The sequence below is a fragment of the Alosa alosa genome, chromosome 1, assembly GCF_017589495.1.
Source record: "Alosa alosa isolate M-15738 ecotype Scorff River chromosome 1, AALO_Geno_1.1, whole genome shotgun sequence".
NCBI classification, from domain to species: Eukaryota; Metazoa; Chordata; class Actinopteri; order Clupeiformes; family Clupeidae; genus Alosa; species Alosa alosa.
The window spans coordinates 14,235,751-14,378,812 of record NC_063189.1 but is presented as its reverse complement, the minus strand read 5'-3'; the positions used below and the strand labels follow the sequence as shown (position 1 = coordinate 14,378,812).

The following is a 143,062-nucleotide window of genomic DNA, read 5'->3' as shown; positions in this document are numbered from 1 at the left end:
TGCGTCTGGAAAAGGTTCATTGACTTACGACTTCCAGCAGGGGCGAACTAGCAGTGAAATGAAACTTAAATTTGTGCATTAAACTCTAGAGAAGAAGTGTAGCAAACTCATGAACGAAGGTTTTAAATGCAGTTGTTTACTCAATTCCAAAGAAATACATGTCCATGCCGGATTAGCAATTGTACTGTACTTGTGTGCCAGTATTTTAGGGACATTGGAAATGAGCTTCAATGGCCTCTTGGCCAGACGGACCAGCAGAGCAAATCCCAAATGTGTCAAAGGTTCATGGGTATTCACAGGCTATCTGGGACCTATAGAAAACAAAGCTCCTTTCACTGTTTTTTCTTTCTTTCTACTGTACATATAGGCCCCAGTATCAATTGATTATGCTCTTGCTCTCTTTGTCTCTCTCTCGCTCTCTCTCTCTCTCTGCTGCTACTTTTTATTGAATTTCTCTATGTGAGATCACAAAATCATGATGGGTAGGCCTGACACCTAAATTCAATCGAAATTAAGTCTAGCCATTTCAAAGGCTGTTGCAAAGGTTCAACAAGTAATCAATGTGATCGCTGAAGAAGTTGGGAGTGTGTGTGTGTGTGTGTCTGTGTGTGTGTGTGTGTGTGCACTGTAGTACATGTGCTGTGGGATAGGGCAGAAGGGCAGAGAGAGAGAGAGAGAGAGTGAGAGAGTGACTGAGTGTGTGTATGTGCAAGGGCTACTTGTACCATTTGCACACATATGTATCTAGGGCTACTATTGGGAGAGGGAGTTGTACAGTGAGAGGTATGCGTTATATAGGAAAATAATGTTTCAGTATCAATAACTTTATTAAAGCACCCCCACACACACACACACACAAACACACACGTGTTTCAATGGCTTTTGGCTACTACTATAAGAGCAAATTCTAAATGTTTCTTTATCTAATAATCATTGTCATTGAGATCATTCATTACTCTGATTGTACCTGAAAATATCTAGTTTACTGGTAAAATTTCTTTCATGTTCACTTCCAAGTATAGAGGGAGACAGACCATGAGGATGCTGACCTGGCAGGGGTGACCTGGAGGTGATTGAGAAAAACATATTGATGACAAAAATAAATAAAGGTGTTACAAAGGAAAGGATAGGAAGAAGAGATAATTGGAGAGCGGAAGAGAAGAGGAGACACCTGGAGAAGAGAGGAGAATATAAAGGACCTGAGGAGATGAAGGAAGATACGGAGGAGAAAAGGAGATCTAGACAGAGAAGAGATCAGCATATAGGACCAGAGGAGGGGATAGGATGGGAAAGTGAGAGGAGACAAAGGTGTAGCTCTAGCCTTTAGTGTCAACACATGTAGGCCTAGTAAATACAAATATTTAACCTTTTTTCAATATGATTATGGTAGTCTACTTTTGGTTATTGCTGTAGGCCTAAGCTATTTGTCAGTAATTAGCAAGAAATATTGTTAACGAAAAAACAAACTGTGTCTTTTTGAATTTTGATAGAAATGTGTTGACATTTAGATTCCCTTAACATTAGGCCAAAACACATCTAGTTAGAGGTAATAGGCTACAATTTGTAGACATGAGTGAGTAGGACTATATCGGATGAAAATAGAATGTTTGAGAGCAGATTGCCAGTGGCACTAATCTTAAAGCAGAATTATTTTACAGTCTAGGTGGGCATGTTCGATTGTCAGCGCAAGTCTCAAGTCTAGCCACAAGTAGCCTAGTTCCACAGCTGTCTTCTCTCTATATAGGACCGGACGGACTGTAGGCTACTCTACCACTGACATCTTTCGCTCGTACGCTTAAAATTACCTTCTTTACTGATATTCATTCTGTCAGAACTCGAAAACTGTTTCGGAGAAAGTCCATAATTTTCACTCTGCCTTACGCATGTAGGCTACGCTTACGCGCAATATATCCTCTCCTGCCGCGATGGCGTATTTGAGTGAACACCCAACTCTTATTTTGACACACGAGGAACTTTAACCGGAAGAACACAGATTTGATAAGGACATTTCCTGAACGCGATATAAAATAAAAAAGTAAATGCAGGACATTTAAAAACAGTGTGGAAATAGGCTAATGTGACTTCAAAAATCAATAATGTGATCAATTGGATTCGTATAAGGTATTTAATCCATGAATGTCTGTATAACTTCAATTCGACCAATTGGATATCGACGGGGGAGGGCTCTACAAATAGCTCGTAGTTGAACAGTTATACGGAAAATAATAACTGTCTTTGTGGTTCTGTCATTGAAACATTCGAGATTTACGTTTGTCGAAATTAAATTTAATTCTGAAACGGAATGAGTCGCTTTTGTAAGTGTTAAAATATGCCCATGATTCCACCGTGAGTGAGAAGTGTGTATGGGAAGTATATAGTATCCGCAGCGGCCCATCATCGAATTACATCAGTGAGGTACATCCTTACCTGTTGCTCTCTACAAGAGAGCTGCAGAACATGATGAATGGGAAGGGATGACTTATTGATTAGATTATCCCCTTCTCGAGGGCTGCAACTCCTTCGAGAAGCCATTCTGACTTCTGTAGATGTTGTGCAATAACATGTTCTTGATACGAATTTAGATGGAGACGATGACTGCATTCGGGTATAGTTTGCAATGTCATGGGTGTGGATTTGCTTGAGGACTTAAGGACGTGTCCACACCAATGTCATATTGGGACTGAAATGTCTCCACCAATACTCAGATTGAAACGTAAAAAGCGCCTCATGCGGTACAAAATGTTAAATGATTTCCCACTTCCTTCACTGGGGCTCCCAAAAGCACGATCGGTGATCCCCAAATTTCTCTCTCATAGGCCTATGTCTAATCCCAGGAGATAAAGCACTGACCTCTTTGCGACGGCCCTGTTTGCTGAAATGAATGAAAACGGCAAAAATACGAGGATGTCAGTGAAAACAAGCATTTCTATGGGCTCGACGTTCTGGAGATAACATGAATGCAAAACATAGTTTTCAACCGTTTTCTCACTTTAATGGCGATAGATTTGTTACTTTGTCAGGTGACAGAAGCAAACCAGCCGCCTTCAGACAATTTAAAGTGTTAGCTATAAGTAGACCTAGTGACTAGCCTACTACTGGTCTTCTTCGAGGGGGGGAGGTGTTGCTTGTTAAGCGACACATTTCCTGCAGTGCTGTAGTCTAAACTCAGCGCAGCATGTGGATTTGAAAACATTTGAGAAATAGGGTAGGCTATAATGAAAGAGGTTAATAGCCTACTCTTGGTACAGCGCGTTGATCTCGTGATGGAACCAAACTGTCAAGAAGGCCTCGGCTTAGATTGGCTGATTCTCAAATCTCAGTTGATTGAGAATGGGTCTGGTGTGTCACATTATGAGGATACTTTTTGGTTAGGTTATTACGTGCACGCTTAGGCTAGCCTACTATGTGCACGCTTTATTGACAGAAGAAAGACAAACCACTAAAATGTCAGGCGCTGTCTTAGACAAATCGTTAGGCATATGTTTGAATTATTTCCTAAAGATTTTCTTATTGATTATATCTCCCAGCTGCTTGCATCATATATAATTCATCCAGCTACACTGGCTACGGCCGCCTGCATCAAATTCAAGGCTCTAAATCAGGGGTCTCAAACACCCGGCCCGCCGGCCAAATCCGGCCCGCGACGTATGTCAAAATAATAATGTAATCCGGCCCTTGAGGCTATTTTTAATTGCGACAAACAACGATACTGATTAAAGTAGACGATAGATCCAAGTACGGTGACAAATCTCATTTGTAGCCTACTCTGCTCCACTATGTGCTAGACATCCAGAGCTTGATTCAAACCCAAAATCGCTGCGCAAAGTTTTCAGGAAAAACTTGTATTACACGCGAGAAACACAAAGACGTGCATTTGTAATGCAGGCCATAGTTTTGCACAAATTGAAGCAGAAATAGGCCTACACCTAATGGTGAAAAACGTTCACGTGTGATGAAGTCTTAGGTAGGCTATTCTGATTCTGACGGAGAATATCCTTTTGGAGATTATGATCGATCGTCTATTGACAGTGATAGCCACAGTGCGTCTGTGAATGGAGGTGCGTCTTTGCTTGTATACGACGGTGTCTACTAAGCATACCATGCTTATTTCGACCCTCTGCCCAACATAGCTTGGAGGTTGCAGTGGTAATCGTGATGAAAGTGTCCGTAATGGACGTGGTACAGACAGCAGGGCTAGTAGAAACAGGGCTCTAAAGAACTACAAAGTCACCCGCAATATGATGCGAACTTCTGGGTACTCAGATTACCCGCGATAGAAACTGATTTGACCAGAATACTTTATTGTAGGCCTTGTGGTTTAGTAATACATCACTAAACCATATACATCTTAGGTGTTGGTATACATCTTAGGTGTTTTCCTGTTAATTTGTTATGTGGTTAATATGAAAAAAGGAAAGTAAACCTGCTCAAATATGTTCATCCAGTATTTACTGAAATGTGCATAATTTGAGGTGCTTGCCATTCAGTGATGGGTACATTTACCCCCTTCATAAACTTTTGTTTATACTCAAAGATTTCTACATTTACAGTAGGACTTTATCTCTGACCACTTTCAAGCCATGGCCTTTTGAAATTTTGATATCAAATTCCAATGGTGTTGCTTTCTTAACCCTGATGCCTAGTTTGCCAGGTTTAAAAAAGTTATGAGAGGAAAATATTTTTATTTGGTGTGAAGCACACACATACCCGTTTTTATGCTTTTGTTTTTTATGCGTTTATGTGTTTGTTTTATAATTTGTATTAATATTTATTTTATCATTATTTTATTTATAAGCTAAGGTTGCTAGCACAGGTGTCTAAAACTAGATAAAAACACTTGCACTTTCTGTTTGCAGTTTTGTGTGGTATTTGAAAAAAAGAACATTGCATTTTCAGAAATAGCCAGCCCTCCAATCAGATGACGTTGGCAGAAGTGGCCCCCAGCTCATTTGAGTTTGAGACCCCTGCTCTAAATCTTGCCTACTGCACTCAGCACTCACTGATGCACTTATTCTTACTGTACTCAACCGTTTTTAAATTGTACTAAAATTGTTGCGAGAATTGCTTTAAAACTTAACTGTTACCATGTTGTTAGTCGCTTTGGTTAAAAATGTGTCAGCCAAATGTAATGTAATGTAATAATTGCGTAATCCCCATAACAAGTCAGGCACTTATATTGTTCGACATTTGTGGAGAAGAAGAACCACTTAACACGCACCATAATCACATCCCAATGGAGCAGAATTCTTCTGACTAGAATTGAGTATGACGACGACAGGGTAGGTAAATTCCAGACCAAAAAACAAAAAAGTTCTTTGTGTTGAACACTAGAGGACTTGCTGAGTACTTAAGACAGATTTACAGACATGATTGACAGCCAAATGGACACTAGTCATCATGCAATTGACCGTGAGATTGACAAATCTCACATGATCTCACAAACACATGTTTTGTGGCCTTTTGTTACACTAACTTCTTTGCTTCCTCTGATATAATGTTATAATTTCATCAGTAGAACTGACCATAGAATCTGTTGAAACTGACCATGAAATCCATGTTATACTTAGTTGCTGTTTTCTGCTAGTTTGTTAAATTTATTGGATTATCAATTGTACAACAGACAGAATGTAAACATCTCGCTTCTCCATAGAGACATCCTATTTGTTGTAAATCCTCCAAACTATTTGTTTGGCCTGAGCCGCCCAAACACACACCTCCAGTTGGGCCATTGACCCATTGAGACTTCTCAATGGAGCGACTCCAGACCGAATTTCCCGAACTCAAATGTCAGTAATGGAGTAAATTCGGGCCGGCTTCCAGGCTAATATTGATCATTATATGAATAAATACAATTATGGATGGATAACCTTTTTCGTGAACATGCCCTAATAGACCTATGAAACAACATAAGGTGACTAATTATTCCGACTTATCATCTAAAAATTGTATAGCCAAAACTAGAGAGAGAAAGAAACATGCTTTATATAATGCAAGAGGGAGATGACAGAAAGAAAGGCCTTCCCAAAATGTGAAGAAAAGAAGAGAATTTGGGGCCTTTAAAAGTATGCGACAGTGAAGGTGTGAGCCAGATAATAGGTAAGGGATAATGTATAGAACGCCGGTCATTATTGGGAAAATAAGTCCCGACAGGGCGAACCGGACCCCGACGCGGCAGCTTTTGAATGGCTAAATAATGACAGGGGTCATTATTTAGAGGTCCTTAGGTGAAAATTATTTTCTTAGGTGAAAATAATGACCGGTAGAACTTTGGGAAATTCCATTCAAGTCAATGGAGTGTTCTACCTGCACTCTGAAGAGCCGTATAATAAGCCCTTATAAATGCTCTGCAGGTGACCCTGCACATGTATAGATAATTTATCTACTATGAGTAACATTGTGTTGACTGTGTGGCTCAGCACTGCACTCGCCCAGACTCGAACCCGCAAATAGCAGCACCCTGGATTAGAGGTTGAGTGTGCTAGCAATCGAGCTAAAAGCCCAGGCTGCTAGCTCTCTCGCTAGCACCTCTTAAGGCGTCAGGAGGGAGATTTAAACAACGCACATACTGCACAGCTATGAAACAGCTGGTTGCCGTCACGCCCCTAAACCTCAGTCCCGATTCGGGTCATGGCACCAAAGTAAACTTGCGTTGTGTAGACCATAGATATTAGAAAGCTAGATACCGCATTGGGTACGTAAATAGCTCCGCCATCATAACTGGAGGCCAATAGAGAAGCATGTGAGTCTGACTGGAAATCAAACAGGTGTCTCTGATTGCTGCAAGTGTTGCCCATAGACAGTAAACGTGTTGCCCCCAGCAATATGGCAGCTTTATGTATGCCACCTAATAGAACTCCAGCCCAATGCAGTATCTAGCTTTCTAATATCTATGGTGTTGACCATGTGGCTCAGCCCTGCACACGCCCAGACAACAGGAGTTGAATGTGCTAGCAATCAAGCTAAAACCCTAGGCTGCTCTCTCACTAGCACCAATCTTAAGATGTCGGAAGGGAGGTTCTCACACACACACACACACACACACACACACACACACACACACACACACACACACACACACACACACACACACACACACACACACACACACACACACACACACACACGCGGGGGGCGGGGTTCAGCCATGGCATAGCGCTTCGGACTTGTAACAGGAGGGTTGCCGGTTCTAACCCCGACCAGTAGGCATGGCTGAAGTGCCCTTGAGCAAGGCACCTAACCCCTCACTGCTCCCCGAGCGCCGTTGTTGTAGCAGGCAGCTCACTGCGCCTGGATTAGTGTGTGCTTCACCTGAGTGTGTTTCACTAATTCACGGATTGGGATAAATGCAGAGACCAAATTTCCCTCACAGGATCAAAAGAGTATATATACTTATACTTACTTACATACTGCACAAACGTACCAGCTGGATACCATTACACATAGCCCCTTAATTAATGTCTTTGTTGGTCTACATCTCTTCTCCCTTTCGTTCTCTCTGTCTTTCTTATGCCATTTCTCCCTTTTTTCCTCTATCCTTCTTATGCCATTTCTCTTTTCCTTTTCTCTGCAAGTACAAGTAAACTTCAATCTTGAAATATTTAACCTGGGTTTTGTTTATACTTTGATTTCCATTACCCAGGTAATACTTGTGTGTGCTTTTTTTATTATTTATTTAACTTGATCTTTCATAACTTTTTTTTACATTAAAAGGAAGCATTATTCCTCCCAATATATCTATAGTGTGGCAGGAAAGACTTCCTCGTCATGATTTAGCGCGCTAATGAAAGGTTGGAGTAGTGGCGTTGTGTCCTGCACGCTCTCTTTGGTGGTGCGGCTAATTAGTGCGCTTCCTGTCGCAAGCTCTTCTTAATGCGCATTCACAGGTGTTTGGCTCAGCGGGTTGCCATGGTCACGCAAAGGAATCCCATCTCACTTCTGCACTCTCTGGGAGGAATTCAATAAAGACAAACCTGTGATGGAGAGAGGCGTTGGTGCCTGATTTGATTTTTTCTGTGCCCTTTCTGTCCCTTTTTTCTTGCATCATGTTTTCAACCAGGTTGAATGAAACAGATGTCTTGTCAGGTGCTTGACCTTTACAGATCAGCTGTTTAGCCAGTCTGTTGAACCATATGTCAAAGATAACTTATATTAGAACAATAGGTTGCCTGATGCCACAGTGAAGTTGTAAAATATTTTCTCGACTGTGAAGACATAACATAACATCATACACATGTACACACAGACACACACACACACGCTCAAATCTCATCGGTTCAAATTTTAGCCTGCAGGTGGTTAGCTACAGTAAGTGCATTTTTAGCTTTTGTGCCAGGCACCTGTGGAGTCCCTCGACTCTGCCAAAATCCATTTCTTGAGAGCGCTCCATCTGGGGAGGGTTGTGAACGGCTCTCCAAACAGATTTCCCAGATGGGGTGATGTTCAGCACCTCTCACTTAATCCCCACAATACCATATTATTTCAGACAGGGTGGCTGTCATCACTGAGTCGACCATCGTCCTCTGCCAAGGAACTGGATTACTCACCACTCTGGGTTAAATCAGAAAATGGGTCTCCATTTTAAACACTTTTCTGTGAGGATTTGAGGAGAACGGGAGGGGGAAAAATGGTGGCCAGAAATGGTCGGGGCTCTTTTTAATCCGTCAGGTAATTACAGTAGCCCTGATTTCATTAAACCTTGGCGGCAGCAATACCATGGTCATTAATTTCACTTCCTCTTACCTTTTAAATGTGCACAGTTGCTCAGACACTAGTGAAAAGGACATTTGGAAATTGTTTTTTACGGTTGGGGATTAACCCAAATCATGAAATCATGAAGGGAAAATGTCATTGTATATTGATTTAAGTCTAAAATCAGTCTAAATCCATGGCGACTGACTCACGTTATGTATTACATTTATTGTACACATAGGCTGCATACCGGAATTTCTTAAAGTCTACAAGAGCATCGGAATGAGGCTGTAGCTGTGTGAATAGTGGCATTATTTGTCAATTTGTGGTGGCACTATCCTCTCCGATAGGATTAATGATTTGATGACTGGATACTCATTATCTAAAGGAAATAGAATCACTGGAAGGAAAAAAGGCTTGAAACTTTGTGGGTGTGAAACATGATAGCAGCATTTGCCACTGGTCATCTAAGGCATGGTCCTGGGTATTTGCCGCTGGTCATCTACAGGCCCGTCGAAGGCAAGCAAACCAAGCAATTGGTTGGGGCCCCGAGCTGGCCAGGGGCCCCAAGACAACGAGTGGTTAAGAATAAAATGCAACGACAAACTGTGAGCGCCCCTTTGATAGTCAATGCAGTAAAGTGCAACGACACTGTTACCGGCAATACCGGAATCCCCCTAAAGGGGGCCCCTCTCAGTAGTCGCTGACGGCAGCCAGCCAGTTTGTGATCTCTGCTGCCGGGAAAATATAAAACCTTGCAGTCATAATGAAGCGGAGTTATGCGTCCGGAAGCCAGAAAAGAAAGAAGAGAAAGGAAGAGCATGACAAGAAAAAACAAGATAGCGGTAAGTGATAAATTACACTGGATAAAATAGCTCTACTTGTCTTGTACAAATGATGTAATGGCTAGCCTAGCAAAAACATTTTTATGTTAACTACCTGCCTGACGGCCCATGCTGCTTGTAACAAACTAGAACAGTTAGCGCAACTTTTTTTTTTTCGAACGGACGGAATATGGTTACATACTGTAATATGTTTAATGGGACAAGGAAGACGCAGATCTGTTCCTGAATCACTGTTTATCATATTTAATGACATAACATTGCTATAGCTTTGTAATAGGTTTTGATGAAGGTGGCATAGCTTCTCTGCTATAGGCTACTAATCGACCGTGATAATCTATTTACCAAATGGGGGTTAGGAAAACCACACGATAAATTCCGTGCATCAAAGCAGACTGGAACATTCATGTCTAGCAGTATTCATGCACGCCAGCTGTTTACTGTCTTTAAAGCACGGGGTGCGTCTGTCTAAGGGCCCATCCACACGGAGACGCTTTTTAGGTTAAACGCAGAGGTTTTGCTTCGTCTTGGCCGAGCGTCCAAACGAATCCTGTAAACGCACTGCCCAAAACCGCACTTTTCTGAAACCTGGTCCCAGAGTGGAGAAATCTGAAACCGTAGCCCGTTTGAATTAGTTTAGACAGCTTAAACCGCACATCCTGCTTGGCGTGTCGATGATGTCATCGACACACTTCAGCTGCCCTGGACTTGCACTTATAGTATTGCCTAACAATACTAGTTTTCATACATGACATTACCTACGATTACACTCCGTAAGATAAATATCACAACTGGTGCTGCGCATCGCCGATAGCTTATGACTTGGTGGACTGAACACTGTTTTTTCCCGGTGTTTTTTTAATGCATTCTAGCTACTGTCAGTGACGCGAGAGAACTTAAGTTATTAGGAAAGTGCGGTGTAAGTTTAGGCTACATTAATTTGTGCGTAGTGCCAGTGTCATTAATTTATTTTGTATGTCTTACAACATATAAACATGCATTCACAGTCGAGTGAAATCAGATATAAGCATACAAAGACGCTTAGAACTCACGTTAAGCCGATGGTAGCACACTGAATGCAAATGCGCGATTTGATTTGATGCAGGCAAACGTATTGACTGTTACTAAAAAAGGTTTTATAGCAATATTATAAATGTGGCGAAAAGAATAGCCTAGAACTTGGGTAAGCCTTTGGCGTTTAGTAGCCTAATTCGCGGTGATAGCCAAAACTAATGTGAATCACGGACTATCCTACAACCAAAGAAAGTAAAGGTGTTTAGTAGGCCTACCTGCGTTAGCCAAATAAAGGACGGGACTGCACCCTTCACAAACCGTAAAATAAAGTTTATTAGTTTTACAGTTGACTACAGTTGACAGTTCACCATCAGTCCACACAAACAATTCTGGTTTCCTTGCACTAGCCATTTTGTCATAGCCTATTCTGTCTGTTTGTAAAGCACACAAACTTTGGTCAATTTCTGTAAAGAAACAGTGCCACCTATAGGCCTGGGGCATGAAGTAACGTGTTGAGTCGTGTTGAGATGGATCCGTTTGGACGCAAATATTCTTGATGCGGTTTCAGGGAAGACGGAGGAAAAAAACATCGGTTTCGTACGTGTGGACTAGCCTTAATTCTCAAACAGCAGAATGCTTAAATGCTATGTTAAGATACAAGTACGCCTGGGTCAATGTATAACATTAGCTTGGGATGTTTTTACAGTAAGCATTGGTAGTTGTGAAAGCAGCTGCATCCCTTCTAAATATCAAAATATGGAAATGCTAACATATCTTTTCTTTCTCCCTCAAGGTGCTTTGCTTAAATGTCTCAGCCCTTAGGCTCTTCCTAAGGATACCTCCACTGATGAAGGTAGAGTGAATTTCTCTCGCTGAGCTGTTAATGACCATTTCCAATATGCTAACAGTGAAATGGTCAAATGTACTTCACAGGTAATCTCAGATTTTTTTTTTCAATTATTTTCCCAGGTACACCATCAACTTCATCCTCCATTCATGAGGAAGAAGCTGACATTGGATTTTATGGTACGGTGGTGTTTTTGCAAATGTTCAAAATGTTCAAAAATAATGCACAGCATATTTATGCAACAGCAGTATTTGCACTGTCAACATTTTTTATTTATATAAAGTGTGGGTGAATTTAAACTGTATGGCTATGCTGTGGTTCCTGTAGGCTTTGCGTGCGGTGGGTGGGTGGGGGCCTCCATGTCCATTTTGCTTGGGGCCCCCAAATTCCTTGAAACGGCCCTGGTCATCTAAGGCATGGTCCTGGGTATTTGCCGCTGGTCATCTAAGGCATGGTCCTGGGTATTTGACAGTGTACAAAGCATAATGCGTTCATGCAGCACAGGTTTAAATGAAGGGTGTTTTTTTGTATTTATTTTAATAGGCTTAATGAGATTAGTTTTAATCTTGTATACAAAGTGTGCAACAAGCACACATTCTGAAGAAAATTATTAAAATTTTGTTTTTATCATAGAATATTATGGGGCTAAAATTGGAACCAACTTCAGGTGAAGGAAAATTTTATGTTAAGGACACTAGGCGTAAAGCCTCCTTAAATACTATAAAGTAGTCATCACTCAATACAAACAAGTTAGTGTGCTTGTGTAATGAATTTTCCTAACTACAATTGCTAAACAACTAAACAGACCTTTCATATAGCAGGTGATTAGTGAGTCATTTCTTATCAAATAATAGCCTCAATATCATGTTCCTGAACAGTCTGATATAAAATGTTATTAGGTAAGGTAATTATTTGTTTTAATTTTACTTGATGAACTAATAGATCACAAGCCTGATTGCAGACTTACACTGCTTTCCATTCAGCTGACCCAGCCATCTATAATGCAGGGCCAGCTAGCCCAACTATTCCCCAAAAGAATTCACAGGGTGTCAAAGAGCATACAAACACTGAATTAATTTACTAGAATGTGAAATGCAGTGTGTTGGGGAATTGAATGTGAGAAGTCAGGTGTAGGTGTAGGTCCTCGATATTTATTATTTAAACACACGGCACCGTTGTCAAGGTTTCTGATAATGCCAACCGATCTCTTTCTCAATTCAGATATACAGTTACAGTCTGAGACTGCAGGGTTAAAACAGCTGTATATATTTAGAAAGCCCAGCACTTTTCTGTGTGTGTGTGTGTGTGTGTGTGCGTGCGCGCGTGCGTGCGTGCGTGTGTGTGCGTGTGTAGGCATCAGATACAATTTCCTATAGGCTGATCACAGCTTGAAAGCTATTCCATGGGGAGATTGATAGTAGCATGCATCTTGAACACTCTTTGTATCCACACTGCTCCTCCCTGTCTCAACATTAGCCCTGTTGGGGGAGATGGGGGCCAAAGGCGAGGAGTCCAGCTGTCAGTTGTGACATTTTAAAGGGTCAAGCTCTCCACAGCGGAAACATCACGAGTCCAGCAAACCAGACATCTCATTGAGCAGAGAGGCAATCTGCCCCCATCAATATACACACACGACAGGGAAGGAATTGTCAATTGTTTGGAAAGAGCAATTAGATTGTTTCTGCATCAGTATGAAATGCTGGTCAGAAACACCACGTCAGGAATGTCTTGGACTGAAGATCATTTGTATAAAATAAGATATTTTGTGATATGGTGCTCTCCACAGTGAGTTCTTTGACTTGATCTTAATGTAGAACAATGAACATTTCATATTATGAAAGCTTTAAGGGTTTCATAAGCCCATAAAAAACCTAGAACCACAGCACTGACTCAGATAACTTCTCTAAGAAGCTACACAGATCCTTCAATGAAGCCTTTCTACTTAGTTTTGCTATTTACCTTGATAGATATCTTTGCATTTCTAAAAGGTCTTAATGGCTGCCTCTAAGGGCCTTTGGCAGAATAAGGATAATAAATGAGTGCACTATACAGATATGTTTCCAAAGCATTCCAGTTTTGTGGTACAACATACCCAAACTGAAATGTAATAGTCTGAGCGTGTGGCTGGTTTTGCATGTTACCATGGTAGCAGTAACACATGAGAAACAACTGCCGATATTAGATATTGTTGACTGAATTGTGTGAGGAGACCAGGGTACAACAACATATATACTTATATTTCTTTCTGTGGCTCCTAATAACACCTTTGACATGTATGACTTGTTCCCTGTCGACGGTGCGTCATGCACATGACTGGAGACCGGGCTGATTAGATATCCTGATGCAAGGTGGCCCTCAATGGAGTGGACAAAAACAGAATCAATGAAATCAGAGCTCCCTTCCTACCCACTACCCTTCACTCTCACCCCCTCCCCCCATCATAAAAAAGAAAACCATATGCAAATGTTATGAGGCTTTACAAAACCCCCGACCCTTTCATGTCTCCGTCCTACAGCCGGCTTATTATCATTCTCTGCAAAACAGCAGTTCCCTTCCCTCCTCATTGAGCTGGTAAAAATACTGTTGATGTTGATTACTCGATTTGTGTACCCAAGCGCTCTGGCCTTTTATTGGACGCGACGCACGCAATCACACAAACTCCCAGTCCAGCTCTTTCATCTGCGTTCTCAAAGGTCGGGCTGGGAGAAGAGAGAGAGAGACGAGCAGAGCCGTGCATCACAGAAGGGAAGCGAAGTAGTAGCACCCCAATCATGGCAAGCCTCCATAATACAGTAGTCTCTTCCTGCACAGCTGATGTAATTTGGAATAAATAAAGAAAAAGAGAGATGGGGTTGGGGGCATGGCCTTGTTGGTTTGGAGAGACAGCAGAATGATCATTTGTCTGCCTCTGTTCTGGGCACAGGTGGTGGAGTTTATATTTAGCAAACACACAAGGGAAGCATCTCTGTGTGACGGGGTCAGGGCACATGTGCTTGTGTCTCACGCTGAGGAACAACCAGGAAATGCTTTGTTCTCTGGCTCCTAGAAACATTTGACAACACGCTTTGACTGGGCAACCATAAGCCCAAAAGCTGCTGGCCGCCTTTCACCTTTAAATAGCAGCTCTGAGTCAGAGCCAGAACAGGGTGGGATTGGGCTGTTGAACCCTTTGAGGAGTATTATTACAAATAGAATATTACCAACTGAAAGTTCCATTTGATGATGTAACTCGGTCTGACCAACAGCAGTCAGTCTGACCCAGAGCAGTATAGACAAGTTTGGCAAACATAACAATAGGTGCCATTTTGTAACCTAAAGTCAGATGGCCGTACAATGTAATTCTATGGGACAAAGATGCAATGTCAGACTAAAGCTTCTTATTTCTACTGCTCACAGCCTCATACACGTCTTTGGGCTCTATTGTGCATCCGGCGCAAGGTGGCGCAAAACGCGGCGCAAAGCTTATTCTTATCTTATGCCCAGTCATTGGCGGATTTTGCGCCATGCACTCCACTTTTATTAAACCTTGTGCCCAGGGGTGTGGCAGAAGGTGTGGTCTGGTGCATGATCCAAAAATCACTATCTAACACCTTCTAAAAAATCATTACGCCACTGACCAAGAGAAAGCTGGTCAAAAATCCATGGTGAGTTGTTTATGATGTTCTTTTAAGAGCGCATTATCAACAGTGATATGGGCAAGTGCACAACGCGTATACACCCTGCTTCTCTCATATACAGGAACGTGCACCAGTGCACATCCATGCAAAACATTACAAATGATTACAATGGGAAACATAATTATAAAAAAGATATTAAAAAATACATCTCACAATGAGTAAGTTATTCACCATCATTTGCAAATTGGTAATGACATAAAATTGAGTAGGCACTTCACCAATATTAGCAAGACGTGTAGGTATTTAAATCGACATGGCTGATTACACCTTACCTCATGCCAACAACAGTGCGTGAATTGTTGTTTAATCGAAAACACGCAAAAGCATGTGCCGTCATTGAAAGAACATTTTGGTTGCTGAAAATGCGCTTCAGATGTTTGGATGAGTCAGGTGGCACATTACAGTACAAACCTCAGAAAATGCGCTTCAGATGTTTGGATAAGTCAGGTGGCACATTACAGTACAGTCCTCAGAAAGTTGCAGCATTCTTTTTGGCATGTTGTGTATTGCATAACATTGCCATGCGCCATGGATGTCTCGTAGAGATGAGGAAACATTACAGGACTTTAGAAGACATGATGCTGAATTGCATGTGCCGATGCCAATAAACTCAAATGCACCAGCAGCAGCACAAGAGAGGAGGGATCAGTTGGCAGAAGAGCTGACACGTCTGTAGCCTGGTGAGCAAACATTTCATTGATTATTAAGACATTTTTAAAAAAATAGTACCATGCATATATGATCCTAGATTCACAATATGATTGTTAATAATTTGAAAATATAGTGCAACGACCATAGAAAAACTATGGCGGGAAAAAAAACAAATGAGTTCATGTCCTCCCTCTTAGACCTCCACGGGTTCGCAGGCGGGGAGCATTTTGTTGGAGCGGGGGTATGGAAGGGTCCAGGAGGAGCAAGGAGTAGCGTGCTCCTGGTGAATGGAGGAGATCAGGTGGAGGGAGCAGGAGCAACGCGTTCAACTGCCTCCTCAAGCCTCCCCAGAGAGGCTGCAGCAGCATCTCCATCTGGCGGGTGTTGAGGTTCCGAACACTGTAGGATTCCGACCAGCTTCCTCTCCAGCATATCTGCTGATGACCTGCCAGCTGGAGATCCAAAAAAGATTGATCTTCCTGGTCGATACTGCCACGGCATGATCTGGGTTGGCGCATTGCTCCCCTGGACCTCGATGTTGTCAGTTGCACTTCTCCCTCCACAACTGCACCCTGCTCCACTCCACTGGTTCCGGGCTCAGGAGAATCTTCAGCCAGCATAGCTGCAGGAGATTTTGGTTTATTTATTGTATGGCTTTGTTTCAGGGATTAACGTATAGAGATACAATAAGATGATTAAACAAAACCATTTTCACAAGAAGTCTGGATGTATAGTAAGCCTGTATGTATTATAAGCATTGACTGAAATTGATGTTGGACACAGACTTCTAACCCTCCAAATCCCTCAGTGCTTTCAGATCCTCACTATTGCCCAGTCCCCCTCCCGTCTCCAAAAGCTGTTTTCGGTTCAGGGCAAGCTTTTGCTTTCCCTGTCTCCATTGTACCATTTACGGCATTATGCAGCTGTTCTGGTGATGCCATAAAATGAAGACATGCTCCCGCGACCTCCTCCCACGCCACGCTTCACGTCATGGGTTTTGGTTTGTTCTCGCTTCCCTGTACGTGCTCGCGGGCCTTCACCTCACGCACAAGCATGTCGGTTTCTTCTACTGCTCTTGTCGTCCAGGTAACTGCGCCATTTTAATAGCAATTCGCCATTGTTCAAGCGCACCTGGCTTTTAAAGGCTATGGGAGATGAGGGTTTGATTGGTTTATTGCATGTCACGCCCAAAACACACCTCTCTTAATTCAGAGAATTAGTACAACCCCATTTTTAACAATGTGCCCAACAAAATCTAAATGAATGTGGGCCGGCCCAAAAACGGCCAAAAACATCTTTAAGCTTCCCGCCAGTGACCAAGTGTTTCTGATCGCCAAAATAGGGCCCTTTATGTTGTCTGAGAACCTCTTTTCCTCAGTGGTTCCTCATTAATGGAATGAGTTGCCCAATGCTCTCCGTTCCTGTGATAGTTTTGGGTATTTCAAGAGGGGTCTTAAAGACATATCTGTTCAGCATACACTTAATTAATAAAGTGGTTCTTAGGAGTTATAGTCAGGATCTGTCCCGGACTGTTAAGTTTGTGCCACCCTGGTGGCCATTTTGTGTATTGTCCTGTGTTTGTTTTTGCCTGTTCCCCATGTGCTTTGTGTTTCCTGCCTGTCATCTGTCTTTGTCTCCGCCCCATCTCCTTATTTGGTCTGTGCTTCCTGTCTTGTTTGTTTTCCCTCCATTTCTGCCTCCTCACCTGTTCCCTGTTATTGTCTCGTTGGTTTCGTCCAGTCCTCTGTCTCTCTGTTAATTGCTCTGTGTATTTCTACCCTCCTGTTTCTCTGTTTCTTGTCGGATAGTCTCTCTGTTTCTTCTTGTCTAGCCCAAGTCCTGGTTCTTGTAAGTTGAATTGTTAAGTTTGTGTTAAAATAAATTGTGTTTTGTCTGTAATTCTGCCTCTTGAAGTCTTGCACTTGGGTCCTCCTGCTCAACCCTGACAGTACCGTCTCCTCCTGGAGGGAAGTCAGAGTTTGCTGGGTCCATTTCTGGTCGGATCGTACTGTCAGGGTTCAGTCAGAACAGCTCCATTCCTGGCACAAAGCAGCTTTGGATGTAAGCCCAGCTGGCGGTAAGCTTTTCTGTCAGATGTTTGGTCAGATCTTTGGATTTGCTCTCAAAGTGGAGTTAACATTTCTTCTCTTTTTATACTGTAAATCTGTGCACAAAATCTTTTTTTTTTTTTTTTTTTTTTTTTTTTTAAATAACTCTAACCAACTAACATGCTGCCCAGGTTTCTTGGAACGTTTGCTAATTTCTTCGGACATAATCCTCTGACTTAAAAAAAAGTTCTCCAAAGACTATTGGAAAAACTTGACTGTCCACAGCAAGCCATGACTGGTCTCCCGGGCAACAGAATAGAATGCCCCCTCCATGCCTGAGTGACCACTTGCTCAGCCCTCCGTCACCAAGTCTCCAGGGTTGCCATAGTGATGTTAGTCACTTGGTGGTTGAGTCAGATACATTTTTTTCCTTCTGTTATTTTCTCTTTGTGGTTCCTACAGTAGTCCCCCAGAAGAAGAGATGGTATAATTATGTTCTGTGATGACCAACGGCCACCTTAGAGGTTAACAAGAGAATGGACGAAACCTACCGGGACCAGGTGCATTGGCGGTGACAAACTGCTTTCAGACATAAGGTGCCAGGCACATCCCATACTGAGTGCCTGGAGTCCGAGGAACCATCTCTGTCCACATCCGAGACAGTGTCTACCTCCGAGTTCTCCTATGCTGGACAGCGATGCTGAAGGCGGTATGCGGCAATGAGTCAGTCGGTCTTGGGTACTGGTAATCTATTGTTTGTGTTGGCATTCTGAACTTTGCACAAAATATAACTATCAGCTGGCTTTTAATTCTGTTGAATCTAATGACATTCATGTTCTTTCTCAAGTGTCAACCTGTCACTCACCGCGAGAAAGGCACGCACCGAGGCAGTGGTGGAGATGAAGGACCTGCTGACTGACCTTGATCGCGAGATGGATGACCGGGATCGGCGGAGGGCCTTGGAGAACCAGGAGCGTGAAGAACATGCACAAGAGGACTGGGCAAGGGAGAGCGCTCGGCTCAACGAACGGCTCCTCGACCTCAACTTGCTCATGCAGGTGATCCAGAGGTTGCCAGTTCCGCAGGCCCATGGCCAGTACCCTTCTCATGATGCAGCGTAGAGACCAGAGACCCGTTACCACCACGACAACGGACAGGGTCGATCGTGTGCAAAACTGAGCCTTCATGGGTTTATTCATGGCCTGTGCCATGTTGGGACCCTTTTGGACACATAGGACACTTTCTCCAGTAACGAATTCGATCACGACTACATTCATTTATGCAATCTTCAAATTGCTTCTATGTCACACTCAATCTTTTATCTATGCTGCGGATGTTGTGGATGCAACGGAATACATGCTGTATTGTTACAACAACATTCAAGATGAGCACGCTGAGTTCACCGTGGGTATCCAATCTCTGCTGCCTGCCTGATCCGTCCTGCGCATTCAAGGAAGTGCTCATAGAAAGCATCGATCTCTATGCTGGAACCATAGGTATGAATCGTGGAGCAACAACAATGTTAGGAAGAAGTTGAACGGGAATGTGTTTGCGTCGAGTTATGCTGTTCACATCGACTTCGTCAATGTGCTGACTAACGATCCAATCCACAACATTTGTTTGTTGTTATTTGTAGGCTACAAGAGTAAAATGAACAAGAGCCAATGGTAGCTTATTCTCACAGCTGTTTTTCTCGCCAAAACTGCACTGTAATAAAAGGCTGAAAGGCCTATGATCTATGATCACTCATACCATTCAATCACTTCCTTTTTCTGTTAAAATAACCATACACGACAACATCATTGTCTTAAACATCTTGTTTATTTGGAAGGAAGACGACCAGAGATGACTCGGTGAATGAATGAAGTTCCCGCCTAACAGATCGGGCAGTGTCATAAATTGTAAAGGATTATCATCTGTGCATGTGTGGAACGGATCGGGCAGGTGGCACAGATTGGGTACAAATCCCGCCTCTTGCAAACTTGGGCCCTATGTCATATCCCACTCTCTGCAAGCCCCCATCCCTCACTCAACCACACAGAGATTCTGTTTATGTTCAAACGACACCTACGCACATGATGTCCGCATGTAAGCATCATGTCTAAGGATCGGACATCGAACATCCGTTTGACAAAGATTTGCATATAGTGCAGAGGACAACTGTCCCCAGTTTGGTGGACAGAACCCTTTAGGCCCAGTGTTCCCTCAAAGAAAATTACACGTTTTTCCAGGAAACAACATCCTCCTCCCATCAGCATCAACAAAGTGCCTGGGAATGGCAGAGGTCAGCCTTATCTTTGATACAAGCAGAGATCGTTTGGGCTTCTTACCGTCAGGGTCTGAGCAAACGTCTATGTTCAGGTAGTTTATGGGGACAGAGTTTGGAGACACATTCCCGATAATCCACAACGAAGAGCCATATTTAGAAATTTGTCTGAAAATGACTAGAGGTCTAGACAATCTTGCAATGGGACTGAATTTAAAAATGAATCACAGAGAATCCAAAAAATGAAAGAAAAATTGCCTTCCTGGAATGATAGTGGAGGGGTTGATATTTTGCTCGGATAGCAAGGTGAGCAGAACGCAGAGGCAGCAGTGCTGAGCAGCGAGCTGAAGAGTAATTGCCACACTGTGGGTTCACTTTCTCATCTTCTCCCCTCATTTTAAAAAGGGATGATCACAGAGGGGCGGTGGAGGAGGAAGGGAGGTCTGTGTGTTTGTGAGTGTGTAAAAGAGTGAGTGAGTGTGTGTGTATGTGTATGTTTGTGAGTCTGTAAAAGACTGTGTGTGTGTGTGTGTGTATGTGTGTGTGTGTGTGTGTTTGTGTGGTTTGGAAGTTAGGAGACCTCTCCTGGCATAGTACATATCGCATCAACCAAAAATATCATCCATGTCTACAATAATCTTTGCCTCTACAATCTGGGCAATGAAATTACTTGAGCGAGATTGCCTCCATTGTTATGCAACATTGAAACTTTGCCGAGACAATCATCTGAGCCCATGGGGGTCTGAGTTCTAAAATCTGTCTTTTACGCCACACAATGTGAGCCAGCGGATGTGGGGAGCACAATTGATTTCACAGAACCCTTCAGGCACACTGCAGAAAATACCTGCAGATTTTATAGGGGACATGATTACAAATGGTGTGTCTTCCTAGTGATTGCCATGGCAATGGCTCCCCAACCAATCCCATGCTTTTCAGCCTGTGTCAGAGCGGGGGAGATGTATAGGCACGTGCACATGGAAACACACACACGAACACACACACACACACACACACAGGTACAGTATCCATACTCTTTGAAGTGTGGTCTGGAAATGGATTTTTAACTGTTGTCATACAGTACCTAACCTGAAGCACTATGAGTGGGTGTATTGGTTTTTGGGACAGTAACCATAATCAAATCTAATTAAGATAATACAAAAAAAGTATAATGAGTAGCCTAATTTTAGAAAATAAGGACATTTTATACAGCAAAACAGGCTCTATGTAATGTTAGCTCAGTACACAGCTTCATTTGAATTACATTAGATAATATTAAAGCCAATTTACAAACTTTTTTCTGAAAAAGAAAGGAAAATTAAATTAGAGCTCTGTACAACATATAATGCAAAATCAAGTTCTATATTATATAGTGTACTAGAATGTGACCCCAACATGTCAACCAACAAACCAGATGTTGCTTTTGTAGCTGTTCATACGAGTATATCCAAAGTATGAATTTCATGGAAGTACCATGGAGACCACTTAAACATGTACAGCGCATAGATACCTGGTGTGAAAAAATAATGGAAACAAAGACATGAAGCAGTAGTATAGCAAGGTACATAAGATGATGGGAGTCAATTAAAGCAACACAATGTAGTTTGTTTACTTTTAAATAACAGCCTCAAACTCATTCTTGTGCCACACTCACTTATGATGAGAATGAAGTCTCTGACTGCCAAAGCATGAACGCTTGATATTGCACTTTGTAACGTTGATGATTGGGTAGGATCATGACCCCTTTTGTCGGTTTTTGACAAACTGGGTACCGTCTTAGTCAGTGCTTAATTTGTAAAGTGGGAGGTGCCGGAGCGCAAAGGGGGGGTGGATCCGGCAAAACTCAACAACAAACATACCTGCGTACATAGCTCTGACTAAAAAAAACTAAACGCGGTGTGTACACCAGGGCAATGTTTATTAACTTCAGAACTTGCAACACACTGCACTGCATGGGTGTAACATGTAAAAAAAAAAAACATATAGGCTATAGTATGCTATATATTGCAATGATGACCACCCAGTAATCAATAATCAACTAGACACATAATGACACAGAGAGGTAGCGGGAGACACAAACACTCACACGCGCACACAGACCGGGAAAACAGGAGATACAGGGGAACCAACAAAACAGTCCAACGGGGCTAATAGCCTCGGCACTAAAGTATGCTATATATTGCAATGATGACCACCCACACCCAGTGATCAATGATCAACTAGATACAGCGGGAAGCGCCGATTTCTTCCCACCGTAGCCTAGGCCTACTTGTCCAAAATGGCCCATACAGCATCCAGACCCCCGGCCTCCATTACCCTGCTTCTTTTTCTACACCTATGTCCTTTAGAAATCCATGACCTCACGTAAGGAAAGGGGTTGAACCGGGCAAGCGGCGGGCCGACAAGGCAAATGGGAAGGAGATGGTGAGCCCTGATGACATTCCACGGGCTATCGATGCAAAACTGCTGGCAGAGCGTCTCAACTTCTCTCTCCCCAAACAGCGCGTCACCCTCCTGTGACCAATATTGTGGATAAAGCACTTTTAAATCCTCGATTAGCTTGTTGTATCCTGTTTGGTCTTTCCCCTATTTCTAAAGACTAATAAGAAAGATATCAACATTGAACACTACAAAAAGTAAATTATTTTTCGTTTAGGCGATTTATTTTTTATATTGACTTAATTGACGGATCCAATAAAAAAGGGTTCCGGATCCAATGTCGGAGGTGCCGGAACATGTTCCGGCGTGTTCCGGCTCAAATTAAGCCCTGGTCTTAGTGCTAAATGGTGTTGAATATTGGCACCAAAGGGCATAGATATCAATTCTCTCATTGTGTTTTTCTAGGCTAATTGTTCCAGCTCAGTTCATGATGAATCTTGTGAACAGCTGACTGCTGAACGTTATGCTGTATTGAGTCTCGTGCATCAGAGTTATAAATGCTAATATTACAGCTGTGGAACTCAAAGCACATAAGTTTCTAGACCAAGACCATAATGTATTCTGTATTTGTCACTTCAAGACACATCTGTACAAGTTCTATGAAGCTACTTTAGTTCTAGGATTTAGCCTAGCATACATCATTTTTCACGTTGCCTAGAGATTTACAAGTTTAGATCAGTTAGTAGTGAGCTATTATAGGGTCGAACCAATGTATGAACCAATTTACAACGAGTACTCCATACATACATCTATACATCGATCACATAAACACACACACACCCACACACAGGGATGGATTAATGCACGGGCCTACCGGGCCCAGGCCCAGGGGCCCATGGGGTCAGGGGGCCCTGAAGCCCAAGCTTTTGCATGGAATCATTGCCTCAATATTAACAAATCAGGATGTAAGCTATGAATCTGATTGAATTTAGTATTGGCCATCCCCAAAATGCACCAGAATACAGGAAATCACATCAAACAAATTAAAACATTTCTGGGGGAGGGCCCCCAAACCCCCCCTCCCACATATGTGACAATTACATTACATTTAGCAGACACTTCTTGACCAAAGTGACTTACATATGTCAGCTATATTACAAGGGATCACATTGTCCCCGGAGCAACTTGGGGTTAAGTGCCTTGCTCAAGGGCACAACGGTGGAAGCCGGGAATTGAACCGACAACTTTCAGGCTACTGCACGCTAGCCCAGCTCCTTAACCACTACACTACTACCGCCCACCACAATTAGTGGGGGGCTCTTAATACATCTGGGTCCAGGGGCCCGAAAGTTCATAATCCGCCCATGCACACACACACACACAACGGAAGTTGAGCGCTGGTCCCTAAATTGAGTGTTAGTCTGTCATCTGTCCAGGCAGAGAATGGCTCTTCATTAGACATTAAGTCTAATGCCCCAAAAGTACTCCTTTGGAAATTGGCAGTTTTGTGTATGTGTGTGTGAGTGTGACAGAGAGAGGGGGGGGAGAGAGAGAGAGAGAGTATGTATCAGCAGCATTCCTCTGGGCTGGTGGAGTTTTTTCTGTGTGTGTGTGTAGGCTAATTCTTCAATTATTCCTCTAGTCTAGACTGATGGAGTTAGATGTTTGTTTATGTCCTTTAGGCAGGTGAGCGTGCTTGTGCATGTGTGTGTGTGTGTGAGAGAGAGAGAGAGCGAGAGAGAGAGTTCAATCAGGTTATGGCACATCGCTGTAAATCATATCAGAGCTGAAGCGCAGGCTGCCTTCTGTTGCTCAGCAGCACAGCACCGAGCAGTAGATGGGAGGAGAGTCTCTGTCTGGATGAGAGAGGGGGAAACAAAGGGTTTGGGTTGGTTTCGCTGTATAGTATGTGCGTAATAGGTACTATACAGGTGTGTGTGAGTCTGTATGTCAGTGTCTATGTGTGTCCCCTTGGTAAGTGTGTGAGAGAGAATGTGTGGGTGAAAGTTAAGTGTGTGAATATAAGTGTGTACAGTACCGAAGCCAGTCAAATCTTCTGTGTGTGTATACAATGAGTGTGTGTGTGTGTGTGAGAGAAAGAGAGAGAGTGTGTGTGAGTGTGTGTGTGAGCTCGTGTTGGGTGTGTGTGCGTGTGTATGAAAGTCATTTAGCTCTCTGATAAGCATCTGGAATCTTTGAGACCGGCTCCCTGGACAGTCTGAATAAAACACCAATCTCGTGACAGCCCATTGACTGACCGGGGGATTTCACCGCAGCAATGTGTTGATGGCTTCCCATTGGCCAGTGGAGGTATTGATATGTTGGGGGTGGCCTAAAGGGTCGGGGGGGGGGGGATAGCTTTCAGTCAGTGATGGGTATGTGAGGTATGTGCCTCTACCCATGAGCTCTAAGCCCCTGACACTTCATCCTGTGTGTGTGTGTGTGTGCATGTGTGTGTTGGGAGGCATGTAGGGCCAAGGGGGCACAATACCTCTTTATTATTTTTTATTACATTTTACTGAAACGGAAGGGCAGGTTTTTCTGGGGAAACGTTTTTTTTCCATCAGTGTTCGTGTGTGTGTGTGTGTGTGAGAGAGAGAGAGACAGAGAGAGAGAGCACAACAGTGTACCTGAGTAAACAGAGGGATGAGGAGGGCTCTGTCCTCGTCACCAGAGGCTAGCGTTTCAGCAGAGCTGGGCTAAATGCAAACCTTGGTAAATGCCAGTGGTCCCTCCCAGCTAAACAGTGACAAAGCAACACACCACACTGCACTGGCATGAAAACATACACATATGCACAGCACTTAAACACACACACACGCACACACACAGAGTAACAGGATCAGGAATGTTATTTTCTCACATGTTTCCATATTAAGAACCTTGATTTTTTTTAAATTGCAGTGTATCTTGACACTAGAGATGTTATACAAAGCATGTTGGCAAAGTGTCTAGATAGATAGATAGATGGATACTTTATTGATCCCCAGGGGAAATTCAAGGTCTCAGCAGCATACAGACAACACACATGTCTATTGTAATAATGCACTTATAATGATTTGTTTTTGCAAAACAATGCACCTTTAAACCTTTCAGACCAATGTGATGATGTCTCTTGTCATGTGTGAAGGGGTGTTGTCATTGTCAGAGCAAATTGAAGAATGCAGCGGTTCACAGTCAATAAATGAGAGAGACGAGAAGAGCAGGAGATGAGATGAGAGGAGAGGAGATGAGAGGAGAGGAGAGGAGAGAAGAGGAGAGGGCACATCAGCCAAGGAGAGAGGAGGTGCAGAGAATGAGAGAAGGTAGAGTGGGGTTGTCCTATGTTCCCAAGATCTCATATTCTCAAAATGTATATCCACACACACACACAAACACAAACACACAGGGAACGTAACACCACTATAAAAAACGACATAATGGGAACAGGGTGCTCTCCCAGGGTTCTATGTTGCTCAGAGTCCTGTTCCCAATGTTCTTTAGTGCAGAATGGGAACCTGAAAAGAAGAGGTAGAGATATACATGCTGTGAACAATATAAAGCATTTTGGCTAGCCATTAGTTGCTTTTAAATTGGGCAATTAGTACAAATACTTGACTTGAAAATTACTTGTCTAAATACTAGGACATCTGACATAATCAGCTTCAATAACTGAGAGCAAAGGCAGAAAATGTCATAATAGAAGAAGTCAAGTGTGTGAGAAATATGCTTAAGGATCATTTTGGTTTCTAATGTCATAATGAGAGTCATTTACCAACTTAAATTGGCAGGCTATCTTATGAAGTAGAGAAAAGCAAAGGAGAAAACCTATGCACAGTGATTAAAGAAAAGGAGAAAAGAACAGACTGGGGGATGAGAGAATGAAAGAAAGAGAGCAGCAAAATAGCAAAAGGTGAAAGAAAGAAGAATGCAAGCTTTTGGGATAATGTCTGTCTCTAATTTCCAGATAACTACTGTACAAGCTTAAGTAGGTAGCTTGACAAGGGGAAAGAGAGAATGTGTGTTTGAAGAGTAGTGAAGGAAAAGAGGGAAGAGAGACGAGAGGATCGAGGGATTACAATAGAACAAGCAGAAGAAAGAGAGATGCGGTAGGGAGAGGATAAGAAGGAGATGGGGATGGCAAGACACCAGAGGAGAGAGAGATGAAGGGTTAGCAAGCACACAGCACACCGTGTTATCTATAATAAGTGCACTTAGCACTGGTTGAAAAGGTGAGGCCCACAAAGGGCAGAGCGAGCGAGGCAGTGGGAAGGTAAAATAACATAATCACCGTCGATGGCAAGGACGTGACCCTCAGTCAATCGAGGCGCCTCAACCACCACAAGAATGAGAAAGACCATCCGTCATTAACACCATACTTTATTGATTGAGGATGCAAAAAACAGACAAGTCAATAGCGTGTTTCAGTGGGATATGGGTTGTAAAGTTAATGAATACCCTCCCAAAAAAGAAAAGCAGAAAACAACACTTCTTCGACGGCTGATTAAAAAAAACAATACCATCACCAGCTAAAATCAATTTCTTCTGTTTGGAGTGAAAATGACTATCAGAAGGAGTACTCAGCCTTCACAAGACTTCAGGCACATTGGCACAACACATCGTTGCTAATCCAAAAACAGGCACTGTTGAGACCAAAAAAGAAAATCCACTGATAAATGGAAAGGAGGGGAAAAATGAATAAAACAAAATAACCCTATTTACATTTGAAGAGAGCTCTGGACCACGTGGTGTCTCTACTGGTGGGTGATCTGGGGAAGAGAACTGCATCAAGTACATTGGATAGGCACTTCATTTCTGATGACCTGCCTAGATTTGGCACTCTCTCTCTCTCACACACACACACACACACACACACACCATTCTCATTGGCGGTATGGATATTGAAATTAATCTGATTAATCTATAGCCTCGTCTCCCTCTCCTCAACTAAACGTCACCCCCACCAGACCCCAACCACTTTGCACTCCCACGCACTCCAATCAGCCAACCATGGAGACATTCGCCCACTCTCCACCTACACAGACCCCTTTCTCCCTTCCCAAACACAGGCTATTTAACCTTTTTATCTCCCCCAGTCAACCCCCTCTCTCCCTATCCAAACCACAGACAGGGAGTTGCCCCTTCCACATACTCAACCACACCACACCACACCACACCACACCCCCACCTCCAAACAATAGACATGGTCTTTTCCCTCACATTCAGTGAAGAAGCCGTTTCCATTTGTCTTTCAAACACAGAGCTCCTCTTGGCCCTCAGTCTGTACCAGACAACATACTCAACCCTAACCCACCCACAACCTACACCGCAGCCGAGACCATAGACAGGACTTTTTCCGTAACATCCAACGAGGAAGCCAATTCAATCTTTCATTTTTGAATGCAACTCTCTCTCTCTCTTGCCAGGCAACCCCCCTCTCCCCAGGCTGGTGCTAATTGCGGGCTTTTAGGGTGGAGGGGATGGGGCAGAGGGGCTCTCTGCTCTCTCTCCTCGCTGGCCACCTCAGGGGCATTTAATACCTGCACTTTGTCTCTTTTAAATAAGCACTATAAATAGGAGCGGGATGAGCCTTAATCAATGCACCAGGAAACCATGAACAACAGCCCTGGTTGACCACACACTACTCCTGTGTGTGTGTGTGTGTGTGTGTGTGTGTGTGAGAGAGAGAGAGAGCATTTCTAATTGTGTTTCTAATCTTGTCTGCAGTGAAAGCTGCTGACCAGTCTGAAGTGTGTGTGCACACAGGGTCAGTGGGGGAGCAAGGATTGATTGCACACTGAAACACCCACAAGCCCTGACTGAGCAGCGAATGGCACAGGGCCAAAATAATTCACCATTATCACCATCTCCTAACACTACCACCTCCACAAACCCCATGCCCTCCACCCAAACACATACACACACACACACACGTATCTCATCATACTTGTCTCTAGGAGAAAAGATCTCTTCTGCTTGCTGGCACTGTTGAATGTTTATCACTGAAAGTCAGAGGGTTGCCTGCACTAATACAAAAGCTACCTTCCCAATCCCTTTAGGCATTTAACAGTGATGTGGGAGGGGAGCAACTATGTGACTCCATTTTAAGAAGCCTCTTTTATATCCATTGAGTGACTTCTTCAGGTATTAAATGTGCACTTAAAGCAATTTCCTTTTTCCAGAATGAAAATGCTTAAGTCATCAGGGCACAGTGAATCATTAAGCTTAACTGTAATTCTTCACTGTAACAATATCTTGAATTCCATAATTAAAGCAATCATTCATCTGAATAACAGCAGGAACACTGTACAAAGGTCACATTTGGCGGCATTTTATCACAATGGTATGAGCTTAGAATCATAGCCTACAGGAAGACCTGTCATTTTTTGTGGTAACAAATGCCATCACAATGCTAGGAATTTGTGCTTCGTCAAAGAACCAATCACAACATAGTTGGCTACTTGACAAAAAAAGGGGGGAAACCTGGTTCTACATGGAAACATCTTTGTTTTCCCTTTGACTTTTGCTAGCAACTCACAATGTCAAAATTAACTACCACGTTTGTGCCCATAACTTACACCAGCTAAGATAATGTAGATGTACATAATCACCTGCCCTACTGCCAGAGGTAGGCCTAATTAATGAGGAAAATATAACAAAATCATTGGGCTTTTAATTAATGTGCTTCAGAACTCTCATTTGTTTGACATTGACATTCCTTCCAAACTTTGTGAGAGGTGAGGCCAGGAAATGTGCAGCTGAACCAATATCGCTGGAGATCTAATAGAGAAGGTATTAGAACCCAGTGATGTAGCACAAAGATGTTTAGAAAACGAGAAGACCACGTGACGGCAACGTACAGCAGAATCACCATGAGCCTTGTGAACCAACACATACTATTAAACACACACAAACAACACACACACGCACACACACACATACGTGTAAAAACACACATGCATTCTAATGCCCACACACACGTGCATATAATTAAGTACAACATTTTAGTCCATCAGTCAATGTGCCTAGACTTACGTCGATACATTACGTGTTTCATACAGCTTACAGAAACACAGGAATACAAAATTTAACAAACTTTTGCTACAGACTAATATAATATAATATAATACAATATAATATAATATGATATAGTATAATAGAATCAATTATAACATTTCTTTGTCTATAAATACACAAAAAGATTGACAAAATACTCATTTTTAACTGAATGTGACAATGTGAAGGCTACAAAGAGAGGAGGAGAGTTGGGGAGAGGGGCTGGAGACGGCAGAATCTGGCTACACAGTGATACTAAAGTGCCGCTTATTTTTTTCGTTTCTCGAGTTAGCTGCTGAAACCAGTGAAGCACGCATCTGCATGAGGGACTGTGGGGCTTCAAAGTCCTCTTTTTCTATCCCCACAAAAAACTGCATCAAAAACACGGTTTTCAGTCCGTTCAGGGAAACAGCTGCCTTTTTCTGCATTCAGCGATTCCCTGAATGAGATGTAGGGAACACAGAAGCAATAATCATGCGCAGAGGGGAGGGGAAGAGCTACAGAGTGGAAAGAAGAAAGAGATGTGGGAGAGAGGGGATCAGAGATAAGGAGAGAGAGAGAGAGAGAGAGAGAGAGAGAGAGAAAGGAAGAGAGAGACTGTGTGAAAGAGAAAGGAGAGTGGAGGAGTTAAAAGTATGGTCATTCTTTCTCCAAGTTCTCGTCCTCTGATGATGCAGGCCCTCCCTCTTTCTCCGTTTCCAAAGTTATCAGAAAAGCCAGATAGGCTCCATGTCCATCAACAGTTCTATAGTTGCCCACAAACATGGCTCACGTTTTGTGCAGCCTGCAGCTCTCCCCCTGGACATCAGACAAAAGCTGCTGCTGTGATCTCTGATCTGGCCGTTCAGCTGCGGCGCTCAGATGAAAAGGCTGCAGGCGATTATCAGAAAAGTGCCGTAGCATCATTAAAAGATCAAATAAAATCAAAGCAGCCCTCAATATGCTGTGTCTCTCTCTTTCTTACACACACACACACACACACACACACAACACACACACACACAACACACACACACACACACACACACACAGACAGACACACACACTCACACACACACTCACACAAAGAGGAACAAACACACACAGGTTCATGACACCACACCTTACACACATCATGGCACAAGTTAGTCGTCCTCTTTTCTCTATCTCCTCTCTCTCTCTCTCTCTCTCTCTCTCTCTCTCTCTCTCTCTCTGACCCTCTCTCTTTGTTGGGCTTTCCTGGTGGTGGTGGCATTCTCACATTAAAACCCTTAGAGCCCGGCCAGCAGCTCCCTGAGTGGAACGGTGCGCTCGCCCAGCAGGACGTCCCTCTTGAGGCTGGTGCCCTTGTTGACCACCTTCATCTTGATGGCCAGGCTCTTGACCTGGCTGACAGGCAGTGCATCGAAGAAGAAGTCTTCGTTGAAGACTGGGTTGCGGCTGTTCTTGATGATGGTGCTGCGCTGCTTCTGCAGCTTGCCCGGTTGCAGGTAGAGTGTCACACAGCAGTTGATGCTCTTGGCGTCCACGTGCTGGTCGTACAGGTCCTCGGCCGCCAGTAAACGCACCCGCAGACGAGCCGCCTCCACGTCGTAGTCCGTGCAGAGCCGCAGCGCGCCGCCCTTGTGAAGGTTGACCGTGTGCTGGGTCAGCCGCTCGGAGGTCCCGCCACCGGCCCTGCGGGCGCCGAAGGCAGGCGAGGGCGGGCAGCGGAAGCGTCTCGGAACGTTTGGGCTGGTCTCCACGGAGCTGCACTCGTCAGTGGAGAGCGAGCTGTGGCGGGCGACAGCGCGCTTGGCACGCACCACCTTGGCTGTGGCGTCCTGCGTGAACATCTTTAGGAGCGAGGCAGAGCGCGAGAGCAGCGGCGAGTTGAACGGCGAGGAGTCGGCCGACGAGCAAGTGTCGCTCTCGCCGCCGCTGAAGTAGCGGTACGGGTTGTGGCCGTGGCCGCCCGGCCCGCCGCAGTCGCTGGGGTTGAGGTGCGTGGCGCCCTGGCCCGTGGAGCGCCGCTGCGTGTTGGGCGATGTGAGCGGGCTGGTGGGGTCGCTGTGGAAGAGTGACTCCTTGCGCCGCGTGTGCGGGCTCTCCATCAGCGTGGTGAAGCCATAGGAGGTCTGGGCCTTGGGCACGTAGGGCAGAGACATGGCCGTCTGGGAATGGGGGTCCGCGTTAGTGGTCAGGTCACCATTGTCGGTCGACGCCAGCTCGTCAGCGCTCTCCACCTGAATGATGTGGCGGTTGGCTGCCTTCAGGAGGTTCTTGGTGTCTCCAGCGAGCCGGTTGAGGAGGCGCGGGCTCCGCGGGCTCCCCTTGGGCGTCTTGCTGCAGATGACCTGCTCCGAGATGGAGGGCCGCAGCCCGGGATTGCGCGGCTGCGGCTCAGGGGTCTCGGCCTCGGGTGGGCAGCACACCAGCTTGGGTGGGATGAAGAAGTCCGGGATCTTGTCCGGCGTCAGCACATTGCTGTACGGTGTTGCCGGCTTCTCCTGCCGCTCAGCAGCTGACTGCAACTGCCGGCTCTCCACCGAGCCACGTATCTTCTCCAGCAGCCACATGGGATTCAGTGCCTTGGAGACCTGAGGGGGCCCAGACACATCGATCAGCTCATTGATTAATTACATCAATTAATTAGGACCTCTGTGTTCTCTTAGGGTCAGCCTGACAGTTGCCCAGGAAACATAATCAGCTGCTATAGCAACACAAAGAAGGGTGGAGTTTCTTAAAATCTTTTAAAAGCTAATTGATTTATCCTTAGATTGGATTCAACCTGCACCATGTTGGACGGTTTTAATCATATTTTCAATATTGGTTTGATACTCTCTTCTGTGCTAAGGAGGAGCAACTGAAATGAATCAATATAGGATCGAATAGGTAGTTTTAAAATGGATTTTACTATGCACCTTGCAGACTACAGACTATTTTTATCTGCAGGAAGACTAGAGCAGTTAACATTTTCAATTTCACCATGATAAATTTATTAGGACAAGGAAGTTCAGCTTCACCAACATATTTGCATATACCTCGGGCGTTTTCATTTTACTACTAGTGGGAATGATGACACGTTTATTATACATCAAACCAATGTCTCCTCATAAGATTTCAGAGGCAAAATCAACCAAACACACGAGAAAAATATTAAGAATTAGGCGGTTGTTGATCTTCAAATCTGTAAAGTTTTCATTTACTTATTTCGCGAAAAAAGGGTTGATTTCGGTAGCACACTCGCCAACCTCCTGTTTTCCACTGTTTTCAGAACACATTCGGCGCAGTATTTGCCATGGGAGTGGACGGAGACCGGAGGTTACATAAACAGTTTAACCACTAGTTCATTACATTCACAGTCATTCACAGGAAATAATCCCTGTACCTCTCAGAGAAGCTAAAACCTCTTTATAAAAGCCCGAACTTCTAGCCACAATAGGAATGTAAAAATACATTCTTAGGGTCGTTATAAAATAGCCTATGCAGAAAGCAGAAAACAAAACAAAAGAAAACCAAAGTTCACAATTAACCTTTCATCAATTACAAATTGTACGAAACAGTATAAAAAATGATGCAGTACTAAAATTGAAGACTATAGATCATTCTGCATTGGTTTCATGTAAACTAGTTAACCATACATTGCAAAAGTTCTCGTAAAGCACTGTTTTTCCAATGAGTGCACCTGTTGAGTTGTCAACGCTAAACTTACTGTAGAGCAGAAATCGCCTTAGGTCCACACAGAAAACCACCAGATTTCGCATGAATTTTTGTGCGTAGTCTCTTCACCGTGTCACCACCTCTCCTCTATTGCTTTAGTCTTAGACAGGAACGCGACGGTGGTCGGAGGAGAAAACCTACTTGGCGTTTATATCCCTAGCCCCCCGCGCGCCGTGTTTACTTAAGGCAGCCAATGAGAGACTGCTGAGGCTCGTGCGCATCCCCACAATTAATTAGGTTTTTTTTTTGCGTCCACTATGAAAAAGGAAACATTAAAGTTTGTATGTTGAACTATTTAACTACTGTTTTAAATCTAACTGCAAAGAAAAAACAGTGACATTAAATATGTACCAACTTTAAAGACAATAGCCATTCGCTGGCGCACTCCAGTGTGCTGACAGGACCCTTCTATCAAGTCCCATGTCTTTAAATGCATGATTAATATTTTGACAACTATCAACTTGCCTTGTCTTTTTTCCTGCTTAACAGATATCACGAATGCGCTCTGATCTGTGCATGACTGTAGACTAACTCAGATTTAATAGTTGGTATCCGTGGAAACGTGAAATAGGCTGCAACGCAGTGACTTTGCTCAGAAGCCGAAAAGTCTGGTCAAGTCTGAATAATAATAATAATATAAAACTCGCGACTCTGTATGCAGACAATAAGCTTAAGTTTATGAGGGGAGCGGCAATGACATAATTGTATATGTAAATATATATCTCATTTTCAGTAGCCTATTGCTCACACACGAAGAAAGCAATCACCTCCCTCTTGGCAAATTTGCCCCATCATCACAAATATTTGCCTTAGCATAGCCTGATCAAATACACTAGCCTACCTGTTGTCTCTGTGAAATTGAGCCTACTGGATCTGTTATGAACTAAGCATCATGTTCACCTCATTTGGGAAACCATTTTTCCTGGATCTAGTTTATGGTTACGACTGCTCGCTAGCTCCCCTCTCTCTCACACACTGTGCATAACATTAAAATGCAATTAAGTAATTGCCTAGAGAGAAGCGCACATTACTGCAGTTAGAATGGCCTGATGAACACATATTTTCTAATTTCCCAGGTTGCCAACGTGAACACCTTCAGGGAACGCATCAAATTTCACTGCGGTAAGTTTCTTCTGACATAGGTATTGTTTGTGTGTATTAGCTATACATGTGTCTGAATGCACCTTTTAAGTTGATGTTTATGTTTCTATCTTCAGAGAGTTTTTGCTTAAACAATAAAAAATAAACATTACAATAGCATTAAACATTAAGTTGATGTTTATGTTTCTATCTTAGAGTTTTTGTTTAAACAAAAAAAAATAAACATTACAGTAGCAAAAAAAAAGAAAGAAAGAAGAAAGAATAGGAAATTCAAATACATTGTTGATGTGTCTCAACACGCCACAACAACAATAAAAACAAGTCTTCATAATAACAATAACCATAGTATAACTGTAAAGAGAATTAAGTAATGCTAATTATGCTAGAATAGAGAACATAGGTAAAACATTCCACCAATGAGGAATCACAGAAGAAAAGAGTCTTGACTGTGACCTTTTAGTATTAATGGAAGGCCAACACAGCAGACACTCATGAGAGGACCGCAGTAATCGAGATGGGGATAAAAGCTCACTACACATGCAGGTAGGCCTGCTAACATTGTGTTGCAATAGTCCAGTTGGGGGAATTGTGGCACATACTGCATGAGATAGGGTCTGATCTTGTGACAAGATGGATGATGATATGTTAGGAAATATCTGGATTGGCTGGGAATAAAAGAAACTCAGTTTGACACTGAGCTGAGGGTGTCAATTTTTCATGCAAACCGAATTATCCCTGAGAATATATTTTAATAAATAAATTCACTAAAAAATATAAATTGGTATTTGAGTCAAACGTCATTCATTTCCGTAAGGTTCTGGGCCCACGGTTTCTTTTGACTGACAGCTTCTGACATAAACACAATAAAGTTTCAGAGTAAAAGTGCTCTGATAACTTTTAATAAATCGACAGCACCAGTGGTACTTTATTTAACTGACTTTAATTAAAGACGAGGTCAGCAATCGTATGTGATTTCAAGCCCATGACATTTGTCCATGACAAGCCCATGCTACAGTAGCTGCTCATCCCATGAGTACACTAAAAAAACCTGTCTCATAGGCAGCCCAGCCTCTCAAAACCAGAAACAATCAAATTGGGGGCAGCCTGTCCCCCAAACAAAAGCTGAACACTGTGTGGAGTTTCTCTGGGAATACTGTAGAGAGTGTTGAGCTACCATCTGGTGTGTTTTGGTTGGCCCTTGTTTAAAATATAATGTATGTTGTTTTGGACAAGAGCATCTGCTAAGACATTTCAATATAAATATAAACAAATGCCACATCATACACAATCGCTGACTGCACCTTTAAGCAAGTAACTCAAGTAGTTTATATCCTTATTCGGAGGGTCCAGTGGTTGCAGGGGAGTCATCAGTTACTGACTGAAGTATTCAGGGCAAGTTTGGCTGGTGAGACTTTGGCAAGCATGAGGCCTCCCACTAATGGGTAAACCAAAGTCAACTTACACTCGTTGCAAAATGAAAGCTCCTGAGGTGGTCCATTTGTTATTGTATGTTATGCAGGGAGGTGTAACTATAAATAACCTAGATTGCACACTGACAGCTCCCATTGGCTGTCAATACCTGTTGCGTCATGTTAGGACAACTAGGCCCTCTTGATCGGAAAGATTGCCATGAAGGCTGTGACACAGCAACAATGAATCCAAAATAACTTATAAAACAAAGTCAGCCCAAATCCAACGGTACGCTTACGAACTGCACCTTTCATGGAATCGCACAATGCGGTGAGGAAGAGGAGATGTAAAGAGAGCCGAGAGCTGAGAACCGAGAGCCTACCGCCGTCTCCACGGCAACGTAGCATCAGTTTTTTTTTCCTCTGACATTTGGCAACAAGTTATTTTCTCCCTCATGTCTGCTGTTCATCCTCCTTACAGATAAGCTACAAACAGAGGCCTGCACGTGTGTCACTGACATACCAAATCTAGGATAATTCCTCTTGGCCGACAGACATCACGGCTCACCAGTTCTAGAATGACCTACACTGGGCCTACCGGTAGGCCGACATCTAGACAGCGAGGCCATCTCTGAGGGATGAGAGGCCAAGAGGTTGATGTGTAAGGGCGTACACAACTGGGAGAGTTAAACACAAACTGAACTCTACAAAACACTCCATTATCCTTGAAAACACAGGTCAGATAGAGAGAGGAAGAGCAGGTAAGGTCAGGTCTCCAGAGCATTCTGAGAGGGTGGAACTAACACTGTTCACCAGAAAAACTGATAGAAACCCAGTTTTCCACCACAATCACAGGTCTATCCTCCTAAACAAAGACATCTCTTAAGCTGCTGGCCATGTCTCGTTTGTCAGAGCACTTATGCACTTAAATTGTTGTTCTTTTACATGACATTTGCTTGTGGCTAATAGGGTAGTCCTAGGGGTTTATATATGTTTTACTATCTAAACTGAGACATGCACCAACACAAACTCCTTGAAGGCTACTGTCAGGTTTAGTCTACTTCGTATCTGATTCTGATTCTAATTATTAAGTATACCCTTTTGATCCTGTGAGGCAATCCGTGAATTAGTGAAACACACTCAGCACACAGTGAACACACAGTAAGGTGAAGCACACACTAATCCCGGCGCAGTGAGCTGCCTGCAACAACAGCGGCGTTCGGGGAGCAGTGAGGGGTTAGGTCAAGGGCACTTCAGCCGTGCCTACTGGTCGGGGTTCGAACCGGCAACCCTCCGTTTAAGTCCGAAGCGCTAACCAGTAGGCCAAGGCTGCCCCCTAATTATTTGTCTGTTGTAGCCTATAAGAACAGTGTCATGTAGCCTAACGCTTCAGTCGTACAGGCTTTTTTTGCCTATTCTTCATCGGACTGTCGCTTAGACTTCAGGAAATCGATTGTAAAACTCAGATTTAGTCTACCCTATTTTATGGTCATGGAATGTGTTCTGGATAGGAAAAATACCTGGCAGTGATGTTACAATGGCTAGACTACTAGGCCATGCCATTCTTAATGGTCTCCGGCCATAATTGCCTGCACTAAATTAAATGACCTGTCCGCGGTGTCCATAGGTTTGTTTGCACGTCTGCGAGTGTAGAAGGCCACAAAGGTAGACTGCTGTGCTGTTGATCTAACTCTAACATTTGGAAACAATGTTACTATGAACTGCAAACTAAAGGCGCTTTTATGAGCAAAGTTTTCACTCAGATATGATAGGATGAAAGGCTTTGGCTTAAAATAAGTGATTGCATTGCCCATTGTAGCCTGTGTGAGACAAGAGAATGAAGACGTGTACACGGAGACAGTTAGTCTCCCTACCGAAACATCCTTTTCAAGTGTCCTTTATGTGTTGTAGGCCTATAGGCCTACGGACTTTTCAACAGGTGGTGTTGAGCCATCTGTCATCATGTCTGTAGAACTGTGCTCTTGAAGAGACCGTAAACAACTTTGGCTCTAGTCTGCAGGAGACCTCATCACTGAGACACTACTGCTCTCTGCTGGTGGTGATAATATAGAAGTAGGTCGATTTGTATTGAGGTGAACCTACCTACAGTACCACTGACCAATCCAAGTCTACATGGCATCTACGGTCAGCTGCTGTTGCCAGGGTTGAAAAAAAGACACACCAGTAATAAAGACATGGATAAAATAATATTTAACTTCAGTTACACATCAATAGATGAATTGTGATATTTCAGTTACACATGAAAAACTTAAAATGCTGTGAATGCCTAAAAACCTACAAAAATACCCTACTTTTAAAACAAGAATCAACAATTCATTACCAAATCCAAGGAAAATTTCAAAGCTTTGTATCAAACTTGAATCCATCCACAAGGCCAATCAACCAAGTAGTCAGAATCAGAAATGAACGTGAATGGGAGTAGAGCCCAAGGTGAGTTACACACAGGAATCTGCGAGTACATGCGCGCACACACACAGGCAGTGAGCACACTAGGAGCACACCATGCAGGGGTGCAGATGAGAGTCCACACACACCCTTTGAGCAGTGGGCAGACACCAGGGACCCATTGCCCAGGGAGCAGGGCGGGGTTAGCTGGCTTGGGTGTGTCCCCCATGTTTTCTCTATTCTAGAAATATGAAAATGGCAAACCTCTTAGTCACAAGGGCCCATCAAGGCTTCATGATACACTACACTGCCTGAGGGTAAGAAGTCAAAACGGCAAGAAAAGCATTTTCTAATAAAGTTCTTTATTTCCATTTGCATTTAAATAGACCAACAAACCATTAAAAAACAAGAAAAAAATAAAATAAAATAAAACTTATAGATTGGTAAGTAAAAGGAGTGCCCATAACTTCCACGTGCGCTTGAACAAGAGTGTGAGAAGCTGTAAACCTTAAAAGTGATGACTAAAGAGCCCAGGGGCCATGACAGTATTTTTTTAAAGCATACACGTTTTGTTGTTGCTGCTGTCTTTGTGTTTTGTTGGGAGTGTCCTGAGTTGAAAAACACAAGTTCGATCCAAACAGGGAACAGGTCACACCAGTCTCTCTGTTGCTAAGAAGAGGGAGAGGAGGTAGGGTAGAGACACAGCTTGCTCTCACAGAGTAAGGTCAACCCACTCTCCAGTATCGTTGAATTCAACGTGAAAAGGAAAAGGACATTAGGAGTGTCAGCATTTCAGCTCTTAACACTCTCAAACATCTTTAAAAAACTAAAAAAAAAAAAAAAAAAAAAAAAAAAAAAAACAAGTACATTGTCCATGGTTCTTGGGTGGGATACAAGCACCCCTCACCCAGCATCTGATCTGAAAGAGTAGCAGGGAGAGGAAAAGTTGATGCCATCAGTGACTCAATACCATACACAATCGCTTGAGAATAAAGATTCAGGAAACGCACCCAATCCATCGCTAGCACCAGCTCCTAGCATGAAACCTACACACACGCACACATTAAATAAATTCTCATTACGATAAAAACACAATATGGGTACATAATTTGTGTATAAATCCATTTTAAACTGGAATTCAATCAAATCGATAAAATCATTTCCTCCAAGTTTGTTTCCCCCTATTTGTCCATCTATCATTTAGAGATGCCCGTCCGACACCCACGAATCAGGCAAACAAAACAAGCACACTAATATACGAAGAGTAACAATGGCGACAGCAAAACATGAACCATGATCTCCACCACACAAAAAAAAAATGGAAAAATGAAATGGAAAACATCAAACCCAACCTTGCCAGTGGCTTAAGCTATGGTTCCTTTTTGAAGTCTGAAGCTGAATGATGTGGTAGTGTCATGTCAAGACCCCTTCCGACTCAGGACAACACTCCTGCATGAAACGGATCTATTCTTTCATGTGTGGTGGGTGGTAGGAAACACACACACACACACACACACACACACACACACACACATTGATAGCACTCTGCTCTGAAAAAATGTCCTTTTGTATTGTTTCACCCCACTACAGTTGAGGCCATTTCAGCAAATTGATGGGGTTTGTCCTTTCTGACTGGAGGGGCATTAGGGGAGCATGGGGATGTAGTGTTCCCAGCAGACTCCAGATGATTCACACTTTTCCACTCTCACACTCGCTCTTTCTGAGAGAGGCTCTCCAAAGGCCAGAGGTACACTTTCCTTTCCTTCACCTTACGCTGGCCTTCTGCTTGCTTATGCAGTTTGTGGTCATCCTGTGGTTTACCTAGATAGGATGCTCCCAGATAATTCTGGTAATATGGGTTTGTTCTGGTGAACGCAAAAGAAGCACTCTGACCTGCAGCGCCTCAGCAGTGAAAGGTAAACACACACACACACAAACGTGGGAAGAGTGGGGGGCGCAAAAGGGCATATCAACACAGGCCAGAGAACACGCAGCATGGAAAACCCTGGAAGGAGGGACAAAAACCAAGAGGAAGGGATGAATAATGGGATGCCACTTCATCGTCTAAAAAAGATGAGAAAAAAAATAACAGGAAGAGGAAAAGATCATAAACAAAAAAGGAATAATATTAGAAATAAACTCTAGAAATTTCTGTAGTCCATTTCAACATCTGTCTGTCCACAGCAGGAGGGGGACAGAGGGGGGGTTGCATGCTTGTCTGTGTGCAACAGGTTGTGTATGTGTGTGTGTGTGTGTGTATGCATGTTGGCATTAGTATCTGTGGTAGAAGTCCATGAGTGTGTATACGGGTGGGACGGGAGGCAGGGGGCGTTTGTGTGTGTGTGTGTGTGTGTGCGCTTATGAGATGTTGCAGTTAAGTGTGTGTGTGTGTTTTTTTTAGGAGGGGTTAGGGGGGTGGGGGTGGATGAAAGACGAGCCGGTGAGTTGTCATGACTCCTCGTTGCCGGAGTCGTCCTCGGCATAGCAGCAGTCATCCTCGTCCTCTTCCTCGAGGTCGTCATCGTCATAATAATCATCGTAAAGGAGGTCGGAACCCTCGTCGGGGGCGGGGGCTCGCGTGCGTATGCAGTACTCTGCCAACGTGGTGGGTACCTTCACACCGTCGCGGTCAGCGTCAGCCTTGGTGGCCAACACCTGTTTCCTGTGGACACAGACAGAGGGAAGAGCATGGTTAGCTTCATCTAACCCCTGTCTATATGTATGGTAATTAAACGCAAAGCAAAAGTGCATATAGAACATAATGGCCACCAATACAGGTTACTGAGTCTGTGGTGGCTTTTCAACATGAGGTCTAGAATTTTCACCAAATTTTTGAAACTTGGATCTTCACTTCAGAAACTTGTTAGAAGAAGTCTCTTATGTGTACCTCAAGTCTTTACACAGCATGTTGACTAGTTCACTATTTTGGAAAAAGAGCAGCCACCCTCATTGTATGCCAATGATTACAGTATTTATTAGCGTAATCACAATGTGGTATAGGAAGAGAACAATAAAGCTCCACATTCAGCAGTTTTACAAGTATTTTAACATTTTGTGTTTTAGTCCATAGTACTTTGTTGCCTGTGTGTGTTCGTTCTCACCTGATGATTTCGCCGTACTCACGCTCCTTGCCCTTGCTGTCCCTCCATTTGCGGTACATTACAGAGGCGTCCACGTTGGCCGGGGAGAACGTGTTGGGTTCGTTCAGCAGAGAGATCACACTCAGCAGGATGGTCCTGGGGGGTTAGAACTTCATCAGCACTTAGTGTGGATGCACAACTCCATACACTATTAGACAGGAGAATGTTTAATAGCATTTCCCAAATACAAAGGGGGGGGAAAGTCCAGTGAGCACCTCACAAGGTGTGCGTTTACCATCATCAAACAAATATGTATCTCACCACAGCAAGCTCATAGCTCTATATGCATTTCATGTGTGTGTAGGGCAGACTGTCCTGAATCTGGCAATATCATTGCCATGGTGGAGGGATTCTCTGGGGCTGAGCAATTTAGACATATGTGGTGTGCGCCTTACATAAATAAATGGCATTTTTTATTTAGTGATTAAAAATGACCTTTCTGCGCTCCATATCTGACACGAACTGATCTGAGCTGACTTGACCCGAGTTTACGTGTTAGCCTGGCCTGTGTGTGCCTATGGTGTCTGCACTCATGATTCTCTACAACTTTTTACTGCATTGCCATGAACAAAAAAAAAAAAGGCAAAAAAGGTGTTTCTTTGTCGAACAAACTGGGATGCAATGTGAGCCTTGAATTGGATGCAGGAATTTGCTAGGATCTCAAAACCGGATTATGAACATGCTTTGCCACAAAAACAGACAAAAACGTGAGGCAAGTCAAGCTATATGAAGTTATTATTTTGCTGTCACTTCGTCTGTTTTATAACCCAGAAGGACTCGGTATCAAATGATAGCTCTGTGTCTCCTCTTTCATCTGACATGTGTGGCATATCTATCCGATCACAGGTCTGCGAGTAATTCAAACGAGAGTAATGGGTGTGTAGCGTTGGTTTTTGTACATGACGTTATTATTTTGCAGTCACTTCGTCTGTTTTTATAAGCCAGAAGGATCGACATACTTGGTACCAATGGATAGCCCTGTATCTCCTCTTTCATCTGATATGCTTGCCATATCTATGCGTTCACGGGTTCGTGAGTAATTCAAACGAGAGTAATGGGTGCGCAGGTGAACGCAGAGAAGTATAGACTGTAAATATGATGCAATTTGATTTAGTTTCATGATTTTTCTTAATTTTCATACTTTAACGTACAGACAAGTGCGTGGTCTCGTTGGAAAGGCCCACTTCTGCTCTGTTTCATCTCGCTGCGATGAACAGTTGCGGAGCAATGTAACAGAGAAGAAAGGGTGTGTTTTTTGACTCACTTTGCGTCAATCGGGTTCTAAGAAATTCTACCATCTAGTGGTTGGGAGTTATATAGCAACCAACCGCTCAAGCGCTGCCTCGTTTACAACTACCGGAGCCGTCACACATCAAAAGTGGCAATAGTTCTGGACGCCTGGAAGCATAAACTTCTCTCTGAAAGGTTAGGGTGTTTTTGTGAATGTACACAAGTCAAACTTTCATTTAAAAGCATAATTATGTCTGAAGCGCCACTTTTAAGCTTGTCCGTGTTGTCGTTTTTAGGTCAAATGGAGTTTTGAATGGGAATCCTAGCAGCACTATTTTTTGATACATGGTCGCGTCAAAATGTGACAACCAATGAGAAAAATCAGCGAAGAAATGACTTAAGTTGAAAATAAAGAGCGGCCCTTTAATGTCTCTGTGCTTAATTACTGTTTTGGCGAGATCAACTATAAGATTCGATGACAATTACTGGCTTGATATGTGACTGAAGGACTAAAAGCTTTCATACAGGGGAGCCTTCAACAGGTCTTATTCGCACACAACCAAACATCTACTTTGGATCAAACACAATACTTAAAAATTACATTCAAACAGTGAATAAGAACAGGCTTGATGCTGAAAGCAAAGTTCTCACAGAAACATTTTAGTGGTCTTTCAAAAGTTGTCATTAGAACTAAAGCTGAAGCTGTTGAGGGGAGTTCAGGCTACCCTGGACAATCGGGTCAGAGATGCCATGCAGGGAGCGGGGGATGGGAAGGCCACATGTAAAAAGAGCAGAGGGTGAGGGGACTGATGCCAACTTCCTTTTACACTCAGCAGTATGTCGTCAACAGGAAACCATAGTGTGTGCGTGTGTGTGTGTGTGTATGTGTACGTGTACACAGCCAAACACACATAAAATACAGACAGGCACATATGTATTAAAGAGTTCCTATCTCCGCTTTCATCAGTGTCTTTGTGGCAACGGCTTGTTGTTGCTTTGGTATACTGTAGAATACATTGGGATAAGCCTGTCTCTATGGTCAGGGTATCAGAAGAAATTAATAGATGACAGTTACCAGTGTAATATAGGGAGGGACGATTGAAATAGTCATAAACACGATTTATTTATGCTGTGATTAAATCTGACTAAAACCACAATCCGAGATGGGATGGATGGTTTTAGGATAGATTTGCAGGTGGTGTGATGGCAGCAACTTTCAATGCTACTCATACTGATGCACATTGCACAGAAAGCGGTCCTCATTATTTATTTTAAACATAGGCCTCAGAATAACATCACTTCTGTATTTCTGTCTCCTGCCTATCGTCATAAATTAGGCCGCAATGGCGTGAGTGTGACCAGATGCTCTGCGAACTGGCGTGCGGTATTAAACACAGCCATATGCAAATGTACTGTATCTTTATGGGGACAACAGCAGCACTATGTGGGCAAAATATAAATTGAAAGCAATAGTTTCAATTAGCCTATAGCTAAAGGGAGTGATGGGATAATTGGTGTAACCCACTTCAAGTGAATTATGCCTAGACAGACAAACTGTGTCAGGCTGGGTTATTTCACGCACAGAGAAGGGTATGTATCCTCTTATCTAACTCTGGGGTAGACGGCAAATAGTTGGGTTTCCTTTAATCCAGTGCCCTAATGCAAAAGCAACGACATACGTAAAATTAATCTAAAATAGCAGAATATCTAATTATCTAAATAGCAGAATATCTAATTCCATTTTTCTTGTGCAACGCTATTTCATATTTCAGCTTGATGTGAGAATACAGTCACATGAGTTTTCATTTCTGTTTGGATGCCTTCAGTTTGCAGTTTTCCTGAATCACAAGACTTTAAACCTGACCCGTGGTGCTGACAATTGGTATCAAGATGACTGGCCCTATTGTGATGTTTATTTTATAAAAATGTGTGCTGTTTGTTAACTGTAGTTATTTGTGCGCTGTGTTTACCTGACGTTTTGTGTGGGGTTCCATCTCTCAGAGGGCAGCTCTCCGCTCTGGGGGTCGTCCACAGGAGGGTGCAGGATGGAAATGCACACATCACCGTTCTGAAGTGGACACACGCATGTCATTATCACAACAACATTAGAACCCAAACATGGAACAATCACAGGCAACAGCAAAATGTCAAATCACAGTGACTTATCATTTGGCAGAACTGTACACAAAAGAACACTATTCTATGGGGATATAGGTACTAGTCTTTAGTCACAATTTGAAGTACTCAAACATGGACTAATTACAGTCAGAGACAACAAATCAATCAACTATCATGAACTAATCACAGATAATGATCACAGTGGTTCAAAACAGACCCCGTTATCAGATTGGAAAAAAGGCTGCGTGTTCCATCTGCGTGAAAAATAAAGTCCTCACCTAAATCTCAAAACTCAGCTGTTTAACATGTATATCTATTTGAACTTCACACATACTGGTCTTACAACCATGAATGGACACTAACAAACTTGATTTGGTACTGAAGACTGTGCTCGGTTTCTGTGTATCTGTGATTAAAGTAACCATGTTGTAGTCAATGAATGCCATGACAACTTCAAAATTCATCTCTCATTTCCGTTGCCCATTTACTAACTTCAGCTACTGCGAAACAGGACTCTGCAAGTCCATCTTTGTTCAAAAGAACACTCGAGACGTGATAATAATGAGCGATAATGACAGCCCCAAACCACCACACGGCAGACCTGACTAACATGTGGCCCCGGTGACAAAAAATCCCCTGAGGCCCTGTTTGAGTTCTCTGCTTCCTGGCCTGAGCCTTGAGAGGAAGGACTCTCACGTGCGGTGTCTGAAACATGCCAGAACATCACCATCAACCTCCAGTTATCCATGTAGGCCCTTAGGCTCAGTTCCGACACCGCCTACCCCTCCCTTATGCCTATAGTCAGCCCTACTCCCCGCCCTAAAGTAGAGCAGAGTGGTTGCAACACAACTAGAATGGTATCCATTCCTAGAACAAAAACAAACTCCACTGGCTCTAATCCCCAGGCTGTGGCTTAAGGACAAAGACATTTTTTGGTTTGTGGTACTTTTGAGGTCGTCTTCCCTAAATGGAGATTTACTTAACAGGTGGTCTGATTTGGCGAGGACACCGTACAGGGCCATGTCCTTCAAGACACAACAGAAATCATGCGGTCACTAGTGTATGTGCAATGTTGATCTTACCTCATAAATGTTGGGGTGCCACATTTTGGTGAGGAAGCGGAAGGCTGGGGGAGAGTAAGGGTAGTCGATGGGAAACTTGATTCGGGCCTAAAAAGGCAGTGGGGAAAACACAAATATAGCAGTTTGTAACATAAGGCAAACACAGACAGACGAACTTCAGTTTCATTGTCAGGCAAACAAGACAGCTCTACCCTTTCCAGTTAAACCAGCTCCGAGACAAAAACAATTTCATCACAAAACCTTTCAACACCTCCCTGTAGGTAAGTAGTTCCTAAATCTTGACAGCCCACCTCAAATATTTCATAAAGGTCATAAAACCACTGATTGCATCAGTGATCAATGAAATTATTATTATTAATTATTATGATTATTATGATGATGATGATGATGATGATGATGATGATTATTATTATTATTATTATTATTATTATTATTATTAAGTACATACATAGACACAACTGCTCTTTTAAAATACAGTCTCTGCTCTTCAGGGGTCGGGTTCTGGTGCTAAAATGTCTCGCACATGACCTGTCAGGCGGCCCCTGGGGATGGATCGCAGCCCCTGGGAGCTATTCAGGTCTGGGCAAGGAGTCCCAATCTGCCAGGGCCGAGTGTTGACATTACAGAACCTGCCAAGTCCAATGTACGACTAAAAGTAAACAAAGGCGAGATCTGAACTTTCCTCGTTATGACCTACTTTATTCCCTAATCCGGAGGTTACGGCATTCCTGCCTCTGTTCTATTATTGTCCTAGAATTAGTTCATATGTTAGTGACAAAAAAGTTAAGTATTTAACTTGACAAGAGTTTTACCTTATGCATCTAAATTTATTTAGTTTTTTTAGAAAACACAAGTAGATGCCAAGAGAAAAGGTCAATGTGTCCGTTGTGTGGATATTCGCTGAGAGCTATCCGTTTCAGAGGTGTTCCTTTCTTTGAAGTTGCATTTCAAGTACAACAGTATAGGTATAGTATATTTACACGTAGTGTACAAAAAAATGTACATAATTCAGATAGCTGCTAATGTAATTGAATTGATGGCACAACATAAGTAACACATTGTGTCTGTTGGTAAACACTAATAAACAAAGGATCTGACGATATGCTTCCTGGAAGTAGTGTGCTTATTAGCCAATTATTCTTTTGTTGAACACTGCTCTGAGAACTAGGAACAAAGACTGCAGCTAGATAGCGGAAAGCCTATCCAGCTAGCGAAGCATTACCTACATAGTGTTACCTAAGGCTTAGGCGGAAGAAACGTATTTTTTCCAGTTCGAACTAAAGTGGTTAGGTTAAGGCAGGCTATGTCAACACAGGGCTGATATTGTGTCAACCAAGCAACTGGCCACAAAGCCAGCTAACGTTAATTAGAAGCCAGATAGCAAGCTACCTTAGCCTACTATTTATAGCAGGTGAGAACAGCTAGCCACTGGTATCTAAATATAGCGTCTTGGCCCGCTAGCAAGCGGAGGAAAACGAAATGGCCGTTAACATTATATAGATATAAAACAATAAGTTAAATTAATGTTACCTTAAAATATCCCCCCTCATAATGTGTGTTGGGGGGTCCAAAAATGGCTACTTCCCAGTTGTACAAGTCTGCTTCGTCCACCAGTGTTATTTTGAAACCTTCGACTGGTTCCTCTTGAAGACTTTTCATTTCAAGCATTAGTGCCTTTTGCGAGCTCGCAACCTGAGTATGACTGTGTTGAGCCATGTTACAAAGATATTTGGCTGGTTATCTAACTTGGAACCAATTAGATTTAATTGTCAGTACTGTTTAGCTAACGTAGCTAGCAAGCCAGCCAGCCAGCCAGCTATATTTGCTAGCTAACCTAGCTTCTATACAAAACCTTCTTTGTTTGTTTGGAGTTCTCGTTTCGGTATAATACGAGCCAAGAAGGTATAGCTCGGAAAAAAATACACTACGCCGTGTCTCACAAATTGTCGCTGGTAGTCAAAAAGTCAGTCAAGAGTTGTTGAACAAAGGGCAATTACTTGGCCTGATGTCCATGAAAATAACAAGCTAAAACAACCAATGATCACCCGTAGGATAATTAGCTAGGCTAACAAATATCGACACGATTACTTTTCTGAGTCGAACAGAGCTAGCCAAGCTAGCTACAAAGCAAATAAATGTCTACGTTTTAACACTAAACCACTAGTAATGGACGTGCCGAGATTAACCGATATCTTTATAACACAACTAGCCAATCCTCTACGTTACGCGTAAAATAACAGAGAATAAAAACGACCAACTACTCGCGTTGAGTGATTAGAGACATCTGAACCGACGCAACTGTGTTGGCTTGGTGTATTATGAGTGTTTTCTCTCTTCGCTACTGGTCAATAAAGAGCGCCTTGAACACTGGGAAATGAAGTTCATTCAAACATACGTTTCCTCCTTTTGTTTAGGAACTGTTGTGTTGGAAATATAACACGCTTAAATATCACCAAAGCAAACATTTTATTTATTGTTATCATGATTTTTTATTTGTTTGCTTTGGTACTGTATATTTTCCCGTTTGTTTCTTATATTGAGTTAAGTTTGTCCTTTTATTTATTTATTTATTTATTATTATTACTATTGTTTGGTTTCTTGTTTGTCTGTAAATCACTTTGTGTTCTGTGCTTGAAAAGTGCTATGTAAATAAATTGCTATTATTATTATTATTATTATTATATTACTTAGGAGACACTGGTGTTTACAATATTTAAAGAATAGTACACTTTCAATAGTTAGTCTAACATTTTGTGTGTCTTTTTGTCAGTTAGTCTGTTCACACACTGATTTTTTTGTTTTTATATGCGAATGACACTAACCAAGCTCTAAATTAACTTAATGTAGGCTATTGATTGCCCAACACCTATGCTAAAAACTGGCCTGGGGAATTTTCTCCTGAAAACGTATGTTGTACAACAGTAGCTTAGAAGGACCTTGGTTTGCTTCTTTCCAAAGCTCTGATGATCCACTATTGAGATCTACACAAAGCCATTTCTGTTCCTGTCCCCCACTTGGAAGAAAGTAAGTTGTAGGCCTACACAGACAAACACAAAACCCTTTTATTTGATTCAACATTTTGTGCAATTAAATGAATGTGACAGCAAGCACAGCTTTTTCTTTATATTTATGCACAAAGCATCTGGTAACACCTCAGGCATTCAGGGGATGTCAACACTTGTGACACTTTAGCTTGCAACACCCACAGAAATTCAATTTTGTGTTCAAGGCTTGTTGGTCCAGGGTCGTCCCACAGTGACAGTCATCTCTATCTAATCTGAGCCGTTAGGGTCTGTACATCAGATATGTTGGAGGCTTCAAAGTGTCTTTCTTGTCTTGTTTTAGCAGTGGACTGCTGTGGTTGTGCTCTCTTGGTCTGACAGACATTAACAGCATGCACACACATATACAAACATGCAGTTTACACATAGTCAGTCTCTCTCTCTCTCTCTCTCTCTCTCTCACACACACACACACACACACACACAAATGAAAGTGCTCTGAGCCCCAGCTGTTTACCCCCATTTTGACTCGACGCATTCAGTCTTGTGCATCAGTTTGAGGTCATCTTACTGTGGCGTGGGGGTTGGGGATTTTGGGGGCAGCTGGTGTCGGACGACCAGTAACCAGTATAGGGGCTGCTGGTTACACATAAAAACAGCCCCAAACACCCACAACCCTACCCTAAGCCCATGTCCTTCGTGACTCTCCCCCACTACCCACACCATTCACCCAAGAAAAAGGGCACAGCATAGGGCATGGCCTCAGAATGAACCAGTGGTATATCACATACCAAGATACCCCCCACATGTCTCTTACCAAACAGGCCCCCACCCTCTCTCTCTACAGGCCACCCTCATCAGGGGAGTTGGAGCCGTGCCATGCCATGCCAGATGCCAGGCCAGGTATTTGCCCTCAGGCGTAGCCCAGGCCACCCTCCTCGGCGTGGCTGCGCTGGTGCAACTTGAGGGAGTTCAGGTGGGAGTAGGCCTTGCCGCATTCCAGGCAGCAGTAGGGCTTCTCACCAGTGTGGCAGCGCTGGTGGGAGATGAGGTGCGACGTGCAGTAGAAGCGCTTGCCGCAGGCCGTACAGGTGAAGGGCCGCTCCCCTGTGTGGATCCGTTGGTGAATCTTCAGGTAGAAGTGCGTGGTGAACGTCTTGCCACACTGGCCGCAGCGTGACCTCTTGCCCCCGTCACGACCCTCCACAGGTTCCCCACCGGCACCGATGCCAATGGACGCAGATGGGTGCTCGGCTGGGCCGTAACCGCTGGTGACATCACAGTGGCGATGCGGGAGGGGTGGGATGGGAGGGGGAGGGTCCTGATGGTGGGAGGAGAGGAGGCAGCGCTGGTCTCGCTGGAGCACGTGTGCCAGCGGGGGGTGGGACAGGGGGTGTGGCTGCTGAAGGAGGTGGGGCATGGGCAGCGAGGAAGGAGGGGCCTCCTGCGGGTGGTCTGCGGTCAGGCCCGTGTCCCTGTCAGCACTGCAGTCCTCCCAAGTGCCGTAGAGCTTCGGGTCAGCAGGGGCACGCTGACCCAAGACCTCTGCGGCACGAGAACACACACATGCAGAAATCGATACATACAGTCACAGGCAGATACAGATACGCATGCATGCACCCACACACACATTACCATACGTGAAATGGATACATATACACATTCACACATACAGGGGGACAGAAAGAGAGAGAAAGAATGGATACATGGATATTGGCACATTTATATGCAAAGGTATGTAAAATGCAAATCTCATTTTATTCCACATATCAGTGCAAATATCTTGCCAAATTTAGAAATGAAATGCCTACATCTGGAATTTAATTTTACTCATAAGCACAATTTCTGACAAAACAGAAATTACATTTCATTTACATTAAATTTAATTTTCAGTCAGTTTAAAGGAACCGTATGTAAGAAATGTAATTCAATTAATCATAAAATGGCCCTGATTTGTCATTAGACATTAGGAAATCATGCTAATTTCAAATACTTATATCACTGACAACAGTAGTCCGGCCAGGATATCGTCATTTAAAAAAGTGAAGTTGCAGCCCTCAACTGATGTTGATGTTTACATATTTGTGTTTTAGCCTGATCTGCCACCCTCCACCTATCTAGTAATCACTAAGTCAGTAGTGTTTCGGCATCTGGGTTGCCAGCTCTGCTCTAGTTACCACATCTGCGGTGTACACCGCTCTACAGTATTTTGAAAGTGATTGTAGTACCAGTTTTGGCCAAAATCCTACATACAGTTCCTTTAAAGCCATTTATATTTTATGAGAATATTATAATATTTACAGAAATGGCTTTAAAGAGGTCTACATTTTTTAAAATAATTTATTTTCCACCCAGAAATATCTCCTATGTATGCGTGTGCTAGAAAAAACTAGAAAGATTAGAACTGTTTTGTGCACCAAGACAAAGCATTCTGATTGGTTTGGCAACAAAATTCAGCAGGTGCAGCTGGAGTAACCTTTCACATGACATCAGAACAGCTTCTGCGACCTTGCATTACATTGTCCAAAGATGACACTTCTAGGTTTGTGTCACGTCTGTTTAATCTACTGTTGCCTAGCAGCTGTAAGTGTCAGTGAGTTCAACAAAGAGGCAAACACCCCTGCTACCGGTCTTCTCACACACCACCTAACACGGCACCTGTGAGACCCCATACCTTCTCCAGGTGTGTTTGTCGTGTCTACCTCCTCCTCCCAGCAGTCTTCTCCATCTACTGCAGCACCACCTGTGAGAACAGAAGCTCTGGTTAACATACAAGTACCTTACCAAACGTAAGTGTGTGATCGTGGGTGTGCATGTGTGTGTGTGTGTGTGAGTGTATTTGTGCATTACCATCAGCCTTGTTCCATGGCTCCTCTTCAGACTTCTCCTCTTTGATCTGAAAAGGCCCTTGCTCTTCATCTTCCTCATCATCCTCCTCCTCCACATCCACCTGGCATGTCACAACAGAGGCAAAACAAAGACAATCAGACCACACTGTCTTAAAAACACCCAGAACAGTTAGCATTTTTATGAGCTGACAGCTGACTGATAACACAAAGGGGAACACTGGGGGCAGAACTGTGTTCAGGGGGTAAATACTAAAGATAAATAGCAAAAACTAAATTTAACAGATCAAGCAAACACACTGAAAGAATAATGTGGGCCTACAGGAACATAGGGTTATGCAGAAGGAAAGGTACCTTCTCTCAAACAACACTAGATAGTATAGGCCCTACTGTCTCATTACACTGGTCATACAGCAACATTGCAAAACTCTTACAGGAGGTGGTGATGTACACAAATCTGTTGGTGAAATAAAAAACAAATGCAAAGCAGTAGGCTGTGTCAGATTTACTCTTATATCACATCATGACATGTGGTAACTCTGGTAAAACAGAATGAACTTTAGGAAATAATCGCATACCTCAAGAGAGAATGAGTGCACAATCGCATCTTTCCACTCTGCTGCAGGGCCTCTCTCGGTCATAGCTGGACCAGCCCAGCTGGAGACGCCAACTGTATAGTGTTAAAAAAAGAAGGATTGAAATAGGCCAAGATTAGGTAAAATTGTTTCCTGTCAAAATAGTATAAAGAGAGAATGAACAAATGCAATTTCCTCATTCAACATATAAAAACGTTTAATTCCTATTTTGATGTTGTCATAATGGTTATGCACTATCCTAAATCAGTAGGCTAGCAGACATGTAGTCCAACCATATAGCCTTGTTTTCACATTCACCATAAAATATTAGGCTACCAGAGATAAGGAGTGCCTACATTGTGCAGACTTTTGCGTTACTGAATATCCTTTTATTCTGTTTCTCTTACTATTGGATACATCTATGCTGACTCAGTCACTGGCTGTAGTGCATGACTGTAGCTTTCAGCCAAGAGAACGCTACAGCTACAGCCATGTCGTCAAGTGGCGTCCAACTTTCACGGGGTGTTTTGACCCTGAACCACAATACCCTCCAGTTGGCGGGTCGGCAGTGGTGGCACTGCCCATGTCCTCCTGGCCCCCAGTTCAACTCCTCCCTTCTACTCCAGAGCCAGCAAGACGCTCTTTCTGCTGCCTCACCCAACCTACAGACAGCTGCCTTCCTCTCCCTTCCTGCTATACCCAGAGCTGTGAGTGTCTTCCACACAGACTGCGCCGGGAAACCCCTACACCCGACCTCAACCAGGAATAGCCAGGTCTGCCACCCTTTGGCCCTGCACTGCTCAACGAGGTCCTGATACTTGGTGGCCTCCTCGCACCTGTCTTCCCATGGGACCGTCAGTTCAATCAAGATGATCTTCCTCCTCCTCCTCCTCTTCCTTGCCTCCTCAGACCATAAGAGCACGTCCGGCCTCAGCGGTGTTTGCACAACCTGGGGGAAGACTAGTTTCCTTCCCAGGTCCACCCTCATCTCCCAGTATTGTGCCGCTTGCAAGAGGCTCTTTATGGTCTTCTTGGGGGCTGGGGGTTACTCCCCTTCTCTGATGAAATGAATGGATGTTGCCAGCCTTGTACTGGTCTGGCGCTTTTTCTGCCTCTCCCGCTCCAAGATGTCAGCCAGCGCACTGAGAACCTTGTCATGGCGCCACCTGTATCTTCCTTGGCTAAGAGCTGTTTTGCATCCTGCCAGTATGTGCACCATTGCTCCCCTCCCTCCGCATAGCCTACACAATGGGCCCTCCCTCATTCCCCATCTGTGGAGGTTTGTTGGTGATGGAAGGGTGCCGTACACTGAACGACACCCTTACACCCCCACCCGTACACTTATAATAGAACTTGAATTTCCCCTTGGGGATCAATAAAGTATCTATCTATCTATCTATCTATCTATCTATCTATCTATCTAATATATTCTGTAAATACACTGGATATATCTAAATTATTCTTACTACTGCTACTACATATCCATATTTATTCTGCTCTTATAAGGTTACTGCTTATACACGGCTCATATTTATATTTAATGTACTGTAAACCACCTTCGTTAGCCAACTGTATACTAGTCTACTGCACTTTATATCTTGTGTTGTCTATGCACCACCTGTTTATAGTTTGAAGGCTATGTCACATTGGACTTCTCTGCTTTTTTGCACTTCTGATTAGACAAAACTGCATTTCGTTTTCGTTGTACTTGTACTCTGCATAATAACAATTTTGAATCTAATCTAGGCCTAATCTAATCTTTTATCACGGTGGCTTGAGTATGTTGGTATTGTCTGTTTTCATTCGTGTACATACAGCAAAGTTGCATTGTTAACATTTAGTTTATGATTATGACTGCCTGTAATTGAAATATCGGTCTGCCAAAGCAGAAGTAGAAGAATGTTGTCCGCACATCGTGTAGGCCTATGTGCCCGTCAGTGTGATTGGTCGATTCCCTCCTGCGCTTCTTCAACTACTTTCCCTTACCTTTCCCTCCGACGTGTCTGTTGTTTATGGTCAGCTTAGGCTACTACTTAGTTCGGGTTGAATATGGCGAATTGTCAGCATTTAGTCTCTTCATAACTTCTAAGATATATGAATTATTACCTTGCTCACGCGACGCCCCATTATTCACTTGGATTCCAACTGAACGCAAGTTGACTGAAGACTTTTTATCTTGTGCTTGAGCTTGTCGAGCCGATTTCAACTCATTTTCTGTCAGTTGCAGTCGCCTCCAGAGTGCCTCAATCTCTCTTTCTCGTCTGGATATCTCTTGCCGTAAAAGAGAAGAGTCGTTGTCGATTACTTTGCTCATCTCAGCTAGTGCTGATTTGGCGAAGACTTCCATAATAGAGGCTAACTGAGTCTGTATATCGATTGAATTTGACATCATGCATGTGATGTGTAGATTTGGAATGAATTATGTAGGCTTAATACAAAGGTTTGCACGCTGTTGTCGACTAGCTTAAGCACTGTTAAATGGTTGCCGAATTCGCAACAAAATTAACCGGATCGACCGAAGACACATACAAAACCGTTCACATCGTAGCCTGTTTAACAATAGTTGTAGTAGGCTACTACTACGAGCTGTGGTTAGCTAGAATCACATTACACTGTTCTAGCACTGTTAGCCTACTCAGAACGACATCGATGTATCTCAAATGTCCACTGTCATAGGCTACGTTGCAATATCAAAGTAATTGTTGGCTGTGGACAAACTTAAAAGGATGAAATCATGAAGCATCTACTGTTACAATGTTTGTCTGTTATTTCCTATTTGTGACGATGGGAACAGTGCCACATGCGTTTGCATAGGACCAATAGAATTTGCATCTCAAACTAGATACCCGTAAAGATCGAAAAAGATGCGCAATTTTATTCTAAAAAGTCAGGGGCCTCTGCCTCATAATGGGATTACAACCCCTGGCAAAATATGGAATCACCACTCTTGGAGGATGTTAATTCAGCTGTTTATTATTTTATTTTTTTTTTTTTTTTTTTAAAATACAAATCACAGATGTTGCTCAAAAATATATTTCTGTAACAGATAAACATTCTGGCTTTGAACATTCTGGTTTGCTCCAAAACATTTGCAAAAATGTAGTGATTTAAGGCAATGTATTTATTAATCATGTAGGGAAAACATATGGAATTATTCAAGAGGAAATAATCACAAACCTAAAACATCATAATTAGTTCTCTGAGGCATAGACTTAACTAATGTAGAACAGTATCCATCATTCAGGTTTCAACTTTGTCAAACTGCAGTTTGCAATACGTCATTGACATAGATAGATACATAGATAGATAGATAGATAGATAGATAGATAGATAGATAGATAGATAAATAGATAGATAGATACTTTATTGATCCCCAAGGGGAAATTCAAGGTCTCAGTAGCATACAGACATCACACACAACATGCACTTACAGCTGAAAAAGTAATATACTCATAAAAAAAAAACTCCACTGTACAATAGAGACAGTAGAAGATAAACATGATACAAAAAAATACTAAATATGCTATATAAACTAAATCAAATATCAACATAGTGTGCTTAAGGATTATCAAGCTTGACAGGGCAGGGACTGAGGCTGTAATTCAGTGTACAGCTGAGGATGATTGCTTCCTTGTTGTCCCTGTCAAGGGTGCCATGGTCGTGGACCCCTCAACAGACACAGGCAAGATGCAATATACAGTTGAAAGGGTGGGGATCGTAATATGGACATATAAGAGAATAATGTATAATGTAGACAAGATAATATAACAAAATTATGTGAGTGCAAGAATAGGTTGAGGTAAAAGGGTTACAGCCTGTCAAGCATTGAGTAAGGTATTAAGCATCAAGTATGGCCACAGTCCAGGAGGGAGGGAGGGGTTGTGCAAATGTGCTATATAAATGTGCAAATGTGCTAATATAGCATGTAAACAGACTATGCAGAGAAGTCTATCTCTCCTCTACCCTTAAGTGAAGCGTTGAACAGTTCAATGGCCCTGGAGACAAATTACTTCCTCAGTTGTGCATGACAGTGAGCGAAGTCTCCAGCTGATCAGGCTCTTCTGCTTTACAATAGTGCTGTGGAGTGGATGACATTCATTGTCCAAGATGCTGATCAGTTTGTTCAGGGTCCTTTTGTCTGATATTGAAGTGATGTACTCAAGTTTGGCTCCCACGATAGAGCCAGCTTTCCTTACCAGCCTGTCTAGTTGCCCAGCATCCTTCTTCTTTGTGCTTCCTCCCCAGCATACCACAGCATAGCAAAACAAAACATGACTTGATTATGTTTTTCCTGAAGAAAGTTTTAACATTCTTTGCTCTATGGCAAGACACATTATCATCCTGGAAAATGAATTCCTCATCACCAAAATAGATAAATAGATAGATACTTTATTGATATCCCAAGGGGAAATTGCTTTCGATTGATGGAATGACAAAAGAGTCCAAAATATATAATAACAAAAAATAAAATAAAATATATTTTTCATTTACATTCGGTTACAGTGGGCTAAAGAGAAAATGGATTGTGGATGATTGGATGATATTCAGAGATGAATCACAAATCTACATAGGGCAAGGAGATGATGTTGGTGCCGTTCCAATGAAAAATACAAAGATGACTGTCTGTCTGAAGAAAACAAGAAAGTTTCCACAGTCGCATGTTGCATGTCAGGTAAAGGACCAGAGGAGATGGCAGTCATTACCTTTACTCTACATGCACAAGTTTAAATTTGAACACTTTTGTCATTCCATTAATCAAAAGAAGTTTTGGTGATAAGGAAGTAATTTTCCAGCAAAAAATGGTAAAACCATTCTTCAAGAAAGACATATCAAGTCAATGGCAAGGCCAGAAAACAGTCTGGATCTCAATCCCATTAAAAATTGATGGTGGAAACTGAAGAAAATGGTGAAAGGCTAGGCAATGAAGGGTAGATAGATGGAGGAGAAATCAAAAATAATAAATAAAAAGTTCCATGGAGATGTGCAAAAGTTGGAGAAAGTGAGATATATGTGTGTGTGTGTGTGTGTGTGTGTGTGTTTTGACGTGTGACAGAAATGAATAAAACCAGTCATATATATATTTATAATTTCTATATTCAAAAATCACTTGTTAAAGTTTGTATGTGAAACAATACAGCCATTGAAAAGGTTGTACTATGTCTGACACAAATGGAGCTAAGAGACATGATGTGATAATTGCAATAGAACCATGAAAAACATGTCAAATGAAAGCTGCATAGGTTTATTAAAGAAATACAATCTCAGTGATTCTTACTAAATTACGATTCCAAAGAACAAAACAAAACTCCTGCCAAGTACCAAATTGGAAAAACAACAACACCCTTATACAAATGAGGTCTATTTATTTAATTCGGTGGATAAGTAAAAAAAAAAAAACACTTGCAAAACATCCTTTATTGTTGTGGAATATTGTGTGTAGACTGATGACAAAAATGAATAGAACCAATCGGAGTCATATATATATATTTATATGTTTATACCAAATTTGAAAAACAACAACACCCTTATACAGATGAGGTCTATTTATTTAATTTGGTAGATCATTTGATTGAATAAAACAACTGAATTTCAGTCAGTTGAATGACCCTCTACTGTGCAACATGCAAGCATATCTATACAAATCAGGATGTTGAATGCCATGAATATCACCAAAATTAAATGAAGGCTGCATGGTTTTATTGGGGAAAAAACCTCAGCTAGAAATAACCAGACCCCCATGTCCAAGAACAAATCAGTTGAATGACCCTCTACTGTGCAACCTGCAAGTATATCTATACAAATATTGATCTACACCTTCTTGTTGAATACCATGAATATCACCATTTATTATTTAGTAGTAAAATGCTAATAAAATAGAACTAAAAAAAAAGAAAATGTAAGAAAAAGAAACTGTACAGGAAACTAGCCTATGCTTACTAGTTAAAAATGCTGATATGCGTGGAAACTCATAAAGGCACCTATTTGCGGTGGCCTTTACTTTGAACAGAGACTTACATTTACATATTTAGCAACATCTGTGCTTGCCCTACTATTTAATGTCAAAATGAAAAAGATCTATAGATAGTTGCATTTATGAGTTAGTATTTATGGGAAACCCCCCCCATAAAATTTCAACTAATTTTATAGCATCATATATCTACATTCACTGGACCAATATCAGCCCATTTATATGTGAGGGACATTTTAAAACCATCATCTTTATCACTGTCAGTCATTCTGCTCAGCTCACTCTCAACCCCTGGGTTCTCCCCAAGCGTTATTTCAGAGCCTTTTCGTCCTGTACACTCACCCCTCTCTCCCTCTCTTTCTCTCTCTCGCTGTGCTCCCTTTCCCTCTCTCGTTCTCTGGTTGCCCGTGCAACCGCCTCATCGAAGCACATGCTAATTCCGCTGTTCCTCTTCACCTCCCTATCTCTGGTCCTCCGTTCTCGCTCTCCTTCCTGAAGACTCAGCCTGTTCTTTTTAACATCAGGACTTGCGTCTCTACCTGCCTCCGCGTCTTTCTGCTCCCCCTGTCCGTCTTTGCCCTCTGCCCCCTGCTCTCTCGTTCCACCTTCATCCCCGCCAGTCCCTACCTCTGTCTCACTCTGTCTCTGTGCAGCGTGTTGCTCTGCTCTGGTGTCCAGTGACTGCTCTGGTGTCTCTATCTGTGGGTGTTGCTGGTTTATGTGTGGCAGGTATGGGTCTGCATCTCTGTGCTCTGCGGGTGGGTCATTTTCTGGCCCACAGGGTTGTGTGGTGTCTCCTGTGTGGAGCGCAGCGTCTGTGTGCTCTTGTGCTACAGGTGACTCTATGTGCCTCACCTGAGCCTGATGTTGCCTGTCATCGTGCAGTGTGTTCAGTGTTTTTGTGTCTGGGGTCTGTGTGTCTGGTGTGTGTTGTTGTGGTCTTTTGGTGTCTTGCTTGTGAGTGTGTTGTGTGTGTGGCGCGTCCCTGTCTTTCTGCTGTGGGCTGTGTGTGTCTCTGCTCTGCATCTGCTGTCTGAGGCCTAGCGCTGTGAGACGGGACTGCTGCGGTTTGGGCGGCACCACAGGCACAGCTTTGGCCTGGTGCATCCTCACGGGCACCTGTTTGGACACCACCAAAGTTCTGCCCAGGCCCTGCCCCAGAGACGCCAGCTTGTCATCCGTCTTACTCTCTCTATCCTTCCTCTCTTCTCCAACATTCCTCTCCCCTCCTTGCTCTGCCTCGCTGATGGGATTTTGTACCTGCTCTTCCTCCTCCTCCCTCTCCCTCTCCTCTCTGAGCAGCTCAGACTTCTCTGCATCCTCACTGGCTCTGTGGTCTGTCTGAGACTCCAGCAGCTGCTCGGCCATCTGATGTCCGGCTGGCGCCAGATGTCCCTCCTCTGTGTGTCCTTCCTCTACCTCCTCCCTCTCTTTCCCCACCTGTCCGCTCACAGCGCCGGCCTCTCCCGTGCTCATGAAAAACTCGTTTTCTCCTCTTTCTGTCTCATTCTCTTCTTTTTCTTCGCCTATGCTTCTCTGGTCTGCTATTTCCTCTGCAGGGCCCTTTTGATCTGTGACTGCCCTCTCACTTCCATCTGGCTGCTCCTCCTCCTCCTTCGCCACAGGTAGTCTCTTTTCTTCATCTTCCTCTTCCCTCTCTGTCCACTCTCCCTCGTTTCTGCCAACCCTCTGTTCACCCTCTTTCTCTCTCTCTCCATCCTCTTCCACTTCTTCATCTGTTACTCTCTCATCTTGTCCACCCTCCTCTTTGTCACTCTCTTCCTCATCAGCATCACCTGTCTCTATCTTTCCTTCATTCTCCCCATCCTTTTCCTCCTCCATCTCTTCACCCTCTTTCTCTTCCTTCTGGTATGTTCCGTCCTGCCATCTTCCCCCTGTGGGCTCATGGGAAACCACATTAAAGGAGGTGTCTGACTCTGATGCTGACCCCTCCCCAGCGCTAGTCCGAGTCTCACCCTGTGAGGGGACAGCAGTGGCTGAGGCTGGGTGAAGGTCTGACCAGTCCACCTCTTCTACCTCACTATCTGAGGGTGTTTCACCATGGCAGTGGTTAGAGTCTGTCTGTGTGTTGTTGCGATGGTCTCTGGGTGGCAGCGGAGGGCCGAGGTGAGTGCCAGTGGAGTCTTGGTCAAGCTGAGTGCGAGTGTCTGGTCCAGCGGTGGCAGTGTGGGTCACCCAGGTCTCATCCGCTCTGAGGAGGAGGAAATCAGTTAAGAACACTTAGACACACACACACACAAACACACACACACACACACACACACACACACACACACACACACACACACACACACACACACACACACACACACATAGCACAGCATAAATACAAATATAAACACACACACAGACATACACAGACACACACACACACACCAACACACATACACTCACATACACACACATACACACACACACACACACACACATGCACACACATGCACAGCTTAAATACAGATATAAACACACACACACACAGCATAAATACATACAAGCACAGTTTAACAGATGGGAGTTGGCCTGATTTGTGGATTTCTGATGTAGGAAGTGAAAGTGGAAGTCATAGTCAATTTGATGTCTCTTCATTTCAGTGCTCTGCTTTACTGTGATGTATAAGAGTGTCAATCACACATCATGGTATAGCCTACACCTGTGCGTGTGTGTGTGTGTGTGTGTGTGTGTGTGTGTGTGTGTGAGAAAGAAGTTATAATTTCTCTACTCACCTCTGTCCCTCCTCTCCTCTCTCTTCTCTCTCTTCTTCTTCTTTGCTCTCTTCTCTGTGTGTTTCCTTGTCCATCTCTTTGTTTGTTGCTCCGTTGCTCTCTACATCTGTTACCCTCATCTCTTCATAATCATGACTTGAGTCTGTCTGTACCTCTGAGCACTCTGATTGGCTAAGAGGGAGAATGTCCATGAGCTGATTGGCTAGTGAGCTTGTGTCTGTTGCAGGTGAGCTTTGTGATTGGTCAACGTCATTGATGTTCTGAGAGCTGATTGGCAGCTGGACTTCGTCATGTATGACTTTTCCTTCTGATTGGGTACCAGAAACACTACTGCTTGTGTCTGTCTGATTTGAATTATGTGATTGGCCTACCCTGGACATGTTCAAATAGCCACTACTTGGTGGAATAAAAGCTGTCAGCACTCTGTCCTCTGATTGGCCACTGAGGCAAGTATCTTCGTTGTTCCTGGCAGGCAGAGGCTCACCCCTGGATGCAGGCCAGGCCAAGCCATGAAACTCCAGTTCATTAGGGAGGCTGCGCATAAACATATCCTCATACTCTCCCCTCTCGTCATCATCCTCATCCTCATCCTCTTCATCGCTCGGGTCTGAGAGCACAACCTCGTCTTCATCCTCGTCTGAGGAAGAGGAGGCATTGGGGTAGCAGGGGCTGCATTTGTAGGGAAGACTGTGGGATTTGATTGACAGACGTGTGTGCAGTGGGAGGGACGTCGGGCGGGAGGTCAGCGTGTGTAAGGGCACCGGAGACGGTGGGCTCGTCTGGGCTTTCTGCGGAGTGGAAATGCTGGTCTGGACGTCATGATCATACCATGAGCTGTCCTCATACTCGTCATCTTCATAGCACGGAGGCTCCACAGAAAACTCATTATTCTAAAGGAGAGAGACGGAAGGGTCCGCCAAGGAAGGTGTGACAGTTAAGTACAAAAAGCCTGTTGGATGAATTATGAAAGACTCAGAATCTGTCTGTCTGTCTGTCTGTCTGTCTGTCTATCTATCTATCTATCTATCTGACATTTTGTCTCATACACAAAGCAAAATAGACATTCAAAGGACACACACACCGGTTGGTATGTGCTGCTGTCCATCATATCGAGGAATCCAAACGTGTCCTGGAAGTCCAACGGGAGGTCTGCATCAGGGGACTCCTCCTCGACAGACCCCACCTCTGGGGTTTCCTCTGCTGATGCTGATGGAACAAGCACTGTGGACCGCATTTCTGTGGAGAGACAAAAGAATAAGGGCAGATTCATTACCACCTTATTGTCTTATACTGAATGTAATGACCAAACTTTCTAAATACTGACGGCAACAGTACAAAGATACTGTATTTTCTCAGCAAGACATTGTCTATAGAATAAATGTAATGTATTTGTTGTTTATTGATTACGTTCTCACTTTGTTGGTTTTTGATGTCTGTTTTGTCAAGTGTAAGTATATCACTAGCTTTAGGCTTGAAGTCATCCCCTCAGAAATCAGTTACAAAATTATGACACTAACTGATACAGATACATAATTTTGTGATTACTGCTTATGTTTAGAACCAAAGATGGTCATAGATAGGCATGAGGTTCACATTTTATAACCAAAATTGTTTAGGGATAGTTTAGGGATAATGTTGAGATTTCGGCCAGGTAATTTTGCTCCTGAAGTCAAGTTTAAGGTGAAGAGTATTAAGTTACTGTTCCAACTGGTACTCACCCATATAATCTCCGTCTCCAGTTTCATACTCTTCCTCTGCTTCTCCCTCTTCCTCTTCAATTATATCCTCCTCCTCCTCCTCCTCCTCTTCCTCACTGCTCAGTCGCCCATTCAAACTTCTCTCTTCACACTCTCCATCCATTACTGGCGGTGTGACCTCTACCTTTTCCTCATGTATCTCCCTCTCTCCCTCTGCCTCCTCTTCTTTCTCTCCACCCGTACCACTCTCACTCTCACTTGTTCTTTCCTCTATCTGTTTTTCCTCTTTCTCTTCCTCCTCTCTCTTCCTGTCTTCCTTCCGGCCCCGCTCCTTCTCCTCTTCTTCCTCCCTTTCCTCCTCCTCTGCCTTTGCCTCTCCTCCGTCTCTCCCCCTCCTCTTGTGCAGGTGCGGGGGTCTCCTCATCGCCCTGTGCCCCCTGGATGACCCCCACCAGGCCAGAGGTGATGTGGAGGGGCACGGTGACGGAGAACGGCCCCGAGATGTGGATCCCTGCCCGCTTCTCCGCCCTGCTGGCCTGCCCTGGTGACCGGGTGACCGGAGCTAGTGCCCCGCCCGCAACCAACCCCGTCACTGCCGCCGCCGCCGGCCCCATCCCCTCGCTTCCTCCAGAGGCCCCACCAACGGAGTCCAGGCGGCTGTAGGTGCCCTGGGTCCCGCCGCTGACCACACTCACGCTGGCCCCGCCCCCTCGGCGGTATGTCACCGCATAGCTGCTGGTGGTGAGCCCGCCTCCGCCTCCGGAGGATCCGCCTTCCTGTCCCAAGGGGGCCACGGGGGACAGCTGAGTGGGCGAGGCTCCCTGACGGTTACCTAGGAAACAGAATGTTGAGTCAGTCAAGATGTTGTGGCACCTATTTGAAAGGAAAAGGACAGAGTCACAGGGCAGAAGGAAAACAGAGATGGAGTATAAAGTAATACAAGGAGAGCTGAAAAGATGAAAGGAAAAGAAACCATACCTTCAAAAGGGCCAGGACTGAGGGAGTCCATGCTTTTAGCTGGCCTTAAAGACTGTTTTTCTTTCTCTGCACAGAAATGAGTGGTATATAAGGTATAATGAGAGTAGTTACACTGTGGGTATACTGAAATGGTTTAACTATTTGCATAGTGTATACTGTTAATGGAACGTTGTAATCTGTGTTTGTATGTGTCCTGCATCAATAATTGTGGAGTGTTTTCTGTCTCTCGGTGTGTGTGTGTGTGTGTGTGTGTGTGTGTGTACCTTTGGTGGAACCCTTGTTGCGCTTGCGTGGATCAGGCAGCCGGCCCCCCAGGTTGAATATGGATCTCCACTTCCGTCCCTTCAGTGAGCCCTTTCTCCTGTACAGGGCAGCAGAGAGCATTGAAGCAGAGTTGCCCATTGTCTTCTCCAAACAAATAAAAACTAATCAAAATCCTGCAATTGATGGTCCATCAGTGATGGATTTTCTTTAGTTCGCTAACTATTCAAATGCAGCGCGCAGATTTCTGTAAGTGTGATATACGGAGATCATGCAGATCTTGTTCAAAGCACTGACTGACATAAGAAATGCAGCATGTATGCTCTCAGCATTGAGGCTTATTTCATTCATGGTCTCAAAGCAAAATGAGTCAACAGGGAAGTGAGCCCAGGAAGCAACTTACATAGCCTGTCACATTACGTTTATTTCTCTTTTTTTAGGAGTTGACTTGGTTGCTGATTTCTCTCCTGAAACCTGGCAACACAGTCCAAAGCCACCACAGATAGCCACCAACCCAAGAAGAGGTGAGGCACTGACTTGGGCTGCTATTTGATGAACTGATAACATTAACATGGAACATTTACTCAGTTGATTAAGCTTACATTCCAACACTAGAGACCCTTAGCCCTCAAAGAGGTTTTCTTCATGCTAATGACTCTGGACCTCATGCTACATCCATGCACTTTGGTTTAACAGGAGAGGGCATAGGATTAAGTTTGAATATGTTTGAATATGTATATGTGTGTCTGTATGCAGCTATGCTCAAGATTACAATTCAATGATTCAAAATGACACACTGTTAATCAGTATATCAGTGGTATGTGGAAAAGATTCTGTTAAAGCGCCAAACTAACTTTTAAAACTACAGCTATGCTAGATCAACATTGCTACTGATCGAGCAACTGATCACAGTGCTAATACAGTTCTTTACTAGCTTGGAAAATCCAGACCCTGGTAATTTAGAAAGATTAATGGTCTGGCCACGAACAATGTAATGGCCCAACTCGAGGGGCAGCAACAAGCATGCATTTAAAAATCTCACTGCACGCAATTGGATAACACTAGACCATGTTTACTCTGAACGATTTCGGACTTCGACGCAATCGGATAACACTACGACCAATGTTTACTGTCCTCCAATGTTGCAGCGCTGTCTTCATCAGTTTAGTTGGTTCCCCGGGATGCAAGGGGTAAAAGTAACGTGCATCATTGCTCATTGCCAGAGTGTCTCGCAGAGACAATTCCATAATTGTGCTCTCGCGAGAACTCTGGGTAGAGTTAACTCAGGGTAACTCCAGGGTAGTTCTTTACTGCTTCAGACATTGTTTTCACAGCACTTTGTGACTTGATGATAGAGATGCAGCATTGTCCCTATCACTCAGGTGTCAAACCAATGCCACACTGGAGGTCGTGCCCTTACTTGTCAGACGGCTCGATGATGGCGTGGTAAGGCCTCATGACAGGAGGGCCGTTGCCTGGGCTCATGTTTCCAGGATACTGGGATGGCATGGACCTGAAGAAGATGTCTTCATTGCCCTGTAAGGTGGGTGAGGGGAGGGACTTCCTGCGCTCGGTTGGCATCCCTGAAGCTGATCCTTAAAAGACACGGGTTAATTCACTGGTGGGCAATATCATAGCAGCAGCAGCAGTAAACATCATAGCAGCTTTGTTGGTAGTAATAATAGTTGTATAGTGTAGTGCGGTAATATAGTAATAGTAGAAATAGTGTTGTTGTTTATGTATCATTAGACATCGATATAGCCATCATGCTACAGCCATTATGATAACTCATGTATAGTTTTTGCAGTTATGCAATGCAACAGATGGATAACATAAGTTATAACTGTGGTGATGTAGTGGCATCAGCAGTAACACTGCATGTGACATTAGACCACTGACTGCAATAGGCAGACTTATAGTTATAGACTTATAGTAGCAGGTGTCAATGGCAAAGTCATAGAGGTGTGGTCATTCTGACATTCAACACTAGTGGAGTGTGAAACTAGTGTTTTAGAATGACTACAACCTCTGGAGGTGTAGGAAAGAGTAGCCGGTAGGTGTTGCAGTCCAGGTACCTGTGTCTGGGAAGAGCTTAGACACGTGAGTGAGGATGAACTCAACTACGATGGACTGGACGCGCACCTCCATGAAGGCCGCCGTGCCGTTGAAGCCAGATGCCTCGATGTCTTTAGACCTGTGAAGAGACCACAGCATGATGAAGATACAGAGATGGTTACGAGATGGTTAGAGAGTCATTGAAGAACTACTGAAGAGACAAACAAGGTCTGCCAGAGAGATAATGGACCCATGTGGACTTAGTATGTCCCAAGTGTGGGCTACATAGTGTAGAAGACACGCACCTAAGCAGGTTTGGAGCCCATACAATGGCCAGGTTCCTGGCATGCATGTTGGTCTCAGCAGAGAAAGAGGACATCTTAATCAGGTGACGCATCAGAAACTCCAGAGTCCTGTGACAGACAAAGAGAAAGAGTCAGAGGGAGGGAGAGAGCGGAACAGAGAAAGACAGCATTGCTAACGGATGACACTATCTGGTTCTTATATTGTACCATCTTTACATCTGTGTCTTCTTTTAGCTTGTTTTGGCTTTTATGGTAAGCACCACGTCAGTATGGCACTTTTTGAAATTGACAACATAATGAGAATGGACATAAATAAAACACACCAACATTCTGCTATTTTGTGACTGATTAACTAAACCTTTTTCACTCACATAATATACAGTATTTAAGCACCAGTGTCTCATTTCTCTTTTTACCCTCACCAGTAGGGGGCAGAGGGTATTGTAATCGGGTCCACTCGACTGTTTGTCCATCTCTGTGTGTGTCTCTACTCACGTGACTTAAAACTACTGGTCCAATTTACTTCCCATTTTCAAATGAAGAGCCAAATTCAGTAATCAGCTTGACTGTGCATTGTCTAATAAATCCTCAGTGGACATTCAGACGCATATTATGCTTAGTACTGAGCACCTGCATTTCCCGTGAGGCCATAACAATCTGTACCCATCCCATGCATTCACTTCCCTAAAGACCTGTTGAGCTCCTAAATGTACTGCAGTGAATACTGTATCACTTCCTACACACGATGGTGTTGCAAGTTGCCATAGTGAACATATGAAGCATAGGGTTGCCAAATTCACACAGAGTAATGAATAGAATGTCACAATGAGAGAGAATTGAAATGAATGAGATCAGGGATGAGATAGGTTGTTTTAATGAATGCTGTAACTTTTTAGATCATTATGGAGTCTGACAGACAGAGAGAGAGAATCAGAGAAATAGAAACTTGAGAGTGAAAGAGAAAGAGAGCGTGTGTTTTACCTGAAGTGTGGAGCGGGTAGTGAACTCAGCACGTCTTGAATCTTCACTAGGCGCTCATCCTCCAGCTGTACTGCCACTGCCTCCTACAGGTAACCGAGAGGAGAAAGAAAAATGGGCATTACCGTTTCTGAAATATACAGGAGTGGGTGTGTGCGTGTGTGTGCGTGCGTGTGTGTGCGTGTGTGTGCGTGTGTGTGTGTGTGTTTGTGTGTGTTCATTTACAGTATGTGCAGTGAACATGAATTTTGAGACTCACAGCGAAGCGGTCGTAGAGCTGGTAGGTGAGCAGCGGGTTGGGCAGCTCTCTGAAGTAGGCCTTACAGAGGGAGCTGACACAGTGGATGTCCTGCTGGTACACATCCTTCGTCAGGTCCGGATTCCCCTCACTATCAAACTCAGACCTACACACACACGCACGCACGCACGCACACACACACACACACACGCACACACAGACAGCATTGCACACAGAAGAAGACACACATGCACACTTTTAAAAAACATCTTTTTAACATGCCAGTAAATCTTTGTCAATCTGTATAGGACACAACACTGACATACACAAACACATACACAAAACACACTAGCACACACACAAACGGACACACACACACCGTAGTTTTTGTATGTTGGACGACACGCCTGACAGTCTGTAGATTCCATCAACAATTCCATGTTCCTCAATAAACTCACTGCAGGAGCGCAGCACCTGAGGAACTGACAGGCAGATATATACCAAATAAATTCTCCAACTCTGAAACTTTGCTGTAGTGAAGTGAGAAGTGAAGACTCTTTCAAAATGGCATGAACAGTCGTGACAAACAAATGGAGATGCAAAGTGCATCAACAGATACCTCAGATACCTCAATCAATTTTGATATTTCCAAAAAGAAAGTTTAAAAATATAAATGTGATATTTTCTATTGACACACATTAACACAGATAAAATAATTAAAACTGTTATACAGTACTTTGCATTCATATACTTTGCTTATGGTACCATTGAAACTGTGAGGTGGACTGAGAGGTGTGTGTCCAGCTCAGGTGTGTGTTGCTGCATTCTTACTTTCCTGGCCAGTGGTGGTCAGGTGTTCCATAAGGTCACAGCCAAACACCTTCTCCTTGTTCCCCCCTTTCCTTCTCGCTCGCCTCATTGCTCTCGCTCCTTCTCCTCCTCACATGAACATATCAGGCATGTATAGTGTGTGTGTGTGTGTGTGTGTGTGTGTGTGTGTGTGTGTGTGTGTGTGTGTGTGTGTGTGTGTGTGTGTGTGTGTCTAAACAGTATTACGTGAGTGGAGAGTATGCTGTAATGTGTGGTAGATTATTGTGGTGTGGTGGGCTAAATTGTGGAACATGGCCTGTGACTTAGCAGATGGGAATGACAGACTTCCTGTAAAAATAACATGATTGAGAACACGAATCTTTGAAAATGTGCTTCCCGTACCTTATATAACACAATATATGACCATACTGTATATGAACACACGGTGATATGACATGCTTATTGCTCCAATTAAATGTAGCTTATAAAGGGCTCATGAATACTTAGCAATGGCTACTGGAAAATCAGAAGTTTCTTTCAATTTCTGTTTTGGGGTGCACAGGTCTTCTTGGAGCTTTAAAACACATTTGATCTGTTTGTATACAAATGGTCAGAAACTCACTGACACCTGAATCTCCGTGCACAAACGTCACTTAACAGACAACTCACACAGCACACGCAGCAGAAACAACAGGAAAATATCTCAAGCTATGAAATCTCAACGGCCGTGGCCTTACACAAGACCACAGATTTTAGGGTTGACACTACACCAAAAATATCCCACATTTACAATCACACCTTCAAGCATGCATTGCCATTTTACTCTAAGCCATATATGCCAGGGAGTTTATCAGATGTGAGTCGAGTAAAATACAGATACACACACACACACAAACACACTGAATTGGCGTCTCTTTCTTCACTTCCTCCTGATGGCTCTGTGAAAGTTTTTGAGCAAAAACATGGCCACACCCTCAAGCCTTTTCTCTCTCCTTCTCATTCTCCTTCATCTCTGTCGCCCCCCATTCACTCATCCCCTGTTTTTCCCCCTCTCTCCATAGCATGACTGCTGTCTCACTGTCCACTGAAGGCCTTAAAGGCTGACCCACACGGTTGATTCTGGGAGCGTCAGCACCACATCTCTCACTCGCTACTCCTCGCTACTACATGCTGTGACTCAGTCACTACTCATTCTTGCTGTCTCTCCCTATTTCTCTGCATCTCCTACCTCACACTGCAGTGCCATTTCAACCTGTTCACTCTTTCCACCATTTTTCTTTGTTTCCCCATCTACATTGCATCTTTCTCTTTCTCTCTGTGTCTGCTTGACGCTCCTCTCGCTACCCTGCCTCGCTGTGCGGAAGTGAGCGAGATCTGCGCTCGGCTGAAGACAAGGCCTGCTAGTCACTACCTATCTAGGCCCCGTTTGCCTGAGAAGCATACGTACACTCTCGCCAAACACTCTCTGAACCTCCAAACACACACACACACACACCCTCCTGGGCCCTTGTTGTGGCCCCTTTGGATACCTAGACAACTACCATCGCCTCTGAATGGCAGACGAGGAGTACCGTTCCCCCAGAAATGGGCATTAGAGATTAAAAAAGTGCAAAGAGAAAGAGGCAGAAAGCGCACCCTACCTTCAGCACCGCACCGGCTCAGCCTGCAAGCAGCACAGATGGTGACGCAAGAAACCACCAAACTTCCCTTCGTGACTTCCTGACTTGATGACTGTGTCTGTGTGTGAGCGTGTGTGTGAGCGTGTGTGTGTGTGTGTGTGTGAGAGACAGCTTTGTCACACTCCTTATTTCTCCTTACTCTGTGTTTCATTTGATGTGCATCAGTCATTTGCTCATCTATCTATCTCTGTCCACATACCTTTTGTATTGGAAGCAGTTATGTTATTAATGTCACAAGATTTAGATTTAGTCATTTGTAGACATAAATGTCAATTAGCCTACGTCATACACTGCAAATAAAGGCTATGACTATTTCGGTGGCCCCTGTGATCATTTCAAGACAGTTTCAATATTTAACATAGGCCTAAGGGACAGTCCTGCTGCTCGTTTGACGGATCTTCCTCTGTAACAGAGGAACAACAGGTGATGAGTCTCTGACACGTTGATGTGGGCTTTGGCGACCTCTCGTGGTTGATGTAGGACCAACTGATTTCCTCCTCTTTTTTTGCAAATGTATATTAATCAAGGGATCAGCTGCTTCTTACGTCTGAAAATAGAACGGTTGAAATGTGGACAGACAGAAATCGGGTCATTCTACAGATTCGGTGCCGTTCATAACATGGATTTTCTGACCTGCAAAGATAATGTAATAGGCTACTTACGGTAATTATTTTTATTTTACGTCACAACTAGACAGGAAGTTGCTTTGCAACGATGCTTTGGTTGTTGTGTGTGTGGAAGCTCTGTGTGTGTATGTTGACAGCAGCAGACTAGTCGTTAGTGTTCATTTTAGGTAGGTAAACATACTGTTGCTAAAAGGCAAAAAGAAAACTGGCCAGTAGGAAACGTTTCCAGCAGTTTATAGCAGGTAAATTAAAGCTGTTGATACACCACTGGCAGGAAGATGTCGAATTGTACTTTCCAGGCACAGCTGGTGTCCATCATGGAAATACTGGCCAAGGCGGCCGTAGCAGAGATCAACCGACGAGTGAACGACAGCTGCGCGGTGATCCGCCTGGAAATGAGACGGAGTCAGAGGGACATCGATGCTCTGAAGAGAAAATACCATGTCATGGAGAACGAACTGCGGAGGACAAAGGGACGACCAAGGAAAAAAGGTAAAGCTAGGTTATAACGTTACAACAAAAGTGAGTAGGCTATACACTGATGCTAAATTGTACCACTTTTCACTGGCCTACTGCGAAGTTGGACAGTGGGGCATTTAAGTTACTCCTATGCATAAAAACCAAGCAGTTTTTATTTACTGTAAATATGGACCCCATAATAGCAACGAAAATTAGGCTACTACACCTGTCGTTTATGATATTTTTTTTTTTTTTTTTTTCCAAAGAATGGATTTTGAAATGTAGGCTAGGCCTACTTGTTTTATTCTTTGAAATTCTTCGTGTGCGTTCATTACCATGTGGAGTCAAGTGTGACCTGGAGTCAGTGAACTCTGCACTTTTGCGCTGAAGAGCTGTTGATCTTAGATGAGGTTCACTATTTTCTTCACTATTGTTTACCACAGTGCATATGTAGCACCAATACTGAAATAGGCCTATGGTGGAGTGTGACCTTGTAGCCTATGGTTTTAATTGCTGTGATTGAATAGCCAAGTTCTGTTTGTTTTAAAACGTGCCCATTATTGAGTGCCTCAAACTATTATGGGACAAATATGTTGTTGGGGCGATGGCATTTTTAGATGGGACCATTCATCTCTATGGACATAAAATACAAGATCATTTCCCCTAGTCTCTAGAGGTTTGTTAAAGCATGATCATTTTCTTTATTAATTTATTCTTTATTTACATTAATTAGACATAAGTGAGAGTAACACAGGCTACTGTTCAACGCGGAAGTGGATTTCGAATCCTTTGACAGCAATAAGTGCTACTGAACAGGAGTGTACTCATCTCTGCTATACAAAGTCAAGCCAAGTCAGTTTATTTCTATAGGGCAGTTTAAAACAACCTGCGGATGACCAGAGTTCAGTCTGTCTGTGGGGCCTGTGTCTTAGGGCAGTGGTTGTCAAACTGGGGTCTGGGGACCCCTGGGGGTTTGTGACTCATAGCCAAGGGGTCCGCAAAATAATTTGCTTTAAAATGTTTGAGTCAGTCCATGTTGTCAAGTGATGCAAAATCCAAAGTTGACAAAAGACCAAGTTATACACCTGCCAAAAAACACAGGATGGTGATCCTGGCCATAACAGAGAATACAATAGTATGCTGTACTTAATTTTTACGATTATGAGGAGGTCCTCGGGATATTTCCTACCCCACAGGGGGTTCTTGCAACCAAAACAAATTGAGAACCCCTGGACCCTGGGGACTGTTTAATCTTTCTCCCTCACTAATTTAATTTTTCTTCAGTTCTACCATTCCTGTGCTAACTGCTGCTCAGCAACATAACGGTGTCTGTGTGTCTGTGGTTGTCTGTCTCAGTGCCGTTGTGTGTGGTATCGGATCGATACACTCCGACTCCTAGAAGTGTGTCTATCCAAAACCGAGCGTGTGTGTGGAGTGAAGAACACACCACCGTTATTCCAGAGCAGAGGCAACCACCACTCGTGCAAGACACACTTGCCCCTCATCCTTCTTCTGATGTGGTTAGTCTTAATTCTTTTCATGGTGCCTCACGTGTAATGTGGCGGCTGTGGAGTTTGGATTGGTCTAGTTAATTTAATTTTTCGGTAGCACTTTATAATACCTACACACAATTCATCATTTATTAAGCATTTGTAAACAATTAGTAAATGGTTTGTTCATCAGTTGTAAATTATTGTTCCTACATAAATTCTCATCAGTAAAGCATTTGTACACAGTTATAAATGGTTTGTTCATAGTGAATAAGCCTATATCTAAGCTATGTTTATAAATTGTTTTTAATACTAATAATTATGCAATATTTCCATTATTTAACAGTTGTTAAGGAATTGTCTATGGTTTATAAAATCAGTTGGGTGTGTGTGTGATTAAGAAACTATTTACACCTACATGTAGGCATGCCTTTATGAAAATAAGGATTAAACACATTAATGATAGGGTGTTAGGGTGTGGATAAATGTTGTATAAAACACTTCCTAATACTATAATTCATGACTAACTCAGGAGTTGCAAGTGGTTAGTTAAGGATATTTTGTGAACTCATCTAAATTGAGGACTTTCTATGCCGTTACAACGCATTTTGAAATGAGTTGTGAAGTTTACATTTACATTCATTAGTTATGATCGTCGCTAGCGTAGCGGTCATATAGGTTTAGTCAAAGTTTTTTTTCTTCCAGAATTTTTTTTCCTTTTATTTCTTCAGTAATTTTGTGTCAACGATTCCTGGGACACTGAAAGACCGAGCTGCACAAAATTTGGTGGGCATGTAACCGCACAAGGATGACACATGGTTATGGGCAGCCGTGACCTACTGGTTAGCGCTTGGAGTTTGCCGGTTCGAACCCCAGTAGGCAAGGCTGAAGTGCCCTTGAGCAAGGCACCTAACCCCTCACTGCTCCCCGAACGCCGCAGTTGTTGCAGGCAGCTCACTGCGCCTGGATTAGTGTGTGATTTTAGTTTTGACACCCCCCACCCCCATGTTTGCACGCAGACAGATGTGCGCGCATACACACATACACGCACAAACACACACAGAGTTACTCACACACAGTTACTGATGGCAATGACATTCTGTGTTTGATCAGGCTCCTTTGATCAAAGAGGAGACGGAAGAGGACAATATGTGGGGTAGGGAGGGAGGTAAGCGAACATACTCACACATACACATATACATACATACATACATACATACATACATACATACATACACACACATACATGTAAATATACACACACCTACACACGTCATAACTCACTACTAGTATGCAACCACAGATATAAGCATGTCATACACATGATTTTAAGTGTCATACTCAGTGTTATCTCTGTCAACCACACATTTATTTAAAGATCAATTATCATTCACACACAGACAGTTTGTTTATAGCCGCCTGACCAAGGCCAGTGGAATTTTATATGTTGAACTCTGAAGCACAATACATACATGGACAAGTAGACATTACACATATTATCTATTACAAAAATAGAACCATGATCCATATAAATAAACTTCAACAAATGGGAGAGAGATACAGAGGAAAGGGAGGCATCTCCTTTTATCTCCACTGTTGGAGAAGTGGACAATGAGGTCACCTTTACCAATAACATGAGCCTGTATGTGAGTGAGTGTTCATTGTCATCTGTGTGTGCGTGTGTGTGTCCGTGTGTGTGTCTGTCCAAAGACCAGGTGACCTTTTCCCACCAAGGACCAGACGGAGCAGCCACCGCGGAGGAAGTGTCTCACACACCACTGGATGGGCAACATGGCCCACACACACACACCACACACACAGGAGAGCAGGAGGCCCAGGTCACTGTGGAGGTCCAGGTGAAGTTCGAAGAGGAGGAAGAGGGTGGTGGGAGGAAGGAAGAAGAGGAGGAGGACAAAAAAGAGGAGTGGAACGATGGGGAAGCCACAGAAGAACAACAGCAGCAGCAGCAGCAGAAGCAGCAGCAGCAGGGCTTGGGGCAAGGAGAGTTCAGCATGGAGCAGCATGGGGGGGCCTCCCTGTGGACAACATCCACCAGTGACTTCAGCACAGAAACGTACACACACACCCAGCCTCTGTCTGTGCCCCCACTGCCAACTCCACCTCCTCCCCCCACCCTCATAGGACCCACCACCGTGGAACAAAACTCTGCCATGTTGATGGCCAGGAACACGGGCCGTGCCAGGTGGGGCGTTCAGGGTGACGGACAGGAGCCATGTGGCAGCCGGCCCCAGGCGGGCTTCAGAACTGGAGGTGGGCCTGCGCTGGGACTGAGTGGTTTTCGCGGCAATAATGGTGTTGGCATCGGTGGTTTCAGCAACAACGCCACTGCCACTGTTGGGTATCAGACTGGCGCCTTGCGCCGTCTCCGGCCCCACCAGTGGCGCTCCGTCGGACCCACGGCAGGGTCTTCATCAACCTCATCCTCTTCCTCGCTGTGTGCGGAGCGGCGCGTGTACGTCTGCTCGTTCTGCCCCAAGAGCTTTGCCCGTCTCAGCCAGCTGAAGGAGCACCTGCGGAGTCACACGGGTGAGAAGCCCTTCAGCTGTGCCACCTGCGGCCGACGCTTCACCAAGCACTGCAACCTGGTGCGCCACGCCGTGGTGCACAGTGGTGAGAAGCCCTACCGCTGCCCCACCTGTGCCAAATGCTTCACCCAGAGCTCCAGCCTCAAGTCGCACCAGCGCACCCACCTGATGCCCCACCACAGAGAGGGGGCGCTAGTGAGCCGCGCCCAGTTCAGAGGGGCGCTGCTCTCGGGGGCTGGAACATCCCAAAGCTACAGGGGCTTCACATAGGACGCAGAACAGGGGGCGGATTAGAGGATCAGTCCATGATTCTACTCTAGTATACTCTTTGTCTAATTCAGCTGATTGCTCCTCACTGTCCTCTAGCTGTTGGTTCTGTGTGTGTGTGTGTATTTATGTTTGCAAAGCAGAAATGGTGTTTGTACACAGTCCTGGGTCTGTAAATGGGGAAACAAATGTAGTAGCTCCGAGTGAGCCATGAACTATTCCAGCCAAGTAACATGATGTAGATTTATTTGATTGGCTGTTGAGCTAAATATCATCAATCTTTGGTCAGAATCGCAGACTACTTTAAATATGGAAAAAGGATAGACAGGGTTGTTCTAAATCATTTAATTTGTGAATCTTAATAATGGTGTGTCCTAATGCAACTGCAGATGGTCCTTTGCTCTTCAGGTGAAAGCATATTTCTGTACATTACTCATTCTCTGTTCATCTGTATTTCTGTGGCTGATGATGTATGCCACAGATGTCTCAATTTTGTTTAATTAAAAAGGGCATGACCTTTTAAAGGAAATGCCATCGCCTCAATTTCTCCACCATCTGAAGATTTCAGTGAGGTGAGAGAGCACACAACACACATTATCATAGCAAATATTTCAGGCATGCAAACTCCTCAACTCTCAAAGCCTACTCTGCCCTATTTTATATAATAATGTTTGAAATAGTCTGAAATAGTGTGTGTCTCAAGAAAGTTTATTTATTACCTGGTTTGGTCCAACAAATATTCAGACTTATCATCCTTATTCTAATAGTCTCCATTGAAGTGTCCTTTAGGCCTATGAAATCTTCAGAAAATGTCTGATAACTTCAGGCACAGATAAAGAAAGGAAGCTCATGTAGATTGCGTTGGAGGAGAGGGCCAGGCTGAAGCATGCTGCCAAACCGCACAAGCGGACCTTCACACTTTGGCCCAAGCTGAAAAGAAGAAATAAAGGCATTTTTATTGAGATGATTTTTTAGTTATTACTCTTGAAAATGCCTTATCTTGGAAGCCATTAGTTTAGGTATTAATATTTCAAATATGATAGCATTTCTAGGCTAGCCTCACCACACTTTGTTATAAGAAGTTTCTCACACATTTGGGATTAACTAGAAGAGTGACTGCAAGCCAAGCTGCCTTGTTCAACACCAGTGTCTGACCTCACCAACAGTCTTCTGAATGAATGGGCATAAATTGCACACTCATGTGGAAATCCCTGCCAAAATAGTGGAATCTGTTACAGCTGCATCCATTCCTATGGATTTAGAATTGGATGTCATTGAAGTTCTTGTGGGCGTGATGAAAGGCATCTTCTGCCTATTTAGTATACACTTTTTGGCCCACTCATTAGTAAGAATACTATGAAAATAGGTATGTGAATTGTTAATGTGATAGATACACCAACACCACCATTATAACAAGGGACAACACAATTACTAATGAATTACACTCATGGCCATTTAATGTTCTGGTTAACCCCAGAGCAAATTCAAAGCACACTCAGATATGTCTCAGATATATGATAGTAAAGTCAATGAGCAGAGAGACAGTAACAATAATTATCAAAGTAGTATCAGATACAAACACAATATGAAGTGCAAATAATAAAAAAACAACGTAAAAACGTGATGTCAACAAAGCTTACTATAAAACGTATAATTCATCTTTAAAGAGATATTACTTTTCTTTTTGGTGTAGTTTCTTTGATGATAATTTAACAGCAATTATCCTAACAGCAATTTCCAACAAAGAGCACAGGAGATAATACAAACCAGTTGTTAGTATTATGATTCCCTTAAGCATTCATTGTGCAAGTAATGATATATTAATGGATGCTTGATATGTTATCACCAGTTATCATTGTGTGTATACCACATGTGACATTGTGTTTTTGGAATGTTTGCAAAATCACTTGACATTCAAATCTTGATTGTTTTCATGTGATTGATGAGGATTGATATAGGAACGCCAGAGTAACTCAAGCCAGAGTAATTCAAGTATTGGTAAGTAAAGCGAGTATTAGGTCAGCATTAGATAAACATGTGGCAATATATCACACCACAGTTTGTTATGGCATATTTAACCATTGTGCTTAACAGAAGACAATGATTGCCCAGGTTGTATTTGTCTTGCCTTTGTCCAGTCTCACAAGTGAATTGCTGCATCCCGCTTCAACAGTCACTAAATTGTTGTCAGTGGCATGAATGACGCTGAACATGCAAGTAAGTAATATTCAGTTAGTATAAAATATTCTAGTATGGTCATAAATTACTGTGAGTGAGAGGGAAACAGTTAAAAGCAAATCTGGAAATAAGCAATAAACTTCCAGGATGCCATTTTACATCGACTTATTGACCATATTATGACTGCCTTTAGTTGTTGGCCGCAACATTTTTAAGGACATAATTATTTTAAGATACAAAATCGGGATTTTATAGACGGTGATTGAATTAATTATTTTGAGAAACATTAAGGACAAATGAACAAATGTCACAAAGTGACTGAGAAAAGAAAATGTTGTAAAAACCTTTAATGTAGTTTGTATATTGACAAGGACAGCATAATCAAAGATCCTTGATAACTAACCACCACTGCAATCGTCTCTGGTATAATTCAGTAAGGACCAAACTCCAGCTGTTGGACTCTGGAACAGTAACCATCTACACACACGTGGTAGCACGACTACCGGGAATAACGCAAGTGCAACATATATCTTTATTTTTGTTATTCATTAACTAATTACCATATGTCATGATATACTGCGTAATTACTCTTCTAATGTCTTGTGTCCACTGGTGTTTGGTGCTCCAGAGATTTTGGGATGATTAGCACCGATCTTCACAATGTGTCCTTAACAAACTACTGTGGAAACATGACGTTAGCTGTGAAAAAGATGAATAAGAGTGGATCAGTGGACCAGAGACAAAACTTCCAAGAGACAGAACACACAAAGGCCGAGATCATTCCCAAGGAGCTGCTAAACAGACCATAAGTAAAGGAACTGACATTTAATTTTCTAATGTCTTTCTTTTATAGTTGCAACAATGAATTGACTAATTGATTAGTGTTCTATTAACTATTAAGTTAATGACCAACTATTTATGAAAATATTGATTAGTTTGATTACATTCTCTGATTACAGTTTCTTAAGTTCAAAAATCTAAATACCTCTGGGGTGTGATCAGAGGATATTTGTGGACATCATCTTGAACTTTGGGATTCATAAATAATGTCTAGTTGCCACCATAAATTTTCTCTTCCACACACTTTCATACTTTGTAATGTAACTGTGGTTGTGCAGCTGTGCAGTGATTAATCTTTGCTCGCCAACTCAATTTCAAGCTCAAATTCCATCTGGAGCCTGTACAGCAACCTGATATATTCGTAAATATTATGATTATTTCATAATTTATATAAATAAAATAAACTCTTTAAGAGACATGCTAGCAACAGATGCTAACACCCATGAGTTTGTCGACCTCCTTGCTAGTATGCCTGTCTCCTGGACCTATGGATGCAGGTTTTAGTCAAGAGCAAGACAGTGCTTCTACCAATGCAGCTTAAGTAATTACATTTATTACAGAAACTATGCAGTTTTGGCAATTTCTTCGCTTTTTGCTCACAGGTTTCTCTGCAGAGCTCCCCCTACAGCCTCAGAGTATATGATTTACGACACTCCTCAATCGGTCAGTCTGCTGTTTCCCTCTTCCCTGTTCTTCCGACAACGGTTTACTCGCTTTCTGCTTCTTTTCGCTGGCTCGGTCATGACGAATGATTGAGAAACTCCATCGCTACATTGTTCTAGCCGGTGCCTGGCGTGTATGTATGTAAATGCAGTAGAGTAATTCATTACACTCGTTACTTCCTGACACTGACTCCGTCGGCCCACTGGCCCAAAGTTGTAAGGGTGTTTTTTCCGCTCACAGGCACTAGGGGGAAGCGAGACGGCCACCATTCAACCCGAAAAAAGTCATATAACCATTCCAATGACTCCTGTTAAGTTAAGGTAAAATAAGCTTAAAAAACCTGCATAGTTCCCCTATGCTTTACCTTTTATGTTATCAATGATGTCTTGAGGTGTAGATTTCTACAGTGTAGGTGTGTCTTTCGGCACATTAAATTAGTTTGGTAGCAGCATCTAGTGTACCGACTATACATTTTCATTCGACTCCTTTTTTCAGTCCAATATTTATGTCTTTTTCAATTTGCCTTTTTTAAAAAACATATAAGTATCTCTGATAATAGCAATTTTTGAGGGAGAGGTACTCACTTTGCATTCTCTGGGAGATTGGCTTGAAGATTCAGTAGAATGTCTTCATAGAGGTAAAAGTCCTTCTCTTTAAGGACGACAAACATTATGCCAGACGCTATATTTCCCTTTCTGTCCACCATGTCCAGGAGGCAGGTCACCTGTTCCTCCAGTCCACTGACATTCTCCAGAAGGTGCTTGGTCTCATAGCTGTTCAGCACGGGGGGCTGGTGTTTTGCCAACGCCTCCATCTCATCTAGGAATGCGCCTCTCGACGTTCTTGTGATGAGATCCGGCCGGAAAAAGGAGAGTCGCTCTAGAAAAGAGATCATCAAAGAACCCTGAACAAATGGTCAGCAGCATCAGGTTTCAATTAAAAATTCATAATAAAATAATAATTAATAATCGCCACACTTCGGAAAAAGACTGTTTCTGAAAAAAAAAAAAAACATAGTACTGAATTTTCAGAGAACAATAAGTTGTGGCTATATTCTGAAATCTGTTCTTCTGTACAGAACTACACAAATACAGTTGGGTCCAGTTGTGTATATAGAGTTCTTATGTTGATGGTTTTGGTAAATGGACTGCATTAATAAAGTGCTTTTCTACTCTTCAGATCACTCAAACTGCTTTACAAGTTCATGCCTCACACACACACACACACTCATACACACAGATAGGAGAGCTGTGTTGGTTGTGTACCTCTGTTTGACAGGTTGGCCATCCTCCCCTCGTCCAGACTTGGAGTTTTGCTTGGGGTGTACGTCACAACTCTTTTAACCTCGCCATAGTCTGCACGTCGCACTTCAGCTTTCCATATGGATTGCCCTCCACTGATCAACTCCAAGTCAAAACAGTTCTCTGGCTCTTTCATGTAAACCTCAAAGAAGTTCGGCCTGACGAGATTCAGTGTGTACTCGTGCGGGTTGATCTCAGAGTGGCAAGACGTCTTCAGGCTGAATTTGGAGTCGACCCAAAGCGAAATTTCAGGCTGGGGCTTTTCAATCTTCCTGACATTCAGCTGCCGCAGGTCGTCCTTCACAGTCTGCATCATGGAGCCACTCCAGGGCACCAGGTACATAAAGAGGACCAGGGGTCTCACTCTTGTCCGGTAAATTAACACCTCCAGGTGGGTTTTGATTTGGATGTCAGTTTTCACCACGACTTCTGTCAGTGAGAGAGATGGCTTGAGGAGCTTCACATGGAAACGAGTCAGCTCACCGGTCTCTAGAATTAAATTGTCGTCCACACCACTTACAACTCTCACAGCATCACTGAGAGAAGAGTCTGAGCCTTCCAGACAGGCAAAATGGGGCAGATGAGCCTCCAGCAGTTCACCTGACAGCACTTTGATGTCCATCAAAGGACCCATTGTTGTGTACTGTAACATGGCAAGATCTGCTGTAAAAAGATACGTGTCACAGAAGTGATACTGTAGAGTGACTTCACCAGCGCACCCCAGCGCAAACCAGACACAGCACACTCAAAACTTCCAGAGGGAGAACTGTGTTTATACACTTCGACTTTGGACTCCATGGAGACCGAGGGTTCCATCAGCACCCAGTGGGAGGAGTCTGTGATGTGAGAGCAGGACTTGCAACATCTTGTTGGTCTGTAGTTCTGACAATGACTTTCACCGTCTGACATTGCCGGTCTTTAAGAGAAGCAGAAAAGATATTCAAATAAATCCATCAGAGCATTAGCACCTTTTGCAAGGAAGAAAAGCCCACTACTACGGTAGTATTTTTCTTGGAGACATCTTTTGCACAGACATGTTTCAGTGTAGTGCCTTCTTCATAGCATTAGACATGGTCAGTCTACAAGTCTAAGGAAGTGTTAAATTAGAAAAAATGTGTGTATTTTTCTCATTTTCTGTTACTTAGTCTGCAAAACTCATATTGCGCCTTTTGTCCAATCTCTTTAAGATCATGTGTCAAGACAACTTTCTCATGTGTGTATCTGTCTAATTCCTGTGCTTTATGTCAGCTGTATATTTTCAAATGAAAATATAGACAATAAGTAGACACACAAACATATTTCTACATTACACACTGTTTTCAGATCACATCAAGGCCTGTTCTCCATTAGTGTTTAAAAAAGGATTAGCTCTCTCATACAGATCAGTGTTTTCAGAAGCACTCCTGTTCTCCATGTTCGTTGTTTGTCCTTCGTCAATGTCTTACAACTTCTCTGTGCCTTCTTCTATGTCCTTCCTGCACACTAGAAAGAGAACTTAAAGTGAGTAAACCCTTTACTTACTGTGTCTGACAATTGCTTAAGCTCCTATACCTATTAAGAGCACATTCTAAAAAGGTGAGACCTTTGAAACTGAAGAGAAGCTTGAGGAAGGAGATTACAACTTCATAAAACTAAAGCAACACTTATGAGCATAGTGAAACATTTGGTAAGAGGATCCACAAAAATGATTTGCCAAGTAGAGGCTATACGTTCCATCACATTATGTAAACAACCCTGGTGATGGGGTTTATTTGAGCTAACTCCAGTCTGTTCAAAGGAAGTCCAGGAAAATAAAGATCATTAAGTCATGCAATTTACCTGAATCTGGACATTATATGTTATTTTGAAAATGATACGTCTATAGAACACTACACTATGCTAACAATTACCGTCTGTCTGACAGACTTGTTTCAAACAGGCTACGACTTCCGCATATCAACCCATGAGGCAGGCAAATGTGTAGCCGAACAGTCTAAACGTCTAAATATTAACCTATCACCGAAGTTAAGCTTATGTATCAGTTCAGTTTAATCAATGATTATTAATCAGGTGAATGATACCGTCCACTTACGAGAACTGTGTGTCTTCCTTGGTTGCTCAGTTTTCAGCGGGCTATCTTGTTTCTTTCAGTATCTCAAAGTTTCACTTTGCAACCTGAAGTGACGTGTGTAGTGTGGGCGTGTCATGGTGTGTTACCGGGGTGGTTCAAGATCTTGGACATAGGACCTCATTTCCAAGTAAGCAAGTGTGATATTTATCAGTGGAGACAGTTTTCAACACATTTCCTCCCGTCCTTCTAGTTGCAGTTCGCAGGTGCTAAGCTAGCGCAAGTCATCAGTAATAGCCTGCCACTAAAAAAAAGTCTTACCCACTGGTTACACCCGAGGCAAATAAATTATAACGCCAGACTATCGATGTAAATGTCTGTGTTTATAGTTTTATTATGACCGCCCTTCATAGCTTACTCCCCGCGTTGGGGCCCCCAACCGCAAAAAAAACAGTTTTTCCTAAATAACTACCTGAACCGTGGCACTGAGGATGAAGAATCTTTTATGGTTATTATATTGAAAATGCAATATTATTCTGCTTTAATCGCCCCTATCTTCAGTTAAGATGTTCAGAACTGCACCAAATTTTATGTGTATGATTGACCTGGCATTCTCTGGGGGTATGCCAAGTTTCGTAGAATTTCATCCATGGGGGGGTCTAAAAAAAATTAGGTTATGTGTACATTTAGTGACTGTACACTCATTGGCCTGTAGATGGCGGTGCACACATATACACATGCACACACACACAGGCACCCACATACTATCGGTATTAGAACGGCCGATACATAATTACAAATTCAGTAGGATTAAAAGAAAGCCAAATATTCATCATCATCATCATGGCTGCATTTCCAGTATTGGCGATAAGTAATCGTTTGTCCACTAGATGGTGCATCGTTGCAGTGAGACGTAATTTCGTTGGAAGTTAAAAGTGGGTTGGAAAAACAATGGACGCTTCCTACAAGGACTGTAGTTTAGGCCAGCGGTCCCCAACCACCGGGCCGCAGGACATTCCTAACCGGGCAGTAGCCTACGACATGAGTTTAAAAAAAAAGGCATGCGAACTAAACTAAATTTAATTCGCAATAATGTCACGTTTTTACATGGCATAGGTCTATATGCAGTTGTTTGATTGCACGCATGTTTGCATTTTGCAAGGTCTATTTTCTTACGTCTGTCTGTCCCGCCTTCAACACTTTTACATATTGCCTTCAGCGCTGCGCAGCCTCAGGTCAGCTCACTTCACTTGATCAGTTCTTGGCGAAACGGTAGTGTCACACGGTTAGCTAAACTGCTAGAATGAGCAACAAAAAACAAGCATCTTTAGCAGGTCACTGGCCAGAGTGTTTGAGTTGCGAGAGCCGCTGCAGAGATTTCTTACAGAAAAAAAGTCACCGTTAGCTGCACATTTTAGTGATGAGGACTGGGTGTCAAAACTTGCTTACCTGTGTGACATATTCGGGTTGCTTAATGACCTCAACCTGTCACTCCAGGGGAGAATGACGACTGTCTTTAAACTGGCAGATAAAGTCGCTGCTTTTAAAGCAAGCTTGATTTGTGGGGACGACGAGTGGACCGGGGTGTATTTGATATGTTCCAAACAGTAGTGGGGGTTTTGGGAGAGACTGAGGTAGGGCACTTTCTCTCGCAGCTGATCACCTTGTTGCGCTTTCAAATGAGTTTGAGCGTTACTTCCCATCCTCCAAAGATCCACGGCAAACCAATGAGCCATTTGTCAATATCCCTAATAGTCCTAACTTGTCAGCGCAGGAGGAAGAGCAGTTGATCGAAATTGCAAATGGTCTTAAGAGTGTGTATAAGGAAACCTCTCTGGCGGGTTTTTGGATCAAAACCAAAGCAGAATATCCCGAGATGCGAGGCCGGGTTTTCGGCAATGACTGCAACTAAGACCAAATTGCGCAATCGACTGGACATTTCAAACACACTGAGGGTGTCACTGTCTTCCATCACCCCCAGATGGAAGCTTCTTGTTGCAGGGAAACAAGCAGGGCTCACACTGATTATATTCATAATGCACGTTTAGTTCCCATGTTTTGTTCCCATATTTTGTTAAGCATGTTCACACTTTAGCTTCAAGTTGTTCAATATTCATAGTTCATATTGTTCAATTTTCACTTCTTCAAGTTCACGTTTTTCACAAGAGATCGTTACCTTCACTGTTCATACATAACTGGAGCTAGTTCTTTTCAAGTAATGCATGCACAACACATATGGAACATGGAACCCCCGACCCCACCGCCGGTCCGTGAAAAAAAAATAGGAATCAAACCGGTCCATGGTACATAAAAGGTTGGGGACCCCTAGGCTACCGCAGAGAACATCTAAAGGTGCCATGTGTAATGAGCCATGTGCCATGTGTAAACCGAGAAATGTGTATTACAGTTTGGCTGGCGGTTATGTTGCTCGCATACCGCCTCCCATGGCCGAAACTGGTATTATGACACCTGTCGGGCTGTGGCTAGTAATTTAGCATTTCAGGTTGATATCTATGCAGCATTTTTTTAATGACATCATCACCCTTATTTCTTCTCATTCTTTTAATGCGTGTAGCTAATTTTTTGGATATTTTTACCTCAATTCTTACACATGGCACCTTAATAAGGATAGGACGATGTTCACATGAAATGTAATTCCCATTTCTTCTTGAAGCCGAAATAAATCTGAGGATGTTTATCGGACATGCTTGGTTTTTACTGCAGGTACGTTCTTATAATATCAACTAGAAAAGCATTTCCTGAAGGAAATACAGTGCATGAAAATGCAAAAATATGATGTAAAATATCATACAGAGTAAAAACAAACTATATTGGTTGCTAAGTAGATGAGGTTTAATATAGTTGGAATGACTGAACAGTTAAATAGGTGGATAGTTTAAATGGTTGAATTATTTAGGTAGATAGTTGACGATAACTGACAGTTGGAATGGCTCTAATGTTTGCTAGCAGTTATGCTAACTATGTTAACAAAGATAATAATGTTAACCAAGTTACTATGCTAACTAGCATGCTAACACACTAGCATGATAACTATGCTAACCATGTTACTTAGCTAACTTAGCTAATCATTTTTAGCAGTTTTCCTAAAAATGCTAACTAGCATGCTAACTATGCTAACCACGTTACTTAGCTAATCATTTTTAGCAGTTTTGCTAAAAATGCTAACTAGCATGCTAACTATGCTAACCATATTACTTAGCTAACTTAGCTAATCATTTTTAGCAGTTTTGCTAAAAATGCTAACAATGTTAGCGATGCTAACATGCTAACTATGCTAACCATGCTAACTAGCTACAGTGGGTAGGAGTCATAGTTGATGACAAGTAACAGTTACAATTGCTAAACAGTTAAAAAGTTCAGTAGTTTAAAGGGTTAAATTGTTTAACAGTGAAATATTGTAGTGAGGACTTTTATTTTGAAACAGTTTTTGGCAGAGGAAGCAGTTGAACAGGATGTGTAGTCTTAATAGGGCCAGTTTGTATGCTTAAAGCCTGACACTGGCAGTTGATCCAGGTGGCCTGAACACCTGCCATAGGATTCTAATTGCTTAACGGCCGTATTATGATGTCATAATCATAATGTTAAGTCTATGGGGAAATTTTGAGTAGTTTTTAATTAATAGTTTAAAAAGTATAAAAGTTACAAAGATGAAAAATACATAGCCCACATGTCCTAAGTAAGACCTACGTAACATAGTTTGAATGAAGTTTCTACGTTAAACGGTTGAAGCTGCATTAACTGCGTTAGAAGAAGAAGAACTAGAAAAGCATTTCCTGAAGGAAATACAGTGCATGAAAATGCAAAAATATGATGTAAAATATCATACAGAGTAAAAACAAACTATATTGGTTGCTAAGTAGATGAGGTTTAATATAGTTGGAATGACTGAACAGTTAAATAGGTGGATAGTTTAAATGGTTAAATTATTTAAGTAGATAGTTGACGATAACTGACAGTTGGAATGGCTCTAATGTTTGCTAGCAGTTGTGCTAACTATGTTAACAAAGATAATAATGTTAACAAAGTTACTATGCTAACTATGCTAACCTTGTTACTTAGCTAACTTAGCTAATCATTTTTAGCAGTTTTACTAAAAATGCTAACTAGCATGCTAACATGTTAGCATGCTAACTATGCTAACCATGTGACTTAGCTAATTTAGCTAATCATTTTTAGCAGTTTTGCTAAAAATGCTAACTAGCATGCTAACTATGCTAACCATGTTACTTAGCTAACTTAGCTAATCATTTTTAGCAGTTATGCTAACTATGCTAACTAGCATGCTAACATGTTACCTATGCTAACCATGTTACTTAGCTAATCGTTTTTAGCAGTTTTGCTATAAACGCTAACTAGCATGCTAACTATGCTAACCATATGACTTAGCTGACTTAGCTAATCAATTTTAGCAGTTTTGCTAAAAATGCTAACTAGCATGCTAACATGCTAACTATGCTAACCATGTGACTTAGCTAACTTAGCTAACTAGCTACAGTGGGTAGGAGTCATAGTTGATGACAAGTAACAGTTACAATGGCTAAACAGTTAAAAAGTTCAGTAGTTTAAAGGGTTAAATTGTTTAACAGTAAAATATTATAGTGAGGACTTTTATTTTTAAACAGTTTTTGGCAGAGGAAGCAGTTGAACAGGATGTGTAGTCTTTATAGGGCCAGTTTGTATGCTTAAAGCCTGAGACTGGCAGTTGGTCCAGGTGGCCGAACACCTGCCATAGGATTCTAATTGCTTAACGGCTGTATTGTGATGTCATAATCATAATGTTAAGTCAATGGGGAAATTTTGATTAGTTTTTAATTAATAGTTTAAAAAGTATAAAAGTTACAAAGCTGAAAAATACATAGCACCCATGTCCTAAGTAAGACCTACGTAACATAGTTTGAATGAAGTTTCTACGTTAAACGGTTGAAGCTGCATTAAACGCGTTAGAAGAAGAAGAATAAGAAGAAGCCTAGGAAGAACAGTACAGTGCATTTTCATGCACTGTAATAAGAAGCCTAGGAAGAACAGTACAGTGCATTTTCATGCACTGTAACTAAGAAAATTCAGGGAATTACCAGTGCATGAAAATGCAAAACATATGGTGTGAAATATATTGTTAAAACAGATGATGTGCTGATTGGCAACCAACATGATGAGGTTTAATATAGTTCAAATGACTGAACTAGGTAGATGAGGTTTAATATAGTTGGAATGACTGAACTAGGTAGATGAGGTTTAATATAGTTGGAATGACTGAACAGTTAAATAGGTGGATAGTTTATATAGTTAAATGATTTGCTTGGTAGATAAGGTTTAATATAGTTGGAATGATTGAACGGTTAAATAGGTGGATAATTTAAATAGTTAATTTATTTAGGTAGATAATTGACGATAACTAACAGTTGGAATGGCCCTAATGTTTGCTAGCAGTTATGCTACTATGTTATCAAAGATAATAATGTTAACCATGTTTTTTTGCTAAAAATGCTAATTAGCATGCTAACTATGCTAGCATACTAACTATGTTACTTAGCTAACTTAGCTAATCATTTTTAACAGTTTTGCTAACTATGTTAACCATGTTACTTAGCTAACTTAGCTAATCATTTTTAGCAGTTTTGCTAAAAATGCTAACTAGCATGCTAACACGCTAGCATGCTAACTATGCTAACCACGTTACTTAGCTAATCATTTTTAGCAGTTTTGTTAAAAATGCTAACTAGCATGCTAACTATGCTAACCACGTTACTTAGCTAACTTAGCTAATCATTTTTAGCAGTTTTGCTAAAAATGCTAACTAGCATGCTAACATGCTAGCATGCTACCTATGCTAACCATGTTACTTAGCTAACTTAGCTAATCATTTTTAACAGTTTTGCTAAAATGCTAACTAGCATGCTAACATGCTAGCATGCTAACCATGCTAACTAGCTACAGCGGGTAAGAGTCATAGTTGATGACAAGTAGCAGTTACAATGGCTGAACAGTTAAAAAGTTCAGTAGTTTAAAGGGTTAAATTGTTTAACAGTGAAATATTGTAGTGAGGACTTTTATTTTGAAATAGTTTTTGGCAGAGGAAGCAGTTGAACAGGATGTGTAGTCTTAATAGGGCCAGTTTGTATGCTTAAAGCCATTTTCATGCACTGTAATAAGGACCTAGGTAATGTTACCGTTAGCGTTGGTTGAGTGATGGAGGCCAATTTGATTGATTGCATTTATAGAAAACTATAAATGCGGTTATAATTGTATTGTAAGCACTGTAATTGTATCTTTCGACTGTCATTTGTTACACGTGCTACAAAAATCATTCCGTGCAATGGAAGATTTACCAATGTTACACCGGTCTGATACAGTTTTGCCTATACATGCGTGAGATTGAGGCGCCTGTTTATTTTGTTTTAAGTGCGTGCAGGGTGTGAGAGGGGAATCGATGTGCTTTGATTCCAGCTCGGTAGTTGTAGTCTGTGAAATTAAAAAGCACGTGTGTGAAGTATCCAAACAATGACACCTTCATTTCATTATGGCTGCTTTAGCAACACACCTTAAGCTACTGTGTAGGGGGTCGCATTTAGAAGTGGCTACTTCATTCGCGCTGCGTGAATTTTATTACAACTTTTCGCCACGATATGGCAGTTTAAGTCCGCTTAATACTGTAAGGGATTGGTTTCCAAAGGAGATTTTATTTGTGTCGCCAGCATAGCCTATTGACAATTTATGTTGTAAATAGGCCTACCTTATAAGCCTACCTGTAGCTTAGGGAAGCTAACAGCTTTGGATCTAGTTTGTTAGTTACAGTTTTGTCATAACTCTGCATTTTTGCATTTAGAATAGCGAGAGCGTGGATATCTCAATCGGAAAATTAAACAATATCGGGTGCCTATGGACTAGGCTGGGTGAACCCAGACTGATCTGCCCGCTTTTTAATTTTTTGATTTCTTAAAAGATTGAGCTTGGTCTGGTGAAAGCCAGACTAGCCATGGACCTCAGTTACACAATGCAAGGGAACATGAATCAGCCTAAATTTGCACGAACAATAACGGACAAAAGCTCTTCAACTTTGGCCCGTTAAAATGTGTATGAACAGTCTAGCGACGCATTTCATCAAGGCCCATTTGGACATGTCAGTTATTTGCACCACTGGTTAGATGTAAAACAACATTTCGTTTCAGACTACTGTTACTTAATTTGTGCATTGACAATAAAGTATTACATGAACTAAAGATGACTAAAATCTTATGTGGAAGAAGAAACATTCACAAAAAATCCATCCATCCAAAAATGACCTTTGTTTTTGATAGCTGTTGAAAACGGCATGGAACTGAGAGATGTTTTTGTTTATAAATAAATAAATAAATGACATTATGCTGATACCTTTTGCTTTTCCCAAATACAATGTAGCCTACAGGTGACCTTTCATCAATCCAGTGGCAATGGATGAACTGTGATGAACTGCCCTACTTGTGATTGTTTAGAGATTTTAAAGGTTTTATAACAATGCTACATCTTCTTTGGCTTTCTACAATCTATTCACCTTTTCAGCACCAGTAGGCTACTTTCTGTACAGCCGCACACACACACTCAGGCATGCCAAACAAGCATACACAAAAGTTTCAAGAGTGGGGGATGGAGTAAAATATGGAGACAAATTGAAGTGTGATTTATTTTCGCGGAATGGATGTACAGGAATGAGCGGCGGTCATATTTTGCTATGCGGTACATCTAGTTTCTAACATTATTCTATCCTTGCATTTCAATGATCGCATTACATTTTGAGGGACTAGTTTCTTAGCAGCGGCGGAATTATACTTGCTCCGGTTAGTTGACGAGCCTGACGAGCCAGACCCACACCAGAGCAAGTCTACGGAGAGCCTGGCCACTCCGTATTAAGTTCCATTGTACCGAATTTTGGTTGCAGTTCCACCAGATTTCCACTGGGGGCGATCGCCATGAGTGCAGAATGAATGGGAGTCAATGGAGCTAGACGGCTAAATTTGTCTCTTTCACCTGATTGTCGTTGACAAATCTCAGATTTGATTGTAGTTTGTATAACTTCAGCATAGGTTATAGGTCAAAAGTTGAATGAACGAGTACTTTTGATTTCTTACAGGTTGGGTCGTTGTTGCCCATAACTCGCTAGCATTGTGCTAATGAATGATGTCATTGACACGTTTGAAAGGCTTTTTAGAACAATTAATTGACTTTAAAAAATATAATACTCAACCGAGTGTATTTTCTTTGCCTCCCCTTTCGAATACAATATTCAAATTACTTCAAAAATTATATCCCGAGAAAAGTGGCTTTTGAGGGGTACAGCTATATAGACCTCCATGCATTCTGCACTCGTGGACGAGCACCCTCATGTGAAACCACAGAAGGAACTACAACCAGTTCAGAAACCACAGACATTCTCTGCCCACATTAAAATGTAATTTGCGGTCGCTAGGGTGCGTCTAGATTTCTAGGCTACCGGTTAGTAGTACTGCGCCGAAAAGTAAACATAGAAGCGCACTCCAATGGGGATACCTATGGGGTATACTACGAAGCACGTAACGGTGGGTTTCCACACAGTGAAACACCTCACGAATTTCGGCCAGCGAAGTTTCGCCTCGGGGGCGTGATAGCCAAACCGCTAACCTTTTGACTGCAGTGTCTAGCCAGTGGTGGCAAGCGAGCTAATTAGGCTAATCAGCTAGTTCAAATGTTTAAGTACCTAATGACGATATCCAGGGGTCTTTATGCCTCGACTAAGTTGATGTTGCCTATAAACAACAATTCATGTTCACAGAAACAACAAGGTCAATAAGACATAATATATTTCATGTTGCAGCATGTAGCTATAGCTGTCTAGCTAGGTTTGCAATGCAATCCAATGTACAAACATACTAGCAGTTCGCCTGTCAGCTAGCCAAAAAGTTTGAGTGCTTAAACTAACATCTTGTGGTCTATTTAGTGGTGTATATGCTCTGACTAAGTTTGTGTGTCATATAAACCGAAATTCGTGTTGATACAAGTGCCAATGTTCGTGTAGAAACATTTGAATCACATACAAATCTTGGTCAGACTTTTTTGTAACTCCCGCCTCCAAACACAAACACGCAGACCTGATTGGTTCTCGAATGGTCCTCATTTAAATAAAGTTAAACTTTCGCCAACTTTGACGCACAAGACCACCTCTATTTAAAAAAACAATTACTTCCACATTCATGAGCGATAGCAGAGCCCATTTATGGAGAGCCGGATCACTCCCTATTAACTCCATTGTACCTGCAATCTGTTGCAGTTCCGCTAGGGGCGATCACAAATAAGTGCAAAAACAATGGGGGCCTATGGAGCTAGACGGCTAAATGTGTCTCTTTCACCTGGTTGTCGTTGAAAAATCGAAGATTTGATTTTGGTTTCTGCAAGCTCAATATGGATTATAGGTCAAAAGTTGAATGAACGAGTACTTACGTCTTTCCGATTTCTTACAGGTTGGGTCGTTGTTGCCCACAACACACTAGCTTTCTGCTAATGAATGACGTCATTGACGCATTTGAAAGGCTTTTTAGAACAAATAAGTGACTCAAAAAATATAATATTCAACGGTGTGTATTTTGCATGCAACATTCAAATTTCTGGGCAAAAAATTATATTCCGAGAAAAGTGGATTTGAGGGGTACAGCTCCATAGACCTACATTCTGCACTTATTCGTGAGCACCCTCATGTGGAACCAGAAACGGAACTGCAACCAGTTCAGAAACCGGAAGTTTCCCGAGAGTGGCGATTCTCCCCTTCTCCGACATTCTCTGGCGATAGCTTAATCAAAGATGGTTGATTACGAAGATACTTGAAATGCAAATAGGGTAGCAGTAGTACACGCCCCGCACGAGGGGGGGCCACTATCCCCCATTTATGCAGTGATCGGGCTCCCTTTTTAACATTGAGGTCTATGGCAGAATCCAAGAATTTCCCAGAATTTGTCAAAGCCTTATTTTTAGCATCACAACCAGAGGCAGCAGTGTCAGAGCCAGGAGCATCACAACCAGAGGCAGCAGTGTCAGAGCCAGGAGCATCACAACCAGAGGCAGCAGTGTCAGAGCCAGGAGCATCACAACCAGAGGCAGCAGTGTCAGAGCCAGGAGCATCACAACCAGAGGCAGCAGTGTCAGAGCCAGGAGCATCACAACCAGAGGCAGCAGTGTCAGAGCCAGGAGCATCACAACCAGAGGCAGCAGTGTCAGAGCCAGGAGCATCACAACCAGAGGCAGCAGTGTCAGAGCCAGGAGCATCACAACCAGAGGCAGCAGTGTCAGAGCCAGGAGCATCACAACCAGAGGCAGCAGTGTCAGAGCCAGGAGCATCACAACCAGAGGCAGCAGTGTCAGAGCCAGGAGCATCACAACCAGAGGCAGCAGTGTCAGAGCCAGGAGCATCACAACCAGAGGCAGCAGTGTCAGAGCCAGGAGCATCACAACCAGAGGCAGCAGTGTCAGAGCCAGGAGCATCACAACCAGAGGCAGCAGTGTCAGAGCCAGGAGCATCACAACCAGAGGCAGCAGTGTCAGAGCCAGGAGCATCACAACCAGAGGCAGCAGTGTCAGAGCCAGGAGCATCACAACCAGAGGCAGCAGTGTCAGAGCCAGGAGCATCACAACCAGAGGCAGCAGTGTCAGAGCCAGGAGCATCACAACCAGAGGCAGCAGTGTCAGAGCCAGGAGCATCACAACCAGAGGCAGCAGTGTCAGAGCCAGGAGCATCACAACCAGAGGCAGCAGTGTCAGAGCCAGGAGCATCACAACCAGAGGCAGCAGTGTCAGAGCCAGGAGCATCACAACCAGAGGCAGCAGTGTCAGAGCCAGGAGCATCACAACCAGAGGCAGCAGTGTCAGAGCCAGGAGCATCACAACCAGAGGCAGCAGTGTCAGAGCCAGGAGCATCACAACCAGAGGCAGCAGTGTCAGAGCCAGGAGCATCACAACCAGAGGCAGCAGTGTCAGAGCCAGGAGCATCACAACCAGAGGCAGCAGTGTCAGAGCCAGGAGCATCACAACCAGAGGCAGCAGTGTCAGAGCCAGGAGCATCACAACCAGAGGCAGCAGTGTCAGAGCCAGGAGCATCACAACCAGAGGCAGCAGTGTCAGAGCCAGGAGCATCACAACCAGAGGCAGCAGTGTCAGAGCCAGGAGCATCACAACCAGAGGCAGCAGTGTCAGAGCCAGGAGCATCACAACCAGAGGCAGCAGTGTCAGAGCCAGGAGCATCACAACCAGAGGCAGCAGTGTCAGAGCCAGGAGCATCACAACCAGAGGCAGCAGTGTCAGAGCCAGGAGCATCACAACCAGAGGCAGCAGTGTCAGAGCCAGGAGCATCACAACCAGAGGCAGCAGTGTCAGAGCCAGGAGCATCACAACCAGAGGCAGCAGTGTCAGAGCCAGGAGCATCACAACCAGAGGCAGCAGTGTCAGAGCCAGGAGCATCACAACCAGAGGCAGCAGTGTCAGAGCCAGGAGCATCACAACCAGAGGCAGCAGTGTCAGAGCCAGGAGCATCACAACCAGAGGCAGCAGTGTCAGAGCCAGGAGCATCACAACCAGAGGCAGCAGTGTCAGAGCCAGGAGCATCACAACCAGAGGCAGCAGTGTCAGAGCCAGGAGCATCACAACCAGAGGCAGCAGTGTCAGAGCCAGGAGCATCACAACCAGAGGCAGCAGTGTCAGAGCCAGGAGCATCACAACCAGAGGCAGCAGTGTCAGAGCCAGGAGCATCACAACCAGAGGCAGCAGTGTCAGAGCCAGGAGCATCACAACCAGAGGCAGCAGTGTCAGAGCCAGGAGCATCACAACCAGAGGCAGCAGTGTCAGAGCCAGGAGCATCACAACCAGAGGCAGCAGTGTCAGAGCCAGGAGCATCACAACCAGAGGCAGCAGTGTCAGAGCCAGGAGCATCACAACCAGAGGCAGCAGTGTCAGAGCCAGGAGCATCACAACCAGAGGCAGCAGTGTCAGAGCCAGGAGCATCACAACCAGAGGCAGCAGTGTCAGAGCCAGGAGCATCACAACCAGAGGCAGCAGTGTCAGAGCCAGGAGCATCACAACCAGAGGCAGCAGTGTCAGAGCCAGGAGCATCACAACCAGAGGCAGCAGTGTCAGAGCCAGGAGCATCACAACCAGAGGCAGCAGTGTCAGAGCCAGGAGCATCACAACCAGAGGCAGCAGTGTCAGAGCCAGGAGCATCACAACCAGAGGCAGCAGTGTCAGAGCCAGGAGCATCACAACCAGAGGCAGCAGTGTCAGAGCCAGGAGCATCACAACCAGAGGCAGCAGTGTCAGAGCCAGGAGCATCACAACCAGAGGCAGCAGTGTCAGAGCCAGGAGCATCACAACCAGAGGCAGCAGTGTCAGAGCCAGGAGCATCACAACCAGAGGCAGCAGTGTCAGAGCCAGGAGCATCACAACCAGAGGCAGCAGTGTCAGAGCCAGGAGCATCACAACCAGAGGCAGCAGTGTCAGAGCCAGGAGCATCACAACCAGAGGCAGCAGTGTCAGAGCCAGGAGCATCACAACCAGAGGCAGCAGTGTCAGAGCCAGGAGCATCACAACCAGAGGCAGCAGTGTCAGAGCCAGGAGCATCACAACCAGAGGCAGCAGTGTCAGAGCCAGGAGCATCACAAACCAGAGGCAGCAGTGTCAGAGCCAGGAGCATCACAACCAGAGGCAGCAGTGTCAGAGCCAGGAGCATCACAACCAGAGGCAGCAGTGTCAGAGCCAGGAGCATCACAACCAGAGGCAGCAGTGTCAGAGCCAGGAGCATCACAACCAGAGGCAGCAGTGTCAGAGCCAGGAGCATCACAACCAGAGGCAGCAGTGTCAGAGCCAGGAGCATCACAACCAGAGGCAGCTTGAGTGTCAGAGCCAGACATCACAACCAGAGGCAGCAGTGTCAGAGCCAGGAGCATCACAACCAGAGGCAGCAGTGTCAGAGCCAGGAGCATCACAACCAGAGGCAGCAGTGTCAGAGCCAGGAGCATCACAACCAGAGGCAGCAGTGTCAGAGCCAGGAGCATCACAACCAGAGGCAGCAGTGTCAGAGCCAGGAGCATCACAACCAGAGGCAGCAGTGTCAGAGCCAGGAGCATCACAACCAGAGGCAGCTTGAGTGTCAGAGCCAGACATCACAACCAGAGGCAGCAGTGTCAGAGCCAGGAGCATCACAACCAGAGGCAGCAGTGTCAGAGCCAGGAGCATCACAACCAGAGGCAGCAGTGTCAGAGCCAGGAGCATCACAACCAGAGGCAGCAGTGTCAGAGCCAGGAGCATCACAACCAGAGGCAGCAGTGTCAGAGCCAGGAGCATCACAACCAGAGGCAGCAGTGTCAGAGCCAGGAGCATCACAACCAGAGGCAGCAGTGTCAGAGCCAGGAGCATCACAACCAGAGGCAGCAGTGTCAGAGCCAGGAGCATCACAACCAGAGGCAGCAGTGTCAGAGCCAGGAGCATCACAACCAGAGGCAGCAGTGTCAGAGCCAGGAGCATCACAACCAGAGGCAGCAGTGTCAGAGCCAGGAGCATCACAACCAGAGGCAGCAGTGTCAGAGCCAGGAGCATCACAACCAGAGGCAGCAGTGTCAGAGCCAGGAGCATCACAACCAGAGGCAGCAGTGTCAGAGCCAGGAGCATCACAACCAGAGGCAGCAGTGTCAGAGCCAGGAGCATCACAACCAGAGGCAGCAGTGTCAGAGCCAGGAGCATCACAACCAGAGGCAGCAGTGTCAGAGCCAGGAGCATCACAACCAGAGGCAGCAGTGTCAGAGCCAGGAGCATCACAACCAGAGGCAGCAGTGTCAGAGCCAGGAGCATCACAACCAGAGGCAGCAGTGTCAGAGCCAGGAGCATCACAACCAGAGGCAGCAGTGTCAGAGCCAGGAGCATCACAACCAGAGGCAGCAGTGTCAGAGCCAGGAGCATCACAACCAGAGGCAGCAGTGTCAGAGCCAGGAGCATCACAACCAGAGGCAGCAGTGTCAGAGCCAGGAGCATCACAACCAGAGGCAGCAGTGTCAGAGCCAGGAGCATCACAACCAGAGGCAGCAGTGTCAGAGCCAGGAGCATCACAACCAGAGGCAGCAGTGTCAGAGCCAGGAGCATCACAACCAGAGGCAGCAGTGTCAGAGCCAGGAGCATCACAACCAGAGGCAGCAGTGTCAGAGCCAGGAGCATCACAACCAGAGGCAGCAGTGTCAGAGCCAGGAGCATCACAACCAGAGGCAGCAGTGTCAGAGCCAGGAGCATCACAACCAGAGGCAGCAGTGTCAGAGCCAGGAGCATCACAACCAGAGGCAGCAGTGTCAGAGCCAGGAGCATCACAACCAGAGGCAGCAGTGTCAGAGCCAGGAGCATCACAACCAGAGGCAGCAGTGTCAGAGCCAGGAGCATCACAACCAGAGGCAGCAGTGTCAGAGCCAGGAGCATCACAACCAGAGGCAGCAGTGTCAGAGCCACAGCAGTGTCAGAGCCAGGAGCATCACAACCAGAGGCAGCAGTGTCAGAGCCAGGAGCATCACAACCAGAGGCAGCAGTGTCAGAGCCAGGAGTGTCAGAACCAGAGCCAGGCTGAGAAACAGGGATGGTAGGAGCAGGGACCACGAAGGATTGAGTCCGTTCCATGGTCGAAACCCTTCCATCTGCAGAGATGGTCATTTCCTGGAAGGTTTTCGCAATCTCGACCATCTGTAGAAGACCATTCACCATGTGATAATCATAATATATAAGACTTAGTAAACAATTGATGGGTGACCTGGACTCCATCCATCTCTACCTGAAAGCTGGACTCCGTCTCCTTGCGGGACGATACATGGACGATCCCACCACAGTACTGCTACACTGTAACAAGATTCTGTGATTTTCACAGCATCACTGCTGTTTTTGAGAAAAATGTGTACTGTATTTGTGAATACAGTATGTTGCTGTGGTTTCGCTATGAATTATGGTCAAAAATGGTCAAACTACAGTAATAAAAAATTGCTGCGAATCATAACACAGTAATAAATCTGACTCCTCCCTCACTTGTCAGCTTTTTGAAAATTTTGAAAAAACATGGCGGAAAATCAGTTGGGGTTTTCTGTTTTCTTTTTGCACATAAATACAAAGTTAAGCTCCCAGATAGCAAGGTGACATTGATATTATGTTTATTTTCCATCCAAATCATCATTTTGAAAAGATTTTGAAAAGTCATGGATTTATGGTTTACTGGGAAATTTTGACGTGGTGATTGAAACGTGCACCGCGCGACGACGTTTGAACTGTCCGGCGGGAGATCATTTTTGTGCAACAGTTCAGTCAGAGTCAGTGGCATTAACGTTAATGTTTTATGTTACGTTAACGTTATGGCAGTCTCATTTATATTAGGCCTACCTTAGTTCTCAGTAAGTTACTTAAGCAATATAGCACGAGTGAGAGTGGGGTTGGTCATGGTCATGGATATTCCATGACCAATCCCACGATCACAAGTCACAAGCTGGATATCGTACCACACCTTGTTTAAAAGGCTTCTGGGGTTTGCTGGATGGAGTGCAGCAGAACCCCTGAGGATGGCTTGGTCCGTTGATGAAATTGGTGGGTGGTGTGTTGACTTATCCCTTCCAGCCTTCCTCATTTGCTTGAGGACACCCTTGTAGACGTTGTTGGCGGCATCATTGCATCATATTCCACATTCGGCAAAGGGGGGGCTCATTGATGAAACGATTGAGCCCTGCCCGAAGTCCGGCATAGCTACTGATCCCATATAGCTCACCTTTGCTTGTTCTTATGGTGGCGTAAAATTCTCGCAATAATGCGCCGAGATCGGATTTGGCTATTGTTTTAAGGTTAATGTCTCTCTTCGTGTCCGATAGCCAGGTTTTAAAACAGTTAACGGGCCACGATGTTTGCTTCACAGTGTTCATTTCGTGCCGGCTCTTTTCAGTGCAGTCCAGTTCGTCTGTGCTGATGGAGACGCACCTGGATGAAGATGCGCTCTCCTCCCGCTTGATTGTAGGCCTATGTTCCTCCTCGTCATCCGACATTTCATAAATTAACTCAAAAGTTATTTTATTTAAATCGATCTCCATTTCAAGGCTAGAACTACTCGCTGTGTTAAATTATGAGAACTTTAATTTAACGGTTATCGCTCGTGTTAAAACTCTATAGAATCTTTGCATTGTATCGCGGAGTGATTTATTATTAGCTGTGCAAAGTCTGAGTTGAAATGTCCAGGGATATTTCAACTCATGGAACGTCTCTCGGCCAATCAGAAACAAATAAATAGTTCCATAGAACCCAATTGTTGTATAAAGTTTATTATATTCATATAATTTATATATAACATTCGCTAGTAGTGCTAGGCCTAGTATGTTACTGTCACAATGTTAGGCTGAAGATGATGTGCTGCTGGTTAACGTTAACGTGGAGGTTTAGCTGCTACCAGCTAACTTATGTAACGTTAACTCCTCGTAATCATGTACAGTTTTGTGAGTTTAATAGGCTAACTTTAGCAATATTGATATAAGGTAACTTTAAGTCACATCTGACTATCATTAACCGTTGTTCGGAAGAACATCGTGAATGGCTGTTGCTGCAAGCAAACATCATCAATGAGCTCACCCAGCTGGCTAACGTTAAATATACCTTGCGAAACTGAGCTAACACCATCTTCAGCCTGGCATTTTGACAGTAAACTCAAAAAACATACAGTATATATATAAATGATTATTCTAAAGTTTCACTTGTAAGTAACTTAGCCCTCAGTTTCAGTTGAAAATTGTTATCTAACACTGTTTATCTTTTTTTCTTCTATTTCTGCTAGGTGCTGCTTCACTCTGCTACTGGTGGTGGATCAGGCTGACTGCAACCGTTGTTCTAACGTTAGGATGCAGCACATGAGAATTTCTAAACTGAAAAAAAGTGAATAAAAGTACTTGCTTTTCAAACTAATAACAAGTTGTCAATGTTTATTTATGCAAGTTTGTGTAGCCTAAACCATACCTAGGCCTAGCCAAATTTATCCTGGCTGTAGATAAAGCAGGATATGAATTTCCCAGAATTACTGTATATAATATTACAGCACTGGTAGTACTACTGTAGTTTGCATTTACAGTATCAGGCATAGGTACTGTGATTTCATATACAGTAGGTGTACTGTAGAGTGAAATACAGCAACTTGCTGGTTATTACGTTAAACTTTTTACAGTGTAGAATAACAAAACAACATGGTCTGTATACCAACTGAATAATGATCTGCATGTTCACTCAAAAATTATGTGTTAAAGGGGGGTAAAGATCCATGACTATAGAAACATCTCTCCAGCTAAAGTATGTATCTATACCTGGATGTAGGTGACGAGCTTCACGGAAGCGTACTGCACACGGCTTCCCTAGAAATTAGTGTGACGTGAAAATGTGTTAACCATTGAATTAAAGATATTTGACAATCAAACAAACCAACAAGTCTTTGCTAATTAGAATACCTCTGGGGTCTCCACGTAGAAGGTGTTGGTCAGGTGCCACCATTGCTTCTTCATGGAGTCGTCCAGCCTCTCCATGCAGGAGAGTTTCACCTGCACCCACTATATAAAATAAGCACACTGGTGGACTGATGGACAGAAGTGGAGAGGTACACTGAAAAAGGCACACAGATGGTAAAACCTAGTCTATACAATGGCAAAATGTTTTCATTGTTTGCTTGTTTACCCTCGGACCACTGGAGAACCACTCAGAGTGCTCGAACCCCACTGTCTGGCGCATGTTCTGGACTTCCTGAGTCTGCAATACCGTAAACGTACAAATATACATAATATGGCAGTGAAAATTATCTTTAAAACGGATTTTAACTGGAAAAGCCGAAAGCAGTGGAGAGCTAAAGTCACCAATTTGGATCGACTCATGCTGATGACATAAAAATGCAATAAATAGGCCTACCCTGAATGGCAGCATTTGGGATCCTGCCCTCAGGAAGATAACGAGGCCTACAAGACAATAATAAAACCTTTGTTGAGACTAAGGTTATGAGATGATTACACACATAATCTTACGGATCAATGGCTATTGGTCTGAGTAGGTATTTAAGTATAAATAGCCCACTCTTTTGATCCCGTGAGGGAAATTTGGTCTCTGCATTTATCCCAATCCGTGAATTAGTGAAACACACTCAGCACACAGTGAACACACAGTGAGGTGAAGCACACACTAATCCCGGCACAGTGAGCTGCCTGCAACAACAGCGGCGCTCGGGGAGCAGTGAGGGGTTAGGTGCCTTGCTCAAGGGCACTTCAGCCGTGCCTACTGGTCGGGGTTCAAACCGGCAACCCTCCGGTTACAAGTCCGAAGTGCTAGGCCACGGCTGCTGCCCCTATTTAAACGGCAGCCCCCATTTAAAGCAGCTAGCAGAGAAATAAGCTACAATCTTACCGTCAGTCCAATCAGCCTGGGTGTCGGCTTCAACGGTCTCCCAGTAGGCCTGGGATCCCGCCTCTGCTGTAGGCCTAATGGATATCCCTCCAGCCTGGGTTCCCGCCTCTGCTGTATTGGTATTCCATCCAGCCTGGCTACCAACATCGACGGTTTCTGTCTCCGTCTGGGTCCCGATTGTCTTCTTTCGACGGCCGAAACGTAATACACGTTTAAAACAGCCTGTACTGTCCTCCATTTGATTAAAAGCAACTACGAATCGTCTCGATAATAGCAAATCCGTCTGTACCCTACGGTTGTTCACAAACGACTGACCACTGAAGAGTGTTTTAGGCTACTTTATAAAAAACAAAGTTTCATGGAATGATAAACATTCCGGTTCCAACATAGTGACTGTCACCACGGCTTGACGTCACATTTTTCATGACGGGTAGTTCTAACGATTCCTGATGGTTATGCATTAAGCAGGCTAAACACTTTTGTAGGAACAATAGAGCACATGATTATTTGTACATGCCGAGTGAGTTTTAAAGACATTGTGAGAGCTGTCTAAGTTATAATCTGTCGCGGGTCGAGTTGATTGTCTGCAGGGAGATCGCCACTTGCAACTTCAGGCGGCTAGCTATGCTGTCGTTGCTTTGTGTTGCATGGTGTCGCCGTCGGAGGTCCGACCGCTGGGCCGCTGGTCTGCGGCCTGGCTTTCCGGTGTCTGCATGAGAGGCCGCGGAGCGGAGGACAGCTTACCTGTGCTTCTTGCGCTCTACTGACGACCTGGCAGATTCAACAGCACCGTGTGTTTCACGCCAGGAGAATCATTCACTCCCCATTGCCCATGAACTTAATATTAAGTATTATTAGTCTATGCCTATGGTAGGCTATTAAGTTAGGACTGTTTGGGATGTTCAAGAGCCTCAATCTACAGCCCAGTGAAACCTGCGGTTGGATTGTTCAAGATAGCCTACTGCTGTGTTTTTTAGCCTACAGATTCATAGCCATGGGTATACCGGAATCCAATCAAAAAATCCAGTGGAAACTAGATGGCAGAAGTGTGTAGGCCAATCAGCCCACCATTTTTTTCTACTTCGTCACCTACAGATGTATGACAGGTATGATATTTCGAAACGCCATGTTATTTCCCATAGACATTCGACACCCGGAAGTTGGGTGGATCCGGATGTTTTGGAGGCGGGACTTATTCCGGAGAGGTCTATGCAGATTTGACATTGGGTTTGACTTAAATCAACGTAGACCACTAAGGGTTCCTGAAAACACCCTGGCCTGAGGTAGGCCTGCTGACAGAGTTCTAGGAACTGCGGTCAGAGGAACTTAATCCCCAACTCCGTCCTGTCCGAACACGCGTTCTCGGAACTGCATAAAGTCCCTCCGGTGCGAAAGGGATGTATGATTTGGCTGGGATGGGATTATTGCCACCACTCATCCTTTGACTGCAGCCCCAACAAACACTCAGTCTGGATTCAACTGGAATTGTTCCCTTTGTGTGTTCAAAGACCTTGTCCTATCAACTGTAACATGTAACATACCCTGATGAGCCTGCCCTGCCCCACGCCTCACCACCAGCCAAGCCCCGCAACCTCGTGTAACGGAGGCAGACTGAGCTAGCATGCTTGTTGCTCGTCTCACAGCCCTAACCTTAAGAACGCTTCTAACCGCTGAGTTGGAAGCCTGGGCTTTTAGCTCAGTGGTTGGAGCGTTCATCTCCCATGCCGGTGTGTGTGTTAAGGTGGCGGGTTCGAGGCCCGTGAGCGGCGAACGAACCAACTTTGTGACACTCGCCTCACCACCAGCCAAGCCCCGCCACCTCACCACCAGCTGGCCCTGCAGCCCACCCCCCACAAACACACACTGCATCATCTCACGACAAGCTTGACCCTTACCTCCCTCCCCACCAGCCTGGCTTCATCAATCTTTCCTCATTACCAGCTTGGCTCTGACATTCTCAGTTCTGTTTTTAGTCACTTTGTAAATGAGTTCAATTGCTGTCCATGTGGACTTGGATGTTGCAATTTTGATATAAACTTGACCATTTTTTGTCACTTGAAAACAGCATAGGCTATCTTAAGCGCCAAACACAGGAGCAAATACAGCTCATTTAAAAAAATGAGTAAATATAGTCGTTTATTTAGGATTTATGTGCGTATGTTTTAACCTTTGATATGCAGTCAAGTAGCTTAATAATTATACGGCTGCAAGGCACTGGACGTTCGCTGACGTTGCCATGCCATTCAGACCCACGAACGCACCATGCGGTAGCCATGTCCTCGCGTTAAGACAACGTCTGTCATAAGTTAACTAAATGCTGCTCGGCATCCATGGAGGTAAGGTTTATTGCAGATGGCATGTCGACCACAAATGTTATACAGTAGGCAAAGAATTTGAGTAATGGCATGCAATTTAAAACATAGGCTGTAGTATATTCAACAGCACAAAAACATTTCTATAAAGTAGACTAGAGTTGGCAGTAGCACCAGTAGGGGAGACCGGGGCTGGTTGGAACAGGGGTAGGTTGAAACACTGTTAATATCCAGGCTACTAGAGGGAGCTGCAACAAAATTCCAACACTAAATTGACGGCCTTATTGAGTAGAGTAAACTCACGTATGTAACTGGTCTCCAGGTCGTTAACCCTTAAGGTGAGAACAACTTTTTAATTTTGTAGTGTCAAAACTTAGAATATGCACCTCCCACTAAATACATCCTAGGAGGGTAATAGTTAGGGATATAAAAAAAAGATTGATTATAATTGATTGCTAGGGGACTCCTCTATAATTTAAAATGAAGTTTGAAAACCTGAGGTGACTGATATTAGCAGGCTAACAGCATTTGTGCAAAAAAGTTTGACATAATGTGGGCGGGGCAGATTGGCACACTGATTTTGGGGTTGGTTGGCACATACATTCCCTATGGCTATTTTGTGACAAATCTATAAACTTTGTATTTTATGCATAAAAACATCATCAATCTTTATTTTAACATTGTTATTGTAATTACTGAACATAGTTTTACATTTAGAAGCATTTCAGACATTTTCAGACAAATTTAAACATTTGAAGTAAAAAAAAATCGGTAGGGAGCAAATTGATCTTGACGGTGGACCCTACTGAAAAAAAACACACAGGAAAGACATCAGCAAAGCCCTACAGGCAGTGATATAGATGAGCACTTCAAACAAAACCAAAAGGAGTACTGCAAAGGACTATAACATAGATGTTCCAACCAACCCCGACTACATGTGCCAACCAACCCCGTGCATGGGGCAGGTTGGCACACATGCACAACACCACTTTAATCATAAATAACTCAAAACAAGGGATCATTTGTTGACATTGAATGTATACATTTTGTAGCTGAGATCCCAAGCTTTCAGTTAATCACAATTTGACCATTTCAACGCATTGTAAGACGGAGAAATATAACCGAGAGTGAAAAGTGTTCCAACCAGCCCCGGTCTCCCCTACAACTTGAAGGGTTAGCTGCTAACCAACAAATATTTTAGATAGAAGATTTTTATTTACAGATTGATAGGCCTACATTTGATCGCTTTGTAATCGATTTCGCCCATCAGTGTTATCAGGCAGCCAGGCTATAGGCCTAACATTATCTTAGGTATTTTCTTAGCGCAGTTACCTGGATGTTAGCTCATTTAGGCTAGCACAGAGTGATAGAGAAACTCTAGGCTCTAGCCGAACCCCCGACATTTTATGAAATATTTAGTTAGAGAAACAGAACTGGGTATTTTATACTGTATGTGAAAATTACTGTCTGATAATGACTGTCTGAAAAACATTTCATTCCTTTGTTATAGGCATTCAGTGTGTGTTTGCGCAGTTTAACAAGTTTAATAGCCAAGTTAGACCAGCATCTTACACTGGGAGTTTCGGGAAGGGTGGTGTTTTTCACCTTATTTATGACAGATCGTGTAAAAGAAAACAGAAGGTCAGTTAAAAAAACAAGTAGGTTATTTTTATCTGAATTCAGTCTTGTGTTTACTTGCAAATTCGCTAAAAGCATAGCTAAACAGATATAGAGGTAGGCATAATCATATGGAAGGGTATATTCTCTATTTAGGAAGTCGTCTTAGAATGTGGCAGGCTAGTGGAAGTGTGCTGATTCGGTTCTGCACTGCATGCACAAGGCAATTGAAAAAGTGCGACTCCGGTGGGACTCGAACCCACAACCTTTGAATCACTTCATGAGTGTATATCTAGAAGTCCAATGCGCTATCCATTGCGCCACGGAGCCACCTGTTGCTGGGGGAAGAACACGGTTTTAAAAACTTGCTAGCAGTAAATGTATGTCGCTATTCAATATTTGTCGTCATAATTCTCTCATCGCTGTACGATTGTGATGCAATGTTAAAGCCTCACAACATAACAATGTGTCACGCGACAACCTTTTTCCATTTCATTCGAACGACAGATTGCATGGCCCAGAGTCTTAGATCTATCTAGCTCTGGCATGGCCTAAACAAACAAATACGTGTCATAATGTTGCCACTAACGTTAGCCGTTTCATTGAATACTCAAGGAAATGTAAGAAAACTTTAACATTAGCAGTTATCCATAGCAGTTATCAAGTCCCTTTATTCCAACAGTTGATGGTGTGCGCAAGATTTTTACACGGTTTAGGCAGTTTCCGTAAAATGGCATGTTGCCTTAAAAGGTTGTAACCATTATTTCCAAACATTTATTAACGTTACTATTTCAAGGACATTTTTGCAATGCTGCGTGTTACCTTTTTCTTGGTGACAAGAACTACAACGCTAAATGTAACCTACATTGTTAGGCTAGGCTATAGCACACTTTCGCTAAAATTGCATCCGGTAAGCGAATTTTAATGCCAATCCCACAGAGGTAGCGAGACGGAACCGAAGAAATGTGCAGTGGTTGGAGCACATAACTATGAAGTTTAATACATATGATCTTTGGAGGGAGAGTTATATTGGTAATATGTCAATCAAACTTTCAACAGCGAACTATGCGTGCAGAGCCCGGATAGCTCAGTCGGTAGAGCATCAGACTTTTAATCTGAGGGTCCAGGGTTCAAGTCCCTGTTCGGGCGGAAATTCCTTTTGAGACCAGTTTCGACGCATTTGTTGTTCGTTAAAGTACCTAAAGGTGGAAGACGGTAACATCGAACAATTCTGATATACAAATACAATTTTAGATGTATACAAAGGCTACATTTTTTCCTCAATTACTAAAAAAACTACTAAAAACAGTCTCTGAACCAAATGCTCTGTTGCCTGAGCACGCAGGCTACATTTAATGAATCGATCACTCTTTTGGCTAAGCCATAAGCAGTTTTCTACCTAGTAAAAGCAATTTGCACATCTCATTTACTCTCTTTGGAAAACTAAACTAAACACATTTGCACTGCGATGCATGTGCATAATTGTAACCACAAGTGACAAAGCACAGACGTAAAAACAGATGTTTGATTTTGCAAGAAGTGTTGGAGGTTTTGTGAATGGAGTTTGAGAATGGAGTTTTGTGTTTACCGTTTTGAGAAAAGGTCGGAAAGTAAAAAAAATGTGTTTTAGCATTTGTGAAAAACTGTAATATATAAAATGCAGGACTAGTGGAGTTGTATTGCACTCTTGTGGACAAAGGCTGCATAGACTTCTCTTAAAGTGACAATATGCTTTGAGGCCATTTAATGCATACTGTGCATGTTATCTGGATATTACGTTTTTTAATAATCAAATGCTTACATGCATACAAATCTATAAAAATAGATGCATATATACTTCCCCCCTCATCAAGAGACCCAGATTTTGAAAATGGATGGATGTGAAACACCTCAGATTATAGGCTAGTCCACAATATTCTACTGTAACATTACAGGGTTTATAAAGGTTAGTCAAATGAGCCAAAGATGCTTGGTCCTTCCAGGATTTTCAATCTGGCATTTTGACTGCAAATTCAAAAATTGGCATTTTTCCATATTACTAGTACTGCTGAGTTATGGAATATTGGATTGTTTTCCTATTTAACACTCACAATTTTCAAGGAATCCCACAGCAAATTCACCTAGTTTTGGCCACAATTCCAACAAAACCTTCTCAAGTGGCAAAACAATTCATGATAAAATGGCAAAAGGTAAATTACTTGAAATGTGTTTGGTGAATACAAACATTTGGTCCTGATGGGTTGTGAAAATATATCAAATATCAAATCACTAGACAGCCCAATATGTGACTCAAACCACATTTTTATTTTTTATTCTTTTGTTAATGACCGGGCTGTTGCTGAAGTGCTTTTCTGAGTCAATTATATTTTGGTGGTCTGTGGAGGTTGAGGCCTTGTGGCTGTTTAATACAAGACGTGTGTTAAATACAAATGCAGTTTATATCTACATACAACTGTGTCCCAGTTGAAAGTGATGTTGACTGTGAAATGTTTTTCTTTTCTTAATGATCAAGTGGAGTCGATTAGAAATACTAATAGAAATACTCCTAATGCCATGTACTCTTTGGTCCCTTACCCACAACAATAGTTTGAACCCTCATAAGTAATAGAATCTATTGGCCCTGTTTTTAACAGTTCATGGTCAGATGGTCCCTGATTACTACAAATCTGCTTGTGTGAACCCACTGCTAAAAAAATCTGGACGTGATCCTTCTCTTCTTCAAAAACTGTAGGCTGATATCCTACTTACCATTCATGCTGTTTTACAATCTGGTTTCCAAAAGTATCACAGCACTGTTGAAGGTTACAACCAACCTTTTAAGAACAACTGATGATTGCATGTGTCCTTGTACTTCTGGATATTAGTGCAGCCTTTGACACAACTGATTACTATACTCTTAGATAGACTGAGGCATTGGGTGGGAGTGCCTGTACCTGCCTGTTAGATCTTCAGATCCTAGTGTGCTGAATTCACTTATTAAATGTCTGATATTAAACAAATATATCAACAAAACAAATTATGCCATCTGTAGGTTCCTTTTGGATCACATCAAACCTGTTGCGAATAATCTTGGGGTCTGGTTTGACAGTAATCTAAGTTTTTAGCAACACATCACAAAGCTTGTACAATCATGTTTTTACCATCTCCACAAAATATTTCCAAAATAAGATCTATATTTGCTTTTAAAGACACAGCGATCATTGTACAAGCCTTTCTCTCTTCCCACCTGGATTACTGCAATAGTCTTTTTGCTTGTGTCAACCAAAAAGCTATTAAGCGACATTCAAGTGTTCAAGTCAGTGTCTTACTTTAAATCCCTTCTCAAGATACATCTGTATAGAAAAGCCTATCCTAGTTTTGTTTAAATGTAATACTCTTAAAACGGACTGATTTTCTTTAAACCTGTATGGCCTTATATTATTGCAAAACATCTAGTTGCTTTGCTTTATTTTGAAAATGTACTACTTTTACTGTCTGATTTTGCTGCCTTTGTACATCCATAACTTGGATTTTGAAGTGCTACAAAGATTATTATATTATTATAAGATCTGTACATTAAAAATCCAATCCAACATGTGCAGAAAAATATATAAAACTTGATTTTAAACAATAGAAATACTTTTTTAATTTTATGTTTTTGTCACAGGCATCAATGTTAACAAGATTTAAAAATGCTGATTTCACTTCATCACTCAACCTTCATGTATCTCTCACTCACACATACATCCTGACACACACCTATTTTAACACAAAAAAAGAAAGTGACAATAGTTTTCTGCTGGATTAAAATCAACCCTAATCCCTCCCTTTGCCACGCAACTCACTCATTCACACATGAACACTTGGACACTAACAGTCAGCCTCTGAATAAAGGACTCTTGACGCCCGAAGTCAATTCTACCTGGATAATGCAGTGATCCTGGAACAGAAAGAAATAAAAGTTAAACGTGAGACCAGATTTATTGTTGTCAATACACTGAAAAAAATATGCTATGGTAGCTGCAGGCAGTGGAATAAGACTATAACTTTTCACAACCCCAACATTAATAACTAATTTTCAATTAAAACTGTATCACTTGCGCCTCCACATGTCATACATGTTAAGTTATCCATGCTGGCTAGTGTATGTAGGTAAAACTATAAAGCCGTTAAACCAACAGATGAGTGAACACAAAAGTTCTATGCACAGAAATGGCTGTGAATATCCCATAGCTGTACAATTTAATGACTTAAAGTGAAACATTTCATCGTTACGCTTTTGTGGCACTGAACAGGTCAGTTGGCCATGGGGGTGGGGGCAACCATTTAATGCTTAATAAACCCGACAAAGGTCTAAGGACTGAAATGTAGATCACAATAAATTTCATATTGCAAGCATAACACAGTGTGTGGTAGTCTTTCTAGTTCCAAGGCATCTTATATATATAAAAAAAAAAGTTTGGGAAATAAAGTTTAAACTGAAAGTACTGTATAATAACCATCTCTGGCCATTCAATTATTATTCAAATTCGCACAGCAAACTACATAGATAAATACATCAATCTACATCAATAACATGTCATTTTAAATCATTCATATTTGGAAAATATACTTTAAGGCATATAAATAGAATCCTTATGTCTGTCTGGTGTGGCTCTGCTGGGCTATTTCTATGTAGTGTAAAGGTAAAAGTCTGACCTCTTCAATATGACCGATTCTTGTGAGCATTGCATGCATGGTTGTATGGTTCTATGCGACCACTGGCAATGGGCGTGTCCAAGCTAGTTAAATGTGTTACTGAGCAGACATGTCTATACACTTTGGCCATGCTGTCTACAGGAGTGAGAATTTAAAAAGAAAGTTTGCCACAGAGGAGAAGAGATCGCTCACTGTAATTTCTCCTGTAACAGCTCCAGCCTCTGGCGGTCTACATAGCGAGAGAATAGAGAGAGAAGGTTGGGAGGTGTGAAGAGAGGAGGGGAGAGCGATGACGAGGGGACTTTCAACAGCTCTCTAGTCACCGAGAACACCAACTCTGTCCTACAAAAGAAAACAACAGCACACGTTGTAAAGACTGTCAAAGTTCAGGTAATAAAATGATCCAACACTTTACTCCCTTCAAATCACTTTACACGATACACACAAACTTACCATCGATTATCATCCATTAGCTGACAGTTGGGATCAGAGCTCTGCATTCGCTCCCCCTCACTCAGAATTAGGTAGAGCAGTGTCACGCCAAACTAGTGACACAAGAATGTGTTTGGAAAAGAAAAACAGAAACCTTTGGTGAGAGCGCAGATCAAAATATAATAGTATAAAAGGAAAAAAATAACAGGAAAAGAAATGTATGTTGCTCCAATCTTGGCCTTTTCCCAGTACAGTGCAGAGGTACCTTATTTTGCAGTACTCTGGGAAGCTGACCCTCGCTGCCTTGCAGCTCCTGCAGGAGGTCTGTGAGGGCGGAACTGGACATGGACTGGATTACGACGGCGACTGGCTCAACTAACCAGCACAGGACCTGCTGGTCAAATACAAATTATTTAATAACAAAGCAAATTTGACCTGTTGAGTACTTCACTGCATTATCCTACAGAGAGGGTGACACTTGACACTGATTTTGAAATCAGAAGTTGTACTTGTTTGTGCCTTCATGGTTCTCAAGACTATATCCTGATGGGGGATTTTTATATTGTTTCTTAAGTCTACATTGCCCATTCATTCTAACTTTGCCATTAGGTATTGTGTACCCAAACATTTCTGGTTTTCTCCCTGAAGTAATTCACACCTGGTCATGTTTGTCTTTCTTTGCCAGGGCTGGCAGATTTCGGGCGATGCCCATGACAACAGCAGCAGCTTGAGGAGGGGGCAGGAAAGGAAGGAGCCTAGACATGAGGCGTTTGCCCTTCCTCACAGACATGATCATGAGGCACTGTTCATCACTGACTCTGTAGGGCAGACAAGAGAGAAACAAACAAACAAATAAATAAATAAATAGATAAATAAAGAACACTTACTTTTAACATGCACTTCACGGAGAGGCAAAACATTTAAACTGATATGAAAATGTGATGAATGTTTTACTTTCAGCAAGAACAAGTGTATAATCAAAGATCCTGGGAACTGGAGTCTTTACTGGAGCCACTCTTTGCTCTTTCCGCCTTCTAGCCCTTCCTTTCCACCTCACCTGTCTTCCCACTCCTTCTCTTTGAGGGAGTTGTAGAGCTGCAGCGTGTGGGTCTTGTGCTGCTCCAGCAGGGCCTCTCTCTGTTCCTCCGGAGTCTGCAGGAATTTCTTTTCAAAGTCCTGGACTTCCAGGAGCAGACTGTACATCTAAGGTCACAACAGTTAGGCAGTCAGTTGGGAGAAGCCAGGTATCAGAGGGAGAATGTGCAGTAGGGTAAACAACATACGCGTCATGAGTGATTCCTATGTAGGAGAACCCAGGAAAGATCCATTAATCCTGGGAACTCACCTTTTCCACAGTGTAGAGGATCTGCCTCCTCTTGTTCCAGACCTGCTTTTCCCTCTTCTCCTGTTGCGTTGTAAAAAAAAAATAGAGATGTAGAACATCAACGCCACAGAGGACCACGGGCACGGATTAGATTGTGGTCTGCTGTTACACTGTACATTTACAGGAAGTCACTCACATACGTCTAAAAGCCCCTTCAATCTGTTTTCACAACAGTACAACCTACAGTATGTCGGAGTACTTGAGTTCGGAAAGGATTAAGGAGATATCCCAACCTCATCATCAGTGCGAGTGGTCACCACTGCATCAATCATCTTCCTGGGATTGTTCACACTTGAGACGGTGAGCTTTCCTAGGGAGCCAGCAAACTGAACTATGGAAGAAAAAAAATCCAATGTCAGTCATTGACATTCATGATAATATTCATAACAAAAACAGGTACTTTAATAAGTTTGATGCAGACATTTCTGCTAGCCTGGATGCCCCAAGAGGTCATGTATGAAATAAATGCTCTTGTACTCCAGGTAAATGCCATCCGCATTTCTGATGCCTACAAAGTGCTGATGGGATGTGTCCTGATGGTTACCTGGCCGGTATGTCTGCTCCAGTTTGGCCACCTGAGGGGTGATCAGTTTGGTGGTGGGCTCCTTCCTGATACTGTCTTTGTCCCTCTCCAGACGCTTCTCCATCTTCTCATAATAGTTCTATAACCAGTAAGACAAGGTTGTCGTCGTCATCATCATCATCATCATCTCCAAAGCCACACAGAAAATAAACTACTGCTGTTCAGATGACAAAATAACCCATCAATGACACACTAAGACAGAACTCATCTCAGTCAGAGAGAACACCACAGATCTATAAGCAATCACATCACAGCAACATAAGTGTCTCAGCCACAACAGGATTTAGCTCATCCGTGGGAACCACGTGAGCTGACCTAGTGCGGCTAGAGCTAGATGATGCTGGCAGTTGCTACCTGATAGTAGTAGTCATCCAGGTAAGGATCAGTGCTCTGGAGCTGCATCATCTGGATGCGCGCCACCCACTCCTTCTCTTTCTGGGTCATCAGGTTACTGTAGGGATCCCTGCTACGCCGATCCCCTACTCGACCGCCACGGTCACTGAGACACAACAAACACACACATACATAAGTATCCTAGATGATGCTATGCAGGAAAGATAGGAATGCAACATCTGTTAATTAATTTACACAATTGAATAATGCAGGGAGTCACATCTGCCTATCTTTAAAGGGAACTGCATTTTCCTGCATAAACCTTGCAATAATGATCAGTGTATTTTGAAAATAGGTTGCTGGTTATCAGTGCAGACTTGTGCCCCAAATTCTTTCAGCACATATGATTCTTTCCAGCCAATGTTCAATATGATGGCTACTGACCCCCTGCTCTGCATCCTCTGTGTAAGCATCCGGCGGTGCTGGGGGTGGAGGTGTGTAGTGTTGTGCCGGATGGGGTTGTGGTTAGGAGGGGGGACATGATGTCCCACTCGGGGAGGAGGCTGGCTGAAAAACGGTCTAAAACCCCCACCTCCGCCTGGCAACATGGGAGGAGCAGGTCCACCTCGAGAAAACGGCCCCACCTGGAGAAAAGGTGGAAAAGATAAAAGAATAAACAGATAGACCTGATTAAAGAGTTTGAGAACTTGTTCTTTCTACAGTCACAGCATGGTGTTCACACATTTGCACCAATGAGGCACTGAGAACGCCAGGGCTGAGAAGCCTCTCTCTTCAGTGTGCCATTGTTCTCTTCTACCTGCATGGGCAACATCAAGCAACATCACACAACACACCTGGGAGTTGAGCAGTTGGGCCCGCTGGATCTGAGAGAGAACCGGTCCCACCCCAGCAGGAAACGGAGGCCGACACAGAGGAGAGTTCTGAAAAGACGTGGAGGCAATCAGGAGAAAAGAAAAAACACAAACAAGTAAAAAAATGACAGGGGGCTAATACCTATGTAGGTAGAGGTTGACCGATATGGGTTACACTAGGGCCGTTGCTAATGCTGATCTTGCTGATGAAATCAGGCCAGCCAATGGCGGATATATTTATTCTATAATTTATAAAACTGCATAGACATTACAATCTAATATTAAACACACACACCCTTGATTGAGGGAATTTGGGGAAATGTTTATAGCAGGGTGCATGAGTAAATGTACCTTTAAACGCACCTTCCCAAAACGGTCCTGAAGCATGTTACAAGCCAAATGGCCATTATCTAAGCGATTGCAAAATATATAAAAATGACTTTCTTTCCTTGTATTGTACAGCCTGCTGCGCATTAGGGCAGCCGTGGCCTACTGGTTAGCGCTTCGGACTTGTAACCGGAGGGTTGCCGGTTCGAACCCCGACTGGCCACAGCTGAGATGCCCTTGAGCAAGGCCCCTTAACCCCTCACTGCTCCCCAAGCACCACTGTTGTTGCAGGCAGCTCACTGCGCCGGGATTAGTGTGTGCTTCACCTCACTGTGTGTTCACTGTGTGCAGTGTGTTTCACTAATTCACAGATTGGGATAAATGCAGAGACCAAATTTCCCTCACGGGATCAAAAGAGTATATATACTTATACATATCTGCTGCGCTAATGTCATGTCATTGTAGACACGTTTAATGACAACGTTGTTTTGTTTCGAAAAATTGCTTATGTTTCTGCACTCACAGGCACATCAATTAGACTAATTATGGGGCATTGTCATCAACTGACAACTGTAAAGGGCAATCATACTTTTGAACATTAAGTTCTCTCTGCCATTGTTACTAAGAGCAGAATCTCTGTGTCTGAATAAGGCTCTGCTGCAGTGTGTGTGTGTGAAAGCTGCTCTGTCACACACAGCCTCCAAGGGAGAGAAATTCTCCAGTACCAAAACCAGAATTGATAACGTCGGAGATTATCAATACAATGCTCATCGTAAGTTTCCGTGCCCGTTACCGGGATTCTGTACTGAAGGTTGAAGGCTCGCTATCAATACAGTTCCGAAGTGGCCTACGATTATTCACATTTTCTCTCTAAATGTCTGACAAATTAAATATATAAGGCTTGAAAAGATAAGGATTATAAGCCTTGACATTTTCTCCCAGTAGTTATGATGGTATTATTCTCATTCTTCCAAAATTTTGCCTGCACTGGGCAACATCCGCTGTGACACAAGGGGCTCTGTCACACGTGTTCCACAACAACACTGGGTTGCCTGCGGATGTGTATGCCGGTTAATTAGCTTGATATGCTCAAACACTGGCCAATACCAATCAATTAGTCACCCTCTAAATTGTGGTGTATAAATGTTTCACCTCTCATCATTATCCAATGCAAAAGATAAAACAATTATACATCTAAGGGCCATGCACTGCCACCTACTAGCAAGCCCAAACTACCCATTAATCTACTAGCAAGCCCAAACTACCCATTAATCTAACAGAGGAGGCAGGAGGTGCGCAAGGACAGGTGAGAGAGAGGGTGGACCCCACTGGGGCAACTCACAGCGATGTTGAGGAGGGTGTTAGGAGAGAGGCGCTCAGGGAAGGGAGGGGGGAAACGGTGCTGGATTGGGGCTCGTACATGAACCGCAGTAGGGCAATGGATCTGAGGAGAGAGAACAGGACGGTAGCTAAACTCTACTACCAACCAACACAGACACAAGGGAGCAGGCAATCTGTAACACAACATGACAATCTACTCTGATGCACAAGACCAACATGAGTTACTGACACACAAAAAAGACTAAAATTAGCGTTTGATTTAAGGTCTTCTATGGCACAGAAAAACACTACGGTATGCTAATATGTTATCAGTGGTAAAAAGACGAGTATTTTGGGAACACTTAAAAGGGGTTTATAATAGAACAAAATCAACAATACATTTAGATGCTAGATGCTAACCACAATGCGGGGGATAGCCCATCACACCAGACTGACCTGCTGGTTGAGGGTGTGACTCAGTGGCTGTTTGGGAGGGGTTCCAATGGGCACGGCCCTCACAGGAGGGCTCCCGATGACTGGTGAGGATGAGCGGGGGGGCGGCACCCTTTCTGATAAGTCTAGGCCATCCTCACCCCTGATTGGCGGGGGTCTCTTGGGTAGCCCCACCTCCTTAATAATGGACATCAGTGGACTGTCCTACAAGGGAATAATGAACAAGGAAATGCTTGCACTCTGAGAACTGTGATTAAAACTGCAACAATAAGAGGACCAACACAACAGATTGAGAATTCCTAGACTGTACCTCCATGTGCGTGACCAGTCCAGGAGAAACACTCACAGGTCCAAATCCCATGTTGTTCTCCCATATACTGTGAGAGTTCACCTAAAGGAGACAGCCTGGGTTAAATATATCTTTATCACTCAATCTGACAAATGGTGTATGATCTGTAGTACACACGTTTGTTTCTTCAAAGGCGGATGAGTGTACTCTCTAGTACACACGTTGTTTCTTCAAAGGTGGATGAGTTACTGACAGGCTTTTTCATAGGTTTCAAAGGGAGTTCAATGCCTTGTATACTAACTGTATTCTCTTCTCATAAAGTGTTGAAATCACAGTGATAGCCAAAATATTATCAGTTTCTTAGGTGCGTTTTATTTAGGTCTTGTGCAGGAAATAAAGAGCATGCACACTATGACAAACAAATGTCTCAACAGATGGGCTTTATATCTCTCTTTTTAAATATAGCCAGTGAGCACAGTTATATCCAGGACTGGAATTTCACGGCAGCCACGGCCATCGTTACCCCTTGCATTGGCCGGATGTCCCTTTAAAATAGGAGGTTCACAGGCCACTGTGGCCTTGGTGCCCTGCATGACTGCTTCCCCCTTCTTTCCATATTCTGCTTAGTATCCGACTGATGCAGTGATTTTAATTCGTAGCCTACGCCTTGTCAAAATAATCTTTGCATCAGAACTAGACAATGATGCTAGATCGCTTTACAGCGCAAATTAATTTAGTCTTTGATGAAGTGGAGAGAGTGACAGCGCACGTAAAGAAATCAACAGCCAGAAGACTAGGCAAGATATTGAGATATATTAGGCAGCTTTGGAATGCAATAGCCTAGTGCTGGGCGGTATACCGGTTCACACCGTATACCGGTGTATATTTTCGTTATGATATGAATTTTTAATATACCGCCATACCGGTGTATTTGATTACACAACATTTGGAACGCTGCACGCCCGACAGTGTTTCAGAGGGACCTTTTTTTCACAGGCACGCATGGTGCCACTGCGAGGCATAGTGAGGGTAAACACAAAACACCTTAAGTTTTTCCCCTGAAGTTTGACCCTTAAGGCTTAATTTCTCCTTAGGTAAGGGGTTTATTTAAGGGTGTTGCACAGAATAATACCTTAAATTGTTTCTTTAGTTAAGGAAAAACGTTAAGGGATACATCCTGCATTGAAAAGGATTTAGCCTACCGTCACGAAAATTCTATTGAGATTGTTCAACAGCTGTAACTAGCTGGCTAGTAGGTGATGTCGTTAGTTAGCAATCCACCGAACACAGTGAAGCTTAATGATATTATCATTCATCTCACCTTAAGAATATTCACTGAAATTCAGGTAGCAAGTAAAGCATGTTATAGACATGCACTGAGCAATACTAGCTGGCTAGTTAGAAATGATCCTGACTGTCATCAGTGCACCAAAACTATCTTTTTTGTTAATGTTTTGCCTAGCGAACCGAACCGAAGCTCATGGCAGGCTAACAAGACATCCACATCCACATGAAGTTAACGTTAGCCTACCACTAACGTCATGTAAACCACACAATAACAATACATTTCTGATAGGCCTATTTGACAGAGTAAGCATATTAACAGAGGTCTTATTTTAAATTGTATCATTTTCAAAAAGTATAATTATTGCAAGTTGCACTACTTTTTGTATTGGTTTTATACAAGATTTAGCCTACTTGTGAAATTTGCACAGTAAAAGTTCTGTATTTTGACTGCAATTGTCTTTGCATTCTGATTAGATTCTTCATTAGAATCATGAGTGGCTCTTTGTAAACAGCATCATTTTCTGGGGCCATGCAAAACTGCATTACCACTAGTGTGGAGTTATTCTACATCATGACAGTAAAATAGACCATCTTTAGTCAATGTACTGCAGCAATTCCTCTCTCAACCTGTAGAAAATGCTGTGAACATCTGATTATGCATGGTAAAAAATATACCGTGAAACCGTAAGAATTTTGAAAAATACCGTGATATACATTTTTGGTCATACCGCCCAGCACTACAACAGCCTAATGTCAGCCATCATTGATCCATTACCTTACGTTGCTGTAGTGAACTAATGTTTTCCGTTACTTGATAACGTGTTGATAACGTCCAATTCTCTCACACTAATCCGAGGAGGAATTCATTGAACACTACCCTGGCGTAGCCGAAATGTTATGAGACAGCCTTGCCAAATGCTGGAATTAAAACCAAATTAGTTTGCTATACACAGACCTATGGGATGATTCATTTAACAACACTGACTGTGAACTATCAATAGTAAAACATGATGTTAGCTCATTCATTGTTCTTTGTTTCGCCCAAACTTGTCAGAAATTGCCTAGGTCAGGCTACTTTTTATCACCTTTTTTGACAAAAATGCTGTCATCCACAGAAAACTTTTAAAGATTAGTCCTCTGACGAAAGCATTGCAATTTTTTCAATTATTTAACAAAGTGCCTTGCTGGCGTCTGTTATTATTAATAATAATTATCATTAATAATAATAACAATAATAAATGTGTCGTTGATTTGAAGTAATGTTGTAGTCTGTCTCTTCCTTTTGTGTTGTGGTGTCCATAAGACATAATGATGCAAATAAATGTGTTTACCTCTGTGGTTTTCAAAAGGCATTAATGTTTTCAGCCAATCACTAAAGTAGTCTCTCACGCCCCCATATAGACATACTGTTTATGTACTGTATAGCTAACTTCAGCCTTGATGTCCTGACGTGTGACCTTTGTGCCCCCCAAATATGCCCAACTGAAGGCCAAGTGGCCTTGCTCCTAAAATAATGAAATTCCAGGCCTGGGTTTTTCCATATTGTGCCCAGTCATAAAAGCATATCTTTTGCAAGTCTTTGCAATTCCAGAACATGAATGGGTCATTCCGTGGCAAATCAGACCGAATACAGGAAAATGGTGCCGCTACACAGTATCAGATTTTGCTCAAAGTTTGTCTACATAATGTTTAGGTCCCAGTTTTTTACCCTTGATTTTTTATCAATTTTACACTCTCAAAAATGTCTCATCATGGAGGTCATGTTTTGACATTAAAATCTTAAAAAGCTTTACTCCTAGCCTGCCCAAACTTTGTAGGATGGAAGACAAATATGTTCTCAGTATGACTGGACCATTAAAAGTTTGTACTGCATGCCCATCAGTTTTATAAAATATTTGGAACAAAATGCAAAGCTGGAGACATCGGGGGTCTTGTAAACTTATTTTCTGTACCCACATGGCATCAATCAGTATTTAGTCTGCAAATACAATCCTTAATGAGCACATTTTTCCAATTCTAGGGCCTTGTAGAGAATCAATCAACATGCCATACAAACTTTTAATGGTTCAGTCATATTGAGAACATGTTTGAGAACAAGTTTAGGTTGGTTATGGTTACTTTTCATGATATTAATGCCCAAGCATTGCTTCCCAGATAATGTGGTTTTCAGGCTGTAAAACTGAAGTAATTTCAAGGGATGAAAATAATATGAAGACATAGGATTTGAACAGAAAACTTTTACTGGCCTTGGTTTTGGGACCCATTCATGATACAGACAAGGTTTGAACAAAGTTTGAGACGGTGCAGCAACAACCTCATCTGATTTGACACGGAACGACCCGAATGTCCAGTTCTACACTATGGCTACACTCACCTGTGGCAAGGGGGTTCCCCCCCTATGCAGGAGGTGTTGGTGCTGTTGGTAGCTTAGCAATGAAGGGTGTGGAGCTGGGAGCCCAGAGAGGGGTACCTGGGCTTGAGACATGGGCGGGAAGCGGGAGTGGTCCGGTTCTGCAGCGCCCACTCCAGCAATGGCAGGATCTGACCCAAGGAGTAGACGGGTTAGGGATTCGGCCAGATCCCCACCGCGCCGCTCTTCCAGGCCTGGAGGAGGCAGTGTGGAGGCGGAGGGCCGGGGCAAAGACGAGGGGTGCGGGACGCTGCCCGGCGGAGGTGGTAGTGAGGCATTGGATGCATCGCCCCCGGCAAACACATCTCGCACCCTCTCATCTAGCTCCGCCAGGCGAGCATGTTCCTCCTGCCAGTCATCATCTGAAAATAAACCTCAATTACCATTGTGCATTCAGACGCAAACACAGCATTCATGACAAATTTCCCTCCATCTAAAATAATTAAACGCACAACACAAATGAAAGTTCAACAAATTGTCTCTGATAAATCTGGACTCACCAACAGCACCGGCTCCAAATGTGTCATCATTGAACTGGTCGATGTCATCCTCCTCCTCTACCTGCCCTTCCTCTTCCTCCTCCAGGGTGCAATCTTCATCCAGAGACTGAGAATGGTTCATGACGAGAAAGGGAGAACACACAGATTTAGAGCTCACCACCAACCTAAAACAAACAAGGGCCTGAGCAAAATATTAAAATGACGTGGATTTTAATACAGCCTTCCACGCCTCTGTTTTCACAATATCCAACACTCAGCCCAGATTTCAGCTTTATCAGAAAGCAAAATTATGTAATGTAAGAACACCGAATCAGGATGGAGTATGAGGGTTATGTTGCACAAGTTGATCATTCGCGCTTTCAACCTACCGTCAACACTAGTACTAAGGCCATCACATTTAATTCAACATCAACGGGTTATGGGAAACAGATAACGTGGCTAGGCTGGCTGTACTATTTTGGGGCATCTTCATGGTGCCATTTCCCATCTATAAACAACGTGTACACAATGACGGAACGCTGCCACACGACACCCACAATCATTGATAGCTTCCCAAAGCAGAGTTTATCAACGTAGGAACAGTGAGGTAGTTTGCTTCTAAATTCAGAATTGGTTAGATAGCTTGCTAGCATGCAGCAGAGATAGCTAACTAGCAAGCTAACTATGCAGTTGGCGTAACATCAAAAGCATTTCTACCTATTAGCATTCAGGACGACGACAATGGTTTATAGATGGTCAAAAAGCGTAAAACTGTATGGGATTGAGAAGATCCCAATAAGCACCACTATTAGCTATATGATTGCCCCAGGCTTGCAACGGATAGGGTGACATGGAATGGCTGGTGCTCCTAGGCCGCACGCAACGTTAGGAATTTTTACAGCTAGCTAGTTATGAGCAGCGACAAACAAAGACATAAGCCTACAAGAATAACCTAGTATTTTCTCTCCTGTTTGTGTTAGGAATCAGGCACTTGCACTTAAACAAAACACAGAGAGTAGAATAAATTGAGGTTACCTGAAATCGGAACATGTATCCTCGCTGGGCCTGAGAAAGGTAGCTAGACCCTGTGTCTCAACTGCGAGCGGCGCGCAAATTACGCAGCAAAGTGGTTGTCGTGAACGCGCTGTTGGTGACGAGCATGCAGGGGGAAATGCATATTATTTGAAAATGCAGGCGACTTCACAGTGTTTGAAACATTTCAAACAAAGGCCTATCATTTAGGTAGCCTACTGTCAAGGCCTGTCACACTAAATGAAAAATAGACTAAACATTTCGAGATTAGATCAATATTATGGACACATGTAGCCTTCAGTGGAAATCTTTAAACCAGGAAAACAAACCACCTTTCAACTTCAGACATAGCATCAGCCCATTCCTTAATCTTGAACTTGGTTGACAGACAATATGCCGCCTAATCAGTAGCCTATAACTCAAGGACACCATGTTAACAGAGTGTTGCATGTTTATTGAATTTTATTTTAAATATGGACAAATAGCCTACTGTCGAACAAAATCCAAAGTCCTAAATTTGCTCATTTTGGCACCACATGGCGCCATCGACATAGAGTGCAGCTATCATCCACGGTCCCCCCTAAAGAGTTTTTTTTACCTTAAAATCAGTGGTGGACAAATAAGCCATGCTACATAACAGTGTTGTAGTCAAGTCACTATGCCTCCAAGTCAAGTCAGTCTCTAAATTTAGCTCATGACTTATGGACTCGAGTACTACAACACTGCTACACAATCCTACTTGAGTGAAAGTAGAGATACACATGGTTAAATTTAGATAAATGCAGTAAAAGTAGAAGTCCTCCTTTTACATTTCCACTTGAGTAGAAGTACAAAAGTACTTGCCTTCAAATGTAAGGCGAAAGTAAAAGTCCTGAAATGTATTAGGCCTATGACTAATACAGTTGCATTTACTATGTTTATATTGTTGAAATGATTTGGCATATAGGCCTACATAGGCATTCTTTGAGCCTTTCTCTTTCATTCCAGGACAAAATCAACTAAGAACTGTATATGTAGAAAGAACTAAAAACTAATGTGATATCTTAGATAGGCTACCTCAAAGTAACCACTTTTTGCTTTGTTGAATGCTTTACACTTTCGGACCCAATCAAGACGTTCCCTTTTGTGTTTGATAGTGTCAGATTGTCTATCTTTGTCTATCATCGTCTATCATCATTTGCTCGATGGCGTCATGTTATGGTAACATCAATATTGTGAAAAGGGGTCAACAAGGTACAGTAAATGGATAGGCTATAACAATAACATAGCTTAGGCAACACCATTATTTAAAGCCTAGCTCGCTTAATAGAAAATACAGATGTAAGTACACATTTGGACAAAAGGAACTTCAGTTGTAGGCAACTTCAGCTGGCACAAAATGTAGTGAAAGTAATATATTTGGCCAAGTAATATGCTGGAGTAAAAGTAAAAAAAAATTAACAAACTTGAAATACTCAAGTAAAGTACAGATACATGAAAAAGCGACTTAAGTACAGTAATTGAGTAAATGTAGAAGTGTAATGCCCACCACTGCTTAAAATAATGTTTCCAAAATCCTTTTGATGGGACACAAACTCTTCGTAGGGCGAAAGGCACTTCTGCCGCACCCTGAGCAGGACTTGTAAAGGCTTGTAAAATAGCTTATTCCCTAGAGGGCCGGGGTGGGGGGGTTTGAGGGGCTTGGGAGATGGGAGTGCGTGTCGCACCTTGTAACTTTATTATGATAATCCTTGTATTTGTTTTTGGGTTGGACCAGAAACTTAGAAAGAGACAATAAGAAAAAAGAGAAAAAAATGAAAAAAAGGAAGAAAAGAGTTGAAATGTTGTACTTTTCTTTTTTTGAGAGTTTCATCAATCTAAATTCTGACATCCGCTCTCTTTGTAGTTGGTGGTTCCAGATATTGGTTAGTAATTGAGAAGATATATTTAGTCTAATTTATTAATTTCACTTTAAAAAAAAAAAAATATTCAAAGTCATTGCATGTGGATATGTTTTTCATCTTTCATTTAAAATACAAAATAGTATTTCGGAATTTGTATTTTATTGGGTTGAAGGAAATTGCTTTGTATGTGTGTCAAAATACTTTATAGGTGTGTATTTGACTAGTTTAAAAATACTGCCAAATATATTTGGTAAAACATGATGATATCATAAAAGTGCACAACAATGAATGTAACCTCTGACTGGTGCTGACTAAGTAATTTCCCAGACTTGTTGTTACATTACATTACCTTTAGCAGACACTTCTATCCAAAGCGGCCATATGTACATTTTATTACATAATTATATAAGGGCCTTTGTCTTTGAGCAACTTTGGGTTAAGTGCCTTGCTCAAGATCCCAGATGAGTAATGTGTAGGTTGCTCTCACACACAATACCTCTCACACCAACCTCAAGTTTCTTGAAAACTTTATTCATCCAATCGGAAAACATGGTTGGTGTTGCCCAGCAACATTGCTCAAAAAGTTGCCTTGTGTATCACCTAAAGCAACACAATGACAATGCCCCTTGATGTCAAGACTCAATATATCACCATTTAGCGCATGGTACCCAGTTGTTAAAAACCAACTAAAAGGGTCACAATCCTTCCTGATCAACAGCGTTACACACTGCAATATCAAGCAATCAGGGCATGCACAATGACAGAGACTTGGCTCCACTTTGTACCACTTGACAAGTTCAGTTGCGACTTTTTGAGTACATCTCTGATACAGTATTTAGGCTATGAGATGTAACAGGCAGGTCAGCATAGTTGATCTGTTGACTGTTTGCAGGTTCATGGCATGTCTCGAGAAATGCTGTTGCTCTCAAACACTGTCCACTTATTCAACTGTCGACTGATGAAGGAATCTAACGTCTGTCTGTCTGTGTGTGTGAATCTAATCTAATCTAATCTGTGTGTGTGTGTTATTCGCATATCTCTCGAATCGTTTGTCCAACTGATTTCAAACAGGTGTCTTGCTACAGACACAAGCGAGTGCAGTGCCAAGATAAGAAGATTGTTTGGATAAGAAATGCAAAAGATATTGGCAAGAGAAGCACACATTGGCTATTTCCACTCTAACCTCTGTAGCACTCCCCCTCTCACGCAGCACAGCGCAGCAACACCAGAGAAGCGGAGCTTTAGCAGCACTGAGTCAATGCACATGGGTAGAAAGTCAAGGGAATGCAAGATGTTTGGATGATTATCATGTCTGACTACACACGCCAACCAACATGCCAACCCACACGCCAACCCACACGGGTAGGCTATGCAGTGGCAATTCATAAAAAACTATATGTACCGCAGAGCGGTACGAAATATGACTGCCGCCCAATCCTGCACATTCTCTCCGCAAAAATAAATCACGCTTGTCAATTTGTCTCCATCTCCTACTCCATTTCCTACTTTTGTGTATGTAAATGAGTGTGTGCATATGTATATGTGTGCTTCTGTGTGTGCGTGGGTCCGCTTGTGAGTGTGTGTGTGGGGGTAATGGTGTTTGTGTGTGTGTGTGTGTGTGTGTGTGTGTGTGTTTGTGTGTGTGTGTGTGTGTGTGTGTGTGTGTGCGTGCTTGCCTGCATATGTGTGTGTGTGTGAGGGTGTGCGGGTGTGTTTATGGTTATGGTTATGGGATTTGGCAGACGCTTTTGTCCAAAGCACAAATGTTGTAGCAGGCAGCTCACTGCGCCGGGATTAGTGTGTGCTTCACCTCACTGTGTTCACTGTGTGCTGAGTGTGTTTCACTAATTCACGGATTGGGGTAAATGCAGAGACCAAATTTCCCTCACGGGATCAAAAGAGTATATATACTTATACTTATACTTAAATGCAGAGACCAAATTTCCCTCATATACTTATACTTATATATATAAATAAAAACAATACAAATGTTGGTAAGACTACATTAAGGACAATAGCAATAACTAGTAACATTAGAACATTACATATTTACGTACCAACAGTGTAACCTGCAGTGACAATAAGATGATGATGTAATTCATACGGATGCTAATAATTGTTTACAATGTTTTGAAATGTGCCTTAAAAGGGAAATTCAAACACATAGGGCCCTAATTTCAGAAACGGATGGTCAGAGGAGCAATGTTTATAGACTAGACATTAATGGCGTGGCCTGTCTTTAAACTTCAACTTCAACTTCAAACAGCGCATGGGTATTTTGATAGTCAGCGGCGCATTTGGCGCGGACAGGGATTCCACTAACCCTTGCTTTACTAAAACCTGATTGTGACTAGCAGAGTATAGCCTACATGCATCTGCACTCGTCTATTATTTGAACTCATAGCCAAAGTGAAACTAACTTTAACAGTTTTACGCAGTTAATTACTTTCACTATGACTGACAAGGGGATACCATCTGAAACAAGCAACACTTACCGCAGTAATGTTCGAATGACTGAATAAAAAACCTAAAGATATTTATCTCCTGACAGTGCATCTTCAGCTGTACTTTATATGCGCCTTTCACTATAGACCACTTTTCTTGGTCAGTGGCGTAATGATTTTAGAGGGTGTAAGATACTGTAGCGATTTTTGGATCATGCACCAGACCACAACTTATTGTTTTAGGTTTAATGAAAGTGGAGCGCATCGCGAAAAATTCCTCACTTTATTGAGTGTAAGATAAGAATAAGCCTTGAGTCGCACTATGGGTCACCTTGCGCCAGGTGCACTAAAGGAACATGAGAAGTAGGCCTATACATCATATGCAAATCTTATATTATTAGATTTTGGACCCTTGTCTTTTAGTTAGTAGCATCTTTAAGGAAAACATTCAAACTATCAAAGTACCAAAAAAGTAGCAACAAAAGAAATATTACATCTGTAAGCCCAATGGTTGAACCAACAAAATGGATCTTTCTGACTCATCTGATTACATTGATTGAAGTTAAAATTCAATGTGGGTGGGTAAAAACAGAAATAAATTGCATGTTTAATTGGTGAGAAGGACCATCATTTGTATACTAAGCTAAGGGAAAGGGAACTACTCTTATTCCCAGGAAGATACGGGTTCTGTCTTATCCGGCGCTGTAATGAGGTTGAGGGATAAGTAAGGGATAATGTATAGAACGCCGGGTCATTATTGGGAAAATAAGTCCCGACAGGGCGAACCAGACCCTGACGCGCAGCGTATATATACATAATTATATATATATATATATATATATATATATATATATATATATATATATATATATATATATATATATTAGGGCTGTCAAAATGACTAATTAATTTTGATTAATTAATTTGAGAAAAAATAACTGATTAAAAAAATTAGTGCAGATTAATCGATTCTGTATGACCTTTGACCCCAAGCCATTCTAGTCAGTAAAAATTAGACTGTAAAATGAAGGAGAGAGAAGAAAACGTGCTGCTTGGATCATTAATTGGAACATTTACTTTTAAAAAACGGCCTGATGGTGTTGATAAAAAAAAAAGTGTTGAAAATAAAGTACTCTGCAATGTCTGCAGCAAGGAATTTGCATGTCACTGGAGTTCATTTATTTTCATTGTGTCCCCTAGATTATAATTTAGATTAATTAATCACAGAGTATGTAATTAATTAGATTATTTTTTTTTTAATCGATTGACAGCCCTAATATATATATATATAATTATAGTTCAACTCAACCGGCACTCTAGCCTGGGTTTTCCCATGCTGCCTTACGCACGCGATTTTATTCACGCTGCTAGGCAGCCTGGATTCTATGGACTTCGTTTTCACCTCAACGAAGGAACCAATCACAGAACGGAGGGAGGGCAGCAAGATGATGACGGCACACCAAAGCTATGTACAGATGCATTTGATAGACATTCGTAGCGCCCAATAAACGGCTCTGGGCATTCGTAAACCACGTTTCAAATACGAGAAAATGAATGTCTAGTTCCCAGACCCCATCTCAATGAGATGAGGTCTGACGTTAGCCAGGCTACCTGCACTCATAAACACTCTAGGAATCATTTAATTCCACTGTTATTGTTATAAACATTGGACAATAACCAGGCCCGTCGCTAGAAGGCAAGCAAACCAAGCAATTGCTTGGGGCCCCGAGCTGGCCAGGGGCCCCAAGACAACGACTGGTTAAAAACTAGATGTACCGCAGAGCGGTACAAAATATGACCGCCGCCCAGTCCAGCACATGTTTTCCACAAAAATAATTCACGCTGAAAGGCATATATGATTCTAACTGTCTCACTGAATTGCATTATGCACACTCAATTCTCACTGGTATCTGCTAGACCAAAACATGATTAGTTCATAGATTTCACATGTAATATACATTTTATACAACCCCACCCCCATCTTGCCTGTTCATAATTCTGAGAAATTCTTGAATTGTGTGCATGTGTGCGTGTACATGTTTATGTTTATGTGTGTGTGGGTGTGTGGGTGGGTGTGTGTGCGTGCATGTGTGTGTTTGCATGTGCATGCATGCGTAAAAATGTCTACTGTGTGAGTATGTGTCATACGTACTGTAGGATTACTGTGAATGTATGTGTGTGCGTGTGTATCTGTTTATGCACATGTGTGCATATGGAATGGGTTTACATGACCCCTGGAGGCAAACATACGCAAAAATTGGTCATCCTAGGCCCTACGGTTCTTAAGATATTCACAGAAAACTGTGTCTGCCCTACCCTCCTTTCGGGGGTCCAGTCCAGCGGGGGCTACAGATCAAAAACGAAAAGATGGTTCCATGCTATCCATGTGGGGTTACATGCCCACCAAGTTTCGTGTACCCCGGTCTTTCAGTGTCCCGGGAATCCTTGTTGGTGTACGGTCACTAAATGTACACATACATTATTTTATTGTAAGGCCCCCCATGAACGAAAGTCCACGAAACTTGGCATGCATTCGGAGGGTGTCATAATGATCCTACACTTTCAATTTTGTGCAGTTTTGACCATATCAGCCAGAGATATTGTGATGAAAACACCTAATGTTTTGCTTTTTAATTTTTAACTAGGTGGCGCTATACATGAAATAAGTGGTAATGGGATAGGTTGACATGCCCCCTTAAGACCAACATACTTAAAAAAGGTGGACCTCCTAGGCCCTACGGTTCTCGAGATATTTACAGAAAACTGTCTCCGGCCACCTACAGGCCAGTTGGTGTATAGTAACATAAATTAATTTATTGTGTGGCCCCCCATGAACGGAATTCCACGAAACTTGGCGTGCATTCAGAGGGTGTCATAATGATCCTACACTTCCAATTTCGTGCAGTTTTGACTATGTTAGGTCACAGATACCTGCGATTACAACACCTCATTTTTACTTTTTTGTGTTTAACTAGGTGGCGCTATACATGAAATGAGTGGTTATGGAATGGGTTGACATAGCCCTTTGAGATCAACATACAAAAAAAAATGGGCCTCCTAAACCCTACGGTTCTCGAGATATTCACAGAAAACTGTCTGCCCTACCCTCCTTTCGGGGGGTCCAGTCCAGCGGGGGGGCTACAGATCAAAACGAAAACAGGAGGTTCCATGCTATCCATGTGGGGTTACATGCCCACCAAGTTTCGTGTACCCCGGTCTTACAGTGTCCCGGGAATCCTTGACGGAAATTTGGACATGCGAAAAAAAAAAAAATCTGACTAAACCTATCGCTGCGCGGCGGTCATAATAAAATGCAACGACAAACTGTGAGCGCCCCTTTGATAGTCAATGCAGTAAAGTGCAACGACACTGTTACCGGCAATACTGGGATCCCCCTCAAGGGGGCCCCTCTCAGTAGTCGCTGACAGCAGCCAGCCAGCCAGGTTTGTGGTCTCTGCTGCTGCCGTGAAAATATAAAACCTCGGCAGTCATAATGAAGCGGAGTTATGCGTCCGGAAGCCAGAAGAGAAAGGAAGAGGATGACAAGAAAAAACAAGATAGTGGTAAGTGATAAATTACACTGGATAAAATCAAGGGCGCGGGAAGGTGGGTGCTGAGGGTGCTGCAGCACCCCTTGCTTTTTGTTAATATAGGCCTACAAATTCGCAGTTTGTCATTATATTTGTTGTCAAATAGGCAAATAGCAAAAAAGGTTATGGATAGCTTTGAATATAGCTATCCATAGATTAAACATTATAGTCTAGCTATAGAAGTGAAAGTGACGTGACTCGCTGAGGAGAGACGTTGCAAGCAGGCTAGTTGACTTCGAGAAAAGAATATTAGGCTACAGAAAAGAATACAGGATTTTTGTTCTCTCCCGGCAGTAAAGACAGTAGATTCAGTGTTTAAAATGTAAATGCAAACTAAAGGTAGGCTAACTATGCATATGACCATCCAGAGGCTGCTGATCTGTCAAAAATGATGAAGATCAAGATGGTTTTATTGTTGCTGCCATTATTACCACAAACACGAATTGATAACGAGACCATGGCGATCATGGGTTATATCTTGCCTGCTTATTAGGCCATGCACCTGTTAGAACTCCGTGTAGCATGCATACTGCCAGTTTCCATATGCCATCACCAACTAGTTCGCACTTTGGATATATCGTTGGATGGGACATTCCAGAATTAGAGGACATTTTGGCATTTACACTTCTTAAATCATTATTTTCTATTTTAACATTTTATGTTGAATATTTAAGAAATATAGGTCATAAACTACTAAATTATATGATTTGTCAAGCTAAGGCATCAACGGTACTTTTTCCACCTCATATGTTTCATTTGCTGTGTACATGTAGTTACGCAACCCTGTTACAAATACAAAATAGCATGAAAAAAGTAAATTTTTAAAATATTTTTCAGTAAATCCTTTTTCATTCAATAAAGGAAGTCATTTTACACTGAATAGTCATATGATTTCAGGTAAGATTGTTAATATATATTATATATGTTAATTAGACTAACTATCAAAAGCTTAATTATCTTTCATTTGAACAGTGACATACAGTTTTTTTTTATAATTCCAGTATCTATTCTCAAATATGCTCAGATACATTGTGCATATAATCATATAAGCTGTTCTAAGGACTATTGATGTAATTTTTGGTGTGATAGCAAAATTACTTACCATTATTTATCCTTGTTTTAATAAAAACAAAAATTGTAACAGGGTTGCAAATTGAGTCATAACATCATAAATCTGTAGAAATCCATTACAAATTCATTCTGATATTAGGCCTATCTATTGCAAATAATCACAAATATCTAACCAAAATGTGTTTATTTTCAGCTGTAATTGAATCTCAACATGTATTTTAGCACACTATGCTGTAATGACGCTGTACTAACAGAAGAAAATCTGGCAATTTATTTAAAATATGTAAATAATGTTTAATTATACAAATAAATTCATTTTTATAATTTAACTCAGCATATTTAATCATAAATATATCATAGTTAACAAAATATACCCTGATAACTATGATAATAACCATGTTACTTTAATTAGAGTAACAGGGTTGCGAGTAACAGGGTTGCGAGTAACAGGGTTGCGAATTAATGCTAATATAGCATCTACCTTATGAACAGAAGCTAGCTGTAAAATTTAGCTATTTTACCAAGGTCAAGGACCAATGTGGTTATACAAATACAGAAAATAAAAATTTAAATTATTCAACATTAATCTTAAAACATGAGTAACAGGGTTGCGTGGTTAAGCTTTACGTACTCAATTATCCCAGAAAAGTTTGAAAATATATTAAAATTGGAAGAGGACACTCACCTTTTGTCTACCCATGTTTTTTGAAAATGATTGGATGATGTCATTTCTTGTTTGTAATATGACATAATATTTTAACCCTTTATCAGCCAGGCAAAAATGGTATTGGTAACAGGGTTGCGTGCACATTCGGGGACACAACTTCATGGCACAATAAATAGTATTTAAAATATGTTATAATCAAAGAAATTCTTTTTTACAGATACAATAGATGCGTATCCACAAAATATTGCAAAAGATAATATATTAAAGACTTATTTTAGCTGTTCAATTTGATTTAAAATTTGGTCATCAGGAGCCGGGGACAGGATAAAAACCCCATTTTAAGGGGTGTTCCAGAACTAATCAGTATTTTTAATCATGTAAAGGAACCACTTTTCCCCAGCAGATGATTATGTTTTGCTTTATGACAGTTTCACTTGCAGGTTATGTGAATATTTTTGTTATTTTGGACTTGAGTATTTGAAATATCAGGGGGGAGACACCAAATGTCCTCTAATTCTGGAATGTCCCGGATTGTGAAAAGCCCAATTTCGAATACCAAACGACAACAGATGAGGTAGGATGCATCTTTTGCAATTAGTTTTTGGTAAGCCCACGACCTCACGTATGGCTCAGTTTCTGTTAGTGTCAGGCAATGTGGCTGATCTAGCCCAAATCCACTAACCTGTTGCCTATCAGTAGACATGTCATCTCGAGTTCCACGACAGCTTAGCTAGTGCCACCGAAATATGACACTGAAATCCTTTCACTAAGGGATCCTTTTCACATCAGGTGCGCCTGTCTAATTCTCAAACAGCAGAATGCTTAAATGCTATGTTAAGCTACAAGTAGGCCTAGGTCAATGTATAACATTAGCTTGGGATGTTTTTACAGTAAGCATTGGTAGTTGTGAAAGCAGTTGCATCCCTTCTAAATATCAAAATATGTAAATGCTAACATATCTTTTCTTTCTCCCTCAAGGTGCTTTGCTTAAATTTCTCAGCCCTCAGGCTCTTCCTAAGGATACCTCCACTGATGAAGATGGCTGAAAGGTTAATCTTATGTGTGTGTGTGTGTGTGTGTACTTGTATTCATGTTGGATTTTTAAATTGCTATACAACCTGCACTCTTTATAGTTTGAACAATGCATCCTGCATAAGATGGCAGTGTTTTATTTTCTCATTTTATGAGAACTGAAAAATGTTAATGTGATTGTGTGTGTGTGTGTTTAAGTATGTTGGACTTAGTTATTGTGCACTTTTTTACATTTATATTGGATTTTATGGTACGGTGGTGTTTTTGCAAATGTTCAAAACTAATGCACAGTATATATATGCAACTGCAGTATTGCACTGTCAAATTTTGTTGAAGACAACTGGATGTAGATGGATCTTTTTTTAATTATAATTTTCCCTACCTACCCAAAACATCTGGGGGGTTGTATGGAACATGCTGGTGGTCCTTATCTGGCCCCTGGACATTATGTTTGACATCCCTGATTAACATTTTGTCCCTTCAAATCTGAATGTGATTAAGGACCAAGTATAACGTGTTTTTTTAATCGCATTAATCACATGCTGCCAAAGACTTTTATTTTACACCATCATTGTTCTGTTATTAATGATTCTCTTTGGCTGCTACTATTTTGACCCTTTAATACACCCTTTCTTGCCCTCAAACTGCCACAGACACTTAGGCTTCTGAATGGTGCATTTTTACTTTAAAACAAATAAGCAAAAAGAAATTCCCAGTCAGCTCAGTTGTCATGGAATAACATTATCACCGAAGCACTTTAAGCTATAATCTACAAGCTAAACATTGTTTACACTGCTACACTGTCACACATAGTTAACTGAACTGAACATAGTTAATGGAGATTTAGGCTATTTCTGTTTGTTAGCCTATGCACTTCATTGAAATGTGCTGTAGGCCTAGGCTTTTTCTAGGATTTTGTGCATGCACTTGTGCATATTTCTCAATATGAAAAGTTCCTTATCTGAACTCAAAGATAATGAATATATGGAGTATGTTATGCCCTTTATAATGTGTGTACATGTTTTGCATGCACTTCTGCTGTAGCATTTATTTCAGTTTATTCCACTATATTTCTGAAGAAGACATTGTCTTGCCTCAGGCCTGATGCACATCTTTTGAAATTTCATTTGAAATAATCAAATAAGTCTTCAAATTAAGTTGATAAACATTTCCACTGTATGAAACAAGGAATGATAGCACTACAGTCTCTGAATCAAACATGAGACGTTTGTCCCCTTTAGGCTACATATAAAAAAGCATCTCTGTGATATTTTTACTTACTTGCACGTACGTTCTGACACCATATAACCACAAACCAAACACACACACACACACACACACACACCTGACATAACAAGATTAGCAACACCAGAAAAGGAAGCATACAGTATTATCACATGTCTGAACAGTGCATGCCATGATGGACCACCTTGCAGAAGATGCCTATCACAGCCTCCAAGAGGGTGAGAGAGATAAGGGAGCGGTTTATGAGGCCTTACAATTTAAAACAGCAGCAATCAAAAGAGGTAAGAAAAGACACACCAATTTGAAATTAAATTCTTGTTTTACAGTGACGGCAGAAAATAATAAATGGTCCGCTATAGCTGTTGGATCACCCTGAGAGAGGATGTGATGTAGTACAGTATGGACCCTTTCAAGAGAGTTCCATTATCAGCATCATAGTTGGCCCCACAAGACTTCCTTTTTAACATTCCATATGTTATCTTAATGCAGAGGAAGTAGATTGGGGCCCAAATAGAACGTTCAAGCATTGTTTTTGTTTACCTTGTTGAAAGGGTCCATATTCTTATTAAACTTATTTAGCTCTCTTTTATTACCCAAATTCTAATCTTCTCAGCATCCAATCAGTATTTCAATCTCAATATTTTATGTCTTGCAGATGTACCATCAAAGAGAAATGTCTGTGTTCCCCTGGCAATGTGTCTGGGACTGCTCTGTGTAGTCATAGTTTCTACTGTCTATCTCAGTGTCAGACGCGCAGTCATTAGAAACCAATTAGAAAACAGTTTCTACAATCTCAGCCAAGAAATGGAGCTATTGGAATCCTCTTTTAACAAACTGAAGCATGAGAAGGGCCAGATCCTAATCAGTCACAACAACTTGACCAAGGAGAATGACAGGCTTTGGAAAATAGTATCTAAGCTTGGTGAGTAAAACCCTGTCTCAAAGAAAATGCAATTTGATGAATGTAAGTATGCATGTACGTGTATGTAACTACAAAAACAACAACAAAGATATATATATTGTGTTATACATTTCATAGAGAGAGACTGCTGCCCAGAGAATTGGTGGAAGCACAGCTCTAGCTGTTATTTTATCTCAGCTGTGGAGAAAACCTGGAATGAGAGCAGACAATACTGCAGAGAGAAAGATGGAGACCTGGTGATCATCAATAGCAAAGAGGAACAGGTAACTGGGACAAGGAGAAGATAGAGATGCGTTACGTGTGCATCAGTGAATGAAAATGACATGTTTTCCCACAGGAGTTCTTAAATGACAACATGAAGGAGGGCATGAAGGAGATTTGGATTGGCTTGAGTGACACAGACACAGAAGGAGTCTGGAGGTGGGTGGATGGCACCCCATTAACTGGGAGGTAAGAGCAGGGACGTGCACAGACAGGGCAGGGGCTCAAGTAGAAAAAAAGTCCACTTCTCATATTTTTTTAAAACGAAGATTGCATTAAAACACATGGATAATATAGTAGAAAATCTCAGACTTAAAGGAGAATTCCGGTGTGATATTGACCTAAAGTGTATTGAAACATGATACCGAGTGTGAACGTATGTCTCATAGCCCATCTCGGCTTGTCCCCTGCACTCCAAAATCTGGCGCTAGTTAGCCGATGCTACCAACAGCTTTTTCAATAGTGGTGCTTCGGCATCGGGCTAGCCATGCAAATAAATCACTTGGAAATGCATGGATTCCAGTTTCTTCCAGTAGCAGCAACTGGAATCCATGCATTTCCCTGAATTATTTTTGGAATCTGATCCCTTATCATACCTGTTCATTCTTACTCGTTGCTCGATTTATCGTGACTAAATTCAAGATGGCTGCAAACGCTAAACTTGTGAAGATACTGTCTGTATAAATCGTCTTGTAAGTAAACTACCAGTGCTTTTTCAAAGTTCTCAATGTCTCGTTTTAAATGTCAGGGCCCTCGGAAGTCTACCAATGAAGTGTGGAGATACATTGAGCCTCATAAATGGGTGTAAAACAGTGATTTATTTGCAAGGCTAGCCCGATGCCGAAGCACCACTATTGAAAAAGCTGTTGGTAGCATCGGCTAACTAGCGCCAGATTTTGGAGTGCAGGGGACAAGCCGAGATGGGCTATGAGACATACGTTCACACTCGGTATCATGTTTCAATACACTTTAGGTCAATATCACACCGGAATTCTCCTTTAACCGATTTATGAAAATACCCTGACACTCATGCAAATGTTCTTAAAATATTTCTACAAAATAATCTATTCACAGAGAGATAAAGGTACAGGCTATTACTACTAGAAGGCTATTATACATTCCCCTATACATTATTAGATAAGGAGCCTATACAATCAAAATTATGTAGTTACTGTTTAAGGCTAGCCTAGAAATCTAGACGCGCCCCTAGCGCTAGTCTAGGGCTAGTCTAGCAACTCTCCGTTGGCTTGTGAGCTCCAGAAATCGAAACTTAATCAGGACATTGAAATCGTGTATAGAGTCGTTTGGTGGGCTTAAGATAATGATTGATGGCAGAGTTGCAACGGTTTGGCTTGAATTCCCTGCTACTTGAAAACAAATATCCTATTAAGGCCCTATTATTGCAGAGGGAATTTGAAAGACAACCGATTATCCCGCCCCTCGGACTGAGCACTGCGAACGGTGAGTGCCCAGACCCTACATTTTAATGTGGGTCTGACTCGCCAGGCTAGTTTCAGGCAGGACATCACAGGCAAAAGATTCTCCCTATAGGCTACATGTCAATTTTAATAATTCGGTTTACTATGTCTTTTTACTGTAATGGAAAGATTTTTAGTTTTGTTTTGTTGTAGCTGTAAATCTGTTTGCAATGCATCTTGTACCCTAAATTCACCAAACAAGTAAATCTGCTTATTTAGACTTAGCTGTAAACTTGAGGCACTAGTAGTTTAGTCATCCGTTCACCAGCACTCATCTCCACACAAGCCAAGAAATACCAATAGAGGAGGGCACCAGAATGCAAAATCAACAAAGTCTAATCTTCTGACCTCATAATTTTTGTTTTCTTTGTTCAATCATTAGTTTTTGTCAGGGAATCTGTGTGCAAACAGCAACATGCATAGCATATTCAGTATTTTTAAAACACTCCAGGAAAAAAGGGCACTGTCTCTCCTGGAAGAAAAAGGGCAGTGGCTCAAGCCCCCTTTGATGTCTATATGTGCACATGCTTAGGTGAGAGACATGTTCATGTAAAAGTTCTTTACACCATCATACCATTCACAGTTGCAGAATGTGGAGAATGGGAGAACCAAACGACAGTGATGGGAATGAGGACTGTGCTGTTTTCTGTAGAATTACTCCATCAAGCCCACAGCACTCCTCCATTATACATGGCCATCCAGCTACCCTCCAGGTCTGGAATGACGTCCCCTGCTTCCGGCCAATGCCCTTTATCTGTGAGCGGAAACAGCTGTGACCAACTGTGTCAACTGTGGAAAAGGTGATACCAAACTGTTCCAGTGAAACTGACTAATTGTCCTAATCATTGCAATAGAATTCAAGTGTGTGATTTACTCCAGTTTTGCTTCCTGTTATCCTGTTTCATACTTTCAGTTCAGTATTTTCAATTTTGGACATACTGTAATCTGATCATGCCCAGACAGATCATTTTTCAACCAGAGTCATGTCTTTTGTGTTAATTACGAACATTTTCGATGAACTTGTTTTTGCATGTTTTATTGGCTGGATGAGAGCAGTCCATTGCAATATACATCAAAAACAGGGCCACAATTTATAAGTAGTTAATGATTCATGCATGCTTATGGACATATATTTAGAGTGGACTTCTCTTTTCTCGGCAAAGGACGTGCATTAGTTAAAAAAGGCCAATCACACGTTTAATCTAATCTAATTTGATCATAGGTTTTGGCCAATCACACTGTCGTGATGTCATAGCTGTGCAACTGGGAGAAAATACATGGCAAAACCCCCCCGTAATGCATGGTTCTGCACCTTGCTCACACAAAATTAAACCGAGGGTCTATTTGCACCCGGGTACTAGTTGCACTCAGATTTGAAAACCTGTGTTTATTCATCACGTCTGACAATTTGATGTTGCTTTTCTGCTTTAGTTTAGCTTACTCCTATTGTTTTGCAATCGGTTATTCAAGCTCTACATAATAGAATGAGAACAATTACAATTACTGTAAATACTGTATAATCAAATGTCCTCTGCATGTGAAATTTGGCGAAAATAAACCATTGAACCTGCAATATTAGCCCAGCATTGCCTGCATGTTTGTCATGGACAATCATATGAATCATTTGCCATCATATCCGTGTTTGGACCTGGACCATCACATGTTTGGTACTTCTTTTGGCCACAAGTTGGTGCTGGGATCCGTTCCCAGGCCGGATATTCCTTATTGCTTGACTTTCACTTAGCCTACTTGTTTTGCTATAGTGTGCATTCTAGCTAGCATTGGCTAGCTCATTTAAAATACAAATAATTTAATAAAAAGAATTACTCATTATTAAATAGTATTTATAATATTAAATAATCTACTGGCCACATGGACTTTGTTTGAAATAAACCATAAATAATTAAGTCTTAGTAAATAAGATTGGATAAGAATATTGTGAACATAGTCTTCATATTAGCTTCCCATGCTGTCACACCGGCACCGGGCTCTCCCTCGGCCACGCCCCCTCATGCCACACCAGCACCTGACTCTCCCTCGGCCACGCCCCCTCATGTCACACCAGCACCTGACTCTCCCTCGGCCACGCCCCCTCATGCCACTCCAGCACCTGACTCTCCTACTGCCACACCCCTCGGCCACGCCCCCTCATGCCACTCCAGCACCTGACTCTCCTACTGCCACACCCCCGCTTTCCCCAGTCACATGGAATCTCTCACACTCACCTGCCTATTAGCTCTACTCACCTGCAAGCAATCACCACATCATTAACTCTCCTACAAAGGTTTCCCGCATTCTCCAGTCTGTGTCTGGCCTCGTCAATCTTGGACTCAAGGATTTATGCTGTGCTCCTCTGTTTCCTGCCTCTTCCAGTTTGCGTGAGCTCTTTTTTTTAGAATTTGTTCATATTTCCTTTGAAATTATCTTCTGAGCTCTTTGAAAGACTGAATCTTTTAAGTGTTTAAAGGGACACCAGGCAACGTTTTCGTGTTAATTACTCATCTTCGCAAGTCGGTATATGGTTAAATGACTCATTACAGGGCGAATAAAGACTCTCTCGCCCGCCCCTACTGCCTGTAGGAAGAATATCCCGCTTGCAAGTTCAGTGTATCCTACCCGCCGACCGAAACAGGATCAGTTTACATCCTACATCCACAGCACAGGCAGGCTAACGGAACGCTAGCGATTGTTGCAAATGTGTGTATAATGGCAGAGCCGGCGAAGAAGCAGCGAAAATCCTTGACAGAAGATGCAAAGAAAAGGATTTAAGAGCTTCAGACCGAGCAAGGGGGAGTTTCGTAGAGAAAAAGCATCAGGCTTGTCTGGTGTCCCTTTAATCCTTGGTATTCTTTTGCATTTGGCTGAATTATCCTCTGAACCAATAAAGGAACCTGTTTATCTAAGGATCTGTTTTTTACCAGTCTGAGTCTGTGACAGAAGGCCAGAGGAGTATTCCAGAAAGGAGGTTTAACAAACACTGAGATAAAACTTAACCTCTGGGTTGTCTGAACCTGTGGCGACTAAACCCGAGCTGTCGGTTCCAAAACACCAGCTACCAGTTAGTTCAATCAACCCTGTGTTAGATAACCTAGAGTTGTGCGCGTTCACGGCGAACTTATAAAGGCATCATCTATTGAGAGTCGAAACCATGAGTGAAACCGGCGAAAGGAAGAGCACCGTATTTTTTCAGAGGCGGAGTAGTCGAGGCTTCTGAGGAGAGAACTGTAATAACAAAAAAAGAGCAATACTTAAGCGCCTGCGTCCGAGACCTTGCTTGGCAGAGAATAGCCTAACTGACCGTGTAAATGCGTATGTTTAAGATAGCCTATTTAATGTCAAAAGAACAAGTAAATAATTCACTGGACATCACGTTTTGTTTTGAATGATGCTTTCTTAAACTAGCCTAGTTGTCACAGATTGAGTGGGCCATAGAATTCTTTAAGAATCCCAAATGTAATTTTCTATTTTAACGTGGGTCCTGCGGCTGTGGGCCAAGTTAAACTTTTGCGCTCCATCATCGGAAGGGTGAATGTCTGAAGGCATGGGTAGCCTATTGGACACATTTCGGTGCACATTTGGAAAATTTAATAAGTGATGCTGACCTGCCAGTTGGAGAAACTACACTTTAATGATCCTTGTGGGTTTGTGTCCAGGAAAACGAATGAAGTTGCACAGGAACTGCTTTAGCGCAAGGCAAACTTTACGCACCGACCGACAGCTTGCCGATATGCTCTGCGTCTCCAACACTACAAAAACTCCCAGTCAGAGAGCCTGTGTAGCCTATTAAAAAAATATTTTATCCCAAAAATCAGCATTCTTAACCAAACTTAGTGACAACATGCATTCCCAGCTGAGTTGCACAGCTATATTTAAACTTATTCATTTTCTATAGGCTATGTTTCCCCTTTTTTTGTACTGTACTTGTTTTAATTATATCTTCAATGTGTCTGAGATGTTGCTTGTCCATCTGTCTGGTGAGCCAAACACAAATGTCCACTATGGTGTAGGCTAGCTAGCCTACATTAAAGATTTATTTTATTCTATTCTAATCCACCATGCGTAATAGGGATGGCAAATGCTTTTCAAGTAGCCTATCTTTAGGATTCAGCTGAAAAACTCTAGCGCTCTTGAAAAACTCGCTTGGAAAAGAATGGATAGGCTATCATGTGATGTGGTCTTATCACCCTCTCACGGTGAATTGCACAGATGAATATTACATGATTTTGTGCTTCTTTGTCAATCGGACCTTCGTCAAAATGAAACGCCATTGTGTGACGTGTAAAAATAGCGGCCTGGTTGAACATGCACTTAAATAACCGAACATAATTGAACATAACCTGGTAGGGGGTAGGTTTTGTTCAGGTTAAGTTCAGAGCCTATGTTACCATAGTTACTTACATAGCCTGATCATTTTTGAGCTTTCTGGAACTGAAATCCCAGGTTTACCGCTAACTCCAGGTTAACATACCCAGTTAAGCCAGTAAACCTGCTTTCTGGAATACCCCCCAGCAGCTCCTGCAGCCATTCCGGTGCAACCAGGTAACCCAGGTCCTCCACCACCGCAAATTCCTCAGGCAGGCCCAATGGGTACCCTAGCTGCTTACGATGGTGCCCCTGACAATTGCAATGGATTTTTGCTACAGTGCATTAGAGATGCAACCACACCGCTACCCGACTGACCGAGCGAAGATTGCATATATCTTCACTCTACTCTCAGGTAGGGCCCTTAAGGGGCGCAGCTACCCATTTTTTGAGGGGTATGCAACAACAAATTGGTGCCCCCCCCAAAAAAAAACAAAAAAACAAAACACAAACAACTAAAGTAAACTTAGTGCAAATTATTATTTTTTAAGAAATTCTGCCAATTTGAACTTGAAGTATTGTTAAATGGTGCATTGTCACTTTAAGACTTTAAGAGAGTCTAAATGGTTCTCATAAAGTCCTTTTGCCAGCTGTTGCTCACAAAGGATAAGGCTGATCCAACTCTAGCCTTTGTTTGCCACATTATCAGCACAATATTAAGCTATTAATGTTAGGATTGTTTGGAAATAGAAACATGTAATGAGTTGTTGCTAGCGTGACATTTCTGTTTGCAGTTTGCCATTAAAAGTTCAGTATGAGCATGGTAGCCACCTAGCTATCTTAACGGAATAGGTTATGTTTCAATCGTCATATGCTTAGCAAACGCTAGTCTGTTAACATGAATATTTGCAAGCCTCCAAGCACAGACGTCACACTTTAAATCCTACCTGTTGCTTTTCACCATCCACTTATTTAACTACTGTCGCATCCCTTGACATTCCATCTCATTTTCCTCTTTCTTTTTCTATGTTTAGCCCCCGACAGCTTTTTTTGCTGTATCCATCTTTTTCCATAGACGAAAACTGCTCACTCAGCGCTCACGGCGCCCCCACTCCCTTTTTTATGTTAACATTCTATGATGGAATCTTATGAGATAGGGCGCCTACTCTAGCCTGTTAGTTAAAGGATTTAGAAACGTACAACAGTAGCTACATATAGAATATACCAAATATATTATTTTTTTTTTTTACCATCACTTTGGCGCCCCCACGGTGCTGCGCCCCTATGCGCCGCATATAGCGCATACCCACTTTTTGCGCCACTGGGGCCCTTCAGTGGGCTGAAAATGTTTGGAGGCAGAATGGTCCAGTTACTAACACCCTGGATGCTTTCCTGGAGAACTTCACAGAAGTTTTTGGCCTTCCTCCGTATGATTCTTCTGTTCAGGAGAAACTTCACAATCTGCGTCAAGGACGGAGCTCCATTTCTGAATACTCCCTTCACTTTTGCACATTGGCTGCTGCAAGTGGTTGGAATGAACCTGCACTACTCACCGCTTTTCGTCAGGGATTGGAGCTATCACTTTGCCTACACCTCTCAGCCTATGACGATGCCATAGGTTTGGAGAGATTTATTCAGTTGGCAATACGGGTGGCCCACCGACGAGAGAGCTGCTTGAGTGAGTTGAACACAGCGTCCCGCTTCAACCCAGGCCATCGAACAACTGGACCCATCCTTGAACCTGGCATTGAACCTATGCAGATCGACTCCGTACGTCTGACCCCAGCTGAACGTCAAAGGCGCTTGGCCCAGAGACTGTGTCTGTGCTGGGGGGCATGTCTTGGCAGCATGCCCTATAAGACCTTCACGACCTATGGTGAGTGCTATCCAAGTTCCCTCCTTTTGCTCATCGCCATTGTGCACCACTGTAATCCTCACTGCTCCGGGTCATTCCCATAGTCACAGCCCTCACTGACTCAGGCGCGGCTGGCAACTTTCTCTTTGGGGCACTCTGCCGCCGTCTCAATGTCCGGAGGTCCCGCTGCCAGTCCACGTTCTCCCTCCACTCCATAGTTGGTAAGCCACTAAACAAGAGTCTCATACAATATGTTGCAGAGCCAATCAAACTGCTTGTTGGCTGCTTACATTCTGAGGATATCGCTTTCCTGGTTCTGGAGCACTCTACTGCGGATGTCATTCTGGGTCGTCCATGGCTGATGCATCACTCGCCCATCATCGACTAGAACTCGGGTGATGTTATGATGTGGGGATCCAACAGTTTCCCCCATTGCTTCCCTGACTTGCCTCTCACGTCCCCACAGCCACCTCCTCAGCGCTTCCTGGGCTTAATTTCTATCGCCGCTTTATTAATAATTACAGTTCACTAACTTCTCCACTCACCTCCCTTCTCAGAGGCAAACCCAAGACCCTTCCCTGGAATTAGAACGCTACCCAGGCCTTTGAAGGATTGAAGAAGGCCTTCACTACTGCTCCAGTTCTCACACATCCAGACCCAGACAAGTCCTTCATTGTGGAGGTGGATGCCTCAACTACAGGCGTTGGAGCTGTATTATCTCAGCAGCGTGGAGGGTCCTCTAGGCCCTATCCATGTGCCTTCTTCTCTTAAGAAGCTCTCGCCGGCTGAACAAAATTATGATGTTGGTAACCGTGAGCTTCTAGCCATCAAGCTGGCATTAGAGGAGTGGCGCCATTGGTTAGAGGGGGCTAAACATCCCTTCCTCGTTCTGACTGACCACTGAAATTTAGAGTACCTCCGGGAAGCAAAACGCTTAAATCCAAGACAAGTCAGGTGGGCCCTCTTCTTTACTCGCTTTAACTTTTCTATTTCTTATCGTCCAGGTTCCAAAAATGTCAAGGCAGATGCATTGTCTCGAATCCATACCTCTGAGGAGAGTCACAACCAGCCAGAACCAATATTGCCATCCCACCTGATTGTCAGTCCTATCGTGTGGACCCTGGATGAGGAGACTGCTGAGGCCTCGATTGCTGATCCTGCTCCGTCCAACACCCCAGCCAACCTCACCTATGTCCCCAGCGCACTCCATCGCCAGATAACATCTGTAGTTCACTCTTCTCTAGGCACTGGGTTCTGTAAGCTCATTCCCTTTCAAGAGTATACCCACTGCTGATGAACATCTTTAATGATGTTTTCTGCATTTTGGCATTCCTGAGGACATTGTTTCTGACCGTGGACCCCAGTTCATTTCTAGGTTCTGGCGGGCCTTCTGCGTGGGCTACCATCCCCAGACAAACGGACAAACTGAGAGGAAGATCCAGGAAATTGGCCGCTTCCTTTGGACCTTCTGTCATGATCTTCAGCACAGTTGGCACCAGTTCCTTCCCTGGGGCGAATACGTGCAGAACTCCCTCCGGCAGTTCCAGTGTATACATGTATTTGGTTTCCAACCTCCCTTGTTTCCATGGACAGGAGAACCATCAGAGGTACCAGCTGTGAACCATTGGTTCCGTCAGAGCCAGAGAGTGTGGAATGAGGCCTTCCATCATTTGCAGAGAGCCGTCCGGAGACACAAGCACCATGCCGATGCCCGACGGGGACCCACTCCATCATACTCTGTCGGACAGAAGGTGTGGCTGTCAACTAGGGATATCCGGATGCGCCTCCCGAGCAAGAAGCTCTCGTTTCATTGGCCCTTTTACTATTCTTGAACAGATCAATCCAGTCACCTTTAAGTTGCAACAGCCGCCACAATATAGAATACACTCCACTTTCCATGTCT

At 42.8% G+C, this 143,062-nt stretch overlaps 8 protein-coding genes and 3 non-coding genes across 17 annotated transcripts; 4 read left to right on the top strand and 7 right to left on the bottom strand.

The window, feature by feature from the left end:
- The first annotated feature begins 2,404 nt into the window (after window positions 1–2,404).
- LOC125308737 lies at window positions 2,405–2,538 on the top strand. Its single transcript, XR_007195956.1, has one exon. It is a non-coding gene; the product is annotated as a U8 small nucleolar RNA (small nucleolar RNA).
- Window positions 2,539–27,375: 24,837 nt separating this feature from the next.
- LOC125306570 (C2 calcium-dependent domain-containing protein 4C) lies at window positions 27,376–33,277 on the bottom strand. 2 transcript variants are annotated; one of them, XM_048262012.1, is made up of 3 exons: window positions 33,118–33,277; window positions 30,685–32,002; window positions 27,376–30,314 (listed from the first exon to the last, which is right to left on the bottom strand). In XM_048262012.1, exon 2 carries the CDS (start codon window positions 31,979–31,981, stop codon window positions 30,695–30,697), a length of 1,287 nt encoding a protein of 428 aa, XP_048117969.1. In that variant the 5' UTR covers window positions 31,982–32,002; window positions 33,118–33,277; the 3' UTR covers window positions 27,376–30,314; window positions 30,685–30,694. The 2 variants fall into 2 exon arrangements, with proteins under 2 accessions (XP_048117969.1, XP_048117963.1); XM_048262006.1 differs by lacking the exon at window positions 27,376–30,314 and having other exon boundaries at window positions 30,590–32,002.
- Window positions 33,278–38,384: 5,107 nt separating this feature from the next.
- Window positions 38,385–47,940, bottom strand: LOC125306619 (ubiquitin-conjugating enzyme E2 R2-like). The gene is made up of 5 exons (XM_048262090.1): window positions 47,142–47,940; window positions 45,612–45,698; window positions 44,382–44,479; window positions 41,143–41,277; window positions 38,385–40,703 (listed from the first exon to the last, which is right to left on the bottom strand). Exons 1-5 carry the CDS (start codon window positions 47,325–47,327, stop codon window positions 40,490–40,492), a joined length of 720 nt encoding a protein of 239 aa, XP_048118047.1. The 5' UTR covers window positions 47,328–47,940; the 3' UTR covers window positions 38,385–40,489.
- A 719-nt stretch (window positions 47,941–48,659) lies between these two features.
- On the bottom strand, window positions 48,660–54,861 carry si:dkeyp-68b7.5 (zinc finger protein 629). Of its 2 annotated transcripts, none has more exons than XM_048262027.1 (5): window positions 54,141–54,861; window positions 52,038–52,129; window positions 51,464–51,563; window positions 51,288–51,356; window positions 48,660–50,158 (listed from the first exon to the last, which is right to left on the bottom strand). In XM_048262027.1, exons 1-5 carry the CDS (start codon window positions 54,424–54,426, stop codon window positions 49,527–49,529), a joined length of 1,179 nt encoding a protein of 392 aa, XP_048117984.1. In that variant the 5' UTR covers window positions 54,427–54,861; the 3' UTR covers window positions 48,660–49,526. The 2 variants fall into 2 exon arrangements, with proteins under 2 accessions (XP_048117984.1, XP_048117995.1); XM_048262038.1 differs by lacking the exon at window positions 54,141–54,861 and adding an exon at window positions 52,871–54,108.
- Window positions 54,862–57,255: 2,394 nt separating this feature from the next.
- si:dkeyp-68b7.12 (rho GTPase-activating protein 31) lies at window positions 57,256–69,839 on the bottom strand. Its single transcript, XM_048262294.1, has 15 exons — window positions 69,709–69,839; window positions 68,090–68,416; window positions 67,638–67,740; window positions 67,280–67,424; window positions 67,024–67,106; window positions 66,043–66,150; window positions 65,758–65,876; window positions 65,103–65,277; window positions 63,685–63,782; window positions 63,422–63,487; window positions 62,773–63,275; window positions 62,465–62,678; window positions 61,828–61,982; window positions 60,747–61,636; window positions 57,256–60,214 (listed from the first exon to the last, which is right to left on the bottom strand). Exons 2-15 carry the CDS (start codon window positions 68,175–68,177, stop codon window positions 58,312–58,314), a joined length of 4,650 nt encoding a protein of 1,549 aa, XP_048118251.1. The 5' UTR covers window positions 68,178–68,416; window positions 69,709–69,839; the 3' UTR covers window positions 57,256–58,311.
- A 520-nt stretch (window positions 69,840–70,359) lies between these two features.
- On the top strand, window positions 70,360–75,659 carry si:ch211-155e24.3 (uncharacterized protein LOC100150696 homolog). The gene is made up of 4 exons (XM_048261167.1): window positions 70,360–70,865; window positions 72,189–72,352; window positions 73,436–73,490; window positions 74,033–75,659. Exons 1-4 carry the CDS (start codon window positions 70,652–70,654, stop codon window positions 75,136–75,138), a joined length of 1,539 nt encoding a protein of 512 aa, XP_048117124.1. The 5' UTR covers window positions 70,360–70,651; the 3' UTR covers window positions 75,139–75,659.
- Window positions 75,660–75,926: 267 nt separating this feature from the next.
- Window positions 75,927–82,346, bottom strand: LOC125306760 (NACHT, LRR and PYD domains-containing protein 1 homolog). The gene is made up of 4 exons (XM_048262281.1): window positions 82,189–82,346; window positions 80,082–81,599; window positions 79,401–79,695; window positions 75,927–76,065 (listed from the first exon to the last, which is right to left on the bottom strand). Exons 2-4 carry the CDS (start codon window positions 80,767–80,769, stop codon window positions 75,927–75,929), a joined length of 1,122 nt encoding a protein of 373 aa, XP_048118238.1. The 5' UTR covers window positions 80,770–81,599; window positions 82,189–82,346.
- A 22,423-nt stretch (window positions 82,347–104,769) lies between these two features.
- Window positions 104,770–104,861, bottom strand: trnar-ucu. The gene is given in 2 exon segments: window positions 104,770–104,805; window positions 104,825–104,861. It is a non-coding gene; the product is annotated as a tRNA-Arg (tRNA).
- Window positions 104,862–105,607: 746 nt separating this feature from the next.
- On the top strand, window positions 105,608–105,680 carry trnak-uuu. The gene has a single exon. It is a non-coding gene; the product is annotated as a tRNA-Lys (tRNA).
- A 2,451-nt stretch (window positions 105,681–108,131) lies between these two features.
- Window positions 108,132–120,535, bottom strand: patl1 (PAT1 homolog 1, processing body mRNA decay factor). Of its 5 annotated transcripts, none has more exons than XM_048258675.1 (18): window positions 120,413–120,535; window positions 119,399–119,504; window positions 118,863–119,260; window positions 115,223–115,303; window positions 114,916–115,116; window positions 114,482–114,583; window positions 112,795–112,902; window positions 112,385–112,584; window positions 111,962–112,106; window positions 111,569–111,686; window positions 111,258–111,355; window positions 110,986–111,045; window positions 110,698–110,843; window positions 110,299–110,458; window positions 109,906–110,034; window positions 109,662–109,753; window positions 109,401–109,550; window positions 108,132–108,450 (listed from the first exon to the last, which is right to left on the bottom strand). In XM_048258675.1, the coding sequence occupies exons 1-18, from the start codon at window positions 120,425–120,427 to the stop codon at window positions 108,429–108,431; spliced, it is 2,331 nt and encodes a 776-aa protein (XP_048114632.1). In that variant the 5' UTR covers window positions 120,428–120,535; the 3' UTR covers window positions 108,132–108,428. The 5 variants fall into 5 exon arrangements, with proteins under 5 accessions (XP_048114632.1, XP_048114642.1, XP_048114650.1 ...); XM_048258685.1 differs by having other exon boundaries at window positions 109,906–110,031; XM_048258693.1 differs by having other exon boundaries at window positions 112,795–112,881.
- Window positions 120,536–132,516: 11,981 nt separating this feature from the next.
- On the top strand, window positions 132,517–137,171 carry LOC125306755 (C-type lectin domain family 4 member E-like). Its single transcript, XM_048262268.1, has 5 exons — window positions 132,517–132,559; window positions 133,381–133,526; window positions 133,601–133,713; window positions 135,586–135,758; window positions 136,963–137,171. Exons 1-5 carry the CDS (start codon window positions 132,517–132,519, stop codon window positions 137,169–137,171), a joined length of 684 nt encoding a protein of 227 aa, XP_048118225.1.
- The last annotated feature ends 5,891 nt before the right edge of the window (window positions 137,172–143,062 follow it).

Bases quoted from the DNA above. Each gene is read 5' to 3' on its own strand.
- LOC125306570 (XM_048262012.1), bottom strand. From the start codon at position 31,981: ATGTGGCTGCTGGAGAAGATACGTGGCTCGGTGGAGAGCCGGCAGTTG.
- LOC125306619 (XM_048262090.1), bottom strand. From the start codon at position 47,327: ATGGCTCAACACAGTCATACTCAGGTTGCGAGCTCGCAAAAGGCACTA. The intron at 44,480-45,611 runs GTAAGATCAACA...TGTCCACTTCAG, and splicing joins GGCACCCCAACATTTATGAG to AACGGTGATGTGTGCATTTC. The intron at 40,704-41,142 runs GTGAGAACGAAC...CTGTGTCCACAG, and splicing joins GAGTACGGCGAAATCATCAG to GAAACAGGTGTTGGCCACCA.
- si:dkeyp-68b7.5 (XM_048262027.1), bottom strand. From the start codon at position 54,426: ATGATGTCAAATTCAATCGATATACAGACTCAGTTAGCCTCTATTATG. The intron at 51,357-51,463 runs GTAATGCACAAA...CTGTTCTCACAG, and splicing joins GCCATGGAACAAGGCTGATG to GTGGTGCTGCAGTAGATGGA. The intron at 50,159-51,287 runs GTATGGGGTCTC...CTCGTGCCGCAG, and splicing joins GACAAACACACCTGGAGAAG to AGGTCTTGGGTCAGCGTGCC.
- si:dkeyp-68b7.12 (XM_048262294.1), bottom strand. From the start codon at position 68,177: ATGAGGCGAGCGAGAAGGAAAGGGGGGAACAAGGAGAAGGTGTTTGGC. The intron at 65,278-65,757 runs GTACCTGGACTG...GTGTCTTTTAAG, and splicing joins TAAGCTCTTCCCAGACACAG to GATCAGCTTCAGGGATGCCA. The intron at 63,276-63,421 runs GTATGGTTTCTT...TCTGTTTCCTAG, and splicing joins CAGTCCTGGCCCTTTTGAAG to GTAACCGTCAGGGAGCCTCG.
- si:ch211-155e24.3 (XM_048261167.1), top strand. From the start codon at position 70,652: ATGTCGAATTGTACTTTCCAGGCACAGCTGGTGTCCATCATGGAAATA. The intron at 72,353-73,435 runs GTTAGTCTTAAT...GTGTTTGATCAG, and splicing joins CTCATCCTTCTTCTGATGTG to GCTCCTTTGATCAAAGAGGA. The intron at 73,491-74,032 runs GTAAGCGAACAT...GTCTGTCCAAAG, and splicing joins TATGTGGGGTAGGGAGGGAG to ACCAGGTGACCTTTTCCCAC.
- LOC125306760 (XM_048262281.1), bottom strand. From the start codon at position 80,769: ATGTTACAGTACACAACAATGGGTCCTTTGATGGACATCAAAGTGCTG. The intron at 79,696-80,081 runs GTACACAACCAA...TCTCTTTTCTAG, and splicing joins GGCCAACCTGTCAAACAGAG to AGCGACTCTCCTTTTTCCGG. The intron at 76,066-79,400 runs GTGAGTACCTCT...TCTTCTTTTCAG, and splicing joins AATCTCCCAGAGAATGCAAA to CTTGGGCCAAAGTGTGAAGG.
- patl1 (XM_048258675.1), bottom strand. The intron at 115,304-118,862 runs GTGAGTGTAGCC...TGTCTCCTTTAG, and splicing joins GGGGAACCCCCTTGCCACAG to GTGAACTCTCACAGTATATG. The intron at 112,107-112,384 runs GTCAGTAGCCAT...GTTGTGTCTCAG, and splicing joins CAGAGGATGCAGAGCAGGGG to TGACCGTGGCGGTCGAGTAG.
- LOC125306755 (XM_048262268.1), top strand. From the start codon at position 132,517: ATGGACCACCTTGCAGAAGATGCCTATCACAGCCTCCAAGAGG. The intron at 133,527-133,600 runs GTAACTGGGACA...GTTTTCCCACAG, and splicing joins TCAATAGCAAAGAGGAACAG to GAGTTCTTAAATGACAACAT. The intron at 135,759-136,962 runs GTGAGCGGAAAC...TCTTCATATTAG, and splicing joins CCGGCCAATGCCCTTTATCT to CTTCCCATGCTGTCACACCG.